This window comes from Peromyscus maniculatus, chromosome 3 (assembly GCF_049852395.1).
Source record: "Peromyscus maniculatus bairdii isolate BWxNUB_F1_BW_parent chromosome 3, HU_Pman_BW_mat_3.1, whole genome shotgun sequence".
NCBI lineage: Eukaryota > Metazoa > Chordata > Mammalia > Rodentia > Cricetidae > Peromyscus > Peromyscus maniculatus.
In genome coordinates, this window is record NC_134854.1 from 144,504,431 (window position 1) to 144,622,953 (window position 118,523).

The window sequence follows — 118,523 nt, forward strand, 5'->3', positions numbered from 1 at the left end:
GATCATAATTAACAGCAAAGTACCAAGCAATCCCATTAATAAACAGAAAAATTAATAGAGCACTTTTTAGATTATGTGAAAAATGTTCACCATGTTCACCCATTAAAGAAATGGAAATTAAAAAGTAACCTGGAATGTTAACTCTCCCAGGCATAATGACTACTGTGGAAAAATAACTGCAATGGATGCTGGTGAGGATGTGGGGGAAAGAGGACTCTGCACTATTGGTGAGAATTTCATAAGTCTGGTCAGGCACCCTCTCCACTATTGCCAGAAATCTTAGCTTGAGTCATCCTTGTGGATTCTAGGGATTTTCCTCACAGCAGGTTTCTTCCTAGCCCCATAATGGCCCCTCTGTCAAGATATCTCTTTTGCTGCTCTCCCTCTGCTGTGGGATGGTCTGTATGTCCAAGTGCTCTGATTGGTCAATAAATAAAACACTGATTGGCCAGTGGCCAGGCAGGAAGTAGGTGGGATAAGGAGAGAGGAGAATTCTGGGAAGCAGAAGGCTGAGGCAGAGGAGACACTGCCAGACGCTGCCATGACCAGAGGCATGTGAAGATGCCGGTAAGCCACCAGCCACGTGGCAAGGTATAGATTTATGGAAATGGATTAATTTAAGATATAAGAACAGTTAGCAAGAAGCCTGCCACAGCCATACAGTTTGTATGCAATATAAGTCTCTGTGTTTACTTGGATGGGTCTGAGCAGCTGTGGGACTGGCGGGTGACAAAGATTTGTCCTGACTGTGGGCAAGGCAGGAAAACTCTAGCTACATCCCTCTCCATCTCTTTCACTACTCAGCCAATCTGATCCCTCATATTACCATCCCTACTTCCTCCCCTCTTCACCTCCCACCCCCAGTTTACCCAGGAAATCTCATGTATTTCCCTTTCCCAGGGCGATCCATGGGTGTCTCTCTTAAGGTCCTAGTAACTAGTTACCTAGTTACTAATTTCTCTAGGGCTGTGGGTTCTAGTCTGGTTAAGTTTTGCTTTACATCTACTATCCACTTATGAGTGAATACATACTGTGTTTGTGTTTCTGGGTCAGGGTTAGCTCCCTCAGGATGATTTTTTTCTAGTTCCATCCATTTTTCTGCAAATTTCATGATGTCGTTATTTTTTTACAGCCGAGTAATACTCCATTGTGTATATGTACCACATTTTCTTTATCCATTCCTTGGTTGAAGGGCATCTAGGTTGTTTCCAGGTTCTGGCTATTAGGAATAATGCTACTATGAACACAGCTGAGCAAGAGTCCTTGTGGTATGGTTGAGCAGCCTTTGGGTATATGTCCAAGAGTGGTATCACTGGGTCTTGAGGTAGATTGATTCCCAATTTTCTGAGAAGCCACCATACTGATTTCCAAAGTGGCTGTACAAGTTTGCACTCCCACCAGCAGTGGAGTGGTATTCCAGGGGAAGTTTTTTGAAACATAAATGTGTGTGTGTGTGTATGTGTGCTTGTTTAAAAATAAAACAAAATATTTTTAAACTGTGTGTAAGAGGGTGGACAGAAAACAAATTCTCATTCATTGCTGGTATGAGCTTGATTTACAGGGAACAACTTAGCAGTGTTTACAAGCACTAAAAATATACAAAAGTACATCTTTGAAAATTGAGTCCTAACAAACCTCTTTGTACAGGCAAAAGAGGAAAGGATCTAAGCCTATACTGAGAGACAAAGAGATTGGTAAAGACATAAAATGCACTCAATCCAGCCACATAAAAGAATTATAAGGCAGCTAGGCATAGTGACACAGTATTATACTCCCACTTAGGTGGGAGGCTGAGGTAGGAGAGTATCTTGAGGCCAAGAGACCAGCCTGGAGAATATAGCTAGACTCATTGCAAAGTGACAAAACAAAATGAAAGAGGGCCATTTTAATAATTATGAGCACAGAAAAATATCCTTATGAGCTTCCAAGGAACTAGGCAATGCATGCCTACAGATATGTTTACAGATATTAACCATTTTGTAACAGATTTGGTTGGTTGGTTGGTTGTTTTTATTTATGGGTTGTGGTTTGGTCCTTTGGTTGGAGGCTTTTGTTTTGTTTTGTAGGATGAGTATTGAACCCATGACCTCCCTATGCTATCACTGAGCTATATTGCCAGTCCCTCCCCCAAAGACTCCCTTAGTGAACCCCATATGGTGCTGACCACACTTTGTCCCAGCTGCTCTCCAAAAAGGGACAAGAGGCTTTTGTAGAGCAAAGGATACGGTCAACAAGGTAAAATGACAGCCTACAGAAGGGGAAAAGGTCTTCACCAACCCCACATCTGACAGAGCGCTGATATCTAGAATATATAAGGAACTCAAGAAATTAGACATCAAAATGCCCAACAGTCCAATTAAGAAATGGACTATAGAACTAAACAGAGAATTTTCAACAGAGGAACCTCAAATGGCTGAAAGACATTTAAGGAATTGCTCAACATCCCTAATCATCAGGGAAATGCAAATCAAAACGACTCTGAGATACCCACCTTACACTTGTCAGAATGGCTAAGATCAAAAACACTGAAGACAGCTTATGCTGGAGAGGATGAGCTAGGGGAACTCTCCTCCACTGTTGGTGGGAATGCAAGCTTGTACAACCACTTTGGAAGTCAATATGGTGCTTTCTTAGAAAATTGGGACTCAGTCTCCCCCAAGACCCAGCTATACCACTCTTGGGCATATACCCAAGAAATGCTCAATCATACCACAAGGGCATTTGCTCAGCTATACTCATATCAGCATTGTTTGTAATAACCAGAACCTGGAAACAACGTAAATGCCCTTCAACTGAAGAATGGATAAATAAAATGTGGTACATATACACAATGGAATATTACTCAGCAGAGAAAAACAATGACATCATGAGGTTTGCAGGCAAATGGATGGATCTAGAAAAAATCATCCTGAGTGAGGTAACCCAGACTCAGAAAGACAAACATGGTATGTACTCACTCATAGGAGGATACTAGAGGCAAAACAAAGATGACTAGACTGCTACTCACAACTCCAGGGAGGCTACCTAGAAAACAGGACCCCCCAAAAAACACAGGGATTTCCCAATGACAGAGAAATGGATGAGATCTACATGAACAACCTGGATGTGAGTGGGGGAAATGAAGGGCAAGGGTCGAGGGAAAGAGAGCTTAGGGGAGCGGGAGATCCCAGCTGGATCAAGAACAGAGGGAGAACAAGGAATAAGAGACCATGATAAATGAAGACCACATGAGAATAGGAAGAAGCAAAGTGCCATAGAGGTCCACAGAAATCCACAAAGATACCTCCACAATAGACTATTGGCAATGGTCAAGAGAAAGCCCGAACTGACCTACTCTGGTGATAGGATGGTCAAACACCCTAATTGTCATGCTAGAAACCTCATCCAATGACTGAAGGAACCGGATGCAGAGATCCATGGCCAGGCCCCAAGTGGAGCTCCAGGAGTCCAATTGATGAGAAAGAGGAGAGTTTGTATGAGCAAGAAATGCTGAGACCAAGATTGGAAAAAGCACAGGGACAAATAGCCAAATTAATGGAAACACATGAACTATGAACCAATAGCTGAGGAGCCCCTAACTGGATCAGGCCCTCTGGATAAGTGAGACAGTTGATTAGCTTGATCTGTTTGGGAGGCATCTAGGCAGTGGGACTGGGACCTGTCCTCCGTGCATGAGCTGGCTGTTTGGAACCTGGGGCTTATACAGGGACACTTGGCTCAGCCTGGGAGGAGGGAACTGGACCTGCCTGGACTGAATCTACCAGGTTGAACTCAATCCCCAGGGGAGTCTTTGCCCTGGAGGAGATGGGAATGGGGGGGCGGGCTGGGGAGAAGGGGGGGAACAAGAGAATCCGTGGCTGATATATAAAATTAAATTATAAAATAAAAAAAGAAAGCTCAAGAAATAAACCAAATTCATTTATAAGTATAAACAAAAATCGAAGTAAAATAATCATGTGTCACTTAGAGATGGGGACATATAATGAGAACTGCACCATTGACAGGCTTTGATTTCATCCTTGTACAAGCATCACAGTGTATACTTATGCAGATGTCCACGTTACAGGTCAATCGCTTTCTGTGGTCTCTAATTGTAATTGTTAATGCATGATAATTGTACAAATTAGTAGGATCCTACCCACCCGATCTGTTTCTACCCTCTTTCCTTCCTTCTCTAATTCCTCTGCAAGCTTCTTTTTAGGGCTACTAGAGTCCCTTTTCCATTTCCAGCACCCCATGAATTCTTCTTTGTCTTCCACACATGTAAAGAACCACATCACAGTTGGGTTTCTGCATCTGGCTGATTGCACTTTCCATCATGACCTTCAGTTTTACCAGGTTTCCTGCAAGTCACAGGGTTTCATGGTTGAACAGCCCTGGTGTGTGTGTGTGTGTGTGTGTGTGTGTGTGTGTGTGTGTGTGTGTGTGTGTGTGTGTGTGTGTGTGTGTGTGTATAATAAAATAAAATAAAATAAAAAAACAGCCGTGCTGTGGTGGTGCATGCCTTTAATCCCAGCACTCGGGAGGCAGAGCCAGGAGGATCTCTGGGAGTTCAAGGCCAGCCTGGGCTACCAAGTGAGTTCCAGGAATGGCACAAAGCTGCACAGAGAAACCCTGTCTCGAAAAACCAAAAAAATAAATAAATAAAAATTGAAAAAAAAACCAACGCTATAATAGACATGGATGTGAAGTGGTCTGGTATGATGACCTCATTCCATTCAGGTATGAATTCTCCCACTTCTCCACATCCTCACTAGCTTGTGTTCATTGTTTGGGGGGTGTTTATTTTGTATTGTCATTATATTTAGAGTGAAATTGTATATCATCATAGTTTTTCTTTGCAATTCCAAGGTGGCTAAGAGTTATTGAACCTATTTTTACTTACTTTTGGCCATTTGTATTTGTTCTTTTAAGAAGTTATCTATTCAGGTCATTTCTCCATTTTTTGATGGTTTGTTGTTGCTGCTGTTCATTCCTTTGTACACTTAGGATGCTCCTCTTCTCTTGAATGGACAACTGGCAAAGACTTTCTCCCACCTGTAGGCGGTCTCCACCCTGCTGCCTGTCCTCCTTCCTGTGCAGCTCTTCAGTCTGATGTTCTCCCATTCATCCTTTGCTTTTGTTTCCTCTGCTTCTGGGGTGCAGGGACTCTTTGCCTTGAAGTGTTCTCTTCAATGATTCCCTCCAGTAGATTCAAAGTTTCAGGTCCTACATTCAAATCTTTGGTGCAATTTGTTTTATTTCTTTGCAAGGTGGGAGAAGTCACTTCAGTGTTCTGCATGTGGATATCCAGCTTTCCTCCCTGCATTCATTCATTGAAGAGACTGTCCTTAAGGCAAAGTATACTTTTGAAAACTTTATTAAATTAAGTTTGTTGAAAGCTGTTGGCATTATGTCTGGGTCTTCAGTTCCATTGGTCCATGGGTTCATTTTTATTATTCTGGTTTTGTTTCAATGTTCTGTATTTTCCTGAAGTCAGCATTATAATGCCTCTAAATTTACTGGTTTTCCTCAAAATATATTTGCATTTAAGGTCTTGGTGCTTTTGCATGAGATTTAGGGCTTGGTTATTCTTTCTAGTTCTGTGAAGAATGTCTTTAATATATATATATCAATGGTATTTCAATGTGAATCATAATCTGTAATACTGTTGGGTAGTGTGGATTTTTTAATATGTGTACATACTATCATATGTGTATATAATGTTTTAACCATATCAGAGCCCCCCCCATTGTTGTGGGATCGTTGTTTTGTACACTGTGAAGATGTGTCTTTGCACAGGCACCTTCTGATTGGTTTAATAAAGAGCTGAATGGCCAATAGAAAGAGGAAGAGGAGGGGGAATCTAGGTATGTGGATTTTGCCAGCAGATACAGGTCAAGTCAGACATGTTGTACTGTGGAGAGGTAACTGAGCCATGTGGCAGAACCTGGGGCCTATGTAGGGACACTTTGCTCAACCTGGGAGGAGGGGACTGGCCCTGCCTAGACTGAATCTACCAAGTTGAGCTGAATCCCCAGGGGAGTCCTTGCCCTGGAGGAAATGAGGATGGGGGGTGGGCTGGGGAGAGGGCAGGGTGGGGGAGGGAGGACAGGGGAATTCATGGCTGATATGTAAAACTAAATCAAATTATAAAATAAAAAATATGGGTTAATTATGTTATAAGAGCTACTTGGAAACAAGTCTAAGCTAAAGGCCAAGTTTTCATACTGAATAATAAGTCTACATATTGTTACTGGGACCTGGTGGTCCCACAAAGGAAAGCTTGACCACATTTGAGAAAGATTGCTACACACTGTAACCCTCTATTTTCCTCTCCCATTCATTCCTAGACCCTTCCCCTTCTCAACAAATATCCTCCTATTCCATGTCTCTCAGCTATTTTTAATGATCCATTTAATTTAATTAATGTCGCCTGTACGAGCATGGGTGTGGGGTTATCTACTGGAGCATAGTAACTCGCCAGTGGCTCCCAAAGAAAAATTAGTCTCCCTCCACAGCAGCTTTAAAACTCTTATCACTCCCAATCCATGAACATGGGAAGCCTTTCCTCCATTAGTATCTTCTTCAGTTTCTTTCTTCAGTGTCACATAGTTCTCATTGCAGGAGACTTTTATGTTCTTGACAGTACTAGGAATCCTAGGAATTAATTGTAGCTATTATGAATGTGACTGACTTTCTATTTCTTTTTCAGTGGGCTTGGAGTATGTTGAAAAGCTACTTATTTAAGAGATCTATCAGTTCTAATAGACTTAGTAGAGTTCTATGACTTTTATATGTGCAGAAGCATTGCATCTACAAACAGGGATCATTTTACTTCTTCAATTCTTTTTTATTGTCTAATTGTTCTGCATTAAATTTCTAGTACTGTGTTGAATAAGAACAGCAATAGAAAATGTCACAGTTGTAGTGTTCAGGTGGTGGCATATGCCTTCCTGGCTGTTTTTTTTTTTTTTGTTGTTGTTGTTGTTGTTGTTGTTGTTGTTTTGTTTGTTTGTTTTTTATCACATCTGTAGTAGCTTGGCCAGCTCTGCATACCCATTCCAGCTCCAGGTGAACAGAGCAAGCAGAACCACCTGACTCCAGCAAAGCACGGCAGTGCTGGTGTGCACACAAGGCCCCAGATCCCTGCACTTCTCCTTAGCCTGATAGTGAAGACACAGTCCCACCTCTACCACAGACCACTATTGGCCAGGTGTCCTGGTGTGTGATGATGTCAGACATCAGTCAACACTGCTGCTCCAGAGCTGCAAGCAGCTGTGCAGATTTCCACCTGCTGTGGCCTGGCCATCTGTGACCAGAAAGTGGCTATTCTGAACTCTGTAGTTTCCTTCTCAGTGCAGGTCATACAGAACCTGAAAGCAGACCCCAAGGAACTTTTCACCAGGGTAGAGAAAAACTGAAAAAAGACTTTCAGCAAAGTGTTCAAAAATACTGAGGACAGGAGTCTGAAAGTAGTTGCTAACAATTATTAACTGAAGGAAGTTAAAGGTGAGACAGAGAAGACTGCACACGAAGTCACTGTGCTGACAGAGCAGTGGCTTACACATATGGATTCCATCTGAAGGATACTAATTTGTAGAGAAAAATGAAATATCTTGATGGAGGATCTTTAGAAATTGGTCTCTAGATCATATGGCTACCCCATTAAGGGAAATACCTAAAGGACATGATGACATTTACAAAAGAAAATCCATAGAAGCCTTAAAAGTGGTCAAGGTTCTGCTGTCTCAACAAAGAAACGAAGATGAAAAATTTCAAAATGGCTGTCAGCTGGCAGATACCCAGGTAGAAGAAAATTTTTCTTGGACACATCTTTCTAGGTGGTACCCCGAGGTCATTAAGATTAGAAGGCAGACATCTGGTCCCTGGGCACAGCAGCTATAGAACTAGCAAAGGGAGAGTGCCTCGTTCTGAACTGCACGCCATGAAGATTTTATTTTCATCACCAAAATGAACCTCAATTCTTATAAAAGATTTCCAAAGAAATCTCAAGAATGGAGATTTCAGCCACTGTATTTGAAAAGAAAAGAAAGAAATCCCAACAAGGCCTTCCTCTCTGGGTTTATTGAAAATAATTTCTCCCCTGTTTGCAGAGCTGAATGAGATGAGGCAGACATGTGGGGTCCACAGAAGAGCTGGGAGGGACCATCTGTCTGGTGGAAGAGTCATATCCCTGGATCTCCTACACCATGGAGGAACCATGAGGGGCTACTGCCACACACCAAAGCCACCAGTACCTATCCAGGAACACACACAGTCCTAACTTAGACACAGTCAGATAAAGTCCATCAGATGGGGTGGGAATGGTGTCATGGTGCTTGCCTATATTACCACCATGCAGAAGTAGGCAGTATAATCGTTAAGTTCCACACTACCTTTATAAAGTCTGTGTTTTCATCAGAATATTTGAAAGTAAATTGTAGGAAAGCATTCCTGGGAATTGAAAAGATACAAGTTGACATTGACTTTGTCTCTTAACTTAAGTAAATTGTAGGAAATCATTCCTGAGAATTGAAAAGACTCAAGTTGACACTGACTATATCTCTTAACAAGAGTATGCATGCAGGCTGTTTCTTATACGAGACGATCCCAGGGTGGTGTTCATCTACATCAAGTGTCTGGAGGCTGTTATATGCTCTTCCTCTTGGACACCCCATGGAGAGCCTTAGCATATAGAGACCTGAGGTGCTGTTCTATTGAGGAACCAAGGTATCCCATTATTATGTAGTGGACAAGGCTTCAAGCTCTAGATTTGACATCTGGTCACATATATGAAGATAAGGAAAGTAATGGCTCCTCTTGAAATACAGAAACTTTCTGCACACGTTTCTAAAAAATGTTGATTTTAGATTTTTGTTTATCCACTAGCAATCCATGTGTTTACCAGGTCAGAGTTCAGCCTGCCCTGAACCCAAACTATCATTTCAGGGGTTGAGGCCGCACATTGGACCTAACAGTGAGAAGCTGCTAGCTAGCAAAACTGATGACCCAGATTCAATATCCAGGACCCACAGGAAAGAAGAGAACGGACTCCTTCCAGTTGTCCTCTGATCTCCATATATATGCCATGGTGTGATTCCACAAATCAGTGTAAAAGCCAAAACCAAAGGGGAAGAGAACCACATTTGGTCCAAGCTGCATGTTCCACATGAGATAGTGCTTGGCATGTCACCGTGGCTCACTGAACTGTCTAGAATTTCCTTCCTAGTATGTTCCTCACTAGGACGAGCTTCAATGATTGCTCCCTCATGGGAAGCAGAGGGGAATAGTGTCCTTCAGAGGCTGCACACATCTCCTGAGCCACATCATTAAACACAAGTCTAGGTGGTACTGTGAAGGGAATTTGCAAAGTAACATTTACTGATCATCTCCCAAGAATGGCCCCAAAAGAGATGGTGTGGGTGGGCCTGACTCCATCTGTTAGAAAGTCTATCAATTAAAGTTTGGATTTCCCTGATTCAAAACAACAATGAAGGCTGATGCTGCTCTTTCCTTCTGCATGCTCCTTGCATTTTTGTCTGTGGCCATGTTCTGTTCATGCCTGTCAGTCACAGTCCCTCCCTGAACTCAATTGCTGCTTCCCTTCCCCCACTGAGTGTACAGATTAAAACCTGTAACAAGTGTGTTTACACAACACATTCCTTTCCATTTTCTCTCCTGGGTGTCCACAAATGCATATGCAAAGCACATTACTTCATTGTGTTGAGCAGGCATGCATGCATTCATCCTGTTTGCTGATTGTGGATATCATGTGACTAGGTACTTCTAGTTCCTGCTGCATTTACCTAACCATCATAATGGACTACACCCTTAAACTGTGAACCAGAGGAAGCCAATTTCCCTTAAGTTGTTCTTGTCTGGATTTTTTTTTTTAAATCATCAATAAAACTTGCATCATGTGACTGGAAGGTCCATGACAAGTTCCAGGGTCCTTTATCTTGTACAAGGAACAAAGATGATGCTCATCGCATATTAGGGATTCTTAAAGCCTAGAAACACAAGCAGTTATGGGCCTTAAAACTCCAAGAAGAACCTGTCTCTAGTCAAAATATCAAACACAGGGAATCTTGATGATATGGACTCATTTCCCTCAATTGCAGCATGGCCCTGGATGAGGGTACTAGCTGTTTTGCCATTACAGAACAAAAGAAAGTCACAGATCAGTACATTCAATATTGTCTGCTTTTAGATTCTGGACTCGCCATGGGGAAGTTTTTAATTTGTCTTAACAGAGGTGGAAAGACTGTTGTTGATGTGCTGTGGCATCACCGCAGGGGCTGCAATCCTGGACTAATAATAAAGAGAAAGCCAGCTGAGCACCAGCATTCCTTGCTCTCTGCCTCCTCTGGCTACAGATACAGTGGGATAAGCCCCTCCCCCTCCTTCACTAGGCCTCCCCTCCATGATAAACTGAAGGTTCTCAGATACAGACTCAAGGAGTTCACTAAAGTGGATTGTGGGGGCAGATAGGAGTTTAGTAAAAGAGTTATAGACTCCATGGACAGACAGATGGACAGTTAGCCACCCTGCAGAAGTTCTGAGGAGAGTTAAAGCCCAACAGCAGAGACAGATGGCATGGTGAGAGTTCTGAAGACAGGAATCAGGGCCTGCATGTCAGAGCCTGGATCCCTTCTTATTTTTGGTTCCAAGACAGGATTCTGGGAAGGGGTGTGAGAAGGCAGTGTGGACAGAACACCTTCTTTGATATAAACCTCACATCCCCAGGTAAAAAGCATGGTTCTTGTGTATCTATGGACTGAAGATTCCTAGACAGCCTGGTGATACCTGTGAGAGGAGATGTCAATGGCAGCAGTTGGGTGTGGATTCTCATTTTGTCCAGCTTTCTCCTTTTCATGATAGGTCTGCATAAGAGTGATTACTGTTAACTACAGGACAGAGTTAATACTAAGCTGTCTTAAAATATCCTTTGCCAACACCATTAACTCAAAACTCTTCAGTTTAACCTCAGGGAGATTTTTGAGATAGAGGCAAAAAGCAGCCTTATTCTTTTCCAAAATATCACAGGAATGGTCTCTAGGCCACTTACCAATATTCTTCCGTGCTGAAACTTCTTAAGCCAGACTGCCATAATTTACATTGCCTTAGCACGTGTTCCTACTAGGTAGCCCAGTACCAGTAAGCACCACTTAAAATATTCATCCACGTCTCTAATCTAAAGTCCCAAAGTTCACATTAAGCCAACTCAACATGGCCAGGCTCATCACAGATATATCTCAATTCCTGGTACCAATTTATTGCTTACAGTTTCAGAGGTTTAGTCCATTAACACAATTGCAGAAAACATGGCCAGATGCATGAGTCATGGTGTTGGAGAAGTAACTGAGAGATACATCCTGATCCATAGGCAGAGAGAGAGAGAGAGAGAGAGAGAGAGAGAGAGAGAGAGAGAGAGAGAGAGATAGCAGATTCTGGTGGCATAGGCTTTTGACACATAAACCCACCTTTAGCAGCACATTTCTTCCAACAACATCACACCTTCTATTCCTTTCAAACAAATCACTCTCTGGTGACTAAGCTCCACAACATATGAGCCTATGGAGGCCATTCTTATTCAACCATCACAGTAAGGAAGATGTCAGTCTCTTGGAGGTTTGCCACCTTTATTTCTTAGCTATAACCCATCTCCCTATCTGTCTATCTACCAGGGAGTCTGTCTAACTCCTAGTCTCTCAGTTTGAAACACCATCACGGCATGTCTAGATAACTACTCCAGTCATCCCGTGGGGTCTCTAGGCTTCTAGTCATCCTCTCAAGCCACCACACAAGTTACCATGCTCAACAGAAAACCTTTTATATCCCTTCATTATTTAAGTCATTTTAGGTTTTACTCCAAGGTCCTTCCCATAGGTCCTCTTCATTTAAGCTTTATCGAGGCATCATTATTCCAATGAAATACTTCCATATCAGACATGTCAATGCTTTCCTGGTCTCCAGGCCTCTTCATAGGGTTTTCAAGATTCAGATCTGTACCCTACTGACTCAAAACTTCAAGTAAATCATTGTAGCCTGTCTGTTCTCTAACAAGAAGTCATCTGTGAGTTCCAAGCCTGGGTTATGCACCATCTCAGACAAGCCCTGCCATCTGATATTATCCTTCATTGTTAGGACCCGTTTATGTTTTTGTATCTGTTGCTTCAAGCATCATCGGAGGAATTTATAGTCATTCATTGTCATGCCCCAAAATAAAGAGAAGAAAGTAAAGGTGAAAAACTGTAGTTATTGTTTCAGTGGAATTTGGACAAAAAGGATCAGTTCAGTAGTTGCTGAGGGCTTCCTATTGATGATTAATTGATATTCAGAGGTCAATCATGAAATACAGAAGTATTATTTCTCTTTCAACCTTTCTATGCTTATCCTACATCCCCTTTTCATCATGTTCTATAATTGGAAGTTTCTTGTCCCAACCACCTATTCCAAAATAACCACTCATTTATATTGACTGTAAATGCTTGACCAATAGCTCAGGCTTGTTACTAACTAGCTCTTACATTTTAAGTTAATCAGTATTTCTTATTCATGTTCTGCTACATGGCATTACCTTTATTAGCATGGCACAATCATCTTGTGCTTACTCTACCTCAGCTGGCAACTTCTGACTCAGCCCTTCTCCATCCCATCATCCTTAGTTTGGTCACCCCACCCATATTCCCTGCTTGGCTAGAGATCAATCCACATTATATTAAACCAATTCAAGTGACAAATCTTTACAGTGTACAAGAGAATTATTCCATAGCAATGTTCTTTCTTTTTACTTAATGCCTCAAGATATAGTTATTCTAGCTTATGATATACCTTCCTCTCAAGCCAATGATGTAAGTTCCTTGCACAAATAGACAGTCCCATGATCTAGATTAGAAATGCTAATGTACTTCCCAACTCAAACCTTAATGTCCTTCCAAAGGAACTCAGTTGTATCCAAAATACTGATGTATTTAAATCATTTAAAGCAATCACCTCTAGTTGCACAGATTATATTTGGCTTCCTAGTAGACCACAGAGCTAAGACTTCTCAACTGTACCTGTAGATGAGCTTGGTGAACTTCTGTTCTAACATGGAAAGCTCAAGCATGGTGACTTGTAGTAGGTGAGTTTTTGAGCTTGTCCAGTATCCACAGTCCTCCTTTTACACACAGCACCCATGAAGGCAGATACTTGAATGACTAGAGACAGGAGAACTGAAAATCTCCAACCTGGACTACTCTAGTGACTCTCGCATGAGGAAACAGAGAAACTGAGCTGTCACCTCCCAGGGAGTGCTGCTAGATTCCAGGGGACCAGAAGCAGTGAGGTAGCAAATGTCACACAACCATAGCACAGCCACGCACTGCAAAGATTTACAGGCGGGTAGTAGGAAGACTGAGAAAGTCTGCTCTGATTCAGACTAAGTAGATTCTGTGCCCTTGATCCTTCACCAACACCATGCAAGATTCTCTGGCACAGTTCCTGAGACTGTTGCAACTTATTTGAGTTGTGCAGAGGCCACCACTGAATACAGTGACACTAACGGAAAACTCTTGCAAAATTCCACTTGTCTGTTTGGACACCTAGGGCAGAGATTCCTGTTTACACAGAGCACTCATAAATAAAGCACTGTGTATCGGGGACATCTCTGGAAACCCCATCAAAGAAAAGGACACCATAGGCCCTGTCCTCTTGTTCTTCCTTCCTACACCATGTGGAAGGACAGACAGGCTCTGCAATGTCTGATTTCAGTTCTTCTTGCCTTCCTGACCTCTGCTTCCTTATCACCTGGACAACCGTGAGTACCACCAAGACCTCTTCCATGGTGTTCCTCCTCCAGTCAAAACCATCCATTTCCTTTCACAGTCCCTTCTCCCAAAAACTTCTTTATATCCTTTTTGTTTTTCAATTAACAAATGATAATTACATGTATGCTTTCCAACTTTAGTATTACATGATTCTATGATATTATTTTTCCAATTCTAAAGCAATCTGTGTTACTAGACTGAGGTGTGATGTGATTTAGAATAGCGTTCCTCTTATGACTGTACCACTAATATCTAAAATCCCAGTGGTCAGAGACACTCTTCTGTGTTGAAACCATTTCATCTCTTTGAAGATAAGGATTTACATTGTTGGCACTTTGGGTTGGAAATGTGTAGCCTATAGTTTAACCTTGGGACGGGTAAGGATTCAGGCACACTGCAACTCTGTGGATGTTTGTGTCTTAAAACAACACTCCTCTCGCCGGGCGGTGGTGGCGCACGCCTTTAATCCCAGCACTCGGGAGGCAGAGCCAGGCGGATTTCTGTGAGTTCGAGGCCAGCCTGGGCTACCAAGTGAGTCCCAGGAAAGGCGCAAAAGCTACACAGAGAAACCCTGTCTCGAAAAACCAAAAAAAAAACAAAAAAAAAAAAAAAACAAAAAAAAAAAAACAACACTCCTGTTAGGATCAAAGACCTTGGATTAAACTACAAGTAGAACTTGCTATTTGGTGCCCAAATAACCACATTATCAGGATTATATTGTTGAGTGACTTTTCTTGTCACTTTTTTTAATTAGGAAAATATATTTAAAGTGGTAAAAATAAAAACAATCTTTTGATTTTTTTTTTCTATTATGTGATGTAGTGGTGACAGTCTAAATTTTGGTCTGTTTTAGGTACAAAAAAACTCTAATGCCAGAAAAAGGTAGAGAACAATTCCTGCAGATAGCCTGTGGCACATGTTCAACTATAGCATATATGAATCAAGCTACTCTGGATTGCAGTCACATTGTACGTCTTAGGTTTAAGTGTACCAAAAATAAAAACAGGGTACTGTTATTTTTCAAGAATTAAAAATGGTAATCAAGAACAATCTTGATAAATTTTTATGAAAAGAATAATTTATCCTCCCAGATTTTTATCAAAAAAATTTACAAACCTTCCAGCACTTGAATGCTCGCTGCTTAAGTGACGGTAGTCCATGCCATATGAAGGTACCTTGATAGATATCACTGCTGAAGCTGAGTGATTACCATTACAAACACTGATAATTGACCACTCTGGGGTATCATGCTGTCACCTGCCATCTCAGGCTGGAGAATCTTGGATGGTGATGATTATTGTGAAGAAACTACAGCCATGGACAATGATATTTGTCCCCAGCTGGCCTCAACTTTTCCCTTTCCAGGAAGTATATGGTGCTGGTCCCTTCCCAGCTCTACACTGAGACCCCTGAGAAAATCTGCTTCCATCTACTCGATCTGAATGAGACAGTGACTGTCAGGGCCTCCTTGCAGTCTAGCTGGGGAACCAGAAGTCTTTCCAATGAGTTTGTGGTCGACAAGGACATGTTCCACTGTGACTCCTTCACTGTGAGTACTAGATACCTGTCCCTGTCTGTTTTCTATATTTATGTACATATGTGTGTAGATGCATATATAATATACTTGCATATTTCTAAAAGAGATTAATCTAGAAACACAGCTACTACTTCATAACAATAGACAATTAAAACATTTACCCAATAAACAAATAGCATAGATTATCCCACCCCAAACAGGGAGAGCCAATACTTGTGCATGTGCTGCTTTCCCACTGAAGTTCCTCAAAGAACCTAGTACCCAGAGAAAGAAGGATTTGCCACTGTGTAGTACTTGATGCTAGTAAGTTATAAACTTCCAGTTAACACTCCAGCTAATCAGAACCAAATCAGCTATGTGTAATTGATATTTTGACTAAGTTCTGGGGTTCCTCTTCTGTACCTATCCTCAAGATGCAATTCCTACCATTAGCAATATGTTAGTTTTCACTCTACCTAAGTTCCAGAGTTCTATCTAGTTTTCAATCAAGATTATATTTACTCCATAAAAACGACTGTGTCTTTGTTGCTTCCATTGACTCATGAAATGTTGTGTTTTTCTTTTCATACTTTGTTTCTGACATACCCTCCTCCACATAATAACTAAACAGAAACTGAGGGACCCCGATCTCCTCCCTATGGTGTGGAAGGACAGGAAGTAAAAAGGAAATCTAAGACCTCCAAAGCTTCTTGTGTTCCTCTTGTCCTCAGCTCCCCAGAGTCTCAGCTTCAGATGAGATGTCCCTCTCTGTCCACATCAAAGGACCGACACACGAATTCAACAAAAAGAGTACAGTGCTGGTGAAGAACAAAGAAATTGTTGTCTTTGTCCAGACAGACAAACCCGTGTACAAACCAGGACAGTCAGGTACGAAGGTCCATCACTGGCTATGGAGTGAAAAAGCCATCCTGAACATGGCACAGAGAAGGCCTGGCTCTCTGGACCTCACTAGAAAATTCTCTCTCTCTCTCTTTCTCCAGTCAAGTTTCGGGTTGTCTCTATGGATAAAAACCTACGCCCCCTGAATGAGTTGGTGAGTCTTTTACATGTGGGTATTGGTGGGTTTCTGAAGACATAATGTGATTGAAATATTCTCATTTCTAGCCCCTTGCTAAGGTATGAGTTGGTCTTCTCTACTCTGCTCATTTAACTATTTCTACCCCTTGCTCAGTTACCATTGGCCATGCAATGTCTTCCTCATATCTTAAGCACTCCATTACTGCTTAAGTGTCTCTGGGTTTCTTTATACTTCATGGAGACTGTTACTGTACAGAACCTTTGGGCTTAACCATGCCAGTCATTTCTTTTGTAGTTTCTGTTACTTCAAGCCATCCTTAAGAAATCCATTTCTAGTCTAACAGGGGTATTTCTCACCTATAACTTGGTGTTGAACATTTAGATCCTTCCTTAAATGGACTCCCTAAAGAATAAATTAGCAGTTCGAGTCTCTTGTCCTCTGCACTTCAGCAAGTGGTGGGGTCTGTGCTAATCACCCTCTGCTGCAAGGAGAGGCTTCTCTGACAGGGGCTGAGAGACACTTTGATCTGTGAGTATAAAGATACATCAATATCAGTTGGTTTAACACTACGTCCTTTGGCAGCAGAATAATGGGTTCTCCTCTGGTCCTATGGCATGGTTAGCCACAGATTCTTGGCCCTGTAATGATGTCTAATGTGGGTTTCATCTTGGGTAGTAGGACTTAAATCCAGTCAGAGAGTGGTTGGCTCCTTCCGTGACATTTGTGCTACTATTGCACCGGTGGGCGTGTCTTGCCAGGCCAGTGGTCCTCACAGTTTTTAGGGTTCACAGCTGGGTGAGACTGACGATCCCCGCCCCTCTGGTAGTGTACTGTCTGTCTGACCAACAGGTAGGGCAGAGGCAGGACTGGTCCAGCTGCTCTCTCCCTTGGGGCTGAGCGGGATGGTGAGTGTCGAAGGCCCAGACCCCACGCCCCACCCCTCTCACCCCCGTCGACCAGAGAGAAGCACACTGGCCCAGGAGTCTTGTCAATGCAGGAACTCACTTTATTGCATCAGGAGTGGACTTATATAGGTTGGGGTGATGGTAGGCGGGGGGGATAGGGTGAGGATAGCAGGCAATGAGATGATGCCATCTCAACAGTTACTAGGCAGAGGTGATTCTAGGTCCCGTAGTGTTGAGTCACTCATATGTGGAAGTTATGTCTGAAGACAGGTCGCCAAACTCGAGCTACGCTCAGGAAGTGACACTTGGCTTCGTGCCCAGGCCTTATGGGGCCCAGCACCTTCCCCTTTTGTAAGACATGGCCCCTGTGTTAGGTCATCCCCCACTTGGAGACCTTATCCATCATTGAGTACCATGTATCGTGAATAGGAGGTGGGGGGTGGGTCACTCTATGACATGTCTTAGGTCATCTCAGCCCACCTGAGAGCTTACCCATCATTGGTCAAGTGGAGAGCAGAAGAAGGGCGCTCAGAGGAGGATACCTAGCCATGGGAGGGACCAGACTCCTGCGTGGCTAATCTTTGGTAGCATACCTCGACCTGATTTATCTTAATTGTCTCCAATCTCTGGTGGATAAATTGTGTGAACTTATTGAACACTCAAGGCCCAATGGTGAGAAGGAGAATAAGGAGAAGAAAGGGTTCAAGGAGGGGAAGTAGGTAGGGTAAGAATCCATGAGGCCTGTCCACAGAGGATTGTCTTAAACTCCCGCCCTCTCCTCTCCAGGTCTTCCTGCAGCCTCTTTAACTTGTCCTGGACAATCCCTGACTTGTAAGCATAGAACCAGCACTTCTCCTGTAAAAACAAACAAAGACCCCCCTTTTCTGCAGTTAGCAGATCTAACCCCCTCTTATTTTGGAGGAATACCTCAGCCAGAGAGTCTAACTGACTCTGCAAGTCAAGAATGGTGCTGGAGATGGCCTTTACATCATCAATTAACTGAATGGATAATTTTTTTTTGAAAAGATGTGATGACAGGACTATCCCCACAGCTCCTGTGGCCATGCCTGCATTACTCCCAGGCCAACAAGGAGAGCTATCATTTGAATGGCCCTCTTAGACCTTCCTCCTATGTGGTCAAAAGAGGGTACTGGAAGAGCCTCATCACCGGGGATGACAGCCACATCTGGTATGAGTATGGCAGGGGTGCAAAGGCCTGTCCATGCCCCAGGGAGAAAGCTAAAAGCCATTCCTCCTCTGCACACAAAAACCATTCCCATGTGGGGGACGCATCCTTAAGGATACAGATTTCAGATACACTAACCCCAGTAATTAGTGTGTGCCTCAGTGGCAAAGATAAAGACAGCACCAGAGTGCCAGATTTCTGTTCACAAACCCCCAGAATGGCTGGAGGGTGACAAGAAAGAAAGCAAGGAAGTGGAGCAGGAGAGGGAACTGAGTGATTAATAACTGGCTAACGAGTCCCAAGTCCTGTAACTTCAAAATCCTTATAGTTATGCCATGTGCACGTGCACATGAGTGCACACATGTGGGGGAAAGAGAACCATGTTCACATGTCTGTCTCCTCCAACATGAGTCCAGGAGACCAAGGTCAGGTCATGAGGTCAACAGCAGGTGCCTTTACCCACTGAGCAATCTCATAGACCCTAATGTCACATCATTTTATGCAAGACCAGTAATAGAATCCAGGCCTATTAATGGATAATGTATTTAGTTTCCTTCTAATTTTTCATTATGATTTTTCTATGTCTGTGATAAGGGCACATAGATAAGAGAGCCTTGCTGTTATTAAATGTTATGATACAACATATGATAAATGTATGCAGTATCAGAGATCCCATGTAAAAAGCCAGGCATGACTGGCAGCATCTACAACCCACTGCTATGGAGGCCAGAGGTAGGAGAATTGCTAGAACTTTCCACCTGCCAGTTTAGCTCCAAGTTCATGAGAGACAGTCTCAAGTCTATAAGATAGAGAGTGAGAGCACGGCACACACACCCTCCTCTGGCCTCTGCTGGATACATGGCTATATGCACCTGCACACACGTGTGCATTACACCACACTCACATACCAAAAAAAGAGCTATTTGCAAGACGTTCAGGTACTCTTGCACCAATGGGCACATCTTGTGTGGCAGGTTGGTATAAGACATCCTAGGGTTCTGAGCTGGATGAGACTGTTGACCTCTCCTCTCCTGCAGCAATCTGCACAGCACCTTGTGGTATTGTGAAAGCTGATCAGCAGGGGGGATGTTAGCAGAGCACCAGCTTCATTTCTCTACACCCTTCAACCAAGGTGTATGGTATCTTCCACACTAGAATATTATCAGCCAGTTACTGTGGGCAATCAAGGAATGCAACAAGATTCTGTATTGCTTTGGGAGGGGGTCTCTAGGGCCTCCCTGGCCAGGAACTCATAAGGTGCTATCTCATGCCTAGAACTGGGACATTTGTATAGTGACCGTTGGCCTTCAGGAGCAGCATTATCTACACATGCAGTACACCTTCCTCTGACTCTCCTTTTAACTTATGCTTCTTAATAGGCATAGAAAGCAGTAAGTTTCCACATGGATTTTTCATGGGTCCTCAGTGTGGATTAATCCTCCCATCCTTCCCTGTCTCTCCCATCCCACACCCTCATCCCTGCTTAAATGTTCGGTCCCCAAAAGTGCACCTGTGCTTTGACATTCCCTATGTCATGCTGTGTCCCCTGCCTTGAGGGATTCCTAACCAGTGGTCCTCTTCTACTTACCTTGAGTCCCCATTACTCCCGGTTTGGAGTGAGGAGCCACATATGAGAAAGAACATGCAACAGGTTTATTTTTTTAATTAAGAAAATTTTTTCATTCATTCTACACACCAATCAAAGACCCCCCTTTTTCCTCCTCCCGCCCTCCCAGCCTCCCCCTTCCAACCCACCCCACACTTCCCCCGACAAGAAGGCAAGGCCTGCCATGGAGAGACACATCCAGTAGAGGCAAGTCCAGGCCCTTCCCCCTGCCCCAAGGCTGCACGAGGTGTCCCATCATAGGTAGTGGGCTCCAAAAAGCCCACTCATGCACCAGAGATGAATTCTGATCCTACTTTCATGGAGCCCCCCAAGCAGATCCAACTACACAATTGTCACACCATGCAGAGGGCTTAGTCCAGTCCCATGCAGGCTCTAGAGCTGTTGATCCAACTTTCATGAGTTCCCACTAGTTTGGTTTGGTCATCTCTGCAGATTTCCCCATCATGATCCTGATACACTTGCTTATAGAATCCCTCTTCTCTCTCTTTTACTGGACTCCTGGAGCTCTGCCTAGTGTTTGGCTGTGGATGTGGAAAAAAGCTCTATGATGACAGTTAAGGTATTCACCAATCTAATCACTGGGGCAAGCCAGTTCAGTTCAGGGACCCTCTCCACTGTTTCTGGTAGTCCAAGCTGGGATCATCCTTGGAGATTCCTGGCAACTTCCCAAGCACCAGGTTTCTCTCTATCCCCATGATTTCTCCCTCTATCATGGTATCTCTTTCGTTGCTTTCCCACTCCATGCCTGTTCCAGCTTGACCATCCCACTCCCTTATATTCTCATCCCTTATCCCCTACCTTCCATTGCCCACCCCTCAAACTGGAAAGAAAGAAGTCAAACAAATAGAAGTCACTATTTGCAGATGATATGATAGTATACATAAGTGACCCCAAAAATTCGACCAGAGAACTCCTATAGCTGATAAACTCCTTCAGTAATGTGGCAGGTACAAGATTAACTCAAAAAATTCTGTAGCCCTCCTATGTACAAATGATAATTAGGCTGAGAAAGAAATCAGAGAAACATCACCCTTTCCAATAGCCACAAATAATATAAAATACCTTGGAGTAATTCTAACCAAGCAAGTGAAAGACCTGTATGACAAGAACTATAAGTCTCTGAAGAAAGAAATTGAAGAAGATATCAGAAAATGGAAAGATCTCCCATGCTCATGGATAGGTAGGATTACATAGGAAAAATGGCAATCTTACCAAAAGCAATCTACAGATTAAATGCAACCCCCATCAAAATCCCAACACCATTCTTCACAGACTTGGAAAGAACAATACTCAACTTCATTTGGAAAAACAAAAGACCCAGGATAGCTAAAAGAATCCTATACGATAAAGCAACCCTTGGAGGCATCACCATCCCTGACCTCAAACTCTACTATAGAGCTATAGTAATAAAAACAGCTTGGTATTGGCATAAAAACAGTTATCTTTCTGTACCTGGCTTACCATTATAATTTTTCCAAGTTTTATCCATTTACCTACTGTAGACAAATTTCTTTTTTTTTAAAGATTTATTCATTTATTATGTATACAGCATGTATGACCAGAAAACGGCACCAGACCTTATTACAGATGATTGTGAGCCACCATGTGGTTGCTGGGAATTGAACTCAGGATCTCTGGAATAGCAGTCAGTGCTCTTAACCTCTAAGTCATTTCTCCAGCCCCATGTAGACAAATTTCTAAATGGTCTTAATAAATAAAAAACACAGAGCCAAATATAGGGGTGAAAGCCTTAGAGAGATCAGGGAAATAGGGAAAGCCACCAGCCAACCTTACCTCACCAACTCTGCAGCTTTCAAAGAGAGCAACTTCCTATCTACCCAGGCTGATATGCCTTGCTGTTCTGCCATCTGATTTGCTCTCTGTCTCATGAAATCATTTCCTCTTCATGGCCAGTTCTGTCACTTCCTGTCTGTACAGGTCTCCAGAACTATATGGTTGGACTGGGATTAAAGGCGTGAATCACCACGCTTGGCTCTGTTCCCTAGTGTGGCCTTGAATACACAGAGCCCGTGCCTGCTGAGTGATAGAATTAAGGGCATGTGCTACCACTGCCTGACTTTTTGTTTACTTAAAATGACTTGCTATTTCCTCTGATCTCCAGGCAAACTTTCTTTATTAAAGCACAAATAAAATATCACCACAGTCGACAAATTTTGTTATTTCATTTTTTACAGATGAATAAACTTTTACCATATACACATGTACCACAGCTTCATATTCATTATCATGATTTATTTTTCTAGACTTTCAGAAACAAGTTCTATCTCACTAAAATTCCCTTACAACTGCCACTGATTGCTCTCTCTTCAACTGCTAGAAATGGTCATGTTTTCTTCAAGCTGATGCTCACCTGAGGAAATTCACCTCTTCAGACAGCTCATTTATTACAGAACCTTAAATGACTGTCACTGTCTGTCTTTACTGTGTTCTCCATCTGCTCAATCAGAAACACTTTGCCTGTGAAACCTCTGAACATGCAGCCCTCGCCTTAGTCAGCAGCAATTCTCCATTGAAGCGAGAGCAGCTATTGACCCTTTCTTTCTTCGGATTTCTGGGCAATGTTTAGACAGTGGTTTGCTCTGTCGCACTACGTCCAGGAGGTGTATATTGAGTTCATGTGCTAATGCCTTTGTGTCTCCTTAGATGAGGAGGGGAAGCCAGGCCCTGGGTAGAGTGGCATATATAGCTTACCCAGGACCCCGCCCCCAGTTAAACATTTTGGCTGGATATAATATTTAAAACTAGTAGCCCCATTTCACACTAAAAATATTCCTGATTTGAACAATAAATTCTGTAATCTCTATACTTTAAAGGCTCAGATGGGTCTCCAATAAATTATTTTCATTGTTACTTCATAACTATAATATTGTTATGAATCATAATGTAATATGAATATGAATTAATGTAATATAATATTAATCATAACTTTTGGAGATAGAGATTTGCCGAAGTGATAATGACCCATAGGCTGAGAACCACTGTTCTAAACTAACACTGTTTTCTCTTCTGTTTCAGTTTCCTCTGGCTTACATTGAGGTAAGAAACTTAACTGTTTCATATTCAGAGAGAAATCAATCCGCTGAAAGTAACTTGATGTTGGAATGTTGTAGAAGTACTGTGGGTCAGCAGCCTTCCACCACTGTGGATAATTGCTTCATTATATCGCACTAACTTTTATTCCTCCCTACCCTGATGCTTCCATCATGAACACGTGGTCTTAGATGTGTTCATGTAATTAAAACTCTATTTACTTACAAAGTTTACAACCTGTCTCACAGGATCCAAAGACGAATCGAATTATGCAGTGGCGGGATATTAACACAGAGCATGGGCTAAAGCAGCTGTCCTTCAGCCTGTCATCAGAGCCTATTCAGGGCTCCTACAAGATAGTGATAGTGAAACAATCAGGAGTGAAGAAAGAGCACTCCTTCACTGTGGAGGAATTCGGTATGGCTTGGGAAGATTGAAAAGGGAAAGTAGATGTTGAGTTCAATGGGTAAGACTGGGCTTCATCAAACTCTAACTATGGCTATCCACCTAGCAACCTGGAACTTCCAGAAAGTTCTGGGATTTTCAGAAGCAAATTACTTGGCTTTTCTTATTTAGGTAGATACCCCTGTGATTTGCAAATCCTGATACAATCTATCACCACTCAACATTCTAAGTTTACTGGGTGTGGGGGGTAACCTTAATAATGTGAAGTCACCGATTCTTGGCAGAGGCTGATCATTTAGGTGACTAGAAAAGTTATTTCCCACCTGAATTTCTCCTCTCTCTCCCAATAGTGCTTCCCAGGTTTGAAGTTCAAGTAAAGGTTCCAAAGGTCATCTCTGTGCAAGATGAAAAAGTAAACATGACTGTGTGTGGAGTGTGAGTTACCTGTGTTTCATCTTCTATCCTTTAGAATGTACTTGGACACAAAAACTACATCGGTTAACGTGTCATTGTAGAATATATAATGCTAAAATTGTGTCCTTTCCTCCTAAAATGATCCCCCTATGGTGTTCATTTCTTCCTCGTGCCCCTACTGCTCTGCATCCATTACTGCTTGATCATTCATTGCATATGTGGATGATGTCAATTCTGATGACACCAGTGATAAATCAATTGTATGAGGCAGTAGAGAGTTCCTGCCTTTGGAAACAGGAAGGTGCCTACAAAGACCCCCTGACCCACGTGTAGAGAGCACAGGCACTAAACACAGCATTCTGCTGACCTGTTATGGCTTGAGAGAAAGAACAGAGAAACAAGAGCTCCCAATCCGGTTGTTGTTCCAGCCTCTGCTGCCCAAGTTTAACTTTTAAACATCTCGCTTTTCTGTTTGCATTTCTGTACCTGATAAATGTGGATCCTGTGTCACAGCAACTGAAATTGCTATTAAAGTCTGGAACCCCAGTAAGTCAAACCGTGCTAGAAGGAATTTGCAAATGTGCCTGAGTCAAACAGAAGAGACACACCTGGCTCACATCTGCTTGTCATTAAAATAAACATGCTTAAAAAATTGATAGGAAGAAGGCAAAAGATTGAGGACGTCTGTTAGAATGGTTCTGAGTCATTTAGCCATGGTCTCCATTCATCACAGCCCCATCATTTACTGCCTGAGGATCCTGATTGGGTCACTTAATCATTTCAGAACTATAAAAGGGAGAAAATCATGTCTCCCAGAGGTTCTTAACAGGGCTAAATTGTTAATTTACCTAGTTAGAAAGTGTCAAGTGGTAGTAATGGCCCTATTTGCTGTCAGTGTGAAAATACACAGTGCCAATCTACTGTTACGGATTGACAGTGTGGACTGTGGGTGGGAAGACTGTAGGTCTCTGCTTTAGGATGACCCTTTGTTTCTCTGAATCTCTCTTATAACAGATATACCTATGGGAAGCCTGTACCAGGACAGGTAAAGATAAGTATATGCCTTGAATATCAGCATCCTAGCAGGAAGGGTGCATGCAAAGAAGTCAGTTACCAGGTGAGTAAAAACTGCTCAAAGTCCCATTTTTAATATTGAGGGTTAAGTATCACAGAAATAGAGATACCAAAGCTGAGAGGAAATGCACACCCAGATACTGAAAAAGAATCTTCTGGGACCTTGGGACCTGGTGGTGTAGCTCTGTGGTGGAACACTAGCCAGGCATGTGTGCCATCCCCAGCATGCCTCCCACACACACAAAAGTGATAGTCCTGGGACCCACTGTTATTCAAGGAATATTTCAACAATTAAAGCTAAACTTGGTCACCAAGTTTATTTTTCAGTATATATTCATTATACAAAGTAATAGGTTTATGACATTTTCATACATGGGTATCATGTATTTTAACCGTATTCCCTAGTCCCATTGCCACCTCAGCTCTCTTGTGTCCTCAGTCCTGTGTCCTTCTCTTCCTGTACATCCCTCACTACTTTCGTGACTTAGAGACTATTTTTTGAAATATTCTTTGAAATATAATTGGCACATAGAGACTGTGAGTAAATTGTACAAAACACAGGCTTCTTTACAGTGTGTTCATACACGTGTATCATGTACTTGATTATCTCCTCCACTACCTACCCTGTTCTCTCCATCCATTCTCCTGCCACACCCTTCCTCTTCCCAAAAGGAACAACATCTACTCGGCAGCGTTTCTGTTTTCCCTTACACGTGACAGAAACCGTGCCCTGCTGTGTCTCTGAGTCTGGTATTCTTTGTGAAAGGTGACATTCTCCATGCCCATTATATTCTCTGATCCAATTATGATTATCCATTCATCAGCTGATGGACTCATTTGATTGTGAGTCACATAAATGACCAGCATGCCTGTGAACACATGTGTTGTGTACTGACACAGATTCCTTTTATGTATCCCTGATGGATGATCATTTGGTACTTTGACCTTGTAATCTATGAGGAGCTTCTATACCAACTTGTGCAGTGCCTGTACTAGGTTGTAGGTTCACCCACAGTGTATGAGGTGTAGAGAGCACAAGGTCCTTGTGCTCATAGACAAGCATTAGGGAAACCAGGAATGTTAAACATGAAGGGTTGTCTTTTCAATGGAGGAGGTGTTTACCTGTTTTCCACCCAAAAAGCTGGGAATGGGTATAGTTAACATTCTGGTGATCTGTGTTATCTGTAGAGCCAGGACACACCTGAATCTCCCAGACTACCACATTCATCCCAGACTCTTCCTTGTTAGACCTTTATCTTGAGCCTTATTTCTCAGTCTATACAACTCATCCTTATGTCATGTGGACTTTACAACACCCTAGGTGACCTCTGTGCTATCTGTAGGGCCAGGCCACTCCTGACTCCCACAGACACTTATGTTTACCTCATTCATTCTCCCCCGACCCTTAGCTGAGCACTGTTTTTCAGTCAATAGAACCCATCTTTATGGGAGATGTCAGACATACTTAAGAAATGAGCAGAGCCTAGGTGACCTCTGTGCTACCTGTAGGGCAGGTCACACTTGACTCCACAGACTTTTATGTTTACCTCCCTCATTCTCCCCAGACCCTTATCTTGAGCATTCTTTTTCAGTCAATAGAACACATCTTTAGGGAAGATGGGTCCCATGTTATTTGTAAAAAGTTTCAATGTAAGCACGTTTTAAGCTTTGCTGTATGCACATGTATTTGAGTTAATTTCATCAGGAAACTTTTTCCCAAAATTGTGCTGTGTTTAAATATACCTAAAATAAGCTGCCCAGTTTCAGTCTCTAGCAGTTTGAGCCAACACAGGCTACTGAGTCATATTAAACTGGATTTCATTCTTGCCTCATACAGATTGTTACTCTGCTGGTTCTGGTGTTTACAGAGACTCCAACAATGAAGGTCTTTTCTTCACAACCTCACCAGCATTGAATTTTGCTTTCTTTACAGTAGCCACTCTGTCTATGGTGAGAAGGATATCTGTAGTTTGAGGGTTGCATTTTCCTGTGTCTAAGGATGTTAAATTCATTTTTTTCATATATTTTTAGAGGTTTGTCCTGCTTTTGCAAACTTTTTCAAATCACATCATTTGCCATGTAATGAATTGGTTTTATTGGTTTTACATATTTTAAGTTTTTATATACATTTTTCTTAATTTTTAAATATTTTTGAACATTTCATAGGAAATGTGTTTATGTCATTTATGCCTTTCTTTCCTCCTCTCCAAGGCCTCCCAGGTCTCCCCCAATTCTCTCTGAAATTCAAGACCTCTTATTCTGGAACTATTATTGTTACACATATAAATTAATTGTGTGTGTGTGTGTGTGTGTGTGTGTGTGTGTGTGTGTGTGTGTGCGTGCGTGCATGCGCGCGCACATATAATCAACCTGCTGAGTCCATTTAGGATTGCTGCTATGAACATGTACATAAGGATGACCATGCAGGATTACATAACCTACCCCCGGAATCCTTGGAGAAGAATGGTTTTCTCTTTCAGCAGCCATTGATCACCTATAGCTCTTGATCTTGGAGTGGGGCTTTATGAAATTTGCCCATTCACATGGTGTGTTAACTGGTGTTACCATTATGTAACTCTTGTTTAGGCAGTCATATTGTTAAGGTTTTTATGGCTGTGTTTTCCCTGTTGGGTCTGGATGACACTATTTTGCAAGAGGCATTCTGTTCTTTTACAATCTTTCTGATCCTTGCTCCATGACTTTCCTAGATCTTCGATTCAATGGTTATGTTGGAGATAAAACAGGTGGAGTTATGCACATTATAGGCACTTATTCTCTGCATTTGGCTGAGATATGGATCTCTATAATGATCTCTATATATTGAAAAATATGATTATTTAATGAGGGGTGAGATCTACACTTATGTGTAAGGACAAGTCTTTGGAATATAATAAGGATCTATATTGGTTTAGGAAAGTAGCAGTGGTGGCTTTCCCACCTAGATTCTATGTGACTGTTGAAGTTGTGTTGCTGGAGGGCTTCTCTCCAGGTTCCCCAAGCCCCGCAGTCCCACAATCCACTTATAAAATAATCACTCAGACGCTTATATCACTTATAAACTGTATGGCCATGGCAGGCTTCTTGCTAACTCTTCTTTTATCTTAAATTAACCCATTTTTATAAATCTATACCTTGCCACATGGCTGGTGGCTTACCAGAGTCTTTACATGCTGCTTGTCCTGGCGGTGGCTGCAGTATTTCCCCCTCAGCCTTCTGCTTCCCAGAATTCTCCTCTCTCCTTGTCCCACCTACTTCCTGCCTGGCAACCTACTTCCTGCCTGGTCACTGGCCATCAGTGTTTTATTTATATAGAGCAATATCCACAGCAAAGTTGTCCATTTCTTATTGGTTTAACATTTGTGTTTTGGATGAATGTAGAAATTTGTCCATTTGTTTTAGGTTTTCTAAATAATTAATGCAGTATAGGTTTTTAAAGTATTCCTTTATAATATTCCAATTTTTTAAATTGTCTGTGTAATGTTTCCCTGTAAATTTCTTATTGTTAATTTGGGTAATTTCTTTCTTTCTTTTGTCTATCAATCTTCTCTTCTTAAATAACCATCTCTTGGATTCATTGAATCTTTGTATTATTTATTTCTGTTCCACTCATTTCTGTCTCAGTCTTTATTATTTCTTCCCATTAACTAGTATTGAGTTTGTCTTGATTTTTCTTTTTCCAAATCCTTGACTTGTATTATTGAATCATATATTTGTGCTATTTCTTTTCTTTTTTATATCAATACCCAGACCTGTAAATATCCCTCTTGGGACTGCTTTGAATGTGTTCCAGAGGTTTTGTTGTGCTGTGTTTTCAATTAATTTCAGGATTTTTAAATTTTTTCTTTCTTGATTTCTTCTTTGATTCACTAATTATTCAGTAGTGGGCTGTTTAATTTCCATGAGTTTGTATAATTTCTAGAAATTCTTTTGCTGTTTATTCTAAGCTTTATTGCATTGTGGTCAGAAAAGATGCACTTAGTTATTTCCATTTTCAACAATTATATTTGTTCAGATTCGTTTTATGTCCCAGTATGTTATCTATTTTTGAGAAACTTCCATTTGTTACTTCAAAGAATACATATTATTTGGTGTTTAGGTGGAATATTCTATAGATATATTAGCTTCACTTAATATATGATGTCATTTAGTTCTGATGATTCTGTGTTTATTTTTTGTCCAGATGCCCTGTTAGAGAAATTAGTGTTCAGGAATCAACTATAAATACTGAATTGATTCATCTGTGTCCTGAAGTGTAGTGGTATGCTTTTTATGAAGGCATGTGTGCTAGAGTTTGATTTATATAAGTTTATAATTGTAGTGTCTTCTCAGTTGTATCTTTGATAAAAATAACATTTCCTCTTTATCTCTTCTGATTAATTTTGGTTTGAAATTGAGTATGTCAGATATTAGAATATCAATGCCTATTTGCTTTGAGTGCTTTTTGTTCATCCTTTCACTGTAAGATTGTGCCTATCCTTGAAGATAAAATGAGGTTCTTGTAAACAACAAAAAGACTGAATTTTGTATTCCATTCATCTATCCTGTGTCTTTTGATTGGAGAGTTGAAGCCATTAATATTTAAAGTTATCTCTGAAAGGTGTGTGTTGATTGCTGTCAATTTATTATTTTGTTGCTATTTGTGTTTAATCTTATTTCATGTCTCAATAATTGAAGCTTCATTTTTTTCTTTCTGTAGCCTCTTACCTATGCTTAATCTCATCCTCAGTCCAAAGTATTATTTCTGGTATTCTCTGTATGGGTGGTTTGGTGGACATGAATTCTTTTAGCCTATTTATCATCATACAGTCTTATCAGTTTTAGGAATTTCTTGAGACTTGTGAGTTGTTTACTTCCTGAGCCTTGTAAGTCTTGTATATATCCTGAGTCTTTGTGAGCCTCCTTCCAGATGGAATGTTTAAATTCAGATGGAATTCTTATATAACACTCTAGAAATTATTTTTATCCAGATGGCCAATTGATGAGTGTGTAGTACTGAAGTCACCCATTATTATCGCATCTGAACCTATGTATCCTTTTATTAGTATTATTTCTTTTATGAAACTGGATGCATTGACATGTTTATTCAGTATTCTTTTTTTGGTCAGTTCCATTCACTAACAGGTAGTGATGTTTTTATTACCTGTAACTAACTTTGAACTGAAGTCTATTTTATCAAATATAAGGAGTGATACTTCTGCTTCTTATCAGCTTTGGATTTTCTTGATCTATGCTGTAGGAGCCCGTACTCAGGTTCCTTGTGGCTTTACCCAGCAGGTCCACATAGAGGATGATTAGGACCATGGGCCTGAGTGCAGGTGTCTGAGATGGTCTGCACTTGGCTGTGCTGGGGGGGAGGAGGTCTTTTGCTCCACCCCTTGGCATCTCTATAAAAACCCTGGGGCAGAGACAGTTGGGGCCCGTTGGAAAAGGTTCCAGGCCCTCTCGAGGCTATCCTTTATTTTCTATCTGTTTATCTCCGCAATATAAATCTTTCTATCTAATATTTCCTGCTGCTCACACTCAAGAAAACTCTGGGGAGTTGTGGGGTTGGTGAGTAAATGCCCCACACTATCCTTTCCTATCTACCTTAGTTAGGGTTTTTATTGCTGTGGAGAGACACCATGACCACAGCAACTCTTATAAAGGAAAACATTTAATTGGGTGGCTTACAGTTCAGAGGTTCAGCCCATTATCATCATGGTGGGACCTGGAAGCATGCAGGCAGACCTGGTGCTGGAGAGAGAGCTGAGAGTTCTACATCTAGTGCAGGCAACAAGAAGTAGTCAGCAATACTGAGTGTGGCTTGACCATGTATGAGACCTCAGAGTCTGCCTCCACAGTGACACGCTTCCTCCAACAATACCACACATACTCCAACAAAGCCATACTTCCCAATAGTGCCATTCCCTATAAGCTTATGGGGGATTATGAGCTTTCCAATTACATTCTAGCTACCACATTCAACTCCCTGACCTCTATAAGCTTATAACAATACCATCATGCAAAATGCATTTAGTCCAACTTCAAAAGTCCCCATAATCTATCACAGTCTCAAACTTATTTCAAAGTCCAAAGTTCAAAGTTTCTTCTGAGATTCATGCAAACTTTTAACTTTAATCCCCTATAAAATCAAAATAAAAACAGATCACATATTTCCAATATATAATGGCACAGAATATCATTACTATTCCAAAACATAGGGAAGGGGGCATAATGAGGAAATACTGGACCAAAGCAAGATCAAAAACTAGCTGGGAAAATTCCAAATTCTACATCTCCGTGTCAGATGTCAAAGTGCTCTTCAGATCAACAACTCCTTTTAGCATTTGTTGACTGCAACATACTTCTTTCTTGTGGGCTGGTTCTACTCCCTATTAGTAGCTTTCCTCAGCAGATATCCCATGGCTCTTTCATCTCCAGTATCTTGGGGTCTCCAAGGCAATTCAGTCAGGGTCTCCATTCAGGGACAACCCTGACACATGCCTGGTCTCACCGGCTCTCTTTGGTCAAGGAGACAAATTCCATACCCCCTTTCTTCTTTCATTAACTCCATAGCCATGTGACGGAAGCTGCCAAGTTCTGATGCTTACTAGGGCTGGAACATGGCCCTTTTGTTCAATTACCTCTTCATCAACCTTTTTTTTTTTTTTTTTATGGTTTCCTTCACTGCATAATTTTGGCTGTCCTGAAACTGGATCTGTAGAACAGGCTGGCCTCAGATATCTGCCAGCCTTTGCTTTCTGTGTCTAGGATTAAAGGCATGTACCACCACACCCTGCTTTAAGCTTCTCTTTACTCCCTTTCCACAAGTTAGAAACTAAGCTAAGTGGGATCTTGCCCTGAGGTCACCACTTCTTTTATTCCATTTCTTAATCTCTTTGATTAAGAAATCTTTAATCCTGATTAAGAAACATTTAATTAGCGCTCTCTGCTCTGCTCTGCTTCCCCCCACCTCACCACCTTTCCCTCTGCTCTCCACACATGCTCCTTCCCAGGCCTGGTTCTCTTGGACCCACCCCCCTCTTCCTCCCAATAAAGCTCTCTGTAACTAGGTTTAAAAAAAGAAATACTTGGCCGGGCGGTGGTGGCGCACACCTTCAATCCCAGCACTCAGGAGGCAGAGGCAGGCAGATCTCTGTGAGTTCGAGGCCAGCCTGGGCTATCAAGTGAGTTCCAGGAAAGGCGCAAAGCTACACAAGAGAAACCCTGTCTCGAAAAACCAAAAAAAAAAAAAAAAAAGAAATACTTAATTAAGGAAATTAATCTTTACCTCCTTGAACAGAAGACTTAGCTCCATTCCTCTCCTTGATGCTCTATTTCTCCTCAAATTGTACATTTTCTATTTTTCCTTTCTCAGCGTGTGCATTTTCATTATAAATCTCTATAAGAGTGACCAGTAATAACCGTACAACAGAGTCAAGAGCAGGCTGTCTCAAGATTTCCTCTACCAATGGAATTAATCCATATCTCTTTGCTTTAGCCTCAGGCAGACTCTTTAGACAAGGACAAACAGCAACCACATTCTTCACCAAAATATTTTCACAAGAACAATCTCTATTAATTAATACTAATATTAATATTCATCTTTTCTGAAACATTTTGAGCAAGGCCTCCACAATTCAGATCTCACTCAGTACTGTTGACTTCTATGTTCCTACTTGGATGTCCCATTCAGTAGCACTTAAAACATTCAACTGCTTTTCTAATCCACAGTCCCAAGGTCCCTGGTCCCAACTTCTGTCTTAGTTAGGGTGTCTATTGCTGTGAAGAGATACCATGACCACAGCAACTCTTACAAAGGAAAACATTTAATTAAGTGGCTTACAGTTCAGAGGTTCAGTTCATTATCATCATGGTGGGTCCTTGCAGCAAGCATACAGATACTGTGCTGGTTAGGTAGGTTTAGAGTTCTACATCTTATTCAGGCAACAGGAAGTGCTCTGCAGTGCCAGGAGTGGCTTGAGCATATTAAAACCACAAAGTCTGCCTCCACAGGGGTACTCTTCCTCCAATAATGCCACACTTACTTTGATAAAGTAACACTTCCCAATAGTGTCATTCCCTATGAGCTTATGGGAGCCAATGACATACAAACTACCACACTATACTTTCATTTTTGGAGTCTAATTAGTTATCCTGTGTCTCTTATTAAGAGAGACTTAAAATCATTTTTATTTCTGTGTTGATAATTATCTATTTATTTCTTATGATTTTTTGGATGTTCTGGTTAATTCACATGCTATTTATCTTTTATTAACCATGTCATCTGTTACTGACTTTCTCATTCTTGTCCTGAATTGATAACATCATCTGCTTGTTTGAATCATCTTTGAGGTCACTAGTCATTTCCAAAACTAGACAATTAGATGGTTTGTCCAGCATCACCACAGTTTCAGAATTCTGGGGTTTATAGTGAGGAGTCGTACCCTCTTGTAGTTCTCACACTGCCTAGTGTCATGTTTCCTGTGTTTCTACATTGTGATCTACAAATCTCTTATGATGAATCTCTGCTCTGGTTTATTTGGGGGTCTTCTTAGGAAGCAGTTTTCATTTAACAGCTCATTCCTTTCTACCATTCAGAGACAAAAACACAATCTCCAAAACACCAGAAAACCAAAGATGATAGAGCAACACAATTTAAATAAAATAAAGCACACTACGATGCCAGCCATCAGGGTACAAAAGAGAATGGCACACAGTGTAAAGTAAGCAGTGAAGTTAAACCTGAATTAAGAACAAAGTAATGTGATTCTGGTGACTCTTCTCTTTCACATTTCAGAATAATGTCAGTTATTTCTTATGAGGACTTTTCTCATTCACAGAACCACACAGAGGTAGCTCTAAGGCCCATTACTCTCTGGAAATAGATTTCACTTTATCTATTTACTGGTACTTGGTATCAAGCCAACAGATTCATGTCTACTAGTGAAATGTACCATTGGGCTACATCCAAGCCTGTGGTTGATATTTTACATAGTACAAGGTGATTATTAAGTCCTAGTGGCACACAAGTAAGTGTTCTGATTACATTTAATTGTGAATTTACTTAATACTCCTTATGTGTCTATAAATTTAACCATTATTTTGATGGATGACTAAGCCAAGGCAACTTGGTGACTTGGTCATGATCATGGCACACAGCAGCTCACTGTGTGAGTTGAGTCCCATGCTTATGACCAGAATTTCAAGCTGTTCAGCACTAAGCACTCATTTTTCTCAAAGAAGTCCTCATGTGTGGGTTTGAGTTGACCATCAATCTGAACAGTGTGCCATGTTACCTTATTTTTATCCTGTATAACAGCTAGACAACAATGGCTGCATCACACAAGAAGAAAACATCGCTGTGTTTCCTTTAAAGAAAAAACATACAGCCCAGCGTCTCTTTGTGAATGCAAAGGTTATAGAAGAAGGGACAGGTATGTGAGTAACCTGAGAATATAGAAAAAGAAGCTGTGATAATTCTCACTTGTTTATGTCAGTGGTGGTTTGAACAGTACAGAAAAAGGATGTAGAAAACAAGCAATTCTTCAATAACTGTCTTGGGCTTTCAATGTTGTTGCTAATTTCTTTTCCAGGATTCGAGTTCATGGGATCTGGAACAACTAAAATTAAAAGAACCACAGCCAAACTCATATTTGTGAAAGCAGATTCACACTTTAAACGTGGGATTCCATTCGTAGTGAAAGTAAGGTACTTTTTGATTCATAAGTGGTTGGGCTGTATTGTGATACCTCAACCTAGGCCATTCTGCTCAGTGTTAAACTTGTCTAATATCAGTGGTTCCAGTACAAGAATTTAGCATAGTGGCATAATATGTTATCAAGTTACAATGTTATAAGTTATTAAGAAGCCCCAAACCTGGGCTGGAGAGATGGCTCAGAGGTTAAGAGCACTGGACGCTCTACCAGAGGTCCTGAGTTCAATTCCCAGCAACCACATGGTGGCTCACAACCATCTGTAATGAGATCTGGTGCCCTCTTCTGGCCTGCAGGCAGAACTCACTGTGTACATAATAAATAAATAAATCTTTTTAAAAAATCAAAAATAAAAAACCAAAAAAAAAAAACAAAATTAAAAAAAAGAATCCCCAAACCTAAAGCATAAGGAGGAAATTTTTTATTTATGACTACTGTCCTTGAAAACCTTAAACCCCAAAATGTCACTGTTTCAACAATGAAGCAAGATATGCTACATATTCATAACCTACCCCACTCTCCATTAGCCTCAGAGACCTAACTAGATTTTATTTTGCCTGTGTCAGTGCATCGGCCTCCCTTACTTCACACAGTGAATTCTTCAATGGTTTCTTATGAATAGCAGCTAAGTATCAAGCATCTATCATGGAGTCATTTCAAGAATATGACACCTTCAGCCTCTGGCTTTCACAGCACAGCCAGTCCTACTGGTGTAGATCTTAAAGTGTTAGATGTTTGTAAAAATAATTTTTTCCATGCTTAATTAGTTGGTGCATCCTTTTATGATATTTATATAATATTGAAACAAGTTATTCTCTTCTATTCTATATAGTATCATCATACCTATGCTATACTTTTCTTCTTTGTTCAATTTAGGTCCGCCTAGTGGATATCAAAGGAGCTCCCATGCCGAATGAGCAAATCTTCATCAAAGCACATGAACTTGACTACACCAATGTTACTACCACTGATCAGCATGGCCTGGCAGAGTTCTCCATCAATACCACGAACATCGAGGGGTCTTCCCTTGCTATCAAAGTAAGTCAGAAATGAGGGCATAAGACACATGGTGAAGCTTTCTATCAGCTTGAATTCAATAATGTGTAGCTTGATGAAAAATATTCCCATGCCACATTTTCTTATTTTAGGGCAAAACATAAAAGGTTTCTGATCAGTGATAAAGGTATGAGCAAAGGGCTAGATAAATAAGTGCACACATTATGAATACATTCCTTTTAATACAATATTTTTCATAGTCTGTCTTATTTTTTTTGTCTTCTATATATCTCAAGTCAGGGCCTTCAAACAAAAATGATTAAAAATATGTTTTTATCTATTCAGTCAAGGATAGGTGCTGTGTATTCTCAAATTCATTATCCAAATATGCTGTGCCCATTTTCTCAAACAAGAAACAGTTAATTGTGTAACTGAATATGATTGATGCTACACTAGTTCCTGCTTTAAGCAGGCATACACAGAGAGAGAGGGGGTGGGGGAGGTTCCTCTGATGTAAGGAGAAACTCAACCAGTCAGAAGATAGGTTTAGCTGGAGAGATCACACGTAGCTCACACTGTCATTACTTAACAGACCCCACACGAGCACATACATAGACTCAGTGACCAGAAGTCAGCCCTGCAGTGCTTCTGACATTGTCTTAGCTCAGCTGGTGGCTCAGGCTGGGACTCACTCTTCTGGTGTCCATCTGCCTTGCTCTTCTGATGGATGTCTACCTTGATCTGCTTGACTCAGTCTCAGATGGAACAAGTCACATCACTGCCCTCTCTTCTCCTTGTATTTCTGGTGGATCCTCGAAATAAGGCCTTAGGAAAGATTCATCTCTTCCTAAGTCAGGAGAATTAGTTTTCCTTTATTCTTTCCTGGTTTTACTTCAGACTTTTCTTCCTTCTCACCCTCTTGCCCACCCCACTTCTTCTTTCCCCCTCCTCCTCAGAGTTTGTTGTTTCTGTTTGATTTTAATTAGCATAGAAAGTAACAGGTTTCACTATGTATTTTTATGTATTTTTTCTTGACCCTCCTCCTCAATTATCTCTCCAACGCCCCCCCAACTCCTACACTTCTGCCCCAGTAGTCTTCTTTCCATTCACATCACATACTTCAGACTTCTAGTGTGTTGTTCCTGGATTTTATTTCTCAGACTTTGGCCCCCTTTCCTTTCTCTCTGACCTTGCTTCTTTTTTCCTTTCCCCAGACTCCCTTTTTGCTACTTTAGCAATGAAATTTATCTCTATTTCTTTTTGCATTTAAAAAATTTTTATTGATTCTTTGTGGATGTCACATCATGTAACCCAATCATCACCTCATCCCCTTGCTTTTGCCTTCAGTCTTGCCACCACCCTCCCCCCCCCAAAAAAAAAAACACCAAAAAAACCCAAAAATTTAAAAGAAAAATAAAAACAAACAAAAAACAAAACAGAAAAAAAATCTTTTTAAATCAGTGTGGAAGCTGTAGTGTGGCCCAGTGAGTCACACCGTATAACCTTTAATCCATACATCTTTACTTGTAAGTGTTCACTTCAATGCATCATTATCTGGTTCGAGGCTTCTGGCTTCTGCTACACATTCAATACCGGGCCCTCACTGGGACTCCTCTTGGAGATCCTATTGTCGCCTTGTGTCATGGAGAGCCTGCAGCTTTGGCTCTGCCAGTCTCAACCCTTCACATGCCCCAGCAGCTCATAGATGAGGTAAATGTTGGGGTGGCTACCTCATAGTCCTGGCTCTGGGCCTGGATGGCAGCCTGGTTGGTCAGCCCACCAGCTTTCCTTCACTATCCCTACCTAGATGAACTCTCCAGGACTTTTTCAGCTAGCTCAGTCAGTGTAGCAGACAGCAAGCATCAGGGCCAATTCCCCGGCTCTCATGCCCTTGTGTTTGGCTCACCCACACTCACACCACCAGGGCCAGCTCTGCTGCTTTGCTCATGCAAGGTGCAGGGCCTGCTCTCCAGATTGCTGCACTATGTGAGGGACAGGGCTAGTCTTGCATTCTCATGTCCCTGAGGCTGACACTCCTGCCTGCCATAGGTGGCAGGGGTTGTGCATATTTCCCTCATTTTGCCCTCCACAACATATGAGTGTAGATGTAACGGTCTTATTAAATGAGAAACACAGAGCCAAATGCAGAGTTAAAAGCCCAAAAGGTCAGAGCAATAGCTAAGAGCTGAGACTTAAAACCACATTCTAACCCTTTGCTGCCTCTGCTGTCTTTCCCCTGAGAAAGAAAGCTACTTCCTGTGTATCTGTCTTTTTATTGACTTTCTGTTCTGCATTTTCATTGATTATAAACCCAACCACATGACCTCCTCATCACTGACTGTCTGTACAGACCTCCAGGTCTTCCATAGTTGGTATTGAGATTAAAGGCGGGTGTCTCCATGCTGGTCGTGTCCTTGAACACACAGAGATCTGCCTGTCATGTGATCAGGATTAAGGGCATGTGCTACCACTGCCAGACTTTTGCTATGGCTTGCTATTAGCTCTGACCCCCAGGCAACTGTATTTATTAACATACAAATAAAATCACATTTCAGCACAAATAAAATATCCCCATATATGAGAGAGAGTATCACTAACTGGAAAGCCAGCATCTAGCATCCTAAATTATGAAAAAAAAATCACACAAACACAAACACAAACACAGTGAGAGCTAGACTTTTCTGAGGGTTATAATTTTCTATCTGAGGGGTATTAGAGAGACTTCACATGTTCTGATGGCTACTTTCTCTTTTACTTCATCTTAAAAAATCCTCTCTGTGAAAAATCTATCTAAATACAGCTACATTCTTTACATACAGCTATATGTCTCTCTTTACATACATACATCTCTCTCCTGCACAGCCCTATATTTCTATACACAGTTACATCTTTTTTTCAATAGCTCCACATCTCTCTTCTGTATACATTTCTTCTCTCTACTCCACTATATTCCTTCATACACTACTATATCATTCACTCACTCTCTCACTCACCCACTCACTCTCCTCTACACACACATTTCTGCCCTACATACACACCTCTGTCACTTCTTACATTTCTCACACTTCTCTCCTTACACACTCTGCTCCATCTCCCCCCACTTCTACCTCTGCACATTAAACTACATTTCTATTTCAACACACACACACACACACACCTCAACAGTCAAACTCTGGACAATTATATGTTACATTTCCTGGGTCCAACATATTCTCATAACACATGATAAATCACACAGTTTCTCTCAGGCTAGAGATGTCATATTGACAGGTCAGTGGGTAATGCTCAGAGTGTGAGTGGTCAGGAATCCCAGACAGAAAATGACATTGAAATTCAGGACTTAACAATGACATTTATTTGGCTGAACCCTGAGTTCTGCAACATAAAGTGAAGTTGGGAGTATGTGCAGAAAGTCAATTGCTGCAGGAAAGTTATGTTTTAATAGTATCAGCCTGACTTTGGTTTAACAGACACTTGGGGAATTGTCCCTGTGTATTCTCTGCAGGGGCAGCTAGTCTGTTTTGAATTTGTTCTGAGGGCTAAAATTAGATGTCTTTGTGACTGAGAATACTGTTACTTTCCTATGTCAGTTATGAAAATATCCTAGTATTATTTCTATTCATCAGAATAATACAGCTTAAACAGAAATCATCTTCCTGACCATCCACAGCTATACATGTGCCTGAAGATGGAATAGATACATGAGATAAACACACAAGCAGTGGGAAAACATCCATAGCAGTTTTTAGGGAAGGAATGTAGTGTCACATGAGAGAACTTACAGACAGAAACAACTGATTGTTGTTTACAGTCAGTGATGGCTTTGCTGGGTGGGGCTCCCCATCAGAGAGTTATTCATCTCGTGGGTCCTTCTGTTGAATACTAGTTGTCACCTGCTGTATACTTCCATGGCCTCTGGTAAAGCCATTGCTACCAGCAGCTCTCAGCAGGAGGGGCCAGGAGCAGCTCTCCTGCTTTTTAGTCCATAGACCTGGCTCATCCCTGCACCCCTGCCAACAGAGTCAGATCTAGTGTGGTGCCAGGGCTACGTACAAGGCCCACTCTGCCAAATGCTGTGGCTAGTGATGGGCAGGACCAGCTCTCCCACTCTCATGACCCTGGGACCAGCTTTTCTTGCCTGCAGTAGGTGGTGAGAGGTGGGTGATGAGGGGCAGGTGGGAATATCTCCCTTCCCCAGGCTATCACATGACAGACCATGAGGCTAGCTCTCCCACTCTGACATCTTCAGGGCCAGATCTCCCACACCCCCACCAGCAGGGACTGCTCTACTGTAGCCCTGGGGAGGTACAAGGCCCACTCTCCTGAGTGCTGCAGTCAGTCAGCGCCAGGGCCAGTTCTCCCTAGGGCTGTAGCCGAGGAGGGGCTGGACCAATTGTGTACAAGCCTATCCTAACTGCTATCAATGATAACAGGAGCCATGGACATCAACTCAGACTGTGGCTGCAGCAGGGCCACAGGTCCAGACATGACTCTTAGCAGCAGTCCAGGTCCAGACAACAAAGACCATGGCCCAGGGTGGCAGTAAGGGTTACTCAGATCTGTATGGCCCAATCAGAGGCTCAGTTCTTGGACACTAAAATGGCCCTAGGTGGTGGCCCAGACTCCTGATGTCTACAAGGCCCTTGGTGGCAACACAGGCCACATATAGCAATACAGACCCCAGCTGCACTTGGACTGGGGACCCAGGCATGGTCCTTGGCAGCATCCTGGGCCCAGATGTCACCATGACCCCAGTTTGCAAAACAGATCACTCAGGTCATCTTGGATTCAGAGACCACGCGGCCCTCAAAAACCACATGGCCCCAGGTGTGGGCCCAGATCCTGGGCATCTGCGTAGCCTTTGATGACAATAGGAGCCTCAGGCATCAGCTCAGACCCTGGCTGTGACAGGGCCACAGACCAAGACATGGCCCTGGCCACAGCTCGAGTATGTACAATGCCCTGGCCCTGGATGCCAACACATGTCACTCAGGTCTGTATGGGCATGGCATCAACACAGCCCTTGGACACCAAAATGACCATAGGTAGAAGCCCAGATCTGGGTGTCAGTGTGATCTTTCTTAGCAACATGGGCCGTGGACACCAGCACAGATTCAGCTACGGTAGGACCATGGACACAGATATGGTCCTTGGCAACAGCCTGGACCCAGATGTCATCTAGGCCCTAGTTAGCATTGCAGATCACCCTGATGAGCATAGACACAGTGGCAACATGGCCCTCAAACACCAACATGTCTCCAGGTGGCAGCCCACACCCCGGTATCAACTCAGCCTTGGATGGTAACAGGAGCCCTGGACATCAACACAGACCCTGGCTGTGTTAGGGTCTTGGGCCCAGACATAGCCCATGGCCAGTTTGGGTCCCGATGATACCATGGCCTCGGGTGGCAGTACAAGCCACACAGGTCTGTATGGCCCTGGCAACAGCTTGACCTTCAAAGACCAACATGAGCTCAGGTGTTAGCCCAGACTGTAGGGCTCTGCATGGTCCTTTGGGGCAACAGGAGCCACAGACAGCAACTCAGAGTCAGGCCACAGCAGGGACAAGGGCCCAGATGTGGCCCCCAACAGCAGTCTGTCTCAAACATCACCATAGTCCTGAGTAGTAGCACAGGCCTCTTAGATTGGCATGGCCCCTGTGGGGCCACATCCCTTGGATGTGGACATGGTCACAGGTGATGGGCCAGGCTTGGGTCATCCACAGGACCTTTAGTGATCACAGGAGCCATGGACATCAATACAGACCACCAAGGCTCAGGGCCATGGACCAATTTCATGGCCCTTGACAGCAGCTCTGGCTAGGACAACACCACGGCCCTGTGTGGCAAGCAGGACATCTACATTAGCTCTTTCCTCACCACCCTCTTCAAATCTACCTCTCTGTGTAGCACATGGCTCATTCTGCCTCTCTCTCTCTCTCTCTCTCTCTCTCTCTCTCTCTCTCTCATTTCCCCACCTTGTATTCACTCACTATAATGGTGGCACCAGATAAGCTCATGGTTGATTTCTTCCTGCCCCAAGTCTAGATGCCTGGGGTGGACCTGTGACTGTCCTCAGTGAGACCACCAGACCTAGAAGTGCCAAGAGGCTCCTCTCTCTATTTTTTAACCTAAGTGTTTAACTTCAGTGTATTTTCCTCATTCTATTTGTTGGAAATGGGGGTATAGTGTACCACTATTTTTAATTGTTTTGTATTATATTCATATATCCACTTTGCTTTGGTGTTGATGACTAATGACAAAATTTATTGTTTCTCCAGGTCTACCACAAAGAGGAAAATTCATGCATCCATCATCCTTGTACAGCAGAAGAGCACGCAGAGATACATCATATGGCTCACAGTGTGTACTCCTTCAGCAGGAGCTACGTCCACCTGGAGACAGAGGCCGGCATCTTGCCCTGCAGTCAGAATCACATGGTTCAGGCACATTTTATTCTGCAGGGGCCAGTCTTGAGAGTAATGGGAGAGCTTATCTTCTATTACCTGGTGAGTTCTACCTCCATGTTGAGAACTACAAAGAATCCTTTCAAGTCCTGACCATGTCTCTCCTTCTGACATGTTGGGTTCTAGGCTGGGTATTTCTGTCTGGGTCTCAAACAATAGATTTGTCAGTTAGAAGAAAGCTTTGTAAAATATAGATGTAAGCTTGGAAAATGCTTTCTATTTTAGGTCATGGCCAAAGGCAGCATTATCCAGACTGGAAGCCACACTCACCACATGGAGCCAGGAGAATGTGAGTGTTTCCCACCCAGTAACACATCTCCAACTGAATTCCCCCACATACTCACCAGTGTGATCTCACCACTGAGCAACTAAGGATGCCATGATGGTGTGTGTCACCATAAACACACTCTACAGCAGAAAGTCAAGGTTCTGTCATCTAATGTAGGTTATCCATCATACCATGACCTTCAGGGTGGAAAAGTCTCAGACTCCCAAACTGGGTACCATTCAACACGGTAAATTTTCTATTCTGAAGATGTAACACCTGAAAACACAAAGTACTCCAAAGTACACCCCAAGTGAGAAATCTATGCATTCACACACAGATTATCACCAACAAGGTAAAATGTGTTACCTTAGTGTCCATCAAAAAAAAGTATGGAAGGTTTAAGCCTTGGACTTTAAACTATTCTAGGTACACCAATTTTATTCATTTGCTTCATCTTTATTTTTTAAGTGTGTGTGTGTGTGTGTGTGTGTGTGTGTGTGTGTGTGTGTGTGTGTGTGTGTTTGTGCATATCAGTGCATGTGCCCTCAAAGTTATAGGCATCAGGTCCCCTGAAGTTAAAGATAGAGTTCAGAGCAGCCTGATGTGGGTGTTGGGAATCAAACTTGGTCCTCTACAAGAGCCTCAAATGATCTTAACTTTTGAGCTATCTCTCCAGTCCTTTGGTTTCATCTTTATTTATTCTTTGAAAATTACATATATTTATACAATACATTTTTAATATATTTATTTATTTCACAACCTGACTGAAGTTTCTCCTCCCTCCTCTCCTCCCATCCACTCCTCTGTATCTGCTCATCAGGCCTCTCATGGGTATCTAAAAAAAGCATTGCATATCAGATTGTGGTAAGACTAAGCACCTTCCCTTGTATTTAGGCTGGGCAAGGAAATCCAGCATGAGGAGTAGATTCCCAAGAGCCAGCCAAAGTATTAGGGACAGCCCCTGCTCCCATTGTTAGGAGTCCCACAACTAGACCAATCTACATAACTCTCACAGATGTGCAGACGGCCTAGGTCGTTTCCACGTAGGCTCCCTGGTTATTGATCCAGACTCTGTGAGTTCCTATGAGCCAGGTTAGTTGATTCTGTGGGTTGTGTTCTTGTGATGTCCTTGAGTCCTCTGGCTCCTACAATCCTTCCTCCCCCTCTTCAATGGGATTCCCCAAAGCTCAGCCTAGTGTTCCGCTGTGGGTCTCTGCATCAGTTCCCATCAGTTACTGGATGAAGACTCTCTGATGACAATTGGGGTAGTGACCAGTCGGATTACAGGAGATGGCCAGTTCCGGCTACATATCCACTATGGCTAGGAGTCTTAGCTGAGGTCATCCTTGTAGAATCCTGGGAGTTTCCCTGGCACCAGGTTTGTACCTGACCCCAAAATGTGCCCCCTCTCCAGTCATCTCTTTCAGTACTCCTTCCTCCGTCCACCCCTCAACAAGATCCCCCAAGTTCTCATCCCCACCCTTAAGATCTCTTCTATTTCCCCTTCCCAGGGAAATCCATGCATCCCATCCCCCTTTGGACCCTCCTTGTCACCTGACCTCTCTGAATCTGTGGATTGTAGCATGGTTATCCTATACTTTTTGGTTAAATATCCACTTATGAGTTAACACATTCCATATTTATCTTTCTGGGTCTGGGTTTTCTCACTCAGGATGACTTTTTTCTAGTTCCATTCATTTACCTTCAAATTTCCTGATTTCATTGTTTTTAACAGCTGAGTAATACTCATTGTGTAAATGTACCACATTTTCTTTATCCATTCTTTGGTTGATTGGCATCTAGGTTGTTTCCAGGTCTAGCTATTACAAATAAAGCTGTTATGAACATAGTTGAGCAAGTATCCTTGTGGTATGATTGAGCATCATTTGGGTATATACCCAAGAGTAATATAACTGGATCCTGAGGTAGATCAATTCGCAGTTTTCTGAACCACCATATTGATTTTCAAAGTGGCTGTACAAGTTTGCACTCCCACCAGCAATGGAGGAGTCTTGCTCCATATCCTCTCCAGCATAAGATGTCATTTGTGGTTTTGATCTTAGCCAGTCTGACAGGTTATAAGATGGAATCTCAAAGTCGTTTTGATTTACATTTCCTTGATGCCTAAGAATGTTGAACAATTAAGTGGTTCTTTGCCATTTGCAATTCTTCTGTTAAGAATTCTCTTTATATCTGTACCCCATTTTTAGTTGAATTATTTGTTTGTTTGTTTGGGGTTTTTTTGTTTTTTTGTTTTTTTTTTATGTCTAGTTTCTTGAGTTCTTTATATATTTTGGAGATCAGCCCTCTGTTGGATGTGGATTTGATGAAGATATTTTCGCATTATATAGGTGGCCATTTGGCCCTATTAATAGTGTCCTTTGCCTTACAGACGCTTTTCAGTTTCATGATATCCCATTTATTATTTTTGATCTTAGTGTAGATACTAATGGTGTTCTATTCAGGAAGTATCTCCTGTGCCAATGTGTTCAATGTTACTTCCAACTTTTTCTTCTATCAGGTTCAGTATAACTGGATTTATGTTGAGGTTTTGATCCACTTGGACTTGAGTTTTATGCATACTTATAGATATCAGTCTGTTTGCGTTCTTCTACATGCCAATACCCAGTTATGCCAACATCATAAGATGTGGTTGAAGATGCTTTCTTTTTTCCATGTACAAAGCATATCAATCATACACACTGCTCATAAATTTCCTCCAGCTCCTCCCTGACAACATCCACCAGGCCCCTTCCCTACTTCTTTTTGACGGGCTTGATGTTACAAAGGTCTTGGGCAGGAATCATACCTGCTGTGACTTAAGGAATGAAATCACTCTGTCATATCCTGATGACAATGCTCAGTTCTACTTGGCTCAACTGTCACTCTCTTAATGGGGCCCCTTCCACCTGCTCCTATTAAAATCCCAAGTTACCACTGGATCCAGGTATTCTCAGTATTCATCTTCTTGCCATCCTTTCCTTCCCAAAGAGCACTTACCACATGCAGAAATATTTTCTACAATTTACCTATTTATTATCCATTTCTCGTCATTTCAATATCAACTGCATAAAGCACATAAATTTGAATATGTAGTTTCACAGAAATCTTCCAAGTGATTTCTAGAAATGGTAGGTACTTGTTAGATGCTCAACAAACTTACTGAAGAAGGGCTTCCTTGTCATTGACCAATTACACAAATTATTTATCAGTTTAATAAAATATCTAGTTAGTTCTTCTACAAACACTAAATGGGAATCATAGCATCCATTTTGAGAAGGTTTATGAATTTCCTCAGGTTCACCAGAGACAATAACAGAGACTTCTAAAATTGCATAATTTTTTCTATAAAAATGTAAATACTGTGAGCATTTCATTAACTATAAAGATATACTTATTATTTTCAAATGTAGCATGCTCCTCTGAGATAATCATCAGTTGTCAGCTCCCTGAGTACCAGATTGTCATGTGTATTTTTCTTCCTCTTATCTAAACAATAAATGAAACATTAGTCAAGTTTGCTTCATCCATTTTTATAACAGGAGTATTTAACAGATGCTGTTTGGGATGTTAAGATGTAAAAGAGATAACAGGTTAGTATATGATTAGCTACAAATAAGCAATATAGCTTTCCATGGTGAACACCTTGGTCGAAGGTATCTTGCTGTGAGCGTCCCATACCATCCTGACATAATTAGCATACAAACAATTAACCACAGAACAGCCCAGATGTAAGAATGTCTTCCCCATACAGACTGTCCACCAGACCCCTGTGTTTAGTTATTTGGGTTTTCCTGTCAATATTCTGACCCATAACTGTCTCTTCCCTTTCCCTCCAGCTCCAGTGAAAGACAACTTTGCCCTGGAGATCCCCGTGGACTTCAGCATGGCTCCTGAGGCTAAAGTACTCATCTATGCCATATTGCCTGATGGAGAAATGATTGCAGATTCTGCAAAACTTGAAATTGAAAAGTGTCTTCTCAACAAAGTGAGTGATTTATTTCTGAAAATTTCTATTTGAAAAGAGAAAAAAATGGCTTAAGGATACAGATTTCAGATACACTAACCCTGGCAATTGGTGTGTGCCTCAGTGGCAGAAATATAAACACTACCAGAGTACCAGATTTCTGTTCACTAACCCCCAGAATGGCTGGAGGGTGACAAGAAAGAAAGCAAGGAAGTGGAGCAGGAGAGGGAACTGAGTGATTAATAACTGGCTAACGAGTCCCAAGTCCTGTAACTTCAAAATCCTTATAGTTATGCCATGTGCACGTGCACATGAGTGCACACATGTGGGAGAAAGAGAACCATGTTCACATGTCTGTCTCCTCCAACATGAGTCCAGGAGACCAAGGTCAGGTCATGAGGTCAACAGCAGGTGCCTTTACCCACTGAGCAATCTCATAGACCCTAATGTCACATCACTTTATGCAAGACCAGTAATAGAATCCAGGCCTATCAATGGTTAGTGTATTTAGTTTCCTTCTAATTTTTCATTATGATTTTCCTATGTGTGTGATAAGGACATAGAGCCTTGTTGTTATTAAATGTTAAGATACAATGGTAAGCATTGCATCTCAGACTGAAAGGTATCCTGGCAGCTGGAAGCCAAGGAATACCACAAAGCCACACCACACAACAAACCTCACACAAATGATTTATTGAGAAGGAAAAATCCAGGAAAGTGACTGCCTCTGCTTGAGCAAGAAACAGCAACACACTGAACAGGATAGAGTGCTTACATAGAGCTTCTTGGGAAGAGGGTGGAACTTTTCAGGATGGAGACTGGTGGGATTTCATGTCCAGAGATTGGGCTTTTTGCTCTGCAGGGTGGGGGCAGGGTCCAGCAGTTTGGGCAGTTAAAATATTCTGTGGGTTGAACCTGGCAGTTAGAGGTCCTCGGTGGAGGGGCCTGGCCACTTGTGTGGCTCAAGGGGCTTACATTCCCCCTTTTTTTGTTTATTATTGATAAACAATCAGGTCACAGTTAAGGGGGCAATGTTATTATTAGAGTACTTCCTGTTGAATCACGGTATTGAGGTTCTTTGGGCAGTCTTGATCTTCATCATCAGGATGTAACCGCGTGCTGCAGGTCTCTGGCTCCAAAGCACCCCTGTAACAGTAACTGGTTAAAAGTATGGTTAGTGCTGAAGAAATCTAGACAAAAAGTTTATAAGGCAGGGTGCAACTATCAGGATTAAGAAAAGAAGGAAAAGGGGTGAGAAGGGTAGCATCCAGCTTCATATTGGACTATCAGTGATCCACTGGCCAGAGGCATCAAGCTGTTTCTTACTTTTTGAAGTTCTGTCTGAAGTTGTTGGATCTCATCTTTTATAGGACTGCTAAGGGCAGCCTACATCTGGCCAACATCGACAGTGGTCTCTAGTTTGACCATAGAGAAAGAAGGAATAGGAGACAGGTGTATTAGAAGTTGATTTATGTGTCATAGGGATAAGTATCTCCTTTTGGCAACTTGCTGGTGAGCAGTCTCCAGACCCCACTGTACAAGTGGTCTGGTTGAACCATTAAGGATAGATTTAACAACAGCATAGAGGGGAAAGAAATCTGAAACACTTTCCATCATCCTAAGTCACTTTCTTATACCTTCAGAACTTTGATGTACATGCCTTAAATCACTTTCTTATACCTTCAGAACTTTGATGTACATGCCTTAAATCATTCTTATACCTCCAGAACTTTCATTTACATGACACCTTAAAACATTTTCTTACACTTTCAGAACTTTCATTTACATAACACTTTCTTAGACTTTTAAAACTTACTTAAGCTTTCGCATCCTCAGACAACACTTTCTTAGACCCTCCGAACTTAAGTTATCCTCAGTGCTTAAGATTTCACATTCTCAGACCTTTGTAACACTTGTATGCTCCTGTATGAGTACATGAAGGTGCAGCTTTAATACCTTATTAAACAAGCATGGTTTTTTAAATTCTATCATAAACCCTGCTTTTATGATTTTTGTTTTCAGGGCAGGAATTATCACACAAGAATAGAGAAAACATGCACAGGTGATAAGCCCCAGGGAAGGAGAGATGGATAGGGGAGCATAGGGGACGGACTCAGCCTTTGACAGCCTGACATAGAGTAATTTATTGACCCTATCAGGACGGGCTGTTGATTAGAAATGAGGGTCTCTAGGATGATAAGCATCCATCATATGTAAGAGCTATTCCCGGTAGGTGTAGGTAAGAAGAAATAGAGAAGAATGCAAGTTTCGATATAAGAGAATTTTGGATCATTTCTTTGTGCAGTGGCAGAAGTTGCTATCATTGAAAATTGAGAATGCTGGTTTTGGCCGTTTGAACTGTACTAAGGCTAGAGAGAAGCTTTAATAAAATTAGAGTCCGGGGAGGAAGAGGGGAATGGTCGCAAAGTGAACTGCACTTGAGGGAGTTTCCATCAGCTCCAAGTGGGAGCTGAGAGACAGGAGGGACTATGTCGCAGAGGCCCAGATGGGCTTAAAGGGGCTGTGGGGGCTTCCCAGGCAGCTCCTAGGGGGAGGCGGCCAGAAAACAGAGAGAGTTCCAGCAGCTGCCCACATGGTGAGGCCCTGGAGGGTGTACCAGGCTCCAGGAGCCAGTGAGAGGACATTTACCACGTAGGTGAGGAGAGATGGATGGTTAGAGCAGGTGGAGGAGGAAGCAGCTGAAGAATTTGGAACCGAATATGTTGGGTAGCAGAAGCCAGCAGAAACAAATGGTCTATACACATCTTAAGAGTCAAATCAGCAACTTGAGTCATTTTGAAATGTTAAGACATGGAAACTATAGGGTGAAGGGGAACTACTGCTGAGCTGATAAGTCAGAGATCCTGAACTGAGTGATAGGTTCCATTGGTTTTTATAACTGCAAGTATGGGAATATTAAAGGGAGAAGTGGGGAGCAGAAGATTCTTTCTTAGGACTTAAAAAAGGCTTTTTTCCAAAGCCCTGGGGCTTTGGAAAGAAAGTGGGTATTGAGCCTGGGTTATATATTTAGTGGGGTCTTGTAGTTGAATGATAAGGGCTGTGATTTTTGGCTATGGGGGGTTTTAGGTGTCCCATACCTAGGGATCTACCTGAGAGGTTGGAAGAGAAGAGGTGTGTCAGATCATGTGATTTGGAGGAGAAGGAGGAAGGGAATGGCTGGCCAGCTTGGGGTCAAGTGGATGGGGGAGCAAAAGAAATAGAGGCTCCCACTTTGGCTAGGAGGTCCTTTCCCAGCAAGAGAATGAGAAAGGTTGGCACCATTAGGAAGGAATGGGTAAGGGAAATACCCTTCAGGTGATGGGGTTTGGGGAGCCTGGTAAGGCTGTCTCCTTACTCCAACAACAGAAGAACAAGGAGAGGTGGGTCCCCAGAATTTCAACAGGACCAAAGAAATGGGCCCAGTGTCCAAAAGGAAGGAGATGAATCTCCTGGATACTATGATAACTACCTGAGGCTCCCTGTCAGAGATGGCGGTAGTCAGGCCAAGGGAGCCTGGGCCCACTCAGTCATTCATGGCCAGACCAAGGAGGTCAGATAAAGGGCAATCTGGGCTTGATGTCCCCATGCCTCAAGGGACATGGAGGCAATCAACACCCCAATGCCCTCCTTGATGGCACCTTGGACATGGGCTGGGTGGTTTATGAGGGTTCAGACAGGCCCAGGCCCAGTGACCCTCCTGACTACTTTTGAAACAAGGACACAGAGGTTCTCTAGCTTTAGGAGACCAGGGAGCCTGGGCTTTTGCTTCAGCCAGCTGAGAGGCCTTAGCCATCATCAGGTATTTTTGTTTTGGGCTTTTTCATCTCTCTCATGGTGCAACTTGAAGGCCATGGTGAAGACTTCTGCCTGTGGAGTCAGGGATCCGCACCCTAGACATTTGAGTTTGACACTAATATCAGTGAAATTCTGGAAGAAGTAGGTCATAAGGAGTTACTTCCTATCTGGGGTCTCAGCAGCCAACCAAACAGGATTGGGAGCTTATGTAGAGCTTCTTGGGAAGGGGGTGGAACTTTTCAGGGTTGAACTTTCCAGGGTGAACATTGGTGGGATTTCATGTCCAGAGATTGGGCTTTTTGCTCTGCAGGGTGGGGGCAGGATCCAGCAGTTAGGGCAGTTAGAGGATTCTGTGAGTGGAACCTGGCAGTTAGAAGTGCTGGGGGGAGGGGCCTGGCCACTCCTGTGGCCCAGGGGCTTACAACAACACTGTTAAATGTGTGCTGAATCATAGATCCCAGCACTCATGTAAAAAGCCAGGCATGACTGGTGGCTTCTACAACCCCACTGCTGTGGAGGCCAGAGGCAGGAGAATTGCTGGAACTTTCCACCGGCCAGTTTAGCTCCAACTCCATGAGAGACAGTCTCAAGTCTATAAGATAGAGAGTGAGAGCAGGACACACACATCCTCCTCTGGCCTCTGTTGGATACATGGCTATATGCACCAGCACACACGTGTGCATTACACCACACTCACATACCAAAAATGAGCTATTAACAAGAATTTCAGGGAGCTGAAATAGTTGTTTGTTGCTTCAGAGTTTGACTGACACATCTCCTGTCTTCCTAACATCAATCCCAGTGGTGAAAAGAAAGCAAAGAGCCTTGGCTGAGTTCTGACAGTCATAATCTGGCAAACAGATGTGCATGCAAAGTTACAGGGTGATTCACATGGCAGGTTTCTTGGCTGCAAGAGCAGGAAGCTGGCTAAGCTTGATTCCCCTTCCCACAGGTGGACCTGACCTTCACCCCAGCCCAAAGTCTTCCCGCCTCACAGGCCCATCTGCGTGTTACAGCTTCTCCTCAGTCCCTCTGTGGCTTAAGGGCTGTGGACCAAAGCGTGCTGCTCCTGAGGCCTGAAGCTGAGCTCTCCCCTTCCTGGGTGAGTCCCCATCATCCTCTATCCAAGAAAGGCCAGTGGTGAGCCTCTGAGATGATGGTTCTAATAAAGTAGTGGTCATTCAGACGCTAGGACGCTGTAACATAAAAATGCTGCATTTAATGCTAAGGGCATCGCTGAAGGGAGCTCTTCATTATAAAATCTCAAAGAATAGCTCTGAAAACTTCAGCCAATTTTGGTGATATACTGTGTACCCCAATAAAGGTTGCCTGGGGATCAGAGGACAGAGCCAGGCACGAAATTAGACATAGAGGTCAGGCAGTGGTGGAACACACCTATCACTCAGGAGGCAGAGATCAATCTGGATCTCTGTGAGTTCAAGTCCACACTGGGCTACATGAGAGAAACAGAACCAGGCAGTGGTAACACACACCTTTAATCCCAGGAAGTAATGAGGCTGGATACAGAAAGGTATATAAGGCATGATGAAAGAGGAACTCTCTTTTTTATAGGCTAAGGATTTCATAGAGGTAGATCTTGTGTCTGGCTTGCTCTGCTTCTCTGATCTTTCAGCTTTCACTCTAATATCTGGCTCTAGGTTTTCTATTAATAAGACTTTAAGCAATTCCTGTTACAGCCAATAAACTCAAGACAAAGCCTGAGTCAAGCACTCAGTGAGTTGTAAAGCTTGTGTGTGACCCAGGCATTCTGGGTTCTTATGGCGCCTCTCCTACCCCAGGAGTGGCTTGTCCCCTAACACGTTCATGATGGAGCTTTTCAGAGAGATGCTGTCTGGGGGAGCCAAATGAAACAGTTTATACAAATGGAATCTTGTACATCTCAAGAGTTCCCCAAATAAGAAGACAGAATGCATTAAAATTTAAAGGCAGAGTACAAGGAGGTTCTCAACTTGTTTTGAAAATTCTTGGAAAGCACAACTGAAACCATAAAGTATTTACTGGAGTCTCAAATTAACGAGAGCAAAACTCTTCTTCATACTGAATTAAGAATGGGGTTTATTAAGAAAAATTACATGATCACTGTAATAGTTTTTAAAAATTATTACCACTGGCTATTAGCATATTTTTAAATGTATGTAAGGTGTTTATGCAAATTTAAAAACAATAATCTTTAGTCTGCATAATGCTGGGATGCTGTGGGATGTTCTGTACCTTAAATGTGTTGCTCTGATTGGTTAATAAATAAAACACTGATTGGCCAGTAGCCAGGCAAGAAGTATAGGTGGGACAAGGAGAGAGGAGAATTCTGGGAAGTGGAAGGCTGAGTCAGAGAGATGCTGCCAGCCACCACCACGGAAAGCAAGATATAAGGTACCAGTAAGCCACGAGCCATGTGGCAACTTACAGATTAATAGAAATGGGTTAATTTAAGATATAAGAACTAGATAACAAGAAGCCTGCCACGGCCATACAGTTTGTAAGCAATATAAGTCTCTGTGTGTTTACTTGGTTGGGTCTGAGTGGCTGTGGGACTGGTGTATGGGAGAGATTTGTCCTGACCGTGAGCCAGGCAGGACCAGGAAAACTCTAACAACACTAGGAACTTACCAGTCTTTAACTAATGCATAAGTTAAACCAGCATTTAATTTGGCTTTAATGATGAAAGTTTATGATGCACATGCAGAAAATGATTAGGAAAGTATATGATTAAAATGTTTTTCTTTTAGATTTTGATTTCCCCAATCCATTAAATAAGAGATTTCTTGAGCAATTGTTTTAGCTGACAAATACAGACAATTAGTTAACAAACAAACAAACGCATGTACTGCCCAATGATCATAACAAAAAACATGAACAGAGTTTCCTTCCTCCCACCACCCTGCCCTATCCATGCTTTGGCTGCTTGTACATTCAATGATCACAGCTATTTCTTTACTGTTTTACTCCACATTCTCTATTAGTCTTTGAAAGTATTGGCCTTTCTTCATTTTTAACATCATCTGTTCATTCTTTTTATTATAAAGCAGCATATTAAAGCTGATTATTCAGACCCTTCTGGTCTTCACCTTGCCTACAAATCTATATGATTACTGTGTAAAATCCTTAAACAGTATTTATTTCTATAACCAACACATGTGGTTCATTATTAAGTCAGATAGTGAGCTGTGGTCATAGTTCCTCTCATTTGTGTTCCTTTGTCCTGACATTTAATTGTTCTTTCTTATATTTACTTCCAGGCCATCATCCTCCTCACTTGACTTCAGTACTCTAGCATCTGTGGCAGTGCTCAGTTCTGCTGTTGTCCCCAGTGGAGCCCTCTGTCATTGTTTGTTTTTGCTCTTTTGGAGGGCTCACCACCCAGCTCCCAAATAAAGCACACATGGAGGATTATTCTTAAATGTAAATGCCTGGCCTTAGCTTGGCTTGTTTCTTGCCAGCTTTCCTTAAATTACCCTGACTTTCTTTAGCCTTGGGGCCTTTATCTTTCTCTATTCCTGTATACCTTTGCTTTCCTTTTTACTCTGTGGCTGGTTATGTAACTGTGTGGCTACCTCTGAAGTCCTCCTCCTTCCTTCCTCATTCTTTTCTCTTAGATCTCTCCTCTCCCAGATTTCTCCTTCTATTAATTCTTTCTGCCTGCCAGTCCTGCCTATCCTTTCTCCTGTCTCGCTATTGACCCTTCACATCTTTATCAGACCATCAGGTGTTTTAGACAGGTACAGTATCACAGCTTCAAAGAGTTAAATAAATGCAACATAAACAATAGTAGCATACCTTAATGTTGTGGATATATTCTATATGCTGTGAATGTGTTGCTCTGATTGGTTGATAAATAAAATGCTGATTGGCCAGTAGCCAGGCAGGAAATAGAGGTAGGACAAGGAGACAGAAGAATTCTGGCAAGTGGAAGGCTGAGTCAGGATATGCTGCCAGCCTCCACAATGAGAACAAAGATGTAAAAGATACTGGTAAGCCACGAGCCATGTGGCAAGATACAGATTTATACAAATGGGTTAATTCAAGATATTAGAACTAGATAACAAGAAGCCTCTCACAGCCATACAATTTATAAGTAATATGTGTGTTTATTTGGGTATCAGTGGCTGCGACCCGGGTAGGACTGGTGATAACTCCAGCTACACCTTAAAATGATATTCTCCAACATTTCCCCCCTTTTTTTCTAAACAACAGTGAAAGGTTTTAAGTTTAACACATTAAGGCTGCATACAATAAGAACAATTATCAAGTAAAGATTACATTCACAATGTACTGAATTCCAATTCATTTGTTTCTGGTATATTTAAAGAAAATACTCCATAATCTATCGTATCTTAGTAAATCCAAAATTTTATACCTAATTTACTTTCTATCATAGCTAAGGAAAACTGCAACTCTAACTATCTAGTCTTCAACTCCATTAAAGGCCCCAGAAGGATATAACATTATTTAAGTAAACAAAAAGTGCAGAGCAAACATCTTCCAAAACTCTAGCAATGACAGAGACAACTAACTGCCTGGACAGTCACCCCAAGTTCCTTGTGCAACATTGGGGCATCCATCTTCAGCATACAGGCCTAGAGTATCAGGAAGATTTCTCAGTGAAGCAGGAAATTTGAAGGACTATCATGCCTTGTATTGGCAAAGTTCATCAGTTGCTTTTCTCTGTGTCCTGCAGAATATTTGACAGACTCTTCTATGAAGCAGGAACTTTGAAGGACTGTCCTGCCTTGTATTGGCAAAGTTCAATAGTCTTTTTCCTGTGTGTCCTGCATGTCCAGTCTGCACAGCACATTGTCAGCAAAGGCAAGAGCAGTTTCTTTGCCCAGTGACTAACTTTGCTACAACAAAAGCAAACTCCATAAGGAATTTCTTCAATGCCCATCATCTCTGAAGTAAATTGGTGCTGCCAGGACCAGATATGTCTCATTGTCATGAAAAGCCATAAGTTAACAAAACATTTTAAATGCCATGTTCTGTAGGTCTTTGAAAGTTTTGAAGACCATCTATCTATCAAAAATATATCTTGAGCCGGGCAGTGGTGGTGCACGCCTTTAATCCCAGCACTCGGGAGGCAGAGGCAGGCGGATCTCTGTGAGTTCGAGGCCAGCCTGGGCTACCAAGTGAGTTCCAGGAAAGGTGCAAAGCTACACAGAGAAACCCTGTCTTGAAAAAACCAATATATATATTATCTGGAAAGCATACCTAATATATCCACAATTTTGATTGTTGTAAGTGACTAAAAACTAACCTATGTTTCCTCATTACCCTATATAGTTTATAATAATAGCTTTCAAAAACTAGAACTTCACCCTACATTTCCAAATGAACTGCATAGGCACAATACCTCAAACAAAAATAGAAACATGCATACGATATGTTGTAACAAAAATAACTTTAAATTTTTATCAATACACAAAAATCCCTGAAACAAGGACTGGAACATACATACAATGTGTTGCAACAAAAATTACTTTAAATTTGTGTCAATATACAAAAGTCCATATCATACAAAATATTTGAGATTAATAGTTGCTTTTTAGTTTAAAGTAGATTCAATAATTCACCTATTATCATTCCTATATTCCCCTAAATATAACAAACATCCATGACCCACCAAATAACCAAAAGCATCCCACACCCCAACTCTTGGGAATGCAGACTTTGATTTCTCTAAATTGCTTCCTGTTTTCTGTGAGCAAAGTAGCTTTAGGGTCCCAGAGAGAAAATTTGAGATAATGACCAAGTCCTGGGAAGGCCAGCTATAATCTTTGTTGATAGCTACCACCTGTCAAGTTTTAGGAGGTCTCCCCTTGATCAAAACTGATCCACATTATTCCTGAAGGAATCCACAACCTCTTGTCTTCTGTGGAACAAAACTCAAAAGCATTTTTGATTTCCATTTAACAAGTATATCTGTTGACTTCTTTTTTGAAGTAAAGTTATTCATAAAGTATTTAGGTTAGCTTGATTTAGCAGTTTAGTTCACAGACCCATGTCTCCTAGAAGCTGTCTTTTGATGCTCAACAATCAAAACATTCAAAATTAACATGATAATATACAGGATCCAAACTCCCTGTGTATTTCTCATCTCTACATGGCTTATTCTTATATATATTACTTTATTTCTTTAAAGACTTTATTTTTAAACTATTCATTTCTTCTATGACTATAACCTTTTTCTTTTCTTAAGCCTCTGCACGTTGTTAAACACACTGTAACCTCTTTAGAGGTTCTTCATTTGGACTTCTTTCATTGCGTATCTTTTAGCCTTTTTGACCACATAAACAAACTTTAAACTGCTAAGCAGGGTGGACCTATGCCCACAGCTTTGGCAGCTGACTCTACCCACTTCTTGGGTTGTGAAAATCAAGCCTAAAGCTCACAGCCAGGTTGGAGGTTTGTCTGACTGGGAACTGCAATCAACCTTCCTGTGTTCTAGAATGCCGATGCTTACTTTATGGCAGGCATTTTTACTTAGTTTTTTGTTCCTACTTGACTGGCAGAAACTGTCCAGCTGAAACCCTTAAAGAAGCTGTATCTCTCTTTTTTTTTTTTTCTTTTCAGTTTTCTCAGGCCCTACGGACATTCAGGACCCACATTAGGTGCCAAAATGTTGTGTTTTTTTCTTTTTGCTCTTTTAGGGAGCCTACCACCCACCTCCCAAATAAATAACACATGGAGGCCTATTTTTAATTATAAATTCCTGGCCTTAGCTTGACTTGTTTGCTGGGGGATGTCTTTCTGTATGCTGTGAATATATGTTGTTCCCATTGGTTAATAAATAAGCTGTTTTGGCCTATGGCAAGGCAGCTTAGAGGCAGGCAGGAAAGGAGAGAGATGGGAAAGAGAAAGGCAGAGACTAAGGAGATGTCAGGTACTGCCAGAAGAAGCAAGATATAAAAGTACCAGTAAACCATGAAGCACACGTGGCAATGCGTAGATTAATAGAAATGAGTTAATCTAAGATGTAAGAGCTAGTTACCAATAGGCCCGCCATAAGCTATGCCATTTATGATTAATGTAAGCCTCTGTATGTTTATTTGTGTCTGAGCGGCTGCAGGAAAACTTCCAGCTACATTTGGCTGCCCAATGTTCAACTTTCCAGCTAAAACTTGAAAGAACTTACAAAGAAACTCTAAAATTGAGCTAAGAACAGCTTTCTACTTCAGGTCTTATGAGGGCTGAGATATAGAGACACCAAGGTACAGAGATGTCCTGGCGTTCTGACTTAAGCTCCAGTATGGTGGGTTCACGGCACGTGGGCTTGAGTGCAGCATGGCAGATTCCTGCCATGGTACACAGAGGTTTCTCCAAGCTGTCCACTGCATAGTGGATTTAGCTTTTCCTAGTATAAGAAGAAGAAAAAAAAGAGGTTCCTGGGCTGCTTCTTGGAAACATAGACACACTGCTTCCCAGAGTTGGTGGTAGGCATACTTCCACCATGTTAGGAAGCTGAGGTGGGCCAAAGCTGCCGTATCAATTTTAGGCATGCTTTATAGGTTCACAATAAGACAGATTCAGATGAAATAAAATTCTAAACTGTTTACAGTGTGTGTAAAAATGTACATAGGCTTGAAAGAGAAAAAGGAATATATACAGTATATATATAAAGTATATATACACTATATTCACTATGTATAAAGAAATAGCTTTAAAAAATAAAGTCTTTAAAGACACAGTAAAAGTAATATAAAAATAAGCCATGTAAAGATGGAAATCACACACACACACAGAGTCTAGAGTATATTGTCTTTGGGATTTTTACATATTTAATTGTAAAGGCTGATAAGTTAAACCAATATGTATAGTTTAAAGGTATCTTGACTTCAAATGTTATATCTAAAGATACATTGCTTTGGAAAGGAGGTTCTGCTTTTGTGTCTACAGAAGATGAGAACCTATAGATTGCTTCCAAGCTAATATGATTTGATAGCCAAGACCCCCTGAGAGGTCTCCAGATGATCCAACATCCAAAATTAGCTTCAAGGCAACTGGCTCAGACAATGCAGCATCATAGACTACTCCAGTCAGGACTTGACCATAATTTTTAATTTTCTCAGGGTCCCCATAAGATTGCCAGCACCCACAACCAGCAGGAAGTAGTATGAGAAACTATACCCACATTCCCAAAAAATGATTTATGGATGTTTGTCTTTGTTTAGGGGTTGGTTACAAATTGTTATGGGTCATAGTCAATCTCTTTCTAAAAGAAAAAAGGAGGATATGATATAGATATGATAAAATAAAAGGGTAGATTATTGAATCTACTTTTAAAGAGCAACAACTTGTTTGAAATGTTTTACACTGCTATAGACTTCAGTTTATTACAAATTCAAAGTTAATTTTGTTATACTGTAAATATATTACTTTTGTTTAAGGTATTATGTTTGTACAGCTCATTTGAATTTGTAATATATAATTAAGAAACACAGATTAATAGTCATCTGTGATAATCAAACTTCTAGTCATGTTAGTTAAGTTTTCTAGGTATACATAGATATATTTCAACTAGGTAGAAAATCTTCAGACACTTCAAAGACCTACAGAATTTGGCATGTAAAATGTTTTAAAAACTTAGACTTTCCTAGACAGTGAGACACGTCTGCTCCTGGCAGCACTGATTTACTTCAAAGAAGAAGATGGACATGGAACACACTCCACATGGAATTTATCTCCTTCTTGGCAGAACTAGCCATTTGGGCAAGAAACTGTTCTTTTCTGGACTGATTGGCAGAATGTTGTATAAACTAGACATGCAGGACCCATAGGAAAATGACCACTGAATTCTGCCAAAACAAGGTGAGATAGTCCTTCAGGTTCCTGCTTTGCAGAGGAGACTGCCAGACATTCTACAGGACACAGGGAAAATCAACTAAAAAACTATTGACTGAACTAAACTTTTTTTAGAAAAGGCCTATTGGCTGAAGATGGATGCCTCAACATTACAGAGAAACTTTGGATGACTATCCAGGCAGGCAGCTGTCTCTGTCATTCTAGATTTTTGGAAGCTGCTTACAATGCTCTTCCTGTTTACTTAAGTAATATTATATCCTTTTGGGGTCTTTGAAGTAGTTGAAGACAAGATAGTTATAAGTATAGTTTTTCTTAGTCACTATAGCAGATAAATTAGATATTAAACTTTAGACTCACAAATATAGGATAAATGGAATATTTTCTTTAATTTTGCCAAATACAAATAGACTAGATATTGTAAGTAATTCTCACTTGATAACTGTTTTATTATATGTGGTTTTACTAAGTTAAAGTTAAAACCTTCCTTTTTGATTAGACAGAAAAGGGGAAGTGCTGGGGCATGTCTTTCTGTATGCTGTTAATATATGTTGTTCCCATTGGTTAACAAATAAGCTGCTTTGGCCTATGGCAAACCAGCTTAGAGGCAGGCAGGAAAGGAGAGAGACAGGAAAGAAAAAGGCAGAGGCCAGGAGACGCCAGCCACCACGAGGAAAAGCAAGATGTAAAAGTACTAGTAAACCATGAAGCACACGTGGCAATGCATAGATTAATAGAAATGGGTTGGGCTGGAGAGATGGCTCAGCAGTTAAGAGCACTGGCTGTTCTTCCAGAGGACCTGAGTTCAATTCCCAGCACCCACATGGCAGCTCACAACTGTCTGTAACTCCAGTTCCAGGGGATCTGATACACCCATACAGACATACGTGCTGGCAAAACACCAATGCACATAAAATAAAATAAATTAATTAAAAAAATAGAAATGGGTTAATTTAAAATATAAAAGCTAGCTATCAAGAGATCTGCCATACACCATACAGTTTGTAAATAATATAAACCTCTGTGTGTTTACTTGGGTCTGAATGGTTGCAAGACTGGGCAGGACACAGAAAAACTTCCAGATACACCTGTTTCTTACCAGCTTTTCTTAAATTATCCCTTCTATCTTTGGCCTCAGGGCTTTCCTCTTTCTCTATTCCTGTATACTTTTCTTTCCTTCTTACTCTGTGGCTGGCTGGGTAGCTGTGTGGCTGCCCCTGAAGTCCTCCTCCTTCCTCTCTCATTCCTTGCTTTTATATTTCTCTTCTCCCATATTTCTCCTTCTTTTAATCCTTTCTGCCTGCCACCCCCCACCTATTCCTTCTCCTGCCTTGCTATCAGCCATTCAGGTCTTTATTAGACCATCAGGTGTTTTAGACTGGCACAGGACCACAGCTTCACAGAGTTAAACCAATGAAAGATAAACTGAAGTGACACACCTTAAAATAATATTCCCCAACAGCTCTCATCCTGACTGACTTCTTCAACCCAGCTGTTCACCCATGTTTGGGGGAGTCCCTTCAAAATTCCCCATGTTTGGTTCACTGTTTTCTGACTTCTCATGATTTTCAGGTTGCTGCCTCCCTTGGGGCATTAAGCATGTGGTTGTCCTGTTCTGAGAAAGAGGGAATCAGGGACAAAATCCTTTTGCAGCTATAAGTATAAATCCTTTGGCAATATTTAATACTTTGAAACGGGATGAAACATCAGCTAAGAAACCATGTTCCTTCAGAACACTGGAGAAATTGAATGTACAGATTTATACCTTCCGAAGTTAATGCTCAGATGCTCGATGCCGTTTATTCTGCATCTCTCCATTTGTCCAGATTTTCTCTCTAGAATTTTGTAAGATCATTTATATTTGATAACTAGAATATTCATAAACATGTGAGGACATGGGCAGCCGTGGTTTCTTACTGTGTCCTGGTGAGCCTGTGGATCATTTCTGACATTATTGTTTTAAATAAAAGAGATAAAATATGTAAGAATACTAGAAGGAATAATTGTAAAACATATGCCCTGTATAAAATAACACTACAAATAAGCTACAATATCAACACAGATCATCATAGAGCAAGCTAAAACCAGAAAGGGCTGAAGCAGAGATCGCATAAACACTCTTATGTTTACTATGGGTTATCTTAACTCACATCCTTCCACACACTGGTTGTCAACCAAGTATAGATAGGAAACAGTGGAGCCCACCTCCAGCCAAGGCCTCTGGAATGAGAAAATATGAGTTCCCTGTTCAAAAGCTGAAGGTAACTGAGTACCAATTGTGCAAAGGTTGCCCTGTTCTGCCATGTGGATCAAGTGGGCCATTTTAAAATATCCACTCAAATCCTGACAAATAATGATGCAGACAGCATTTCAGGCTACCCGAATAAAACAAATATAATGTGAAAACATCTCTGTTATTGCATCAGGTCAAAAGTCATAATCTTGCTAATAGATAGGTATGCATGTGGCCGCTTATTGATTCATAAGTCAGGCAATGTTAAATTTCTGTTAAATGCCTAAGAAAATAAGAACAGAAATTTTCCTACCCAAATATCCAGACTTCTAAATTTTCAGTCTCTTGAGATCATGGGCATCCCAAGTTAAAAACCTTAATGGACAGATTAATTTGCTTCTTTTCTAAGATTTTTTTCAATTCTTATCTATTTCTATCTCAGTCTGTTGCTCTTGTTAGGCAGATGGTGAGTCTCTTGAGGAAATTGTCTAAGGTTGTGTTTCTTTTACCCCAATGGCCCCTGGGATTTCTATTTTCTGACATATTTTGAAATATTTTGTTGCAAATTAGCTTTATGTCCAAGCCTATTTTTTTCCTGCTCTAGATGTGAAACAGTCTTGAGTTTGCTGCATGGATGCAATGTGCCCTACCTCCATGAGAATTTTATAGTTTTTGTTTATTTCTTCCTTTCTTTGTACTTTGGAGGTTTTTGTTTTATTATCTGGTTTCTAATTACTATTATTTCCTCAACGCTCCTCTCTTTGCTCACATTAGTTTCTGTCATTAACACTGGAAATCTGTAGAAGAATTACAAGTCGATTCATTGGGAACTGAAGCTGGCCCTGTGGTCTGAGCTTGGGTGATGCTATCTGTCACATGACTGGCTGTATGTTCTTTCACCAAAGGCAAAAGTCAGTTTGTGAGCTTTGTTCCCCAGAGTCACCACCCATCCCAAGAACAAGTTCATGTCTCAGAGTCACAGGTTCAGAGCATCCTGGGTTGACGAGACTTTGTTTCCTGTCTTCCTCACACACATTCCCCTAGCCTTGCCTTCTGTGAACTCCTGACCTTCCGCTCCCAGGCTGGGTCAAGCGCAGTCTGGCAAACTTGCTTGAACATCATCAGCTTCTCTGTAGCTGGAGAGTTTCTTTGCAGCTCCCGCCAAGCCCCGCCAGTCCTGGAGCCCACTTATAAAATAAACACACTGACTCTTATATTATTTAAACTGCTCGGCCATTAGCTCAGGCCTACCATTGTCTAGCTCTTACTCTTATACTAAGCCCAATTTTGTTAATCTATATGTCGCCACGTGTTCCATGGCTTTACCTGTTGCCTCTACATGATGTTCCCTGGACAGCAGCTGGTGTCTCTCCCCTCTGCCTTACTATAAGTTTGATTATCATAGAAGACTAATTATTAATCTATATTTCTTAATTATCCATTACAATCTAAATGAGTTACATAAACATAATATATCAAATGAAAATAGAAATATATATACAGTACAACAAAATTAAGTTTAAACTTGTATCAATAGACTAAAATCCATAGCAATGTAAAACATTTTAAACAAATTGCTCTTTAAAAGTAGATTCAATAATCTACCCCTCTATCTTGTCATTATCTATACTGTCCCCTTTTGTATTTATAATCAACCTGTTTTAAATAAAAATATTGGTTTTTCTCTGTCCCACACCAGAGGGCTCTTCTGATATGGCATAAAAGAATTTTTTAACCTTTTTATTTTTTAAGCAATATGTTTGGGTTTAGAGAAAGAGTGAGCCAATTCCATCTCCAAAGCCAGCTTGGTATATTCAGGTATTTGGGCATAGCTTCTCTTACTACTTCCTCCTGGAGGGGGGCACTGTATCTTATGGGGACACAAAGAAAATTTTAGGATTATGTAGTAGTCCGTGAGGGTGTATCGTCTGAGCCAGTTGCCTTGAAACCACTCTGGATGTTGGACCATCTGGGCCATGGTGTCATCAGAGACCTTTCAGGGGGTCTTGGCTGGTCAAACCTGATGTATCTTAATCTGGAGCAAATCCATAGCCTCTGGTTTTGTGTGGAAACAAAAGCAGAACCTCCTTTCCAAAGCAACATATCCTTAAATCCAAATTTTGAAGTCAAGGTATCTTTAAAATATACATATTGGTTTAACTCATCTGCCTTTAAAATCAAATGTCTCTCTGCAGTTAAAAATTCCAAAGACAACATAATCCAGATTCTCTGTGTGATATCCATCTTTACATGGTTTATTTTTTATATTAATTTTACTGTCTCTTTAAAGTCTTTATTGTAGCGGTAACGCCCGCGTTACCGATAACCGTTCACCATGTCCGAGCGAAGGGCTGCGGATTAAAAAATAGAGACAAGAGACAGCGAGTCATTCGTACGATTGGATGTCGAATGCCGTTTATTGAAAGAGGGGAGAAACCTTAAATACGTACAGGCTTACAGCACAAATGGAGGAACCCCCGGAGGGCAGAAGTTCACTGTCAATGGTCTACATTCCAGACCCAATGTTTCTATATTCTTGCATCTAAGTAGTTAACGCCCAAAATACAGGATACACAACAAGGAACTTCCCTTAAGCATTCAGAAGGGTGGATACCGGCAGGGAATCCGAATAGGGAGGACACAAGGAACTTCCCTTAAGCATTCAGAAGGGTGGATACCGACAGGGAATCCGAATAGGGAGGACATCTGATCAAGGTCAAGCAAGCAAAGCCACAGCCACTCCCAGTCGGGGGCCAGGGCCCATGGCGCCCACAGTTCCCCCCTTTTTATTAAATGAGCTTCTGACTTAGGTTGCGTGGGACCAGCAGACCACCTTACCCGTCATAGAGACACTTGCCCAGGCCACACAAATGCTCTGTCTTAGGTTGGTGGCAGCCGCCCAAGCATTACCCGTCTCTGAATACTCATTATCATACAGACTCAACCATGTGAGATGTAGAGTGACTGCTGCCAAAGATCTCAAAGTGGCACTGGGCTTGCAATCTGTGCGACACAGAAAAGACCAACAGAAGTCCGAACCCACCCATAGCCAGGAGGCTAAAGGCAATTGAACCATTCCCTTCTTAAATGAGCCTTACTGTAAATAGGAGTCCTTGTAAGGTGGTATCCCATAAGCAAATGGAACTTGAGTTTTAATAATTTTTTTACAACTTACAAAGCCAATTATAATGTATAAAAGTGGAATTAAATTTGTCATGCCCAATAAGAAGAAAGATTAACTAACTGTGGTAGCTACTTTTGCTGCCAGGGTCTCCATTGTGCTAGCTGTAGTAACCAATTATGAAATAGCAATCCCAGAAACAATAGCAGCAGTGACCACCACTGCTATAACAGCAACAACGGCAACAGCGATGTCAGAGTCTCTTCTGGAGCGTGTGAGCATCATCTGTGTCTAGCTGCCACGGTCCACTGGCATGGACACGGCTCCAGGAACACGAACCACCAAGGCCCATTTTTCTTGATCCCAGCACTACTTAGGCTGGCAGGTCTGCAAGAGAACAACTGAGAAACAAAGAAAACAGAAAACAAAAACAGCAAACAAGGAGTAGAACTAATGGCCTCAATAATGGCCACATTCAGGCTCACAAATTTTGAGGTATCTTCAAAAAGGCTAGATGAATTTCAGGAGGCAAATAAATGTTGCACAGAGCCATTCCTGAAAAGTAGGTACTGCACCAGCTTGAGGGGGGTTGCAAAATGCGAAAAAGGCTTAGCTGGTATGCTACTGTTTACAACTGAAGTTCATTGACCTTCAGAGTTATCCTTAATCTCCAAGGTGTGGTACATTCTCAATGTTTTTTGAAAAAAGTTACCATACATTACCTTCTGAGGAATCCAACCATATGGCTACAGTTCCTAGGCTTAGAATAATGTTTGCCAAGGCTGGCTGTATTGGGCTCTCAATCCCCATCAGCATCAGAAGGGGAGAGTTTTTTACGAAGGCCCAATAGGTCTCTGCCATGTTGGGATTCAGCAGCAGCCACAGGGCGCACACAGCGTTCAGGAACCCAGAGAGGAACTTCATTGTCCTGTGGAAAGACACAAACAGATCCCCGGGCCCACACCAACACCGGATCGGGTCCCCTCCAAGTGCCAGTAGAAAGATCTTTCCATTGCACCAGAGGATGATTTGCAACAGGAGCCCTCCAGTGCTTATCTGCAGCGGATACTCCAGCAGAATCCACCGATAAAAAATTTAAAATATATAAAACAAGGGAAAGAATAGAATGTGGAGAGGAAAGATGAGCCCCTAACTCCCCCTTTTTTACTTTAGCAATATAAGTTTTTAAGGTACGATGGCAGCGTTCTACTATAGCCTGCCCTTGAGGATTATAAGGAATACCAGTCTTATTAACAATAGAAAAATCTTGGCAGAATTTTGAAAATCCCGTACTACTGTAGGCGGGACCATTATCAGTTTTTATGCATTTTGGCACTCCCATGTAAGCAAAAGCATGAAAACAATGATTTTTTACATCCTTAACCTTTTCCCCTGAATGGACAGAAGCAAAAATTAGAGAAGAATATGTATCAATAGACACATGGACATATTGTAATTTTCCAAAGGAAGGCACGTGTGTGACGTCCATCTGCCACACATGATTAGGTAAAAGTCCTCGAGGATTGACTCCCAAATGAGGAACAGGTAAAAATTCCACACAAATAGGGCATGATTTAACTATCTGGATGGCTTGTTCCCGGGTTATGCCTGTATGATAACGGAGAGATCCAGCATTAAGATGATAATGCTGATGCAACTGAGTAGCCTTATCAAAGGCAGAACAGACTAATGTGACAGCCATACGAGTAATGGCATCAGCCCTCTGATTACCTTCACTTAGAGGTCCAGGCAATTGAGTATGAGCTCTAATATGGCCCACATAAAGGTTATGTGAGCGAGACCATATAAGTCCTTGTACTTGCAATAAGTATTCATGAATGGAAGAAATGGATGGTATGTAGGCTGTTGTTTCCAAAGGCATAATGGCATGTGCCACATATTGACTATCAGTATAAATATTTACACTCTCATCAGAAAACATCTGTAAAGCAAGCAACAGTGCCTGTACCTCTGCCACCTGGGCAGAAGTGCCCTGGACTTTTATTCTCTTTACTATGTTACCAGAAACCACCACAGCAAAACCACGTGAAGTGCCATCAGTAAATACCACACGGGCCTGAGGAATAGGAGTCATTTGTACTATCTTGGGAAATATAACAGGATGCAATTTAAAAAACTGACACACATCATTGGAGGGGTAGTGAGTATCAAACTGACCCTGCATGGAGCATGTCAATATGGCCCAATCATTATCATTAGCTTGCAACCATGCTACTTGAGACTGGGTGTATGGGGTCACCACAATATCTGGCTCTTTACCAAAAGTTTGAACACTGATCTTGATTCCTTTAAATATAATCTGAGCGACAGCCTGTGGATAAGGAGTGATGATTTTTGCTGGAGAAGCTGGGGAATGTACCCATAAAATAGGACCTGTTTGCCAAAACACTCCAGTAGGTGAATGAGTAAAACAAAATATCAAATACAATAAGGGAGAATTAAGATCTATATATTGTACGTGAGCCTGTTCCAGGGCCTCTTGCACACGTTGTAGGGCTACACGTCCTTCAGCTGTTAATTTACGGGGAGATGAAGGGTCAGGGTCGCCCTTTAAGACATCATACAAGGGGCGAAGCTGACCTGTTGGAATTTTTAAAGTGGGCCGAAGCCATTGAATATCTCCCAGAAAGGTTTGGAAATCATTAAGTGTGCGTAGCTGATCCATACGCAGAGTAATCTTTTGTGGGCGTATGCCCGTGCGTAACAATTCATGACCTAAATAATGATAGGGAAAAGATACCTGTACCTTTTCTGGGGCTATCTGTAAATTAGCCAAGCTAAGAACCTCTTGTAAATAAGAAAAGGCATCAAAAACAAGTTTTTTATCCCTAGCAGCCATTAATATATCATCCATATAGTGAATTATATAAACACCTGGAAAAGCTTTTCGAACTGGAGCTAGGGCCAAAGACACATAAATTTGACATATAGTAGGGCTATTGGCCATTCCTTGAGGCAATACCACCCACTGATATCTCTGATAAGGTTCCTTAAGATTTTCTGAAGGAACACTGAAAGCAAAGCGAGGACTGTCCTCGGGATGCAAAGGAATGGTGAAGAAACAATCCCTCAAGTCAACCACAATTAAATGCCAATGCTTAGGAATTGCCACAGGGGCAGGCAAGCCAGGCTGTGTTGCTCCCATGAGAAGCATGGTTTTATTTACAGCTCTAAGATCCTGTAACAGCCTCCATTTTCCTGATTTCTTTTTAATAACAAATATAGGTGAGTTCCAAGGTGAAGTGGAAGGAATGATATGTCCAGCATCTAACTGCTCCTTAACCAATGCATACGCAGCCTCCAATTTTTCCTTAGCAAGGGGCCACTGCTCCACCCATACAGGGTCATCACTCTTCCAAGTGATTTTTATCGGTTGTATTATTGAAGGCTGCTGTGCAGTGACCCCTATGGAAAAGATCCTAATCCTCTAGTATCGCCAGGACCCCTAGTGACACAGTTTTTGTCTGCCACAGGGAGCGGGTCTCCTTGCAACATTTTCCCTAAGCCTTTGCCCGGGCAGTAGCCCTGACTCTTTAGCATCTGTTGTACGGGCTGTGTAGTAAGCACCGCTCCCATGCCATCCAACACATCCCGTCCCCACAAGTTCACTGGAATGTCAGGTAGCACAAATGGTTGAAAAGTTCCTGCATGACCTTCCTCATCCTTCCAATTTAAAAGTAGCTTGCTCTGTAAGGGCGTCTGAGCTGTGCCAATACCTTGTAGGTGAGAGGTAGAATCTTTAAGGGGCCAAGCTTCGGACCAATGTTTTAAAGAAATAACTGAAGTGTCAGCGCCAGTATCTAAAAGACCCCGAAAACTGTGATCATTAACTTTTAAATTTAGCATGGGTCTTTGTTCTAAGGTGGAAACCCAGCATGCTAGAGGGCCCGTGGAGCCAAATCCACCCTCACCTCTGTGTGGTTTAAGAAAAGGATTATTAGTATGAAAGCGGGGCATCAAAAGCAGTTGTGCTATGCAAGCACCCTGGGGAATAATTGTCACCCCTTTACCAGCCTCAACCATGATTCTAATTTCCCCTTCAGAGTCTTCATCTATCACTCCTGGAATTACTCTAATACCTTGCATAAGAGCGCTACTCCTGCCCAGAATCAGTCCTAAAGACCCTGCAGGTAGTGGACCCATAACTCCAGTACCGAGAGCCTGGGGACCCATCTGAGGTGTTAATACTGTTCTGGTGGAGGAACAGAGGTCCAATCCTGCGCTTCCAGGGGTGCCTCTGATAAGGTCTTGGACAAAAAGGGGTTCCTTCGAGGAACAAACTGGATGGGATGGTGGGAAACTGGGGATGGGGCAGGTGTATCCAGGGCTCCGTACACCTGGCTTCGGGGGGTCCGGAGCGGACCCCGCTGCCCGTTTCCCGACGGTGGTAACATATTTCCCTGAGCATAGACCTTAGATCGGCACTCATTACTCCAGTGATGTCCCTTTTTACATCGCGGGCAAAGTCCCGGTGTCTTTGCCGTTGCTTGGGGTCTAGGACAATTATTCTTAATATGACCTTGCTGGCCACATCCAAAACAGGTTTTTGGGCGGTTTCCTCCAGAATTAATCCCCTTCATGGCTGAGGCCATTACCTGTCCCATGATGTGATGCCCATCTATATCTCTACATAGTTTAAGATAATCATTTAAGCTCTTATTTTTATGAGGCCTAATGGCCTCCTTGCAATATTTATTGGCATTTTCAAAAGCCAGTTGCTTTACTATAGGCATGGCTTAATCAACATCCCCAAACACTCTCCCTGCTAGTTGAAGCAGGCGATCTACAAATTCTGCAAATGGTTCTGACGGCCCTTGAATGACTTTAGATAGTTGTTCACCAGCAGCTTTATTAGGTAGCCCTTTCCACGCTCTGGTAGCGGCCACACTAATCTGTGCATAAACTGCAGGATCATACAAAATCTGTGCTTGTAAAGTGGCATACTGCCCTGTACCCGTGAGCATCTCAAGATTACGAGCTGGGAAGCCTGCAGCAGCATTTCTATTAGCTGTAGTTTGATAATGTTCTTGAAACTCACTCCTCCAAATTAAATAATCCCCCCCAGAGAGAGCAGCGCGACACAGCTGCATCCAATCGCTAGGGGTGCAATTTAAGGCAGAAAAAGATTCAAGTATAGCGATGGTAAAAGGAGCATGGGGCCCATATGACATCACAGCTTCCTTGAGCTGTTTGATGCTTTTAAAATCTAGAGGATTGTGCTCCCTTTGTCTCTGCCCTTGAGCATTTTGAGTCTCTATAACCGGGTAAGCAACTCCCCCCCCCCCCCCCGTCAATCCCTCCATGGGTGCGGAAGGAAGGACCTCTGTGTTGCAAAAGTCAGGATTATGGGTTGGAGGTCTATCCTTGCAAGAAATCTGTGATTTCCCTCTTAGGCATCTAGCATCCTTTTTTGATCTGATTTCTCCATCATCACCCTCTGAAGATGACTGCAGAATCAGAAGACGACTCTGCCGAATCAGAAACATCAGAAGTTTTAAGGGTTCTGAGAGCCTCCTCTATCTGAGACTCCTCCAACACAGCTTTAGCTTCATTTAAGTGTTCTTGGACTTCAATATCATCACTAAGCAATGCATCCTTAACCAAGCGCCACAAAGAAAAAGTAGCTAAGGATATGGAATCAGGCCCTTCTTTATGCAAATATTTCTGTAAGTCAACCTTGACCTGTTCCCAATCTGGTATATTAAATCCTCCGGAGACCAGAAACCAAGGACTAGCATTCTGGAGGATTTGAACAAAATCTTTAGCCGTCTTGCTCTTAATAATAGTGCCTTGCCGCCTCAACAGTCCAATTAATTGTTCCTCGAGGAGTGACTGTGAGCTAGCAGCACCCATTCCAATCCACTCTTACCTTAAAATGCCGGCCGGCCTTCCAAGAGTGTCCGTCAGCTGGTCCTTTCTTTCTCAGATCTCGGTAGGAACCTCCATTTGTAGCGGTAACGCCCGCGTTACCGATAACCGTTCACCATGTCCGAGCGAAGGGCTGCGGATTAAAAAATAGAGACAAGAGACAGCGAGTCATTCGTACGATTGGATGTTGAATGCCGTTTATTGAAAGAGGGGAGAAACCTTAAATACGTACAGGCTTACAGCACAAATGGAGGAACCCCCGGAGGGCAGAAGTTCACTGTCAATGGTCTACATTCCAGACCCAATGTTTCTATATTCTTGCATCTAAGTAGTTAACGCCCAAAATACAGGATACACAACAAGGAACTTCCCTTAAGCATTCAGAAGGGTGGATACCGGCAGGGAATCCGAATAGGGAGGACACAAGGAACTTCCCTTAAGCATTCAGAAGGGTGGATACCGGCAGGGAATCCGAATAGGGAGGACATCTGATCAAGGTCAAGCAAGCAAGGCCACAGCCACTCCCAGTCGGGGGCCAGGGCCCATGGCGCCCACACTTTATATTTTAAAACTATGTAATTCTTTATATAACTGTATATATTCCTTTTTCTCTCTCTTCCAAGCATACATACATTTTACACACATTGTAAACTATTTCATCTGAATCTGTCGCATTCTAAATCTATTGCTTTGAACTGCAGCATTTGTAAGACCAAAAGGGCCTCTGTGGCTGTTGGCTCTGCCCACCTTAGCTTCCCAACATGGTGGTGGTACAGTTTACCACCAGCTCTGGGTCTGAAGCCATGTGTACCATCAACTATCAGAAGCAGTTCTATCAAAGCAGCGTAGAAACGCACCCCCCCCCCGCTTTTTTTTTTTTTTTTTTTTTTTTTTTGGTACTAGCAAAGGCTAAATCCACCACGCAGCAGTGTAGTATGCCACTTGTGGATGCCTCCTTCCCGCCATATTGCCAGTTAAATGTGCACGCCAGGAACCCACCATAGTCACTCAAACCCACATGTTGCAGCTAGCTGCCCATATGAGACATGAAGCAGGAACCTGGTTTTGGCTCCATTTAGAATTGGTTATTAAATATTCTCAGGTTTAAGGTGGAAACTCGAGCCTTTGGGCACCATTTGTAGCTAGAGTTTTCCTGGTCCTGCCCTGGCTCACAGTCAGGACAAATCTCTCTCACCCACTGGTCCCACAGCCACTCAGACCCAACCAAGTAAACACACAGAGACTTATATTGTTTACAAACTGTATGGCCATGGCAGGCTTCTTGTTATCTACTTCTTCCATCTTAAATTAACCCATTTCTATAAATCTATACCTTGTCATGTGGCTCGTGGGTTACCGGCATCTTCACATGTTGCTTGTCATGGCAGCAGCTGGCAGTGTCTCTCTGTCTCAGCCTTCCACTTCCCAGAATTCTCTTCTCTGCTTGTCCCGCCTATACTTCCTGCCTGGCTACTGGCCAGTCAGTGTTTTATTAATAACCAATCAGAGCACACATTTGACATACAGACCATCCCACAGCACTTCTCCTGTGGCTGCTACCATGATGCCCTTGCATTTGGACACGTGACCTGCAGTCCCTCTCCCTCTTTCTAATTACACACACTGTAGTTTGGAGGGTTGAATACATCCTTCTGTCAAAAATGGAGGTGTCTTGGGTTTGTTTGTTTTGTTTTGAATTTTTTTCCCTGAATTTTAGGGAAAAAATATGTACAGAACTCTTCATTCAGATCTCTTCAGGCTGTTTACATACTGACTAACTCAATTTTTGTTTTGTTTGTTTTTATAGTATACCAGTAGACTAAAATATACAACCTTGATATTTTATATTTATTGAATTGTTTATGTAGTGTAAATATATTTCTAAATGTTTAATGTTGTATAGTAAGTAATGTTAAAATTACATCAATCTCAAATATACCATGCAGGATTTACGTTCATACCTTTTTAAAAATATGTGAAGTATTTTTAGTCTTTTTCTAAATATTGTGAACACCTTCAGAATAAGGGACTCTTCAACAGAAAATATTTAGAAAACCTTGCTTGGGGATCATTGAACATTCAAGAAGTGATTTGCAGTGATCATCTTTTGTTTTCGTGAGTATCTTTCAAGAAAGCCCAAGAAAGAGGCTCCCTTGTCTCCTGTTTCTTACAGATATACAATCTGCCAGATATGCAGCCCAGCAACTTCATCTCAAGTCCATACCAACTACTTGAAGAAGAAGACCCATGTGAGTGGAATAGAGATAGTGATGGCCTCATATCCTTACACCCAAATGAGAGGGATGTCTACAGTTACGTGGAGGTAAGCAGTGTTACCCACTAACATGCTGCTCTCAGAATTATTTAGGTTTTATGAAATGCTATATTGGCAGAGAATTTTTAGGGTCAGGCCAGGGATAAGAACCACTAGTAGACCAACCATGTTATAAATGGTGGTTCGTGTATTCCATCCCAAGCATTATAAAAACTGCATCTTGGAAAGTGCCCAGTGCAGGGACAGAGTAGATGAGTCATATTTTCTTTTTAGTTCTGGTTTTTTTTTTTTTTTTTTTTTTTAACCAGCGTGTCACTATGTAGCTCTGTCTTAGCACTCACTCTGTAGATCATGCTGGCCTCAAACTCACAAAGATCTGTAACAAATCTTTCTCTGTCCCATCAGTCAGCTCCCAAATAAAGACACAGAGAATTATTATTAATTATGAATGTTCAGCCTTAGCTTAGGCTTGTCCCACTAGAACTTATAACTTAATTTAACCTGTTTTTATTCATCTACATTTGCCTTGGGGCATTTCACTTTTCTTTCATTCTATATGTCCTACTTTCCTGCTTCCTCTAGCTAACTACCTGGCAAGCTGGCCCCTGGTATACCTCTCTCTTTGTCCCACCTCCCTGCAACCTAAATTCCTCTTCCTACTTACTCTCCTTGCCCAGAAGTCCAGCTCATTCTCCATGCCTACCTATTGACCATTTAGCTTTTCATTAAACCAACTACAGTGACATATCTTTACACAGTGTAATCAAATCTCTCTCAACAGAGATCTACCTGAGTCTGCCTCCCAAGTACTGGAATTAAAGGCATGCACCACTGTGCATAGCTGTGAATGACATTTTATTTAAAATAAAAGGGCTTTGTATCAGAAAGAAGGACACAACATATGTCTCACTATGAATTCTGTGTTCCGCCCATACTCTCTAAGGAGTATGAAAATACAATTTGAATAAGAATTCTACTTGAACATGTGAACCTATATCTGAATTAGTTATTATAAACACATTAAGTTTTTTACAGAATTTTGAGATATTTTGCTTGATTAATAATTTTCTTTGCAGGACATGGGCTTAAAGGCATTCACCAACTTGAAGATCAAACATACTGAAGCATGTTTGGATATTGAGATTTTTAATTCAATAGCAGGTAAAATAACAAATCAGCATTTATTTTCAGAATAAAATAAATGAATTATTTATCAAGGGTGATAAAATTTTAGAGCATGTATAGTATCCAAATAAGAGAGAAAGAGCCCAAACTTACCTGAGCAAAATGTGTCCAAATGCATGCTGGTACTACAAGAAAGTTAGAGATTGGAGACTCTTCCTTCAATGTTAAAGAGACAGATAAGATGAAGTGCAATAGTACAATAGAGAATCATCATGTGCAGTGTGAAGAACTCTTGTAGACATGTCAGAGAGGTGAAGAGAATTTCCTAAGTATTAGAGATGAAGAAGAGAAGGAAAAAGCCGGGCATTGCAGATAGAGGAGAGGATGGAAGAAGCAAAGCACTCAGGTCAAAGGTCACACTCACTCTCTTCAACCAATACCAACCACGTGTAACCTTTCCCTCTCCTTCATGGGAGCCACTTCCAGAGTGGCTGCACCAGTTTGTATTCCCACCATCAGCAAGAGAGAGTTTCCCTTTCCCGTTCTTCACCAAGTGGTTGTCAGTTTTGTTGTTGTTGTTGTTGTTGTTGTTTTTGACTAATCTGACTGGGGTGAGATGAAATCTCAAAGTTGTTTCAATTTAGATTTCCTGAATTACCAGCATGATGAACACTTTTTAAAGAGATTTCTTAGTCACTTTTATTTCTTTGGAAAAGTGTGTTTAGATGCACAGCCCATTTTTTAAATTGAGCTGTTTGTTTTCTTGACTCTTTGTTTTTGAGTACTTTATATACTATGGATATTTACCATCTATCATATGTATAGAAAGATTTTTTCCCACTCTGTGGGCTTCCACTTCACTCTATTGATTGTTTCCTTAGCTGTGTAGAAACATGTTAGTTTTGTGAGGTCCCATTTGTCAATTATTGACCTTAATTTCTAAGTGAATGGGTCTTATTTAAAAAGTCCTCTCCTTCACATCTATTTTCTAGAGTTACTGCTTATGTTTCCTTTCTAGCAGTTTGAGATTTCACGTTGAGGTCCTGGATCCTTTTGGAGTAGATTTTGTGTGGGGTCATTGATGTAGGTTTATTTTCATTCTTCTATATGTGAGCAGCCAGTTTTCAGAGCAGCATGTGTTGAAATGCTGCCTTTTGTCTAGTGTGTGTTTTTGCATCTATGTCAGCTATCAGATGAGCTTATGTTTGGATCTTGAATTTTATTTCATTGGTGTACATGTCTATTTTTCTGCCAGTACCATGCTGGTTTTATTACTATACCTCTGCAATATAACTTGAAATCATGAATCCCTATCTTCACTATTATTTATATTCTAAAAACTAAAATTTATTTTTACATGTGTGTTAACATAAAATAAAACATAATTCTGACTGGACTGTATTAATTTCCCTTATACTGACTTGAAAAGAAATCAAAATATCATCACAAGGAAGGAACTAAGGCACTGTGACTACTCTAGACAATGGATAAATGAAGCTGTCTGTGTGTATCTGTATTTGAACAATGGGAGAGATTTTCAAGCTAAGATTCAGTTGGGAAATAGAAACCCTAACTGAATCTGAATGTATACTTGTTCTTGGAAAAGCAGAGCACAGACCCTCTGTTGCCACCTTTAAATCTTGCATTTCTTGCCCGTATAAACCCAAGCCAATGCTATGATTCTTGAATAACAAACTTTCTTTCCATCACCCAAAAAAAAAAGAACCAAAACAGTCTTGACTTTTCCATTGTGTATATTTCTGATCCAAGAGTTTCCTACCTATATCTCTTTCAGTTTTATATAAATGTAAACCATGAAAATATTGGGTTAATCCTATAGATCTAGAGATCTAGAGAAAGAAAAAGATTCCAAGAATGTCTCTGCTGATAATGTAGCCATCACTCAACGCTGGTCTAGAGTGATGCTCATTGTAGCCACAGGATCTGTTGCCTGGGAGGTAGCATTATGGATCTTCAATCCTCCTAGTGGGGACATTTTATCTATCCAACCCAAGAAAATATGCACTGTGCTTCCTACCAACTCCAGCTACACAAGGGGATGTTTTCTCCAGGATTTCATACTTTCTGCTTTTGACAAAGGTGTTACCCAGCCTCCCCCAAAGTGAGAGGTTCAATGTATCATTTCCAGTGTCTTTGTAATAGCATCTAAGAGTCAAGAAGAAACTGAAAATTAAGCTACATTTACCCTGCACATTGTATCCCTTTGTACTCAGAACTATGTCCATTTCTTCCATTGTAACTTCATAGTATCTGATGTCGAATTTAGCAGTGAAGACTTAGGAATCATGAAATTATTAGCACATAGAAATCCACTACAGGAGGTTCCACCACATAAAAATCCACCACGTGAAGATCCACCACATGAAGATCCACCTACTGAGACCTTTCGAAAATATTTTCCTGGAACGTGGATCTGGGATTTAGTCACAGTAAAGTAAGTAATTTCCATTTGTAAGATTTGGGCTGGGTATGAAAATTTTATTTCTTTGTTTTCTAGTATTTCTCTAATTAATTTCTATCATAAACTAACAGAATTTTCCCAAGTTCCAACCCTGGAAAAAATTCCTCCCAGAGTCCTGGGGAAGACTCTATATATAGCACGGAGTATCTGAAAGTAACCTATGTACACCATGCTTTTTGTCTGTTTACTTTATTCCTCCATGACATAATTCTATCTGTATAGCTTTAGCTCTGTCCTCACATTCAGTTCCTCTCTGTGACCACTTTTCCTGTCCTCATAGCTTTAGTAAGCTCCTATGCTTTTGACCTTATCTTTGCCCTCTTTTCCTTCATCCTCCATCTTTACTCCTGGCTATGAGAAAACTGTACAAGAGATCTGCCTCAACGTCTACTGAATCTTTGCTTTTCTTTCTTCTCTGTGGCCATGCTGCTCTGTCTACCATCTACAGAAAAACTGCCTTTTTCTTTTTCTCCTCACCACATGACTCTCTGCTGCCAGGAAATCTGCCTCACTTTTTACTCCACCTGGATATGCAAAAACCACCTTTGTTCTCAGTCCATTGCTCTGGAAAGTCACTAGGCTGGAAGGCAAGGGATGCACTGAGTTTCATCAGCATAAGAAACAAAGCTATGCATCTAGGAGCCAGGTTGCCTCTAAAAGAACATTTTATCTTATTTCAGGGGCTTCAGGTACCTACCAGGTGGTCTGGTAGCTATTCTGGTCCTCCCTTGTCCTTCAGTGCTTTGTTTGGAGCTGGCCCTATCTTTGGATGTAGATAAAAGGGGATATTTGCAAAAGGCAGATACCTAATTCAAATGTTAAAAAGGGAGCAAGGAGCTCAGAGGCAGAAGACCCTGCCTATGTGACCTTATCCAAGTACTGGCCCAAGCAGGATGTTTACACATACACATTCTATGGGAATTATGAGCACAAGAAGTCCATAATGAGGAGCAGGTGAATAATAAAGCTGAATAACACCAAATATTCGGTCATAAATGGCTTCCCACTAGAAAATGCCTTGAAATTGCTAGGTATACCTTTAATACACAACTGAATCTCTTTAATATATTGTTGTGGCCTGTAAAAATAAACAAAAAAAATGAATCATTTAGAAAACCATAGTATATTTTAAACCATCAATTATAAAATATATGTATATTCATCAGTCCCAGAAAATTCACCTAAAAATTATCATATACCTTTCCAATGCTTAAAACCATTCAGGAACGCCATATTGAGTAGGAAGAGAGGCAGTCCTACATGGAGTAGACTACTAGACTGCTACATGGAGTGGACCATATAGGTTACAAACTGTCCTATGGTATTGTGGAGATGGGAGTTCAGAGACAACTTCAAATCTATGTTCAAATTTCCACTAACATAGAGACTAGAGGTGTCATGAGGCCATGATTTGAGCTGGGTAAACAAGACGACAGAAAAACTTTTCATTTTTGCACTGGAGTCCTGTTTACACTGTCCTCTTTCTATCGCTCCTTTGAAGGACTCAAAGGGAAGGGGTGGGGTTAGGTCACACTCCTTGGGGATAGCGCTAGATCACAATCATAGTGACCATCTCAGAAATAACTCGTTCACGTGCTCACTTTCTGGGCCTCACATTCTCACTCTCCCAGCTCATCAGGAGTAGCTGAAGTGGCAGTGACAGTCCCTGACACCATCACTGAGTGGAAGGCCGGAGCCCTCTGCCTGTCCAGTGACACCGGACTTGGCCTCTCCCCTGCGGTATCTCTCCAAGCCTTCCAGCCCTTCTTTGTGGAGCTCGCGATGCCCTACTCTGTGATCCGTGGAGAAGCCTTCACGCTCAAGGCCACCGTGCTGAACTACCTCCCTACATGCATCCGGGTGAAGACCTTTCTGAATAAAGCATGACCAGAGGAGTAGAGGGAAATTAGTGTGTGTAAACTTTAACTAAGAATTAAATGGAAAGAAGGAAAAAAGGGAGGAAGGGGTTGTATTGGGCCTGTCAGCACTGGTTCTAAATGCTTAAGAATTCCCAGACTCTAGCTACATATACAACAAAGAGTTGTTCAACAATATGGACACTACATAAAATGTATTAGGTGATTTCGCCGTTATTGAAAGAGGACATACTGTACTGACAGACATAGATAGTCCATGTGACCTTGGATATAATCAAAAGATATGGTCCACAAAGATGTAGTAGGCTGTTGTTCAGATAATATGGCATATTGTTCTACAATGGATTTGCTTTTGTTAGAGGTAGATATATACTTACATACAGTAGTTAAAAAAATCTAGTACAGTGAATATATCTTTGATATAAAAATGAAGCAAATATAAATAGATAAATTTATAATTCCTTCTTTACTTATTTGTGTAGATAATACATAGATGATAGCTAAATAAAATATTAGACATGTATGTGCAGATGAAATACATACAAGCCTCTGTGTCACCTTATGTGACATTTTAGGCACATGAGTCCCAAAAGCACTGCTCCTAATCTCTTTTAACACAAATCCCCTCCACACCCTTTCACCTACCTCCATCCACACATAATATGTTGTCCTCCTGTGGTGACATCTTTGCTATTTCTTCGCCCATGTGGGGCCACAGGTCGGTGTGCTGCTGGAAGACTCCCCCGATTTCACAGCTGTCCCAGTGTCAAAAGATGAAGATTCTTACTGCCTCTGTGCCAACGGGAGGCACACCACATCCTGGTTGGTAACTCCCAAATCATTAGGTGAGTGGAGACTCTGTAAGGGACTCTGTGCACAAAGACTGAATGCAGGAAGGGTTCTGAAGTTACTTTCTTCTCATTGGGCCCTCAAGCTCTGGGTCACAGCTTCTTCTGGCCCATGCTTACCACCTTCTTAAACACAGGACAAGCTCTTGAACTGCTCATAGAACTGAGGATACTTTGCAGATCTTGGGGTTTGGAGGATGCCAAGTTCCTGGCACATCTGAGCTTAGCTCTGTGGGCCATGTATTTTAGGGAATGTGAATTTCTCTGTGACTGCAGAAGCACGACAGTCCCCAGAGCCTTGTGGTTCTGAGGTGGCCACAGTTCCTGAAACTGGGAAGAAGGACACAGTTGTCAAAGTCCTGATAGTGGAGGTGAGTGACCTCCCTTGATTGACCTTGTGCTGAGAATGGAGCGAGGTCGACTGTGTTTAGATGAAAAATAGAAGATAATAATATGTGATCTTAGGATACCTCACAGCAAGTGGCAAGCTCAGGCTTTATATCAGTGTGTTCTGTCTTCTTTCTTCCTACTATTGTCTTAACTGGAGCTTGGAGGGGATGGGCTATGCCAGTTTATCTGCTTAAGCTTGAGCTCTGTCTTCTGATGCTATATTTTTTCTTTATTATCTTTCCTTGTTACCTTCATTTTGACCTGGCATCCACAAATTCTCAAATGTTCATGCCATTCCTGAAATGGTGGAAAATTAGACCATCTAATTCCAGTCTGGACCAAAAGTAGAGATGCTGTCTCCCCTCACGACCATTAAAAAATATCACCAGCATCTTTGTATTTGCACACTCAGTAATTTCTCATGTCTGAACTTTCTATCTTTTTGTCAAGCCTGAAGGAATTAAGAAAGAACACACCTTCAGTTCACTGCTCTGTGCCTCAGGTGAGAATCCTTCAAAACAGCAATAAGATATTAACTTACATCATCTACTTAGATCTCTTGAAATATTTCTATAAGAAAACCAGGATAGTTGAGAAGCTTGGTCTGTTTTGGGGGGCTCCTAGCAGTGGGATCAGGACCTGTCCCTGGTGCATGAGCTGGCTTTTTGGAATATATTCGCCAGGCTGGGATGCCTTGCCCAGCCTTGATGCCAGCCAGGGAAGGAGCTTGTTCCTGCCTGAACTTGATATGCCATGCTTTGTTGGCACCCATGGATGCCTGCTCCTTTCTGAATGGGGGAGGAGTGGCTGGGGGGTAGACTGGAGGTGGGAGGAGAGACTAGTAAAGGAGAAGGGAGGGGAAACTGGTTGGTGTGTAAAATAAATGAAAAAAAAATTAAAAGAAAACCAGGATACTGAATACCTTATAACCACTAAAAAAAAAAAAAATCATACTGAGTCACATAAATTATCAAAATCTTTACTTACCTGATGCAGCTATCAAGAGTACAGTCATGGTATACCTAGGACTTCAGAGTTCACTGTAGCCCTTTTCTCTAGACCACAGAACCTTCTCTTCCAGTCCATCTCAGTACTTAGAAAGTAATAGCTAGGGAATAGCTCAGAAGAGAACACAACCAAAAATTACCTAAAAAAGAGGAAAAACACAGAAATGTATTAGATTATAAATAAAAACAAATGTTTTTATGGCTGAATAAAGTCTATATACAAGCCGAGCTAAATCATGAAGTGTACCACGCATATTTCTCTGTAATAGTTGTTTCTATGACTTGTTCTTTTATTCATGCTCCTCACTGGATAAACTATTGCAAAAGAAATACAGCACTGTGTCACACAAGGGGAGCTCACTGTCCCCTGTGAGGGACAGGCACAAAGGCAGAGACTGTCCACTCACAGGAATGACCACATGACCAGCACCCGCACTAGTGAGTGGAGGAGTGCTTGTCCAAGATATATTTGTCAAAAGAATAAAGAAATTGGAATTAGTTTAAATTTAATGTAAAATCCATTATTATATGAAAATTAGCAAGAGAGATGAAATAAGCAAATATCTTTGTAAAAGGGATAAACTAATGTAACAGTGACTAATACAGTGTGTAGAAGAAAAATCATCATATAATGCTAAAGTCCTTTAAATGTTTTCCATGGAAGGAAGTGAATGAACAGGGTTACTGGAGATTAATTTTTAAAAAACCAAGGACAATGTAACAAAAACCCTATCCTTCCCATTGATTAATTCTGGATCTTCTGATATTTATTTATTATACAACAATCTGGCCATCACCCCTGCCATAGGGAAGCCTTCCATGAGAGCAGCTCAGGAGTGATCAGTGAAACCTCCTAAGGCCACTCAGGGGGAACCAGGAATACCAAAGGCCAGTTCAGAATTTATCCACTTACTTATTCTGACATACTGGAGGTTTATTCAAACATTGCCTTATTTTAGGTTTCCAGGGCTAAGGTAAAACACCATGACCAAAAGCACCTTGGAGAGGAGAGGTTTATTCATCCTACACAGTAAGTCCATCATAAGGGAAGTGAGGACAGGAACCTGCAGGCAGGAACTGAAGCAGAGCTGTGGGGAGTGCTGCTCACTGGCTGGCCTTCCCTGACTTGCTCAGTTTGCTTCCTTATACACCTGACAGGACCACCTGCTCTGATGAGGACCACCCACACTGGGCTAGGCCCTGCCACATCCATCATTAAAAAGAAAATGCCCCAAGACCTGCCAATGGGCTGATTTTATGGAGGCATTTTCTCAGTTGAGATCCCTATTTGCAGAAAACACTAACTTATGTCAAAGTTCACACATGCACAAAACAAAGAGAAAAAAATCAAAGCAGAATATACCCAAACCACAATTAAATGAATAAACATATTTCCATGTGTCTATTAAATAATTAGCTAAGGCATCGATAGGAGACTCAGCAAGTCCTTTTGGAAATGCTTTTCTTCAATACAATCAGTGATAAAAGCAGAAGCAATAGAGCTTAGCAGGCCAGTACTACCAGGAAATGTAGATTTGTGATATTTACAACAAGATCATTTTTCTAGAGATACAAGAATCAAAACTTAAGACACAGTTCTAAGCAACTGGCCTTAGGGCACTCTAGGAGTTCTGAGTACTGAGATAATTGTCTACCTGTTTGTTTTGCTTATTAAGATGCCGGCATATCTGAAAAATTGTGCCTGATGCTCCCACCAGCAGTAGTGAAAGATTCAGCGAGAGCCCATTTCTCTGTGTTGGGTGAGTCATTCCATGCCTGGAGGACTTGGGACAATAGTCACTACCACTGCCCTGTGTCCACCGTGATTCCAAATGTAGCTTCTGAACTACTACACTTGAACTCTTTGACATCCTTCTTCTGTCTCTAGACCCCCAATATCCACTGGGTTCCCCACACACCGCACCCTTGAAATTCCTTCATTGGAAGTGATTCTATTAGAGATGTTATTTTGTTCTTGAAGATAATGTCTGTTCTGTCTGATGTTACATCTCTCACTTCCAGGTGATATCTTGAGTTCAGCCATAAAAAACACACAGAATCTTCTTGCAATGCCTTTTGGCTGTGGGGAGCAGAACATGGTCCTTTTTGCTCCTAACATCTACGTACTGAAATATCTGAATGAGACCCAACAGCTGACTGAGAAGATCAAGTCAGAGGCCATTGGTTACCTCAACGCTGGTCAGTAAGGCTTAGAAATTACACTTGGTTCTTGTGAATGGTCTCTCTAGAAATGGGCTTAGCATTGGAGTGGGGAAGCTGAGCAGGGTTCCCATTTGGTCAGTCCTATAAGCCAGAGTATGTGAGGGCCTCTCTGGCTTCAGACTGACATCTTGTCCTTCTCTGAGCATCAGTTTCTTCAAAACACACCCAAGCCTTCCATTCCAGGCTATCAGAGGGAGCTGAACTACAAACACAAGGATGGCTCCTACAGCGCCTTCGGGGATCAGGACGACCAGAGTCAAGGAAGCACTTGGTAAGGAAAGTCCACTATGTGTCAGGCTTGCTCCACTCCTGGTCCTCATGGCAACTCTGCATGTGTCTTATGTCATGGGAATACAGTGGATGCCTGGGCTGGGAATGAACTTTTCCGAGTTAGCAGGAATCCTACATTCAGAACTGAAACTGTCTCAAGGCTCATCTGCCTTGAATCTATACGACCTCTTTTACTCAATTCATTATGCTGGCTTTTTCATTCCTCCACAAGATTTTTCATGATAAATACCCAGCTACATATTGCTGAGCATCCAAATATGCTCATAACTCTTAAAAAGCTGATACCATTCTTCATGTGGTCCTGTATTGCATAAGAATGTGTTCTTGGGATAAACACACAGACATTACAGGTGACAAATGACATAGAAACTGATAGAAACAGGAAGTAAGCCAAGGAGAGGGATGGACATTGTGAGGTGGAAAACATGTTGCAGGAGTGTAGCTAGAGTTCTCCTGCCTGGCCCACAGTCAGGACAAATCCCTGTCACTCGCCTGTCCCACCACCGCTCAGACCGAACCAAGTAAACACAGAGACTTATATTGCTTACAAACTGTATGGCTGTGGCAGGCTTCTGACTAACTGTTCTTATAGCTTAAATTAATCCATTTCCACAAATCTATACCTTGCTATGTGGCTCATGGCTTACCAGCATCTTTTCATGCTGCTTATCAGGGTGGCGGCTGGCAGTGACTCCCTCTGCCTTCCTGTTCTTTTATTTCTCCTCTCTGTTAGTCCTGCCTATACTTCCTGCCTAGCCACGGCCAATCAGGTTTTATTTATTGACCAATCAGAGCAACTTGACATACAGACCATCCCACAGCACAGGCAAGTGCAGACCATCTCAGACACCTGCACTCATGCCCGTGGTCCTAATCATCCTATATGTGGACCTGCTGGGTAAAGCCATGAGGAACCCAAGAATGGGCTCCCACAGGACATTCAGAACATCCCACAGCACAGGAGTTTTAGGAGAGAAGGTTTTTCTGATCTACAAAAGAAAATCAATGGAAGGGGAAAAGGCTAAGATGAGGGTGCAGGTGTAAGGGAAACAGGAGAGTGAGTGATGGAGAAGCAGTGAGAAGCAGAGCAGGAAGCAGCTGGACCACACTGTGGTGTCCACATCCAAGAGGACCAGGGATGGAAGACTGCTTTGAAAGAGGAAGAGAAACTGTAAGCTTCATGTGCTCACAGAAACTTAGGCTGATTGCTCATGAGTGTGGTCCAGACCCCAGAAACCCGTGTGTGAAGTGCTGCATCAGAACACAAGCCCTCATCTCCCCACTCTCCCTCCCCGATCAGGCTCACAGCCTTTGTGCTCAAGTCTTTTGCCCAAGCTCGAGCCTTCATCTTCATCGATGAAACACACATCACCCACGCCTTCACCTGGCTCTCCCAGCAGCAGCAGGACAATGGCTGTTTCAGGAGCTCTGGATCGCTGTTCAACAATGCCATGAAGGTGACCTATTCTGAACTACTTATAAGTACGGTGACCTAATAATAACATCCGAAAGTCGGGCCATACTCCTTACCACTGAAACAAACCAGCCTTCAGGCTGAGAATTACTTTTTCATAATGGGGGTGTAAATGAGAACTTCCATTGAATACAAAGGATGATTACAAGCAGGGAAGACATATTTAGTGCATTGCTTGCTGTATACTTTACCTGTTTCATTCCTTTTGTTTACAGGGTGGAGTAGAAGACGAAGTGACTCTCTCTGCCTATATAACCATTGCCCTTCTGGAGAGTTCACTTCCAGACACAGTAGGTGCCACATTGCTTCTCCATCTTCCAAAACTAATGTAAAATGTGTGGCTTCCTATCCTCTCTAAAGCCAAATGGCAGCTTTCTTTTTAACAAGAGTTTTGCATTTGTAATATTCCTTTAATGACCATCCACCTGCTCAATGAAATTCTGTCTATGTTCCAAAAATCAAGACAAAAACATGTCCTCTAATACTGTCATTATTAGTCTGTATTTAAATGGAATATAGTTTATAAAAGAAATGGCTCCTAAAAGATAGAGGATAGACAGATGATCAATGACAGAAGATAAGAGAGAAGGAAGGAGGGAAGGAAGGAGAGAAGGAGAGAGGGAAGGATAGAAGAAAAGAGGTAGGGAGAAAGGAAAAAAGAAGAGTGGAGGGAATGGAAGGATTCATTTGAAAAGCATCAATGTCTCCATCCTCCATGTTTCTTCCAAGGCCTGCTAGGACGCTTGTTCATGTTGCTCAGGATTCACTCTTCTGCCAACAGCAACCTGTTGTCTCCAAAGCGCTGACCTGCCTGGAGTCATCCTGGAAGACAACAGAGCACAGGGGAGATGGCAGCTCTGTGTACACCAAGGCACTGCTGGCCTACGCTTTCGCTCTGGCAGGGAACCAGGACAAGAGAAATGAAATCCTAAAATCACTTGATACTGAAGCTGTAAAGGAAGGTAGGAATGTGTGTTATCGTGTTTGTCTCCATCCAGTTCCAGTGACGGGAAACGGGAGTAGACGATGTGTGGAAATAGTATTACATTTTAGTTCCGTCCCCATGGCATTCTGAGGTTTCTCCTTGGACTGACACATTAGGAAATTAGCCTTTCTTCTACACACAACACCTTCTCTTCAGTGTTTTCTCCTAGTGTACCCAAGTAAACAAATGTAATATCACAATAGAATGCACACAGTTCAACTACCGTTACAAAGGGAAATGTAGCTAAAGCTTAACTTTCCTCTCTGATACACATACACCTGTCAGGAGGAGGCAAGACTATAAAGAACAGGAAAAAAGAACTGATGCTCAAGGTTTTGCTCTTTCAACTGCAATTCTGAAAACAATGGGAAACTTTCCTGAGTCATTTGGACTGAACACTGAACTAGTGATGTTTTGTAGGGTGTGAGGGAATTAATGAGTGAAAGAATCATGTCTGTTCTTGTCTTCTCACCAACTCTGCTAGAGCATCACTGGGGGTGTAGTTTAGTTAACAGCTTACGAATTTCTGTCTTCATATCTTTCTCAGTCCTACCCTATCATACCAGCAGCAGATGTTTTTACTGCTAATAATAAATCTGGGATTATTCTGAGCGAAAACTTGAAAACCCGCTACAACTTTCTTATATATCCTTCTTTCTAGATAGAGACATACAGTTATTCATTGGCTACTCACACTTCTAGTTATTTCTCTATTTTTACCCTAAGACAACTCCGTCCATTGGGAAAGACCTCAGAAACCCAGGAATTCAGAGAGGTATCTGTACAAACCCCAGGCTCCCTCTGCTGAAGTGGAGATGAATGCCTATGTCCTCCTCACTCTCCTCACTGCCCAGCCAGCCCCAGCACCTGAGGACCTGGCTTTGGCAGTTCGCATCGTGAAGTGGATCACAAAGCAGCAGAATTCCCATGGCGGCTTCTCTTCCACACAGGTCGGTGACTTTCCTTCAGAGTCCCATGCAGTGAGGGGATTTGAACAAGAGATGCAGGAACAAGAAAAAAGGGAAGAGGAGGGAAAAAAACAAGGACATGTTCCTCATGGGTATTTTGAGTCTATAGGAAGTGAGGGATGATACATTCCATAATGAATTTTCCTAGTTCCTATGTTCAGACACAAGAGGTCTCTTCATACCACATTTAGAGAAACAGGCTTAAGTTGCTAAGGACTTCTGACCTAGACCCAAACCTTGATAGAAAACAATGGCAAAAACCCTGAAGTGTCCAGAATCCTTATATAATTGGTCAAGCTGGAATAGCACAATGAGTACCTAAGAGATGCTAACTGGACCAAACTGCATCTTTATCATCGTGCTGCTCTTAGGTGAGGCCATTCCCCTTCTCCTGACAGACTCTCCCAATCTTATGTATGGAGAGATTGCCCTCAGGTTTTCCCCAAGCTAGTAGAACTCCTGCAGGCCTGCTTTACCTCAGGACAGTTAGATCCAATCAAGGCTGTAAACCATTTGCTTTATCATCTAGTCAGTATAATTCTCATGAGGTAATAGTTTCCAAAAATATACATCTACCATAGTGTCTATAAAAGATGCTCCTATATTCAGGGCATATATGACAGAGTTAATCTCCAGAGAGGTATAGTGAGGAGGTCAGTTCCTCTAAAGGAGAACAATGTACCAACAGGAACCTTCCATGACATTAGCCACCCTGTTTGCATTCAATTCTTTCAGTCTTTTACCTCAACAGGAAGTCTGCATTGTAAATACAGTAAAACCCTCACTGCATGTTTCTGTTCTCTTTTTGGGCTCTGCAGTCAGGATAGCATCTGGAGCTGACTTGGGATAAGGAGGGATCCTGTGGGAGAGATCCTCTCTAGAGCATGGAGTACATCCCCAGAGAGTATGCTGCCGAGGAGCAAGGCGAGGAAGGACAGCACTAGATCACAGTTTTTCCTTTATTTGATAAGATTGGATCGTGACTGGCACTTGGCCATGATGTTGATGTCTCTTGAGTGTTCCTCAGTGCAGAAGAAAGTTTGGTGGTGAGAGCAAGAACGTGATTTTGTCGACAGATGCTCGGCATCTTCACGGGAATCAAGGACAAAGGAAGAAAAACAGTAAATGCTAGAAGAAAAATCTAATTTGGATTTATTCTTTGTACTGGTTTGGGGGAAATCTGCATATGCCAGGGTGCTCTGTGTAAGAAGGGAAATTAAGTAGATGTTTTTGGTTCTCAAATATTTCCTAAATTAAAGTCTAGAGATCAAATAACTAAAGACAAAACCTCAGGACACTTTTGTCACAGCCTCAGGAAGAGCCTGAGCCCTTCCATACTGATGCTAAACTGAACTTTTACACTCATCCCTCACAGGACACTGTGGTGGCCCTCCATGCTTTGTCCAAGTATGGAGCAGTTACTTTTTCTAGAAGTCAGAAAACTCCTCTGGTGACCATCCAGTCTTCAGGGACATTTTCTAGAGAGTTCCAAATAGAGAACAGCAATCGCCTGTTGCTGCAGCAGGCCCCACTACCAGACATCCCTGGGGACTATGACATCAACGTGTCAGGGGAAGGATGTGTGTATGCTCAGGTAAGATTCTGGGACAGCTGGGAACGTCCTTCCCCAAAATAGAAAGCATCCCTTTGCCACCTGCACACATCATGCTCAAATTGGGAGAAATCCACCCAAGGATCCAGTGCAATGGAGGTAAATATTTCTATTCACTACTTGTCAGACAACGCTAAGATACAATGTGCACTTGGAGAAACAGGAGTCTGCATTCACTCTGCGGGTACAGACAGAACCTCTGACTTGTGATAACCCCAAAGGCCACAACAGCTTCCAGATCTCACTAGAAATCAGGTATGAGCCTCTGTCTCTCTTGCCTACTACAGTGTTGTGCTCCTGGATCTCTTCACAGAATGGGTTCAGAGATATCCAAAGCAAGGCTTCGTTAGGATTTTGCTCTGTCAAAAAAAAAAAAGAAAGAAATACTTGACTCCAGCAAAGTGAACAATGAAGAATTATAGAATTATAATCTCTAATTAGTCTACCTTTCGAGTTCCTTTCTCACCCACTATCATAGTAAAATAATAGATTGTTCTTTTCTCTATGATACTTTAATGTGGGCTATTCTTCTTCACCAACAAAGGCAAACCTTCTTGGTCTTTTAAGATTCCATTTTTCTAGAGGGAAAAAAAGATACTCTGTTCTTCTGACACATGTCAAAAACGTCATATAAACTGTAACCAGCATTGGGTGCTAACTGCAAAAAGTGAAGGGATCTTGGATGGAAAGGAGACTTCCATAGTGTGGCCTATTATCTTGTTTCCCAGTGTAATGGGGTGTAGCTTGTTGTTTTACTCTTTGGGAGACTACCACCCCGCTCCCTAATAAATACATGGAGACTTATTCTTACTTTGTGAATGCCCAGCCTTAGCTTGGCTTGTTTCTAACCAGCATTTCTAACTTCACTTAAATTATCCCACTTCTCTTTTACTATGTTTTACACCTAGGCTTTTTACCTTTCTTTATTCTATGTATCTTGCTTTTCTTCTTATTCCGTGGCTGGCTGTGTGGCTGGTGGCTTGGACCCTGGCTCTAGTCCTCCTCCCCTCCTTTTCTTGCCCCTCACTTTTCTTCTTGAGCCTAGATTTCTCCTCCTATATATTCTCTCTGCCCGCCAGCCACACCTATCCCCCTCTCCTTCCTAGTCATTGGCCATTCCCCTTTTTATTAGTCCAATCAGGTGCTTCAGGCAGACAAAGTAACACAGCTTTGCAGAGTTAAACAAATGCAACATAAAAGAGTGCAACACATCTTTGCATTATTAAACTAATATTCCACAACAGTGGTGTGTGTGCATGTGTGTGTGAGAGAGAAGGAAACAGAGACAGAGACACAGAGAGAGACAGAGACAGCGACAAAAACAGAAACAGGACAATCTCTTCTCTCAGTCCTCAGCTTCCATATGCATTAGGTTTTTGAGATGCGGTTTCTTACTGCCCCAGGCTTGTTAAGAAGACTATGCTGGCTGGCCAGTACACTGCATGGATGCCTCTATTTTTAATCAACTCCCAGTTGACATTGTTATGCAGTCTATTTTGAGAATTGTTTATATTGACTGTAAAGTCCATATATTTTAAAGTATGAAAAAATAGCACAGGGCATGTCAGGAATTGCTGCTTGAGCTCCAAGGAGGCAAGATTCAAAGCATTAAAAATATTCCTTCCATTCACTTCTCTGGTCTGCAGTTATTCAGGGAGCCGTCCAGCCTCCAACATGGTGATTGTTGATGTGAAGATGGTGTCTGGTTTCATTCCATTGAAACCAACAGTGAAAAGGGTAGGTGGACCAGATGTTTGGATTTCTGTATCTTCAGACCAGAAACTTGCCAACATCATCATAATAATGCCATCCTGAACCAAAACTAATTTAACAAAATTTGATTTATATAATTCTAAGTATAGGTGTGGACTGTGATAGCAGTCAGCAGAAAAAATATAACAATGGTGTTTGAGTTCATTGAGTTCACAATCTAGCTAACAATAATTTTTAAAGCATGATGAACTTGGTCAATAATGATTAATGGGAAAATGTTATTAAGTACCAAAATTTTAGATGTGGTGTTTAAGAACTTTGAAAATTAACAGCAAACTAAGATCAATAGCAGAGTACAGAGAAAGATACTTGCACAGAGAATGTGAGGTAAGTGAGTACTATCAAATGCAGGACCACTTCACCTTCAAACAAAAGTCAAAAATACCAATTACTAAGTTAGGTCATAATCTGTCAGGCCTCTAGTGGAGTGGCATTAACAGTCTTAATCATGTATTTTCATTCTTATTGGAAAGTATCTTCCAACTCACTTTAATGAACTGGTGACATCTCTTTCTATCATCTTCCATCCCTCAGTTCATTTGCCTTCTTCACCCCCAAGGCCTTTGCCTTTTCAGTAACACAGTGTTTTCTCTCATTCCAGCTTGAAAGATCAGAGCATGTGAGTAGAACAGAAGTGAGCAACAGCAATGTCTTATTATATGTGGATCAGGTGAGGGTCCTTCCTGCCTCCCTAACTGTGTCTAGGTGGACAGTCCTTGGTTTATGTAGGTCAGGTGAGGGTCCTTCCTGCCTCCCCAGACATGTCTAGTGGACAGTCCTTGATCTATGTAAATCAGGTGAACATCCTTCCTGCCTCCCCATACATGTCTAGGTGGGTCTTTGTGGGAATTGTAAAGCAGGAGAAAAGCAGGTCTCTAGGAAGTCTTTTGGGGAAGCACCTTCCCTCTGCTCATACTAGATGATATTTTAAATTGTCATTCCTGGCCTGGAGACATGACTCAGCAGTTAAGAGCACTAACTAACTCAGAATTGTCTGTAACTCCAGTTGCAGGAGATCTGATTCTCACTTTTGGCCTCTACTAGTATACCCATGCACACATATACAACAACAACAACAACAATAATAATAACAATACAAATCTTTAAATTCCCTTTCCTCATTGCTGGCTTTCCTGGGACTTATCATGGGCTCCCAAGTCAGCAGGTCAAAGGGCTTAACTGTCACCCTGAACAAAGCCCCACATCACACACTGGGGAGGAATATGGATTTTTTGGATTAGTTTAATAGACTAGAAAAGTTTCATATACTCCCAGGAGCCTCTACTTTAGTTCCTCACGTCTCTACTCTAAAATCCAATCACCATCCACATATGTGAGCAGTTAGGAACACAGTGACTGAGAGGTTAAATGCTACCCATGCATAACTGTTTCTCAAAAACGAGTGACTGAGTGATGCTGAAGAAAAACAGTGGCCACCGCCATGATGCGATTCTGGATTACTTTTTTCTCTTTGCCAGGTGACCAATAAGACACTGGCCTTTTCCTTCGTCATTCAACAAGACATCCCAGTGAGGAACCTGCAGCCTGCCATTGTGAAAGTCTATGACTACTACGAGACAGGTGAGCAAGGGATTAGGAAGCGCCCCGAAGCAACTTGAAGTTTTCTCTTTTTTTCCTTTTCTACCGGTTTTTTAAAGACAGTTTCTCAATATGCAGCCCAGGCTGACCTCAAACTCTCAATCCTGACTCAGTCTCCAAATGCAGATATTACTTGTATATACCATTGCACCGACTGTTTAAAACAATTATTTTACACATAGTGACACATTACATAGGCCAGACTGGCAAATCTGCTCTTAATAAAAGAATGTGAGTATGACAAACATTTATAAGATGTCAATTTATTCAGCCACTGATATCTTGTTCCTACTTGTTTGTCCAAACAATCATATGTGACCAAACATGTCTAAATAACATAAGGGACCAAACGTTTGACAACGAAGTGTCTATTGGTGGAAAGACACACAAATCTCCTTCTGAATATAGTAACGCAAAGATGAAGAATTATACAAAGAATTATAGTAGGAATAAAAAGATGAGTGAGAATTATAGCCTGAGTGGTCATTGATGAAAGAGAGAGAGAGAGAGAGAGAGAGAGAGAGAGAGAGAGAGAGAGAGCAAGCAAAGCCAGAGTTGGGGAATAAAATGGGGGATTTTCTGTGCCATATGTCTCAGAATAGACGAGTTCAAGAAATAGTGAAGGAAAAAAATCAGAAATATAGAAATGCATCTGAGAGGACACACGTCTCCACGGATCACTCCCTGTATTCTGCTCAAACACTGTAGAATAAGCACACTTCGATATTCTCACTTGGGTGAATTATTCTGGTGCTGTTGCCCATTTGCTTACTTATGTCTTGAGAGGGAGGCATGCCACGGTGCCTGTGGAGGTCACAGGGCAATGAGGAGAAACGGTTCCTCACCCTCTGCCATGTGGATCCTGAGGACTGAACTCACTGTGGTCACTAGGCATGGCAACAAGTGCCTTTCCCCACTGAGCCATCTTGGTGGCCCAGGATAAATGTGTCACCCAGTAGCTTCAAGAAGATATTTTCTTTGCTTGGTTTGTCCCCAGAGAGACGACTTTTCTGTAACCATTCAGGTTCTGATGAAGGAAATTGGTCAGTCCCAACACATCAACTGTGCTCCACAAAATGCTGTAGCATCAAACTCCCATTCTCAATTTTTTTCCATGTCTTTCAGATGAAATGGTTTTTGCTGAATACAGCGCCCCCTGCAGCTCAGGTGAGCTCCTAGCACTCCTTGCAAAAAGCCTTCCTCTGACTTCTTCTCCTTCAAAACTACCCAGAACTTTTGTTTGATGAGCTCAGAACCATCTCATCCTGTGAAGACACTGCATGGTACACCATGGGATTGGTGCACTAACCCTGGAAGACTCCTCTAACTTCTTTACCAAAGTATATCATAGCTTATGGTAGAAAATCCAATGGATCCTAGTTTCCTCCATGGTCAGTTTACTTTCCTGCAGAAAACCCTGCTGTCTGTACTCAGTTAGAATTATATCATCTCATGTGCTGCTTTCTTCTCTCCACATACACAGATAAACAAAATTCTTGAAACTCATACCTGAAGACAAGACATTGCTGGAATCCCCGAACCCAGGAACCTTCAGGATGGTGTTTTTTGTTGCCTCTGCAATACAAATACTGAACAAGCGTGGTAAATAAATGCATACTTCTAGAGAGTCTCTGTCTTTGATGCGTTCTTTACTTAATCCAAATTTGCCTCATGCTCACCTAGTGCCTTGCTCTGTACCCCACATTTGCAACGAACAGAAATGTCATTCAAAGAGAAGAACATGTGTTGTGAAAATGGGGAACCCTTTACAACTGCTCAATAGTACAGACCTCAGAGCATGAAGAATAACACACGGCAACCTTTCCTCCATAAGAAAAATCACGATGGGTATGCTAGTGACCCAAGACTATTAACCAAGCAAGAAGTGGTGATTCAAGTCTGCATTCAAAGCATTTCTGGAGGCTGAGGCAGGAGGATTGAACATTTGAGAGCAACAGAGGCTACCTAGCAATTCCAGGTGAGTCTGGGCTTCATAACCAGACTGTCTCAAAACATCAAAAGGCAGGGATTATACAGCTCAATGGTGGAATATTTGACCAGCATTTTCTTCTCTTTTTTGTAAATTTTTTCTTTTTTATTGAAAATATAAAACTTTTTTGCCTCATGTAATACATACTGATTAGTGTTTGCCCTCTCTCTACTTCTCCCAGTGCCCCCCCCCACACACACACACACCTCCTCCCCCATCTGGATCCACCTCATTTCTGTCTCTCATTAGAAAACATACAACAGCCAGGCAGTGATGGTGCACACTTTTAATCCCAGCACTCAGGAGACAGAGGGAAGCAGATCTCTTTGAGTTCCAGGCCAGCCTGGTCTATAGAGCTAGTTCTAGGACAACCAGGGTTACCCAGAGAAACCCTGTCTCAAGAGAGAGAGAGAGAAGAGAGAGAGAGAGAGAGAGAGAGAGAGAGAGAGAGAGAGAGAGAGAGAGAGAGAGAGAGAGCCCGAGTCTCCCGTAACTGAGCCAGAGCTGAGAGCTACATCTGTCTAAAGTAACCTGCTCAGCTGGGTACTGGACTCTGGCTGAGACAGAGGGTTTGGGCCCTGCCCTGAAAGCTGTCAGGCCTGACCCCTGTAGCCCATGGCCGGAGATGAAGCCAGTGATCACTTTTATCTGTCAACTGACTCCGAGCTGAGCAGAGCTGCTCTGCCAGGGTCAGATAAGGAGAAAGCCCATCAGGAGGCTAGGCTGCTCTCCCCTCCCACCCTTCCTCCTCGCCCCTTGCCTGGCCCTAGATGCTTCTCACTAGGATCCTGGTCCATCTCCGACCCTGCATGGCCTCCACTGAAGGATGGCTAAATGCACTTATCAGACAGAGTGTCATCACCTACCAGGCAGGATCCACAGTGACCCTGAGAGAGTGAGATGGGTGGCATGGAGGAACAAGGGACCGAGTTCCAGCTTTACCTTTTATTTTTGTGGTGGATGTGTATTATGTTTGACATTAAAAATTAAAACTAAGAAGATGGCCAGAGATATGGCTCAGCAGTTAAGAGTGTGACACACACACACACACACACACACACACACACACACACACACACCATCACCACCACCAAAAGATGGTACCAAGCACTGGATGAGACAACTGACTTCATTTCCCCATCAAGGATGAGGGCTCTACCCAAGAAAGGGAAAGGTCAGCCCTCAGCAGTAATTGTAAAATCGTGGATGTCACCCCACACCAGATGTTACCTCCAATACAGAAGCTGAATCAAGACAAGGGGAGCAAAGGGGCAGCATTGATGGCATATGATTGCGAAACATAAGTGACATTCCAACAGGGAATGGCTGCTCCAGTGGGGCCCACTCACGAGCCAACAGCTCCCTTCAGCTGAATGTTCCAGAAACAGGCATTTGTGTGAGTAGGAATAGCCAAATCCCAAGAGCCTCAACTGAGAGCCCCTCAAAGTAAAGTCCACTCTAACAGCCAGATGTGCCACTGCATGAATTTTTTTGTTTTTGTTTTTGTTTTTCGAGACAGGGTTTCTCTGTATAGTTTTGGTATCTTACTGTCCTGGATCTCACTCTGTAGACCAGGCTGGCCTCGATTCGCCTGGCTCTGCCTCCCGAGTGCTGGGATTAAAGACGTGTGCCACACCAGGCGAAATTATTTTTGAGCTTTATTCTTTTAGGATGGGGTCTCACATATCCCAGGCTGGCCTCAAACTCAATTTGAAGACAAGGATGACCTTGAATTCTTGGTCTGCTCCCACCTCTCCAGTGCCAGGATTGCAGGGGTGTACTACCACACTTGCTTATATTGATGGTGGAGATCGAAGCCAAGGTTCCCTGCCTGCTAGTCAAATACCACCAACTGAGCTACACCCCCAGGCCCCACCACGTGGGATTCTGGGCAGCAGAGGCAGTAATGACGTGGACTCTATGCAGAGTGTGATGAGAAGGCAGGATGGCAAGGAGTTCCTATCAGGGCAGTCACGGAGCCGTCAATGAGGCAAAGGAGATGTCTTTTGCCACTGCAGGGTGAAGATGGCTGAGCAATACCTGCAGAGGGTGGGGGTGCACTGGCCATGCTTTATCTCCTGGGCCGGCTGCAGTAAGTCTGGCTTCCCTCTATATGGGTCTTTATTTATTTATTTATTTTTAAGATTTATTATGTATATACAACATGTATGACTGCAGGCCAGAAGAGGGCACCAGATCTCATTACAGATGGTTATGAGCCACCATGTGGTTGCTGGGAATTGAACTCAGGACCTTTGGAAGAGTAGTGCTCTTAACCTCTGAGCCATCTCTCCAGCCCCTACATGGGTCTTTTAAGGTGTCCATGCTGTTCTCCATGTCTTAAGGACAGGATGTCTCTCACATGAAAGAAATGAGCTGTGGGCAGGCAAGGTGATGGCCAGTGGGTAAAGGTGCTGACTGTCAAAGCCTGAGGACCTGAGTTGGATGCCCAGAGTCCTCGTAAAGGTAGAAGGAGAAGGGCCGGGCGGTGGTGGCGCACGCCTTTAATCCCAGCACTCGGGAGGCAGAGGCAGGCGGATCTGTGAGTTCGAGGCCAGCCTGGTCTACAGAGCAAGATCAGGACGGGCACCAAAACTACACAGAGACACCCTGTCTCAAAAAATACCAAAAAAAAAAAAAAAAAAAAAAAAAAAAAGTAGAAGGAGAAAACTGACTGTACAAAGTTGTCCTCTGGCCTCCACACACGCACCTTGGCATGCACATATATTATACAAGCACATGTTTGTTTTTGTGGGTTTTTTTTTAAGACAGGGTTTCTCTGTATAACAGCCTTGGCTGTCCTGGAACTCCCTTTGTAGACTAGACTTACCTCAAACTCACAGAGATCCTCCTGCCTCTGCCTCTCGAGTGCTGGGACTAAAGGCGTGCGCCACCACTGCCCAGCAAACAAACGTCTGTTTGAAATGTGTTTAAAATACGTTTTTAAAGTGAGCTTGTGTGGAAAGAGGTTAGTCCCAGGGACAGGGCCTGGTAAGAGGCCCAACCCCACTACGGTATGCCAGTCCCATGACTAGGACCCCACAGCAAGGGCATCACAGCCTGGCCAAGGTACTCCATTTGCCCCCAGTGACACCCACAATGAGGAGAGCAACCCCCATAGCTGTTTGCATGTACTTTAATGAGTACCCTGTGCGGCCACCTGGGGTGGGAAGCAGAAGGGATGGGGGTGGCCAGGGGCTCAGAGGGACAGGGGAGGCAGAAGGACAGGAAGGTGGAGGTTCCACCTGGGCAGGAAGCATCCAGTTCAAGACAATAGGGCCTGGTTCTCCTCTGACCTGGAAGCAGCTCAGGAGTTCTCAGGGACGTAGCGGTGGATCCATCCCAAGTAGTACGTCACCCGGGTGTAGATGCCAGGATAGTTGGGCTGTGCACAGCCCTCACCCCAGCTGACCACACCTGCTTGCAGCCAGGCACCCTTGACTTTGCAGACCAGCGGCCCCCCTGAGTCACCCTGGGGAAGACAGGGGCTAGCACTCCATATGGAGACTGGATGGGGTGGGGTACGGGGGAGGACACAGGACCCACCTGGCAGGAGTCCCTCCCAGTACTTCCAGCACACAGCATGTCATCACGGACAATGCGAATGTTGTCCCCTGTGTAGAGGCCAGCGTGGTATTTCTGATCACAGAGGCTGTTTTCCACAATGGGCACCTTCACTTGCTTCAGGGGATAGGGCGGCGGGAGGGGCTCTGGGGTGAAAGAGGTGCAGCCTTTGGGGGGAGCTCATCAGGGACTGGCCAGCCTTGGGAACCCCTGTCCACCCTCCAATGTTGGGGCTGGGTGAGATCTAGTCCCTGCCCAACTAGCTGGCAGCCATCCCTGACACATACCAGCATTATTAATGTCACCCCAGCCTGTCACCCAGCATGATGTCCCTGAGGGGAAGGTCTCCGCGGCAGGAGGCAGGGATATGGGGTTGACATGGGTGGAGACATTCACAGCGTCCTTGAGCTCCAGCAGAGCAATGTCTGCCCCAGTCTCAACTGAGTAGTAGTTGGGGTGCACAATGATCCGGTTCACAGGCAGGAGTTGGTCCTCGTAGTATAAATGCTGCTCACGAAGCTGCACCCGGAAGAGCTCTGGGCTTTGGATGTGCCTGGAAGAATACAGCCCTGTTTGGGAGGCTCTGAACACTGGGCACTGTGGGAGAAATCTTGACCCCCCCACCCCCACTCCGCACCCCCGTGTCAGGCCCAGGCAAACTCACGGTCCCACACAGTGTGCCGCAGTGAGCACCCACTGTGGGTGGATGAGGGAGCCTCCGCAGAAATGTATCCAGTAGCTGGACTTTAATCTCAGGCTCACTTGCCAGGGCCACTTACTCCCAGACGCCTCCCGTCCTCCCACAATGCCTACTCGCTGCTCAGCTGGGCCTGCAAAAGGACAAGGGGCAAACCTCAGCATCCTGGCTTGCTCCTCCCTGTACAGGAGCAACTATCTCTGGGATCCTCCACATTCTCCCATAGCCTGTGGCCTGTGAAGGTCAGAGAGAGAGAGAGACAGGGAGGGCTCAAGACACAACTCACGAGGGGCGGCACGCAACAGGCTGGCCAGGAGGGACAGCACCAGCAGCAGCGGCTTCAGCATCTGGAAGAGGCAAGGAATTCAGCTTGAGTCCAGCTGGGAGACAGGGCTGGACTGGGGTTAGCAGAGAATCCAGTCCAAATGGAGCCAGGGCCTGTGAAATGGAGAGTAGGTTCAGCCGGGGAGTCTGGGGTCTGGTGCTCCAGGTCACTAAGGTCACAAGCTTGGTCACTCTGCTTCAGGGTGATGAGCAGATGCCAGGGGCTCTGGGAAAGGACTTTACCTTGGCGGTCTCTGCTGCTCTCTACTCTGCCTGCTGTCCTCTGTCTGCCCTTTTATTTTCCCAGACCAGAGTTCATGAGAGGAGGGGCATACCACCCTCCAATCCAGACATGAAGGAAATGATTTAGATCAAAGGCCCCCATGTAACAATGCCCCCACCACCCAGATGACCTTCTGAGTCCCACAAGTCACAAGATTGAGCGCAGAAGACCAGCGACACACGCCCCGCATGGGGTTTTGGTGTTTCAGGCTATTGGAAGGCAGAGTTCTGAGATCCAACTGGTCTCTGCTCAGGGTCCACCAGGGCTGCTGTTGGTATTGGAGATTCCAGGGGGTCCCACCATGGGCAGAGCACTGCACACTGAGGGTCCCTCTCAGCTGAGTGCCCTACATCATTGAGATGACACTCCTTCCAACTGTTGAGATGAGGACCCTGTCCCTTGCCCAAGGATTCAGGGGAGGTCTCAAAAAAGCTCCTAGCTCAGTGTCACCTATAATGACTAGTTGACATACTCTAACACATTTCCCAAGAGGGATATGAACAGGAGATAGTGTCTGTGAGCGACCCCAAAAGGAGTAAGGATAACAGTGCCATTCATCTGAAGTCCCCGGAGTCCTCAGGCTCAGGCTCAGCTTTCCTGGACAGTTTTAGGGAGAGGGTCACATGAGGGACCTTGTCAGAATAGGAATCAGCCTTGTCAGGGAACAGGACCAAGTGTCCCAGCCCAAGGGGCCCTGCTCCCCCATCAGACCCAGCTCTACAGATAAATCCTGCAGTGTGTCCTGGGCCTTATCTGCCCAGCTCTCCTGATATGGAAGGCTGTTTATCGGGCATCTGATAAGCTGAGCATTTCATCAAGCATTTCATCAGTAAGGGGCAACACTAGAGAGGAGGAAAATCTAAGAAGAGGCTACCAGCCTCCTCCCAGAAGACACTCCACCCTAGCCACCCCTGTACCCCTCCAGGACCAGGATGACCACTGTCCTGCCTGCCCATCCACCCCGCCACCTGGCTCCTCTGGCCTGCAGGTCAGGGGTTACAGCCCTCTCCTCACCTTGAGCTCTAGTCCATCACCAGCGTGGTCCCCACTGCCGCCGCCTGGGTTTCTCTGAGGACTGCCCGGCCCTCTTCTCTACACACCCCAGAGGTATATTCAACTTGGACATATTCCTTGGACAGCACAGGGCAGGCAGGCTCCCTCTCTAAGAAGATGCCCCCAGCGTTCTCAAACAGGATGCTGTCAAGATGGAACTGCAGGAATCCAGAGGTGTCAAGGAGAGGGTGTCCTAGGGACACACAGGAGGCTCCAAGCCTGGAGGGCCAAGAAGGGTTAGGCCTGCCAGCACCATTGAATCAGGGGCTGTGGATCCGGGTACTCCAAGGAATTATGATTGGTTCAGGCCCAAGAGATTAACCAGTTAGGAGCTCATGTAAGGAGGTGAGCGTGGTGGCCCACACAGGTGTAATCCCAGGAGGATGGTTGAGATCTGGATTACACAGCAAGATCCCGGCTCGAAACAAAGATCAAAGAGCAAGGCTTAGCCGGGCAATGGTGCCGCACACCTTCAATCCCAGCTCTTGGGAGGCAGAGGCAGGCGGATCTCTGTGAGTTTGAGGCCAGCCAGATCTACAAATGAGTCCACGACAGTCAGGGCTACACAGAAAAACCCTGTCTCAAAAAAACCAAAAAAACAAACAGAAAAAAAAAAAAAAAAGCAGGACTTTCTCGATTTCTCAGCCTTGCAGATGCCGAGAGAATGTGTTGCTAGTATCTCTCTACCCTGGAATCTGAAGAGAAAGTTCCGCCTCAAAAAGAGGATGATAGATAACATGATCTAGATCAGCATCAAGGATGTTCTAGAAGCGGAAAGCTCTTTAAATGTGAACTTTCCAAATGTAACTGAAAACAATGGATGTGTTAAAGTAAGCACAGAACAAGACAGCTAGTGTTAGCAAATAGTATTGGCTTCTGAGTTTATTTTCCAATTGCAGAACCCTCAGGCTTTCCTATGCCACAACCATCTGGAGTTATCTGCAAAGCCTGGTTTGTGCCTCATGCCACACTTGTCAGTGTCTCCAGAAGAGGGCATACCAGACCAGGGAGGAGACTGTGGGCCACCCACTGGGCCTCCTGCCCAGGTGCCAGACTAACTGGGGCTCCCCTAAGTACCTGACTCTTACATGGAGGCTATGCAGGGACCTCACGGGCTTGTAATAGAACCCCCCAGGGTGAGCAAGCATAAATGGGTGAACCACGATGGGCAGACCCCCTACATGAGACCGTGGCAGGTAATTACACTCTAAGCCTCAGTTTCCCCCATGGAAAGAAAGGGCAGGACTACCCAGATTCTGAGCTGGAGGCAGAACCAGGCCTGCTGGCACTCTAAACTTACCCAGTGCGTGACCTGTGACCTTTGCCCTCCTCTTTGCTTGGAGGAGGGGCAGGAGGGTGATGTAGAACCAGCAGTCCAAGATGGGAAGGAAGTAAACCTGGGGACCCTTTAGGGGAGAATTGTGACCAAGAGCTTGCAGTTTCCATTGTAGCTATAGAAACATGGATATGAGGCATGAGTGCGTGAGCGTGGATGTTGTGCACATCCACGTGTGTGTTGTAGAGCGATGACCTGCCAGCCTGATGCCAGCATCTTCATCAGAACAGCTGTAACTGATTACAAGAGCCTCCGAGATCAGGCTTGACTGTTGATTCCTCCATAGAAGGAGGGATAGGGAGGGTCATTGGTCTCTCTGGCCATTGATTTGTATGCAGTTGTACCCCAACTGCACATAGCCCCATGGGTTGTGGAGGTACTACTATATATAGAACATAGCAGGTTAACTGGGGGAGGGGGAATGTTGAGGCGAGAATGTTAGATGGTACAGCTGCTTTTGGGTCACGTCCCCTCCCATAAGTAATCCTCTATCTACATTCTGTACCCAAGTCCAAGAAACACACTGGCTCCCCAAGTCTGACTTCGGAATTATACTTTGGTTCGTCCTTAGTGCACTTATGAGGAGGGGGTTGGAGTTTGTTTAAATCTCCCCAGAGAAAGAGCCCACTTGACAGTATGTGTGCCCGTGTGCACCGCATCAGCACATGTATGTGTCTGTGGGTTGTGTGAGCACACACATGTGTATTTCCTAACTGTGTCCCCTGAGAAGGGACAAAAGTGCAGACACCTCAAGAGCTCCATATAGCACCCATCCCCAGGGTCAGCCCGGGGTACAGGGTGAGTTCCCTGCTGGGACTGGGTTGTCGGATCGCGTCTCAGATAAACGAGATGCAGTGTTGGCCTCCACACCAGCCCCTGGTGGCCCTCAGCCTCTACTCATAAGGCTGTGTTCCATGTGTGACACTGCTGTGTCACTGTGCGCATGCCTCAGCTACACACTTGACAAGCAGGGCCCTCCCTCTCTTGGAGAGTCTCTCATTAGGAGGATGTGCCTCAGGGAGCATGGAATCTGCCTCAGCCAGGAGAGTGCAGCTGTCCCCAGCCCTGGCTACCCCTACCTGGGAACCAGAAATCTGATGTCATGGGGTGGGGGTCAAGGACTCATAGAAATTGGTTATTCTGTGGGTGCCATGGGAGAAGGAGGTCCTTACCTTTCTCAGCAGTTTTCCTCCAGCACTGGGGACCCTGTCTCCTCATTGTCATCCTAACAGATGGAGAGCAGCAGAAGAGTGGCCCTGAAGGGATGCATCTGCCCTCCACCATGGACAAGGCTGGCCAATGTCTCCAACAGAGTCCCATGATAACAGGTGCCCCTGATGGGATGATGCCAGGGTATTTCTCCTCTGTGGGGTTGCCCCCAGACCTACAATTGCCATCTAATCACAAAGAGCCTTTGGACAAATGCAGTACATTCACAATAGCATCTGGCTCTGGCCAGCAGTCTTGGAGAGTCTGAAGACAAGGGAATACCAAAGAAGAAAATACGAGCATTTGGAAAACCCCATTACAACTCTGCTGTTGACCAGGTATTTAAACCAGGTGTAGGGAGACAAAAGTGAATCCAATGACTTACGGCAACCTGGACTGGGCATTAGAAGACAAGATGTAACTTGTCATCATGGATTCTGGTGTAATGTCATCTCATGGGGGTCAGAGATATGGTCAATTAGACGTGCCTTCCAGACTCCAAACTTGCTTATCCTGACACATGTGTGGGAACATGTTACTCCACTCCCTAGCCTCGCTTCCCCGCCTTGCTTTGTAATTTCAGTCTCTCCTGTGGTGGTTTATCCCTTCCTTATGTGATTGCAGAGTTCGGCTTCTGGCCTCTGGGGCTCTGTCTGAGTTCTTGGTGCTCTGTGTGCGCTTGTGGAGCTTTGTTTCCTCTCACCGTGGTTTGTGAACACCCCACATGTTTCCATGTCTTGGTGCTTTCATTTCGCGTATCTCTCTGTCTTTCTAGCTTTACCTGTGATTTCTTCTTTGGCCCACTGATTAAGACTATCTGTAATGGCTGGGCAGTGGTGGCACACGTCTTTGATCTCAGCACTCGGGAGGCAGAGGCAGATGAATCTCTGTGAGTTCAAGGCCAGCCTGGTCTATAAAACAGGACAGCTAAAGCTACATAAAGAGACCCTGTCACCAAAATAAATAAATAAAATCAAATAAAATAAAGGTCATAGACCTTTTTTTTTCTTTTTGGTTTTTTGAGACAGATTTTTTCTGTGTAGCCCTGGCTGTCTTGCTCTGTAAATCAGGCTGACCTCAAATACATAGAGATCTTCATGACTCTGGCCCCCAAGTGCTGGGATTAAAGTTGTGGTCACCATACCTGATTTAATTAATGCCCCAAATCTTAATCCCCTTGCACACACAGTGGTCCTTATTCATTTCTAGCATCATCTCAGTGTGCCCAAAGAGGATGCACAGGGTTAGCTGAGCCCACCCCAGCCCCCTGGGACCCTGCCCACCACAACAATCTTTCTTTCACCCACAGTAAGACTGCCACTGCCATTTCCCTAAGGAAGGTGCAAGTTCCCATTGTGGAGACCACCTTTGTGATTTGAAGTGTCACAAAGGTCTCAACACAGGGGACAATGTTCCTATTGCCCATGACGGCATGCTGTGTGCTGGGAAAGAAAAACACAACTCCTGAGAGGTGATCCCCTGTCCCCTCATGTTCCTGCCACCTCTACCAAGCCTTAACAAGAGTATTGACCCCTGTTCTCTCTAGGGTGACTCCAGAGGACTTTGGTCTGCAGATAAAAGATACCTAGCTGCAGGTAGATGTGATCAGCTGGACTGATGGCTGTGCACAGTCAACAGACCTGGCATCTACACTGAAGTCACACATTACTTGGACCTGGACCCACCACTATGTCCCCCAAGGACTCCTGAATCACTTCCAGGGTCAGGGAAGAACCAGATGCCTGCTGTTTCTAACACACTGCTGGCCACACCCTGATCCAAAGGAGGCATGGTTGGCTAGGGAATCCCAGAGACTGGCATTCTGCCCCATGCCTCCCCTCTAAGACCTCCATGATTCCCACTCCTTAGTATCTTGGGGAATCCCAATGTCTCTCCTCCCCACCTGCTGGTTCCCCTCCCCCCCAGAAGCACTGTGGGTGCAGGAAATGACAATGCCCTAAAACAGTGGTTCTTAACCTTCCTAATACTGCGACCCTTTAATACAGTTCCTTATGTTGTGGTGACCCCCAACCATAAAATTATTTTCATTGCTACTTAATAGCTGTAATTTTGCTACTGTTAGGAATCCCAATGTAAATATCTTTTTTTTTTTTTTTTTTTTTTTTTGGTTTTTCGAGACAGGGTTTCTCTGTGTAGCTTTGCGCCTTTCCTGGAACTCGCTTTGGAGACCAGGCTGGCCTCGAACTCACAGAGATCCGCCTGCCTCTGCCTCCCGAGTGCTGGGATTAAAGGCGTGCGCCACCACCGCCCGGCCCAATGTAAATATCTTATATGAAGATGGTTTTAGGCGACCCCTGTGAAAAGGTTGTATGACCCCGGAAGGGGTCACAACCCACAGGTTGAAAACCACTGCCTTAGAAGCAGTGAGTTCGGGGATCTTGGTGTCTGAACACTTCCCCATAGGGTATAGCAGGCCTCTTAGAGAGATGGTTTGGTGGACTGGGGCAAGCAGCTTACTGCCTGGAGTTGAGGGCTTGAGAAAGGGCTGAGAGTCCTGGGAGCTATGAAGACCCAGGAGGATGGGGTGGGGGCGGGGTGCCTCCCTGGTGAGAATGGGGTTTCTTTTTAGACTAATGTTTGGAACTAAATAGACATAATATCACAAAACACTGGAAATGTGTTAAACGCCACCAGATGCTACACTGTCTTGTGGCTAAATTTGATGTAAATTTCACCTTCATTTTTTGAATGAAAAGTAGAGGCCACACCACAGGGAAGGGCTTCACTCTCAGTCTGTACGACAGAGTGAAATCGGAAATTGGGTCCACGCTGATAGAAGAAATAGAAGCAGACTACATCCCTTACCCCAGAACACCAGGTAAGTCCTAAAGAAGGCTAACAAGATGCCCCGAGTCTCTCTCCCAAGAGCAACATCAGCAGAAGAAGCGGGCAGACTGCAGGGCCAGCAGGTTGCACAGGAGATGCAGAGTAGCTCTCGAAGATACAGAGGAGGTGCAGAGGTACAGCTTCCCAGGTGAGGCTGGCCTGTGCTCCATCAGCCAGGACACCAGAGATGCCTGTGCCGAGTACATGGCCTCCCCAGACCAGGCCACCCTTCCCCCACCACAGACTGTCCCTCTGTGGTTGGCGTGCCAGGACCGGTCTCTAATTCTGAAACATCTGTTGGGCACATACCTGACTGCAGAGCCTCCTGAGAGATACCTGAAGGATGGAGAGAGAAGGATTAAGGGAGCTGCCCATGTGAGTGACTCTGGTCCCGTGGGCCTAAGCATTGTCCCCACAATGTCCCAGGGTGGCCCTAAGGTGAATGTTCCTGCCCTGAGCAGCTAAAGCTAGGGTCTAGCCGGATAGGTGGGGCCTAGCCAGGTGGAAGTGGCCTGGCCAGCTGCCATCCTAAGCCCAGGGTAGAGTGGGACCAGCCATGGGCCATAAACAACAGCTGGGAGGCACTGAGTACTGCCCCAGCCTTGCCCCTCACAACCTAGGTCCTCCTGAGGAGGGTCTCACCAGGGTCTGGGCCTATGGGTGTCCCCCACACCCACACTCCAAGCCACTGTCCCCAGCAATGATGGCCAAGCTACCCAGCTGAGGGGCCCAGGCAGAGCAGAGGCCCATCATGAAGAACTTGGTTTTTGCTCCCCCTAAGCTCAGACTCCAAAGCACCCAGATCCCTCCACAGGGCTCCCAACACTCTCAGAGCTCCAGCTGATGGAACATAAGGTGGATCCAGGGGAAGGGCCTGAGAGGAAGCAGGCCCACTCCCACCCCAGAGCAGGATACAAATACAAATACCCCAAGCCAGCTCACTCACCAGGAACAGCCAGAAGCAGTAGGAGGCCACGGGGCCCCAGAGCCATGGTGTCTGCCCACAGCAGAGACAGGACCCCCCCTCCCCCTGCCCGCCCAGGACCTGCCAGCATGGGGTCGGGTAGGAATGGCCTCACCCCTGCTGCAGGTCTGGAGGGAGGAGGATACAGGCTCCCCACCTGATCCTGTTCCACACCACAGGGAGGAGCTGTCATCTGCGTTTGTCTCACACAAAGGCTACACCCAGCCTTGGCAGCAAGGGCAGAGTTCAAGGACATGGAAAATAACAGGAACAGAATGGGGCCCAGCTGTCCCCACCACAGCCCGGGCGGGCTTCTCTTCCCCCAGTGTGGAGAGGAGGCCTTGCAGCCTTGGTTCTCAGGGCATGCTTCTCCCATTCTCCAGATCCTCAGCCTCCAAGGCTCCTCAGAGAGGCCCAGCCCTCTAGGGCGGCACATCCTCCTCTGTGTCCCTGTTCTCATATCCAGCCTGGAGTCTCCTGACCCCACCCCAGGTAAACAGAATCAGAACCCTGTGCAGGGCTTCTGGTCTATCTGGAGCCTAATGGTCAGCTGACCCAGGGGTGCGGCCAGAGTCAGGAACTTCTCCCAGCTCCAAATCACAGGCCAGGGTTGGAGGGTCTCCCTGATACTTTTTAGGTAAGGAATCCCCAATTAGATGTAGAGAAACTAGCTGTAGAGGGTGGCTCATTCCTTCTTCGGGATGTGTGACATCACAGGGCAAATTGTGCCTGCTTCGTGCCCACCTGTCCTGCAGCTCAAGAGAGCATGCTCAATGTTTGACCTAGTGTCAAAGAAGCATGCTCTCAGCCCACCCCGTGTGACTGGCCTCCCTCGGGGAGCTGCATACCTCAGAGGGGACTGTTGAGAACATAGGACCTGCCTGCCAGTTCATCCCAACATAGGGCAGGCAGTGGAGGGAAGGGAACCACGTGTTCTTAGGGCTATCCCAGCCAACCCAAGGAGCCTGGCGTCACTCAGGTTTTCACAGAATCAGATCCTGAGTCTTGACCCTCTGAACTATCCCCAGGTCCCCACAGGAGAGGACTCCAGGACCCTTACCTGTCCCACCTCCTTTTGCTTTTGGTATCTCCCCACCTGCATACAACCCTGTTCCCCGGCTCCCTCAACACTCACTCCAGGTCTGCTATCCAGACTAAAGCTCCATCCATGCAAGACAGGAGTGAGTGAGTTCTGTTTCCACCTGGCAGAAAAGCAAAGGGACAGGCAGCCTGGCCCTAGAGACACTCCACACACTCACACACAGAGAGAGAGAGAGAGAGAGAGAGAGAGAGAGAGAGAGAGAGAGAGAGAGAGGGGTGGCGGGGGGAGGGAGAGGGAGAGGGAGAGGGAGAGGGAGAGGGAGAGGGAGAGGGAGAGGGAGGAGAACAAGCAGGCTTGTAAGGATAATTGTAATTTATAATATAATATGACATGGTGATAAAGCAAAACCAACACATCGGAATAAAACAAAACAAACAGAAGGAAGTGGGCCAAGGAGAAGCATAAGAAACAGCTATAGACACAGAGACCCCTTGTTCACACACTCAGGAATCCCATAAAACAGCACAGAGGAAGCCATGATGGATACGCAAAGGACCTGTAGGGTCCATTATCATCCTGACAGGCAGATGTGGTGCTGGAGCTGAGAGTCCTACATCTTGCAGGCAACAGGAGTCAACTGACTGTCACACAGAGTGAAGCTTGAAAAAAGAGACCTCAAAGCCCACCCTCACAGTGACACACTTCCTCCAACAAGGCCACGTTTCCTATGGTGCCACTCCCTTTGGGGGCCATTTTCTTTCAAACTACCAGATTTAACCTGTTGTTCTGAAGCCTGTGACAAGGGAGCATGTCACAGGGGAAAGCCACTCCCTTCAGGGGTGGCATTCAAAGGAGAGAAAGAAAAGGACATAAACCCCTCAGTGACCTTTCTTGCTCCCATTGGCCAGGCCCTTCTAAAAGTCCCCAAACCTCCCAATTGCACCTCAGGCTGAGGGCCTGTGCTCTCAAGGCCTCAGCTCCTAATGTGGCCCTGTGGGAGGTGATGGGAATCTTAAGAACTTGATGGTGTCCCCCTAGGGCTGGTGAGACCTGGCTCCTACTCACTGGCTTCCCTTTTTCTTCCATACCCATGAGGTAGTACTTTACTTAGCTTTGCTGTGGTTTGTTATGCACTGTGACCTCTGTGCTCCCTCACCACAGGACCTGAAAGGGCAGGACAATCGATGAGTCAGAATGAAGAGTCCCCTCTCTAAGTTGATTGTGGCAGACAACTGGTACAGTAACAAGTCTGTCTTAACGAAAACACGATGGCAGTGTTTATTTATGCCACTATGAGACTGCAGATATGAGTTGAGAATAATTTATCAAGAGTGTTATTTTATTGTAGAAGCTGGTGGGATCATTTAAAAATAATGGTTATGAGACTCATGGTGGCCCATGCTTTAAGTCCCAGCTCTCAGGAGGCAGAAGCAGGTGGATCTCTGTGTTTGAGACCAAACTGGTCTAAATGGTGAGATCCAGAACAGCTAAGGCTACACAGAGAAACCCTGTCTCAAACAAACAAACAAACAAACAAACAAACAAACCAAACCAAACCAAACCAAACCAAACCCAACAACAAAAACCAATGGTTGTGTAACCAGATATGGTGTAGGATAACAACAATGGTGGCTGGAGCTGTGGTGGGAAGGTCACAACAGTTCTGTCTCAAGTAAACTTCTACTTCTTAAAACATTTTTATTTAATTTTAGGGAAATCCAAAATTGTTTGGGACATTACAAGTAGTTCTAGAACAAAATGAAATTCTCCTGAGAGATTTTAACAACGGGAATGTCTCTGGAGATTAAACCCAGCTGCCGGTGCAATTTTTTTTTCTGTAATTCACTTCAGTAAAGAGACAGGATTAACAATGTATTTCCAGAGTCATTCTGTATCTTACTTTGAGGTGGAATTAGGAATCAAGACTATTCAAATTAGGCTATGTTCAGTCAAATGGGATTTTAAAGATTGAATGCTATTATGAGACACACATGAGCAATGCTGGATGCATGGCTCAGGTTCTTTGCACCTTGTTGTAGTTTAGTGTGTGTTCCCTGTTTGCTCTTGTTCTGGTCACAGTAGCCGAATCCTTTTTCCCCCAGTACATTAATAAAAGATTACCAGATTACCACAGGGTGGCAGCAAAGGTTAAAATATAAGTACTGCTCTTTCATTAACACCACACAAGAAAGTAAGAAATGAACAACATGCTCCAGTGGACGGCCCTACACCCACATGCAGACGTACAGCTCTAACTGGACTCAGTGGACTATAAAAGAGGAAAATCAAGAGGAAGAGGAGGAAGAGGAGAAGATGAAGTTGGGAGAGGAACATGAGGTGGATGATATGATCAAAATATATTGTATAAATATATGAAATTCTCAAAGAATGAATAAAATAAAATGGCCAAAAGGAGGAGAGACAAGGAAAGGAAAATAAGTGTGGAACGGTAAAATGATAAAAATACAGCAATAACGTATCTAGTGTAATATTTGATTCTCTTTAACCTACCAAAGCTGCAGGGCAGACTCATGTGGACAGAGGGACTAAATTCCACACTGGAACAGTGGTCCAGCCCATGGCATGGCTGAACAGGAGTCAGGTCCCATATCTTCAGAAAATGTTCCTTCCCACTCCATCACTTTTGCTGACTAGATGATCTGCTGAAATCATTGTTTTCAAATTAAGTCTCTGGACTTTTCCTAAAAGGTCACTGATTATGTGGTGCAAGCTCTTCCCTCATGATCTAATAATTGCCCAAAGGCCTCCATCTCTTGATACCACCATGTTGGGAATTGGGACTTCCAAATATTGAAGGCTCACAACCATTGAATCTGTGACAGTGTGGGGATCATAATCAACAGCAGAGTCACAGTGACTGTATGTTTATTTTATAAGTGGGCTAAGGGACCCGCAGAGAAAACTCTCTAGCTACAGTTGACATCCTTGAGGAAACACCATGGTTACACCAAACATGGACACAGTTCCTCCCCTAAAAGGACCTCAGATCTTTAGCAGGGTAAATGAACACTGAGGAGCAAGCAATAAATAGATCCTTAGAGAACAACTGGACACAGACTTTAATATGATACTAATTCCAAGAAACATAAAATATCACTGTAGCCCTCTAGTAAAAGGAGGGGTATTTGGGTGTGGGGGATGATAATTAGGAATTGAATTAAAAGACTGAACTCCAGTAAACTGGAAAGTCAAGAGGAAATAATAAATTTCTAAGCATGTACATGACTGATAAAGTATATACATTTCTAGGCATATATAGGACTTACCAAGGCAACATCAACAATGTACACAGATCTAATGAAATGATCCACAGGGGATAATTATTGACAACCACGCTAATTGTGCTGATTAAAATATATGAATCCTTTTATTAGTGGGTGACCAAGACTAGACTCATGCCTCAAAGTCCCTTGGTGCCAAAGCTCAGAGTGCAGCATTTTTAAAGACAAAAAACACAATTACATCAGTGTCTGAGTGGGGGTTAGAGCAACATCTGTCTTTTTGCAGGACTTAGTGAAATCTTCCAGACACCACATGACGATTATTTTTGACTTACACTTACTCTTAGTTATTTTAGTTTTATGTTTTAGCCTGCTCATACTTCAATTATTTTGGTTAATAGGGCTGGACCATGGTCAGGGTCACAGACAGTCTCAAAATCATAACCAAGAAGGATGTGGCCATGGAAGGTGTGAGGACAAGGTAGAAGACTGAGGGGTGTGGAGACAGAAAAATACTAGTCAGGACAAGACAGCATCACCTTAGCCATTTCACTATAATGAACAATGAAACTAAAGTATAATAATCCCCTAACAAGAATAACTAAAGTCTAATTGGATATACTTTTGAATTCTATAAAACCTTTTAGAAAAGGACTAACAAATATCTTTCACTGTTCCATAAAATAGAGAAGGAAGGAATGCTTCTTAACTCCTGTGAATTGAAGGAAATGCTCATATAAAACACTTCTACAATCAGTAATACCCTGACACCAAAACCACATAAGGACACATGCAAAAAGCGACTATTTCTTTTGTGAACATAAATACAAAAGTCCTAAAAAATTCACAGATTTAATTTCACTTTAGAAAGATCATGCACTCAGATTAAGTTGTCTCTTATTCTCAAATGCAATGATGGCTGGACAAATTAGTAAAAGTTCTGAAGCACATGATCATTTCAATCTATGTAAAAAGTGACTGACAAAATCAGGTCTTTCTCCATCATAAGAAGAACTGAAGAAACTAAGTATAGAAAGAACATACCTCAGTGTAATAAAGTCTGTGTACAACATCCTGTAGGCATCATTCTGTTGAATAGAGAAAAGCTGAAAACAATTTACCTAATATCAAGAATGAGACAAAGACTCAATTCTGGCCATTATTATTGGATAAAATGTTTGAACTCCACTGGGTGTGATGGAGCATGCCTTTAATTCCAGCACTCAGGAGGCAGAGATCAGTAATCTCTGTATTTTTGAGTCAGCCTGGTCTACATGGTGAGACCCTATCTTGAAAAGAAAGGAAGAGAAGAGGAGAGAAGAGGAGAGGAGAGGAGAGGAGAGGAGAGGAGAGGAGAGGAGAGGAGAGGAGAGGAGAGGAGAGGAGAGGAGAGGAGAGGAGAGAAGAGAAGAGAAGAGAAGAGAAGAGAAGAGAAGAGAAGAGAAGAGAAGAGAAGAGAAGAGAAGAGAAGAGAAGAGAAGAGAAAAGGTCCTTGAAATTTTAGCCTGAGAAAATAAAAGGAGTCAAGTAGAGACCAAATGGATTACCCTTTTTGCAGATGATAATGGTCTTAAAAGACCCTAAGACTCTACCAGATGACTCTTATATCTGATAAATATTGTCAAAGAGCAGTAGGATGAAAACTCAAGGTATAAATATTGCGTTCATAATAACCTCAAATAATGAAAAACCTGAGTATAAACCTAATCAAAGGCATTAAGAACCTCTCTGAAGAAAACTGTAAATCCTAAAGGAAGAAACTGAAAAAGACTCTGAAAGGTAGAATGACCTCCCATGTCCAAGAATTAACAAAATATTGTGAAAATCACCATATTTTTAGAAATTATTGAGAAATCTAATACATTCCTTCCACTTACCCTTCTCGCAGAAATGGAAAAGAAGCTAAACATTATAAAGAAACACACACACACACATGCAAACAGAGAGGGGGAGAGAAAGCACTCAAGAGAGACAAAGAGAAATAGCCAAAGATCCTGAATGAAAAGAGCCATACTGAATGTATTGCAACAGCTGATGTCAAAATGCACTACTGAGCCATAGAAATAAAGCCATCGGCTACAATCATCAGATTCTCCATAAAGGTGCCAAAAGCATACACTGAGAAACTGTATTAACAAGTGCTCCTGAAAAAACTGGAATCCTACATCTAAAAGACTGAAAACCACATCCCTATCCCTCACCCTATTAAAAAATCAGCTCATGATAGATCGAAGTCCTTAATGTAAGACTCACTTTTAAACTTCTAGAAGAAGACAAAGGGAAACATATAAAGATTTTAATAGGACTCTAATATCTCAGGAAATAATATCAAGTGTTGACAGACAGGGTTCCATGAAGTGAAGAAAGGTACTGAACAGCAAAGGAACTAACTCCTAACAGGATAAGAAACAGACTAAAGGAATGAAAAAAATCTTTTCCAGTTATTCATCTAACAGGCAATTGATTCAAGAAAAAAAACAGAGAGGGTATGTATATATATATCTGGAAAATATAAAGTATATGACCCCTAAAGTTATGCTCCTGGCTCCAGCTCTCAGGAGCCAGAGAAAGGAAAGCATGAGTTAAGCTGGGCTATCCTGGGCTACATAACAAGTTCATGGTCTACTCAAGCTGCAGAGCATGCCTGATTTTTTTTTAAAAGAAGAAAGGAAGGAAGGGAACCCCCAAAAAAATAACACCAAAGTGCCTGATTGATTTTTTTAGAAAGAAAGAAAAAGAACTCACACCCTAAAAAAACAGCAAAGTACCAAGCAATCCCATTAATAAACAGAAAAATTAACAGAACACATTTTAGATTATGTGAGAAAATGTTCACCATATTCACCCACTAAGGAAATGGAAATCAAAAAGTAACCTGGAATGTTAGCTCTCCCAGTCTTAATGGCTACTGTGAAAAAATAAATGCAATGGATATTGGTTAGGATGTGGGGGAAATGGGACCCTGCACTGTTGGTGAGAATTTAATTAGTCTGGTCAGGCACCCTCTCCACTACTGCTAGGAGTCTTAGCTGGGGTCATCCTTGAAGATTCCAGGGAGTTTCCCTGGCTCCAGGCTTCTCCCTAGCCCCATTATAGCCCCCTCTATCAAGTTATCTCTTTGGTTGTTCTCACTCTCTGTCCCTCCCACAACTCAACCAATCTGATCCCATATGTTCCCATCTCCTGCTTCTTCCTCTCCTGTCCCCAGTTTACCCAGGAGAGCTCATCTATTTCCCCTTCCCAAGGCTATCCAGGGGTGTCCATCTTAAGGTCCTCCTTGTTACCTAATTTCTCTAGGGCTGTGGTTTGTAGCCTGATTATCCTTTGTTTTACATCTACTATCCACTTATGAGTGAATACATACTGTGTTTGTGTTTCTGGGTCAAGCTTACCTCCCTCAGGATGATTTTTTCTAGTTCCATCCATTTGCCTGCAAATTTCATGATGTCATTGTTTTTTACTGCCTAGTACTACTCCACTGTGAAAATATACCACGTTTTCTTTATCCATTCTTTGGTTGAGGGCATCTAGGTTGTTTCCAGGTTCCGGCTGTTAGGAATAATGTAGATGATTTTCTAAATGGTCTTATTAAATAAAAAATAAAAAATAAAAAAAAAACAGAGCCAAACATAGGGATGAAAGCCTGAGAGAGATCAGGGAAACAGGGAAAGCCATAAAGCTAACCTTACCTCACCAACTTGGCAGCTTCCAAATGTGAGTTACTTCCTGTTTACCCACATCTATACACCTTGCTGTTCTGCCATCTGATTTGCTCTCTCCATTCAGTTACATCACTTCCTCTTCCTGCACAGCTCTGTCACTTCCTGTCTGTCTGTACAGACCTCAAGACCTCCAAGGTTAACTAGTTTTGGAATTTAATGTGTTTGCCATCACACCTGGCTCTGCTTTCAGTGTGGCCTTGAAAACACAGATGTCCTGCTGGCCAAGTGATAAGATTAGAGGGGCGTGCTACCACTGCTTGGCTTCTTTGTTTACTTATACTGGCTCGCCTTTTCCCTCTGATCTCCAGGCAAGCTTTATTTATTAAAGTACAAATAAAATATCACCACAGAATAATGCTGCTATGAACATAGTTGAGCAAGTGTCCTTCTGGTATGATTGAGAATCCTTTGGGTATATGTCCAAGAGTGGTATCACTGCGTCTTGAGGTAGATTGATATCCAATTTTCTGAGAAAACGCCTTACTGGTTTCCAAAGTGACTATACAAGTTTGCACTCCCAGCAGTGGAGGAGTATTCCAGGGAAAAAATTTTTGCAACATAAGTGTGTGTGTGTGTGTGTGTGTGTGTGTGTGTGTGTGTGTGTGTGTGTGTGTTTAAAAATAAAATAATAAAATATGTTTAAACTGTGTGTAAGAGGTGGACAGAAAATGAGGTCTCATTCATTATTCATTGCTGGTACGAGCTTGTTACAGAGAACAACTTAGCAGTGTTTACAAGCACTAAAAATAAACAAAACTACATCTTGGAAAATTGAGTCCTAACAAACATTTTTGTACAGGCAAAAGAGGAAAGGACCTATGCCTATAAGGAGAAACAAACAGATTGTAAAGCCATAAAATACACTCAATCCAGCTACATAAATGAATTAGCAAGGCAGCCAGGCATAGTGACACAGTATTATACTCCCACTTACATGGGAAGCTAGGGTAGAGGAATATCTTGAGGCCAAGAGACCAGCCTGGGGAATATAGATAGACTCCATTGCAAAGGGACAAAACAAAATGAAATAGGGCCATTTTAATAATTATGAACATAGAAAAATATCCTGACAAATTTTCAAGAATTTATACAATGCATGCATATAGATAGTTTTATAGATGTTAACCATTTTGCAGCAGGTTTGGTTGTTTGTTGGTTTTTATTTTAAGGCTTTTGTTTTGTTTTGTAGGATGAGTATTGAACTCATGACCTCCACAAGCTATATTGTCACTGAGCTATATTGCCAATCCCTCCTCCAAAGACTCCCTTAGTTAACCCAATATGGTGTTGACCACACTATGTTCCTGGTGCTCTCCAAAAAGGGACAATGCATTTTCTCGAGAAAACTCAAGAAATTAACAAATTCATATATAAATGTAAACAAAAAATTGAATAGTCATGTGTCACTTAGAGATGGGGACATATTATGAGAACTACACCATCGGCTGGCTTTGATTTCATCCTTGTACAAACATTACAGGGTATATTTATGTGTGTGAACCCACAACTGACTCAGTTTCCCAGTTTAATCTGAAGTCTATTCTGAGTCCATGGAGTTCATTTTGCTTGCTCCAGGGCTATGAGAATGTCCTGATTAGCCTGTAGAGGGTCTCTGAATGGCTGTGAGAAAGTCTTGATTAGTCCATGAGAAGGAACATACTATCTAGCTAGACACAGGCTGCTGATACCAGCCAGAGGCACATTGAGATAGAAAAGGAAACTGCCTGCTCCTTGACACAAGGCAGGATAGATAGAGGTTGAATGCCTGTGCTGTGCATTGTTCTACTTCTGTCCTTCAAGACTGCATATAAGCTGGCTGTGAAATAAACTCAGGGCTGCCCAGCATTGACTGGCAGTTCTCTCAACTCTTTTCTGTCTTCTTCATTGTCTCTAGAATCCGCATGCCTCTACCCAGCTACCCAGCTGACTGGTCGGCGGGCTCCAACCCTTATGCAAATGCCCATGTTATAGGTCAATTGTTTTTTGTGGTCTCTCTAATTATAATTGTCAATGCATGTTAATTGTACAAATTAGTAGGATCATACCCACACATGCTGTTTCTACCCTCCTTCCTTCTCTACCCCCTCTGCACAGCCTCCTTTTTTGGGCTCTTAGAGTCCATCTTTTACTTCCAGCCCCCCGTGGATTTTTCTTTATCTTCCACATATGAAAAGAAACACATCACAGTTGTATTTCTGCATCTGGCTTATTGCACTTTCCATCATGACCTTCAGTTTTACCCATTTTCCCTCAAGTCACAGGATTTCATTCCTCTTCATTACAGAACAGCGTGTGTTTGTGTGTGTGTGTGTGTGTGTGTGTGTGTGTGTGTGTGTGTGTGAGAGAGAGAGAGAGAGAGAGAGAGAGAGAGAGAGAGAGAGAGAGAGAGAGAGAGATCACAGTTGTATTTATGCATCCGGCTTATTGTACTTTCCATCATGATCTTCAAGTTTTACTCATTTTCCTGTAAGTCACAGGATTTCATGGCTGAATAGCCCTAGTGTGTGTGTGTGTGTGTGTGTGTGTGTGTGTGTGTGTGTGTGTGTGTGTGTGTGTTGTATTTTCTTTACTTATTTGTGATGGCATCTAGGCAGGTTCTTTATTTTGGCCTTTATTAATGGTGCAATAATATGGACTGGAGAGTGTGGTGGTATTGTGTTCCCTGAAATATTGTGCACACTAATAAACTTATCTGGGGTCAGAGACAGAACAGCCACAATATTAAACATAGAGGATAGGCAGTGGTAGCACACGCCTTTAATCCTAGCATTCTAGAGGCAGAAATCCATCTTGCATCTAAGCTGTTTACACCAAATGCAGGATACACAAACAAAGAACCTCTGGTGAGCATTCAGGAGGAAGGAAACTGGCAAGGAATCATCACAGTGAGGACATCTGGTCAAGGTCAGCAAGCAACGCAACAACTACCCAAAAATGGGGCCAGGGCCCAACAGGTCCCCCCTTTTTACTAAAAAGTGAGCTTCTGACTTAGGTTGCATGGGACATCAGCATGTCACCTTACCAGTCATGGAGACACCTGCCCAGGCCACACAGGCTCTCTGTATTAGGTCAGTGAGTGCCCCCCAGGCATTACCCATCACTGAATACTCATTATCATACAGGTTCAACCATGTATGACCTGTAGAGTTAACTGCTGCCAAAGATCTCAAAGTGGCTCTGGCCTTGCAATCTGTGCATTCGACACAGAAAAGACCAACAGAAGTCCTAACCCACCCATAGCCAGTAGGCTAAAGGCAATTGAGCCATTCCCTTCCTTAACGAACCTTACAGCAAACTGGAGTCCTCATAAGATGGTATCCCAAAATTCAAGTGGAACTTGAATTTTATAAACTTTATAACTTTCAAAGCCAATCGAAATGTATATAACTGCTGAATTAAATTTATCATGCCCAATAAAATGAAGGATTAATTAACTGTAGTAGCTACTTTTGCTGCCAGGGTCTCCACTGTGCTAGCTGTAGTAACCAATTGTGAAAAAGCAGTCCCAAAAACAGTAGCAGCAGTGGCCACCACTGCTATAATAGCAACAATAGCAGCAGCGATGTCAAATTCTCTTCTGGAGCATGTGAGCACCATCTGTGTCTTACTGCCATGGTCCACTGGCATGGACACAACTCCAGGCACATGAACCACCAAGGCCCATTTTTCTTTATCCCAGAATGACTTACACTGGCAGCTCTGCAAAAGAACAACTGAGAACCATAAAGAAAAACAGACAGCACACAAGGAGCAGAACTAATGGTCTCATAATGGCTACATTCAGGCTCACAAATTTTAAGCTATCTTCAAAGAGGCTAGATGAATTTCAGGAGGCCAATAAATGTTGCACAGAGCCACTCCTGAAAAGGTAGGTGCTACACCAGCTTGAGGAGGATTGTGAAAATGAAAAGGCTAAGCTGGCATGCTACTGTTAACAAATGGAGGTCAGTGACCTTCAGGGTTATCCTTAATTTCCAAGGTGCCTGGGTAACAGGTTCTCAAACATACTTGAAAAAGCAGTCACCATACATTACCTTCTGGAGAATCCAACCGAATGGCTACAGTTCCTAGGCTTACGTTAATGCTTGCCAAGGCCGGACATATTGGGCTCTCAATCCCCACTGGCATCAGAAGGGGAGAGTTTTTCACCAAGGCCCAATAGGTCTCTGCCATGTTGGGATTTGGCAGCAGCCACAAGGTGCACACAGTGCTCAGGAACACAAAGAGGAACCTCATTGTCCTGCAGAAAGACACAAACAGAACCCCAGGCCCACACCAACACCGGATCAGGTCCCCTCCAAGTGCCAGTAGAAAAATCCTTCCATCACACCAGAGGATGATTTGCAACAGGAGCCCTCCAGTGCTTATCTGCAGTGGATATTGCAGTAGAATCCACCGATAAAAAATTTAAAATATATAAAACAAGGGAAAGAATAGAATGTGGAGAGGAGAGATGAGCCCCTAGCTCCCCCCTTCTTACTTTAGCAATATAAGTTTTTAAGGTACTATTGGGGAAAATTATAAAGGCCACTCCACGTAGTTAAAAGGAAGATTTATTTAGTGGATGACTTACAAATGAAGGAATGGATAGGTCACGGGGGTCTGGGGAAGGCGTATCGCAATCCAGCGGTGTTCTCTGGAGCTCTGCACAATCAATCTCCACCATCCAGGGTCCAGGCGCAGAGAGCGCACCCAGAGCGAGCGCTTGCCCATCCAGCTCTCAGGTTTCCAGCACCTCCCCTCGCCCCGCCTCGTAGGCGTGACAGTTGCCAGAGTCTCAATGGGGGTTGGAGCTTCCAGATCCAAGCTGGAATGGCTACCCACTACATCTCCCCCTTTTTGTCTAAATAAGAAGGTTCTAAACTAATACAAGACTATATACAAAGGAATGGTTATCAAATATTGTCCAGAAATAATGAGGGATAATGACCTAGATAAGATGTAACTACAACCAATGCAAACAATATCAAGCAAGAAACACATTCCAAAATCCAGAGAAGTATAGAGCATAGGTAAACGGCATGTTATAACGATCATTCAAAGGTGTCCTATCCTAAAGAACCTGAATCT

At 42.9% G+C, this 118,523-nt stretch overlaps 2 protein-coding genes across 6 annotated transcripts; one reads left to right on the top strand and one right to left on the bottom strand.

Moving 5' to 3' along the window:
* The first annotated feature begins 13,520 nt into the window (after window positions 1-13,520).
* Window positions 13,521-92,807, top strand: LOC143272502 (murinoglobulin-1-like). 4 transcript variants are annotated; one of them, XR_013050137.1, is made up of 36 exons: window positions 13,521-13,783; window positions 15,159-15,342; window positions 16,041-16,197; window positions 16,311-16,363; window positions 23,103-23,123; window positions 23,366-23,534; window positions 23,873-23,957; window positions 24,951-25,053; window positions 34,312-34,426; window positions 34,586-34,695; window positions 35,582-35,743; window positions 41,982-42,209; window positions 42,393-42,456; window positions 46,275-46,423; window positions 51,150-51,299; window positions 72,425-72,574; window positions 73,603-73,687; window positions 75,920-76,106; window positions 77,765-77,993; window positions 78,729-78,855; window positions 79,108-79,229; window positions 79,699-79,750; window positions 81,932-82,015; window positions 82,278-82,454; window positions 82,662-82,749; window positions 84,070-84,226; window positions 84,459-84,533; window positions 85,025-85,205; window positions 85,955-86,178; window positions 87,015-87,790; window positions 87,936-88,063; window positions 89,455-89,545; window positions 90,183-90,251; window positions 91,060-91,162; window positions 92,306-92,347; window positions 92,664-92,807. XR_013050137.1 is itself a non-coding variant. In XM_076567878.1 (36 exons), the coding sequence occupies exons 1-36, from the start codon at window positions 13,698-13,700 to the stop codon at window positions 92,678-92,680; spliced, it is 4,443 nt and encodes a 1,480-aa protein (XP_076423993.1). In that variant the 5' UTR covers window positions 13,521-13,697; the 3' UTR covers window positions 92,681-92,807. The 4 variants fall into 4 exon arrangements, 3 of the variants coding, with proteins under 3 accessions (XP_076423993.1, XP_076423994.1, XP_076423995.1); XM_076567878.1 differs by having other exon boundaries at window positions 87,572-87,790; XM_076567879.1 differs by having other exon boundaries at window positions 87,572-87,790; window positions 90,183-90,200.
* A 3,483-nt stretch (window positions 92,808-96,290) lies between these two features.
* LOC143272505 (tryptase beta-2-like) lies at window positions 96,291-98,105 on the bottom strand. Of its 2 annotated transcripts, none has more exons than XM_076567889.1 (6): window positions 97,999-98,105; window positions 97,718-97,778; window positions 97,399-97,564; window positions 97,022-97,287; window positions 96,717-96,784; window positions 96,291-96,642 (listed from the first exon to the last, which is right to left on the bottom strand). In XM_076567889.1, exons 2-6 carry the CDS (start codon window positions 97,776-97,778, stop codon window positions 96,478-96,480), a joined length of 726 nt encoding a protein of 241 aa, XP_076424004.1. In that variant the 5' UTR covers window positions 97,999-98,105; the 3' UTR covers window positions 96,291-96,477. The 2 variants fall into 2 exon arrangements, with proteins under 2 accessions (XP_076424004.1, XP_076424003.1); XM_076567888.1 differs by having other exon boundaries at window positions 96,717-96,880; window positions 97,999-98,097.
* Window positions 98,106-118,523: the final 20,418 nt, after the last annotated feature.

Coding starts and splice junctions, on each gene's coding strand:
- LOC143272505 (XM_076567888.1), bottom strand. CDS start 97,778: ATGCTGAAGCCGCTGCTGCTGGTGCTGTCCCTCCTGGCCAGCCTGTTG. Junction 96,881..97,021: donor GGGTGACATTAATAATGCTG/GTATGTGTCAGG, acceptor CTTTCACCCCAG/AGCCCCTCCCGCCGCCCTAT. Junction 96,643..96,716: donor CTGGGAGGGACTCCTGCCAG/GTGGGTCCTGTG, acceptor TGTCTTCCCCAG/GGTGACTCAGGGGGGCCGCT.
- LOC143272502 (XM_076567878.1), top strand. CDS start 13,698: ATGTGGAAGGACAGACAGGCTCTGCAATGTCTGATTTCAGTTCTTCTT. Junction 46,424..51,149: donor AAAAGTGTCTTCTCAACAAA/GTGAGTGATTTA, acceptor CCCTTCCCACAG/GTGGACCTGACCTTCACCCC. Junction 84,227..84,458: donor TGTTCAACAATGCCATGAAG/GTGACCTATTCT, acceptor TTTTGTTTACAG/GGTGGAGTAGAAGACGAAGT.